General features: G+C 37.0%; 1 protein-coding gene across 1 annotated transcript; it reads left to right on the top strand.

Annotated features, from left to right (window-relative positions):
* Positions 1-8,678: 8,678 nt before the first annotated feature.
* Positions 8,679-77,256, top strand: LOC121026794 (thrombospondin type-1 domain-containing protein 7A). Its single transcript, XM_040469577.1, has 18 exons — positions 8,679-8,733; positions 13,397-13,591; positions 15,041-15,304; positions 35,789-35,967; positions 38,385-38,390; positions 40,055-40,188; positions 45,586-45,739; positions 47,384-47,528; positions 48,839-48,954; positions 53,037-53,154; positions 53,385-53,530; positions 54,366-54,540; positions 59,031-59,204; positions 69,276-69,371; positions 73,121-73,203; positions 73,546-73,756; positions 76,203-76,290; positions 76,962-77,256. Exons 1-18 carry the CDS (start codon positions 8,679-8,681, stop codon positions 77,044-77,046), a joined length of 2,424 nt encoding a protein of 807 aa, XP_040325511.1. The 3' UTR covers positions 77,047-77,256.
* Positions 77,257-126,215: the final 48,959 nt, after the last annotated feature.

The raw sequence follows: 126,215 nt of genomic DNA, 5'->3' as shown, positions 1-126,215 counted from the left end.
TTGTTTTGTTTTGTTTTGTTTTGTTTTGTTTTGTTTTGTTTTGTTTTACTTAGAAGGAAGGGCAGAGAAAAAGGGACAGAGAGAGAATCCCAAGAAGACTCCACGCTGTCACTGCAGAGCCAGACACAGGGCTTAAACTCATGAACGTTGAGATCATGAGCTGAGCTGAAATCAAGAGTCAGGTGCTTGGATGATTGAGCCACCCAGGCGCCTTGGATTGCTTTTTAAATTTGAGATAAAAAGCTCCTTTTTGATAAAATCTTCTATTTTTATCATCATCCTTTTAGAAATCTTTATTTGAAACATAAAATTTAGCTTATAAATACTAACTACCTAGTGATTTTTAGAACTTTATTTCACATGCTTAATTTTCCTTATTTATCCTCCACCATCAGCAGTGGCTCAAACATAACTGTCTCTGTTATAGTTATAGAGCCTTAGGTATTTAGAATTGAAAGTCGTTCTCCCCATTTCAAACCATTCATCAAGAAATTGAGTGATACAAGGCCTTCTTGTTCTACCTTGCTCATTCCTTCTGAGTCAGGCATACAACTGCATGCAACTCAGGCCCCACATAGAGTTTATAATATAACAGACTTGAGTAGGGAAATCAGGAAACATGAGTTTTAGTCTCGTTCTTTCACGAACACAGGATAAGGCTTGCTCATCCCTTCACCTTCCTGGGTCTCAGTTAATTTAAATAAGGAAAAGAAAAAGAAAAGAGGGTTGGACCAAATGATCTTTCAGGGTTTTTCCACTTTTGATATTCTATAATCTATGCACACGTAATGCGCAAGGATCGAAGTGTGAAATTAAGTTAGGCAAAACAGATGAATTTCTATAGAACACCACTGGAGGAAATCCAAGGTAGGGTAAAAGCAGCACCAGTGTGAAAACAGCTCCAGTTCCAAACTCTTCCTTAACCAGTACACAACTGTGGTTCATTCATTTCCTCCCCCAGAGGCTGAGGGCATAACGATCCCCATAGCACTTTGTACATAGTAAGTCTGCCTTCAGTGTTAACTCTTTACCCTTCCTGCTAGGTCACAGCCCCAGGGAATGTGCACAGAGGTCATTGTTGGCATAAATGCAACCATTTTAACACGGGCCTTTTGGTTTTTGACACGCAATCTGCGTAAAGACTGTTCTTTCTGTGATTACTGGCAATCATCTCATATCCATATCTGAAAACCTCTGTTCATTCTTCCTCCTGGGTAATGGGGCCTTCAGCTTCCTCAGTGCTACTGTCTCCTGCCTTTCTGGTCGTTCCATTCTTGCTTTCCCATTACTGGTGCCTCTTCGTCTGCCTATACTTATATGATGTTTTCTAATCTCGGTATACTCGTCAGACTTCTTACTTTACATCGACGATCTTTTCTATTTCCAGGATCTTTTCTATTTCTGGGTAGAGAAAGTTGCATTGTAACAAATCATTTCTGCATCAATACAGTCAGAAGAAACCCTTTAACTTCCATGTGAAGATAGCCTTTTTCTTTGTTGCCTTGGTAGATTAAAGATTGTTAGAGTCATATATTCCTACAGAAACTTGAAATGAGGAGATTTAGGAGTAGAGAAATACCTTTTGCTAGTGGCAGAAAGGCAGAATTTTCCTCCTTTGATGGTCAAGGCTGTTTTCAGAACTCTGCGTGATCAACCTATCAGTTTCTTGCTATTTTCCTTTTTGTTCTTACCTGATCAGAGACCTAAATGCCAATTGGTGCTGTCTTTTGATGATTCAAATAATTGTATGGTCAGGATTAGCATCAATCAGCAAGGACGATAGAGAAGCTACCCCATCCTGTCCTGTACAGCAGACTTTCTAGTTGGTCATTCATTCAACCATGATTGAATTCAGAAGACTGTATAGAAAGAGCCACATGTGTCAGGAAGGAATGCATATGTTTAAGCCAGCGAGTTTCCATTTGGTTAGGGAAATGGTATCACTGGTGAAAGACTGAAACTTAACCCATTGCAAAAGCAGCCATTTGAAACTAAAGGGCTTAAGAAAGACCTAAAGAAGGCTGAGACTTGTCTTGTACCATAGCATTAGAATAAATAGAAAGGAGAGGAGATAAGATCAATTATACAAGCTAAGCATTTGGGGAAAGAAAAAGCAAAACCATTAAATGTGTTCACAGAAAAAGTAGGTAGGTGGAAGCTCCAGAGATGTGAGCTACAACCTGGGGTGATTTTGTAGGAGGCTGTAAATGTCAAAATCTTGTTTAGTATTTTAGACCTTGTTCAATAAGTGGTAGACACAAGGACCTGATGAAAGCACTGTTTAATCTGTCAGCATGTACAGACTAAGCTAGAAAGATAAGACATGTGGGTCTGGATGCCAGCTGGACACTGTCGTATAATGTGAGGCTGAAGCAATAGGGGCTTAGACTGGAATCAGTAGTGGGAATGGACAAAAGTAAGTAGATTTCAACACACAGTAGAGGAAAATAACTTTAGCACTTAGTGGCAGACTGTAGAAGCAGAGATAGAAATAAATGAGTCAAAGATGATCATGTGGAGGGGCACTGGGGTGGCTCAGTCAGTTAAGCATCCAACTCGATTTCGGCTCAGGTAACGATCTCATGGTTCGTGAGATTGAGCCCTGGGTAAGGCTCTGCACTGACAGCATGGAGCCTGCTTAGGATTCTCTCTCTCCCTCTCTCTCTCCCCTCCCCAAGCTTGCTCTCTCTTTCTCTTAAAATAAATGAATAGACTTAAAAAATATATGATCATATGGATATTTTATATTGTGCATTAGAGATGATGGCAGGGGAACCAACTGGAAATATCAGAGTATGTATTAAAATGTTCAAAAGTCTCTATAGAGATTGCTTAGGACAGCCAGTAGAAATTTGAGTGACATTTCCATAAAAGAATTTGATGAAGCCCAAGGAGAAGCTAAGATTTCTACAATATTTTATATACAGAAGGTAAAAGGGTTATTGTATTTTCCGTTTCTCTAATCTGTTTGCATTTGTATCCTCTTTAAGCATTTCTTCTTACCTAAAGAACTTTAATGATATTAGCTTCAACTTACTGTTCCCTTGCTTGGCTTAGAAATGACAACATATGAACTAAAATATGAGATTGCTAACTTTACCACTCTATGATTCTAAAGATAGAAATTTTTATCTCATGGCTTTTATCAAACTGTTGGTCTAGACCAGTTGTCAGCAATCAATGGTCTGTGCATCTAATCTACCCCATGGCCTGGTTTTTGTTGTTGCTGTTTTGTTTTGTTTTGGCATTTAAGGGTTTATTGGAACACAGCTGCACCTATTTCTTTATCTGTGGTCTAGGCTGCTACCGTGGAAATGAGACAAAGTTGAGCAGTTGTGACATGAACCATATGGTCCACAAAGCCAAAAATATTTACTAGCAAGCCCTTTACAGAAAAAGTTTGCTGACCTAAACTCTGAAGCCATGTAATCAGTAATATAGTCACAACTTCTAATAGTATAGTCATTACTCAAGATCAGAAAATCCCTGAAGTTTTTCTGGTCACTTGGGAAGAAGTTTTTTCATTCAATTCAACAACGAGAGTCGTAGACTTTAAACACTATCACAGTGGTAAAATACCTTTAGAATGAAATTATAGCATTCTTTGTAGGGGGGTAGGAATAAAAACTTGACTCTAAAACTGTATTAGTAAAAGGTTTTTTTTAAAAAAAAGAGTTAAAACCAGATTATACATGAGATATGGAAGACAAATGAGAAATCCCTCATAATTCCCCTGTCTAGATGGTCAGTCATATCCAATAACTGGACATTAATAGTTAATTTACTGGGGGCACCTGGGTGGCTCGTCAGTTGAATGTCCAACTTTGGCTCAGGTCATGATCTTGCAGTTTATGAGTTCCAGCCCCGTGTCGGGCTCTGTGCTGACAGCTCGGAGCCTGGAGTCTGCTTCAGATTCTGTGTTTTCCTCTGTCTCTCTCTCTCTGTCTCTCTGTCTCTCTGTCTCTCTCTCTCTCTGCCCCTCCTCTGCTCATACTCTCTCTGTCAAAAATAAATAAACATTAAAAAATTTTTAAAAAAGTTAATTTATTAAGTATACATAGAAAGGAAAGAATGTGTGTCTCGTATGTACCACTCAGCAGAACACTTACAAAATCACCTATTATGATTCAGATTTTCTCCAATGATTTGAACCTTGCACAGTAGTAGAAAACTAAAACTCTAAATTCTATTTTGCCAGCTTACAAGCCAACCGTCCAAGGTTTCCTCTGTACCAGTCACCTACTCCTATCTTTTAGCCAACTGTTAAGAATAAAGCAGCCATTATGGACAGAGTTTCATTTTTGCTATTAATAGCATAGTTGTTCTCATTGTAGGAATTATCTGTGTTGATGCATTGCAAAAGATTTGGGCAGCAGTTATGTTCCCAGAGTCTCTTGAACAAGTAACTAAGTATAACTACTTACCATCCCAGCTTCAACACTCACTGTAAAGCAAATTAGTCAAAATCAGCCTTAGTCAGAAATGACTTAGCATGACACAGATGGAAGAGTATAGGAGAATTCTATTCCAACCACATAAATGTAGTCTTGACAAAAGCTACATTCTATATATTTCAGAACCATTACATCAGAACATAAAGTGCTTTCAAAGAAAATTGATATGCTCTGAAAATTTGAAAAGTACATTGGAATTTATGTGCCTATTTATGACCCAATCCCATTACATTTGAAAGGAAAAGTGAAATAATGGTGAAGGAAAATTTTGTATCAAGCATTCCCACAATCACATAATTTTCACCCAGTCTTCTCTAAATTGAATTTGCTACTCTGTTACGAACAGAATATTTGCCTTTGTTTATCAAGTGTATCTATAAAAACATTAGAAATCCCCTATAAAATAAATGCTTAAAACTTTGTGTTTCAGTCTTCCTAGGCTGCTGTAACAAAACACCATAGACTGGGTGGCTTAAACATAAAAATTTATATCTCTCAGTCTGCAGGCTGGAAAGTACAAAATCAAGTTGCTAGCCCATTCACCTCCTGGTGAGGTCTCTCTTTCTAACTTGGAGACGATCATTTTCTTGCTATGTCCTCACATGACAGAGGGAGAGAGCAAGCTCTCTGGTCTTTCCTTACAATGGCACTAATCTCATCATATGGACCCAGACCTCATTTATGCCTAATTATTTCCCCAAAGCTACGTCTCCAAGTGCTATCACATTGGGGAGTGGGGCCTCAACATATGAATTTCTGGAGGACACTTGTTAAGTCCACAGCAATAATGAAGGGCATTGTCTTTAAATAAAATGTCTATCCCACTGTACACAAGTGTCAGTTTGTTGATATAGCTGTCTCACAAAGCTGTGAAAACAGGTTAACACCAGTCCCTAAAAGCCAGTTCAAACTTCCTGAATATCGTTCAGTGCAATTTATTCTTTCATAAAACTAGTGTTTGTTGAGTACCTGCTACATGTTGCTTGTTGCCTATGTGGTAGTGGGCCCAGGCTGTCAAGAGAATAAAAGTATATGATAAATATTTTGTGTTTATTTCTTAATGATGGGAAATATACTAAGGGTATATGTGATTTTGGTTCTAAGCATATTAGTAATACATTAATAATGTGTATACACAATAACCACTAAAGAAGTAAGAAAACATAAAAAGAGGTAAACACTGATAGGGTATAGTGACAGAGGAAATGACATTTGAATCTAGGATGACATAAGCAAAAAAAAAAGGCATGAAATAAAATCTGTATTTGTGGGGAATAGTGCATTGAGCAGTTTATCTATTGTTCCTATGAATGAGTTAGAGGCCAAGGGCCACACTCAGGAGGATTTGAATATCAGGAGAGGGCTGAGGAGAGGAAGAAGGAATATTTTTGCAATAGGAAATTAGACGTAGTGATGAATTTTAGCAAAGCTTTAAATATTGGGAATGATGAAATCCAAGAAATTTTATCTCATGGTATGAGAAATAGAGGAGAAAGAGATATTTTGAAGGAGGAATAGACCATATTTGTCTACCTTAAAAATTAAATCATTCTTAAATGTTATAGGGAAATTAGAGGGCCTTTGAAATGGACATCTTTCCTATAATATTGTCAATATAGAAAATAGAAGTAACATGAAATTATGTTCACATTCTAATCTTTAAGTGAATAGACAGCTTATCCTTGCTTTATACTATTTGAGTCACTTGTGTATAAACATTTAATAGAACAGTAACTTTTACTTTCTTCTCTCTACTCGTATGTTGGCCATTTGGATGACCTTTAGAAGGCTAACTTTTACCAGTTGGTCAGTGACTATATCATTGAAACGTAGCCATAATAGCTGTAGCTAGAGTTACTATTAGACTTGCATTCAAAATTAAATACATGGCTCATAATAATGACAATTTTGGACAATTTATTTTTTTCTCTAAACTGCCCTAAGGGGATATGTTAATTAGTACTATTTAAAATGCATATGTATTATTCCAGTGTTTATTATCTTATGACACATTTATACCAAGAGTATGATGCAAATGTATCATAGGTTAGATGCTGAGATTTCATAAAAAATAACCTCAGATTTGCTCTTGTTCAAACTCCTTGTTGATCTTCATGCTGTCTCCTACCAAGTGTACTTCCTATGGAACTATGGTTAGATGGAAATATGGTTAATAATTCCCAGGGTTGAGCCTGCCTATCCTAATCCCCCACCCCCTCTGCATCCTTGCCTGCCAAGGAATGTTCATTATAATGTTGATCTGTCACTAAGATCTGATGTCACTCCCTTTATGTGGAAGCCAGTAGGATTCCAGATGTATTCTCAAATGGATCACAAAAAAAAAAACTCTTTAGTAATATGCCTTATATGGCAGAGACCCTCCTGGTCCTGAATCATCTGTTGCTTAAAAAGTTTATAAAGGGAAAATCAGGGTGGGGTGGGGGAGGAAGTTCTAATTCTCCCTCTACCAGAATTAAATCTAAATGATTTTGTAGAATGTGAAATGTAAGTATTTAACTAAAGTCTAATGAAGTTATTTTTTATGAACAAATATGCTAAATATTGTGCTTAAATCAAGTGGCTTAAGCTATATTGATGCCCTGGGCATTACCCCTTTACTTCAACTCTGGCCCACTTTATTCTTTTTAAAAGATTACATATTAGAGGCGTTATCAAGGTTAGGCCCAGAATATCTGGGTTAATTTATCTCAGATTACATTACACATTAATGTCTTGATTTTCAGAGATTGTTATGCAATGAGAAAAAACAGAATGAAAGTGGAAAAAGAACTAGGTAGGAAAAAGGAAAGCTCAACCTAATTCAAAGAGCAAAGGAACTTGCTTTAAAGATATTTTGCAGATGGAGTGCCTGGGCTGCTCAGTCAGTTAAATGTCCAACTCTTAATTTTGTCTCAGGTCATGATGTCACAGGTTCATGAATTCAAGGCCCACATTGGGCTCCCCAAGCTCACAATGCAGAGCCTGCTTGTGATTCCTGCTGTCTCCCTCTCTGTGCCCCTCCTACATGCATACTCTCTCTCAAAATAAATAAATACACTTTTTTTTTAAAGAAATTTTGCGGAGATATGATTTAAAAAATCTATTTCTGGTTGATATACATATTAGTTACCACCCAATATTTTTATACACTTAGAGTGCTTTTTATTTACAAAACTATTTTTTTTAATTCTAGAATTATTTCTATATTTAAATGCTTTGCTTTAATTTCTTATGAATATTAGCATCCTAGTTGATTTGGGGATTTGGGTTTTGTTTTATATCTCTGCAAGAGCCCCATCATAAAATTATTATTAGCATGTGTATTTTTTTTAAATAGCTCATAAAATAAGCTTGATACTATGATGTGTCTACAATGGTTGCTCAGTGCTGCATTTGTTGCGATGCAGTTAGTTAGCCCCTCTCAGGTCCCTCTCCTGACCTACTCCATTGGGAGCTGATTATTACTTCGAGTAAGTCCTCATTCAAGGACTTTCACATACATTCACATGTATTATTAGCCTCAATGAGACAGAGGAATCATTGGTAACTATTTGGGATCAATACCAAAAAAAGTACATTTCTTTCCATTCTGCTGGAGTTCTATTCACGAGTTGTAATTAGAAAATATTTTGGCAGACTTGTCAGTGAAACTCTCTTCTACACAGAGAAAGCCCAGGATCATTACAGCCACCTAGTAAACAACTGGAGCCCTCTTGCATTATTTATGGGTTTGGTCTTATTTCTAAGCACAATTAGGTCTCTCGGTAACCAGCTTTCACTCACATTAAGCTTTTTCTTTTTCATTTCTACATGATTCGTTCTCACTTTGGCCATTTTTTTTTCATTAACACTATAGAAAAAAAAATCACTCTTCTAATCATTCAATCAGCTGAACACGTTCTGTCTCTAATGCTGCCCAGATGCCGCTGTTGTGAGGTAAACCATGTTAATATTACTCAATTTACGAAATAACATCTCATAGCTCCTTGAACTCTTTGTTTACATATAATCCAGCAGCTTTCACTGCACCAGGGCATTGATCTTCTTCTGTTTCCTGTAATGAACTTCTATGTGCACATTTTAGATCTAGTAATTTATTTCACTCTGATGATTCAAATGAAATGACATGGTCTTGCCTGCTGAAGGGTAATCCACAGACCAAGAGAACTCCTTTTTATTTTGTGCATCCTGAATAATAAGGGAGTTTCATTCCTCTTCAACGAAATGAAGATGAGCAACTACATTCAGAATTCTATTAGATTTATTCACAGCTGCATCGGTAACATCCCATTTACATAGTCATATATGCATAACACAGATATCCGTGTCCTTTTAGCTCAAACCAATGTTATGTATTCCCTTTCATTCCAGGAACCTTGATTATTCTCCTCTTTAAAGCATGGCTCAAAATTCAGCCTACATGAAAACATTCTAAAATTGACTTTACTTATTCAACTGATTAATTTTTTTATTTAAATTTATGAGAAGTTTCAAAGAGACACAAAAATAGTAAGACTAAATATAATGAGCACTGCTAGTGTAGTCTTCACTCACTCCACTTCAGTAGTTTCTAACATGTTGCCATTCTTGGTCATCTGCCATTTCTCACGCACTTACAAAGATTTTGCTGGAATATTTTATAGCAACTCCCAGATAAGATATAGATCATCCATAAATCATTTTTAACATAACAATAGTATTATTGTAACACTAAACAAAGTTAACAATAGTTTTTTAATATCTATATTAAGGCCATGTCTGATTTTTCCCCCATTGTCCTAAAAATGTTCACAGTTTGTTCAAACCAGGGTTCATAAAGGTCTCCACCTTGCATTTGGTTGTTGAATTGCTTTTAATCTAACAGTTCTAGCTCCTTTTTCCAGAGCATTTATTTGTTGAAGAAACTCTTACTTACCTTTCCATCACTCCCTCATTACTGATGGGCTGAGCTTGCCTGGCCTAAGGCAGGCACACAGATGTCTCCCAGGCTTTCAGCCTGCTGGAAGCAGCCTGTCCATGACACTTAAGTAAAAATTGCTGTGCTTCATATAAAGAAAATAAATTATAAATAAAATAAATGGGTATAATCAACATAGAGTTAAATATAGAATTTTACCTTAAAATAATCATTTTTATATTTACTGAACTCACTGAGAAGCTTTCATGGTGAATTAGCATGGACTTTGACCCATCTTTGCTAACAAAAGACCTCAGCCCAAAGGAGAACTTGCATAATCATTATACACAAGATACACACCCTACACCTGTAAATTCGGATACAACTGTCTGGGTGTATGTAGCTTCCTGGTATGCTAGGAAACCATGTTTAATGTGATACATCTTTTTCTACAGTTAAAACCACCCTGGTTTCAATATCTTAGAAATGAGTTTTAAGGTTTATAAAACTGAGAGACCAGATGGTTTCCTTTCCAAACACTTGTATTTTCCTCACCCTAATAGCAGGAAGTTCATTTCAGATTGCATTTCTGTGCTTGAATTGTTGTGTTTCCTCTAAGTTAGAATAGAAGCAAGTTGAGATGTATGATAAATTTTCAATATATTGTACAAATATTGCTGTTGCTACTTGTTTAGATAACATTACATGAGTAATTCATTCAAATTACACTGTCTAAAATCTCAGATAAGGGAAGCAGAATGCTGAATGGGTTTCTGAGAACAGATATGGAAATTTTACATTTTTTTTTCTTTTCAACTGATTGAAATAATTAAGGTATATGGGGAAAAGGACTTCAGATTTATGCAAATAGTGTAGATCTGCACAAAAACTAGTTTGTTTCTGGAGTTGTGTTGGTAATGGTTTTATTTGAGGGGTACTTTTTTGGTGATAATAGAGCAATTCTGAAATAAAATTTCGGGAGAACTTTAGAAGGAGATGCTTAATGGAGAACCTAAGGCAATTTAGTTTCTCAAAAGATTTTTATTCAAGTCTTTGTTTCAGAGGGTCAAATTGGGTAAGTAGATAAAAGTCGTGTTATTTCAAAGAATCCAAATTTAGTTTTGTAATTTTCTTTTATCATAAACAGTGTGAACCTCTTTCCAGCTTAGAGTTCTGATATGGCCAAATCTCTTATGTTCCAAATTAATCATTCTTGAGATTCCTGCATATCCTGATAAGTAAAATGTCTATTATCATCCTCTTTGTCAGTCCTTCCTCTTAAGCATGGTTGGAACAAACTGTCAGAGATTACTAAGTTTACAGCATTTAAGGAATCAACTCTGCATCCATGTGGCAGCAAACTACAAAGTCACATCATTAATATACCACTTCATGGGGACTCCTCCAGTGCCAATCCACAGATAACATTCTTCCAAACTCTGTAGATGCTGTTTTGGTTCACTCCTTGTGCAAGTGTCCTTGAACTCCACTCCCTTAGTTCTTTTGCTCATGCTAGGCCATTGTTTCCCAACCTTGGCACAGTACCAGGGTGATTGAGTACCAAAGCACTTTCAGTCTTAGCCCCAAATCTCAGCCAGACCCTTTCCTTGTGCCTTTACTACTCAAGCTAGTGGGTCTTAAATTTAAATATGCAGAAGAAACATCCAAGCGACCTGGAGAAAAAAAAAAATATACATGTTCCTTGACCCCATACAAAGAAATCTCATTCAGGACCTCTGGGATGAATCTGAGAATCTTCAACGTTTATAGTATTCTGGGTGTTTCTGACACACATGGAAATACATCACCTGCTAGAATGGCAGTCTTGATCCACTGCATATTTGAATCATCAAGGAGCTTTTAAAAAGATGCTCATGGGGCACCTGGGCGACTCAATTGGTTAAGCATGTAACTTTGGCTCAGGTCATGATCTCACAGCTCGTAAGTTCAAGCCCCACATCGAGCTCTGTGCTGACAGTTCAGAAACTAGAGCCTGCTTCAGATTCTGTGTCTCCCTCTCTCTCTACTCCTCCCCTGCCCTTCAAAAAGAAATAAACATTAATGTTTTTTTTTTAAGATAAAAAGATGCTCATGCCCAGGACCCTATCCTCAACCAATTAATCAGAATGTTTGAGTTTGGGAAGGGCATGGACATTTCTCAGAAGCTATCCAGGTGATTATAATCTTCAGCCTGACTTGAGAACTGCTGAGGCCAGTATGATAAACACAGAGCACCAGACAACTCCTCGCCTCATTGGTGAGAGTCTCTTAGGGGCACTTGTTGCCTTCTCCTGTCACATAACTTTCATAACTGCCACTACTGTTTACTCTACCAAGTTTTCATGTATTTAAAGTTCAGGGACCCCTGTCCTCTTCGTACAAATTGGCCCTTTCAGTGCTGTGCACATTACATGAAGAGGTATCTATGCTAAGAAATAGATGAGTGCTCACCTACTTTTGAACAATTATGTAAATTTTCCTGCACCAGTTGTAACAACTTGTATTCACTTGCACAGAGAAAGTCTTCCCTTGCTAACCGTTCTATCCTTGTAGACACGCCATCACACTACTAGGTGTTAAGTTTCACAATACAGATTTGGAGGGTGTTGTCGAACCTGGGACGCTCTATGCCCTAACTATAATTTAGGGTCAAAATGTCAGGCTTATTTACCTTAGTTTCATGATGAATAGAGTCCTGAGCAGGGCAGAGATCAAGTTCCAGCCTAATCCATAAACCCGAAAGGGCCACCAAATCAGTTTGGGGCCATGTAAGCTAGTTCAAGGAGGTCACCTGTAGGACCATCTAAATGTTTTGTCTACTTCCTCAATAAATGAATAAAATATTTTTAAAACCAGTGGGAGAAAATGACAGAGAAAGGGGACTTTTTTTTTTTAATTTTTTCAACGTTTATTTATTTTTGGGACAGAGAGAGACAGAGCATGAACGGGGGAGGGGCAGAGAGAGAGGGAGACACAGAATCGGAAACAGGCTCCAGGCTCTGAGCCATCAGCCCAGAGCCTGACGCGGGGCTCGAACTCACGGACCGTGAGATCGTGACCTGGCTGAAGTCGGACGCTTAACCGACTGCGCCACCCAGGCGCCCCGAGAAAAGGGGACTTTAAAACATCACTTGGTCTTTTTCCTTAAGAACTTGATACCTTAAAGCTATTTTACAGCTATGTTCAATAAACAATAAAATATGATGTGATTTTAAAAATCCAGTAGGACAGTACCTTGGAGGAAATAATACATATGAATTAAAATTATTTGACCATTTTTAGGGCATATATGTAATTGTAGAAATGTCAGTTATGACTTGAGAGATTAAGATTGCCGAAAGTTTTTGTTTTATTTTTGAATCCGTGGTTGATATTCATGCATGTGAAGAACTTGTAGACTGAGGAGATGAGGGACTGGGACACTGCCCCCTCTCCCTATTAACCACTCCAGAGCCATCCCAGCAAACTTCCAGTGTCGTAAAAGTACATGATTTCCATGCAAATGCAGCTACAGGATGAGTTCCATAAGCATCCACTCCTCATCCAAACCTTCCAATTTGCTGCCACTAAGACCCTTCTATATAGAAATCCTAGAGATACCAATGATATAAAAACAATTATTGGAGTTACATGGTGTCTCCCTGTACCTCTGTGAATAGCCTGTGTTTAATGTAAACTATTATCAGGACCCATTTGTCTCTTAAATAATTAAGTTCTAAATATAAGGACTCGAAATCCTTAATAGCATCTAATAAAGACTGCTAAATGTCTGTGTGTGTGTGTGTGTGCGTGCACACACACACACATGCTTTTTTGTGTCACAGAAACCACTGAGGGCTGTTATTTAAACAACAACAACAGCAACAATAACAACAAAAAACCTAAAGGATCAATTTAATGTCTACTGTGATTATTAGAAACACCACTACCAGAATTAAAAGAGGATTCCTCTGACTGCATGAGGAAATGTCAGGTTAACTCTTAAATTGTAGGATAATTAAACATATTCAGACTTATTTTAAACAGCTTTATGCTTTTCCTTTAGCTATTACTTGTCGAAAGCAAGATGGAGGACAGGCTGGCATCCATGAATGCCTCTGGTATGCGGGACCCGTGCCAGCTCTCACCCAAGCCTGCCAGATCCCCTGCCAAGATGACTGTCAGTTTACCAGCTGGTCCAAGTTTTCCTCATGCAATGGAGACTGTGGTGCAGTTAGGACCAGAAAGCGTGCTATTGTTGGTAAGAATAATTGGGATGCAAAAGCCAACATGTGTTAAGTTAGAAAACACATTAAAAGTTAGACCAAGAGAGTTCTGACAATGTATTTGGAAAATGCGTGGCTGTGCCTTACTGCTGGAATACGGATACTTAATATGCCAGTGGATTCGTGTGTGTATTTTAATGTAAGTTGGCAGTGACAGACATGCTGTGTACTTTTAGTGGAAAGAAAAGGTAACCTTGAAAATTGAACTGTCTTCCTATAAATAGGGAGATTATTTTTTTGGTTTAAACGGTACTTTTGGTGGATTGCCTACAGATTGTGAAGTGCTTGGAGAACAAAAGGAAAGGTTGCCACTTCGTTTTCTTTACCCATTCTCACTGTCAGCCTGATTATCTTTCTTATCCTAGAAGAGGAATATGACATTAATTCTGTATCTGAAAACTGCATCTTAAAAGGCAGTCACAATGACAAAAAGCAGTAATATAATGAGGAAGAACAGGAGCTATCATACTGAGCTAAACCTGGTGCATTCCAAAATACTGTCAGTGGCAAAAAGAAACCTGAAAATATTGGTGCCAGTAAACTGTTCAGATTTTAAAAGTTATAAAGTGAACTACCTGTCCTAATGAAGACTGTTGAAAACTACATAAGACTCCTTATGAAAGTTAGAGATAAATGTATGTATGACATAAGCAATTATGTGTGATATAATTAAATAGTATTATGATATATGATGTGATATGTCATATGATATATGACATAATGTAATAAATATTTAATAGAAATGTGATTATGTTAAAATAATATGCCATTTCTCAAGCTCATATTTTTTTTATTTTAAAAGGGAATTTATTTAGATTTACATGCAAACCATTTCTAGTATTTTTATTCTGACACTAAATATCTTCACTGTGAATATTATTGAATATTATTTACTACAGTGATCACCAAGTATGCGAAAATGATTACTCTTCAGTAATAATGAAAGATGCAAGGTAATGACTAGAAAAGTAAATATCAAAATCTCATTTTCTGAATTGTAATCCTACATAACCATAGTATCTATTTGGAATTAACAGAAAAGCTGTGCAGTCCAGTGCAGTGACTCTCTCTCCATTTCATATTTTGGCACATAACATAAAGGAGTGATTTATGCAATTACTTTCACTGAAAGCACGTGAGCATTTGAAAGGATTTTAATCAAAGAGTATAAAATTCAGCACAACAGTTAATGCCTTTTAAGAAATGGCTATTTTGAAATGAGAAAATAAGAAAAAATTTACTATGCAAAGCACTCAGGACTAATAACAGGCTACAGAGCAAGCACTGTGGAGTGAGAAAATAGCTTTCATTAATAGGCTACTGTTGAATATGGTTAAAAATGGAGAAAGGAACTTTAGGGAAGGAGGAAAATTAGGGATGCTTGAAATTAATAATGATATTTTCCAACTTAAATTTCCTCACAGGAAAAAGTAAAAAGAAGGAAAAATGTAAAAATTCTCATTTGTACCCCCTGATTGAGACTCAGTATTGCCCTTGTGACAAGTATAATGCACAGCCTGTGGGGAACTGGTCAGACTGCATTTTACCAGAGGGGAAAGTGGAAGTGTTGCTGGGAATGAAAGCACAAGGAGATATCAAGGAATGTGGTCAAGGATATCGTTACCAAGCAATGGCATGCTACGACCAAAATGGCAGGCTTGTGGAAACGTCCAGATGTAACAGTCATGGTAATCCAATTTTTCTTTGGTGTTACATGTTTGTTGTCTGTCTTGGGGGGTGGAGGTAAAATGAACATGGATGAGAATGGAGGGACATAAAGGTTTACAGAAGTGTACTGTAAATGGAATATTTGGGGGGCACCATGCTGTATGTATATTATTTACGTGTAACAGGACATTCAAAGGCATTTGTCTTGTTGTCCAGAAGTTGGCAACTAAATCCCTAAAGTTGGTGTCAAGGAAGCCTTACAGTGCCAAAAACCTCTCTTGGTACTGATCACGAGTCCTTGAATAGGCCCAATGACCCACCACAAGTCTGTGTGTGGAAAAAGAGGGAGGAAGAGAGGAGATTTGAATTTATTCTGACAAAGTTATAAACTAGACAGGCTTCTAATAACCAAACTGGAGAAATTTACAATATGCCTGAAATGTCATTAAGTGGCAGAGGAGAAAGACTGAAACCCATAATTAGTGAAAACTCAAATTGCTGTTGTTTATTCCTCATTGTGTTGAAATTAGCCAAAAAGTGGGGGGTGCGGGGGGGGGGACAGAAAAGAAAAAAAGAAAAATGCACCCACTCTTAATTAACTGTGCCCACTTTAGTTTTCTAAATCAAACACAGTGATAATACTTGAGTTGCCAAATGTTGTGAAGAGTGGCCATCTTTGACCAGAGTATGTAGTAAATTCTTTGGTTCTAAGTCTTAATATAGTAGTCCTTGAGCAATATTTCTCCATTATTCCTTTATTTTAATACATCTGTCTTTTTATATTGGACTGAGACTAGTTTACAGTGGGTCAGCCTGAATCACAGATGCCATATATTTGCAAACACTGGACAATGATCCTCCCACTTTCTTCGTGGAGGTGACCTGAGAAAGAGGAGTTGCTAGGAGATAGGGACAAGGCAGTTACCTTCCAACCCTGCTGAAATAGCTTCTATTAGAACAGCACTCTTCCAGTTTTATTATATGGTTTAGAAAACAACATGATCTAATAGGACCATCTCCATTCCATCAGAGTATCATTGGTGACACATTTATTGGAATCTCTTAAACTTCTCCCCACAGAGAAGTTTCCAAAAACTGTTTCCTTTTATTTTCCATCTGATCTGATAATTCCTCCTTCATTTACCAAAGTCTAGTGATAATTGGTCCAAAGACTCCGTAACACTGAAGCCCTAGGCATAAGTATTTTTTAGGTTAATGTACTCAGGTTAATGCATCCCTAACCTTAATATATTCAATGCATTTAGAAAAACAACTGCAAAAGAAAAAAGAATTTATTATTTATAATAGGTACACTTTGAGAGACATGTGTAAGAGTGACTGAATATTTTATTCTCTGTGTCAGTAACATAGGTACTGTAAATTAGATACCAGGAAAAATGTAAATGCACTGGCCATTCTGAGATGATATGATAATGTAAAAGATCATAATTAGTCATTAAAATGTAAAATTGAAGACAACTTTTAAAAATACATTTCTCCTGGAATGTAGCTTATAAGTGTTTGCTCACACTTTAAATTATCATGCCTAGTGAATCACCAAGATAATCATTTGTTTTTAACATAACCTTTGAGTTTTCAGAATGACTTTTGTATATTCTCACTTTTATCCAGATCTGTTAATTAGATGCAGGAGAGTGTCAGTAAGCCAGTTAACAGTTGACCTAATTTTTAGAAAAAAACCTTATGAATTCATATCTTATGAATCTCACAGAAATGATCACTTAAAAAAGTACAGGTACAAAAATAATAGAAATTGTCCAAAGGCAATAGACTTCCTACCTTAGCATCGTTGTCAATTCAAAGCATGAAGAATGTAGTACTGTATTCTAGAAGGAAAGCACATATAGGAAAAAGATTCTGGACAACACTGAACTTCATGGGGATTGTGGGAGAATCTAAGACCCTTAACTAAGTAAAAGGCTCCAGTTTAGTTCCTTGTGTCCGTCCAACATCATGTCTTTCTCATTAAACCTGATCTGTGATAGATGTCCAGTGGGATACTTTAGTATTTACCAATATATTTACTCAAAGTGAAGTCCAGGAAAATTGAATCTCTGTCGCCTGATTTCTTTGCAAATTACTACTTTGCTTCTGTATGTTCAATCTGTTCTGATGGTGTTGGTGGAATACTCTAACTTTGGTGTTCTTTTTGAGGCACACTCTAAATTATAGTCTCTGTGACCACTGCCTTCTCGCAGCTAAACTGGCTTTCTAGATGGATGGTAGAAAAATGGCTTTCAAGAAAAAGTCTCTTTCTGCCTTCAGTTTAAACATAGAATTGACCCCCACATGTATGCAGTGCAAAGACACTAATCTCCTGTTCAATAGTGGCCTGGGGGCATTTCTGTTTTATCTGTGCTGTCCATCTGTGGAGCATGTTATCAGTTATACTGATAAAACAGTTTGACTTTCCACAGTTTAATTATATTATTGTAGGCCATTTCCCATGTGGTCACCATTTTTTAATGTCTTAATAACCTTAAGGCACAGTTCTTTTATGTCTGGAAGTCTTTGCAGTAGCAAACTTTGTACTGAAAAATGATAGACCTGTTATACCAGGCTTGGTTGGGTTCTTGGACCCAGCGACGGTAGAAACAAGGCTGGACCCAAAATTTAAAGGCACAGGCATGGATTTATTGGGGCAGCAGCTGCAGCCAAAGGGGAGACACAATCTCTGCAGGTGTCAGACATGCAAAGGTCTCAGAACAACAGCCAGGGAAAGTTTTAAAGGAGTTGAGGTGGGAAAGCAGTAATATACTTAACCATGTAGGGGCCACGAATCCCAGGAAAGCAGACACGCAGGTGCAGTTGACAGAACTTGCTTCTTTGTACATTGTGTGTTTCTTTTGCAAGTTAAGTCTCCACCTCTGGGCAAGTTTTTTTCACATTAAGAAGAGTGGAAAAGCTGAAAGAAGGTTGAATTTGGGGGCTATTCCATCTCAGGTGAGTTTAAACCAATCTGGGCTTTCTCCTTGGTCCCTGCTTGCTCTGCAAGAAAACTGTCACATGCCGCAGGGAGTGTCCCAGGTGCACATGGGCTTGTTCCCAAGGTCCCTGACTGTCTCATAACCATATTCAAAAATCAGATCTTAGTGTATACCTTGGGAGTCACATAAATATTAACCCATCTGATACATGCTATGAGATATAACTCCTAGTGATATACCAATATGTTTGAGGGCATTTGTCCTAAGAGCATGATATGAAATATGTATATTTATTTTTTGTGTGAAATCTTAGATGGTGTCAATGTAGCAACAGATTTTTTTTAATTTATTTATTTTAATAGAGAAAGGGAAAGAGCAGAGAGCACACATGCACGTGGGAGGGGAAGAGAGAAAGGGAGAGAGAATCCCAAATAAGCTCAGCATTGTCAGCACAGAGCCCAATGTGGGGCTCAAACTCACAAACCATGAGATCATGACCTGAGCTGAAATCAAGAGTCAGACACTTAATCGACTGAGCATCCAGGCGCCCTGAGATTTTAAATCATTCGAAAACCAAATCATACATTTTCTATTCACTGCCAGAACACTCTTGATAATTTTAATTGATCAGGGGTGGGGGGCGGTGCCCGGGTGGCTCAGTCTTGGTTAAGCGTCTGCCTTCAGCTCAGGTCATGATTTTGCGGTCTGTGGATTGAAGCCCTGTATCAGGTTCTCTCTGTTGTCCACAGGGATCCTGCTTGGGATCCTCTGTACCCCTCTCTCTCTGCCGCTCTCCCGCTCCCTCTCTCTCTTCTTCCTCTCTCTCTTTCCCTCTCTGCCTCTCTCTCTCTCTCAAACATAAATCAATAAAAATTTTAAAAAATATCTTAACTGATTGGTTCATTAGAAATTTGAGTGACTACATAGTACCAGGCACTTCTCAAGTTAATCACTTAAAGTTTCACAGAACAAGAGTTAGAATTTCTGGAACTTTTAAACATCATTATATTACTTAGTCTTAATATTTTAAAGAACCTTAAAGATAAACTAACTTATGTAAAATGCATGTATACATGACTTCCATTTATATGTAAATGATAGAGTTTTATCATGGGCCCCTCAACCATACTCCTCTTTCCCCAAACCCCTTATCCTGTTCTACATTTTGTATTTCTAAAGCGTGTATCATTGTATAACCATATTATATAATTTACTTGTTGTGTTTATTTATGTTGTATCTCCTGAACAAGAATGAAGATTGATGAGGGTATCATAGACTGTTTTATTCACTGATGTATCCCAACCCCCTGGAACAGTAAGGGCTCAATATTTGTAGAGTGGACGAATGAGTGAACTAGAGAGAATTTTTGCAGTTGTAGTTGATCTACAGTCAGGCTTCAGTTGTTTCTTTTTTCCGGACAGTATTCTTCCCTCTGTGTCACATTTCTGGGAAATAATCAAACAGATTTTTGAGAATAGCTAAGATCTTTAGAATAAGAGGGATACATGCCACAAACTTTCTATGTGGTATTCATCAAATATTTGTGCTTCTGTCTACCTACTAAATAAGAGAAGAAATAATAATCACATACCTATTCTACTGAATTAGCCCTGTGATATCAATATTAAAATCTCTTTATTTCCATTCAAAGCTTATCAAGAGTTGCCTGATTTGTGCAACACTAGATTTGGACAACACCTTCACCTCCTGGTTTATATTAGTAATTGTAGCAACTTACATTTTCCCAGCCCTTGTTTACAACTTTAATTGGTAGTGTGGAATGTTTATTGAACTCTCTTTGTTTCTAAAACTCATATTTTTCCTTGAAAAGTAGAAACAGCATTTCTATTTGAGTTATGTGGAAGGGATACTTTGAAGGTGAATTGGATAAAATATTAAAATGCCAGGTGTTCAAATCTTGAGCTCTAAGAGCTACATTATTCTTTCCAGACGCTTCGCTTCAGTCTTTACCTTCAGAAAGTTTATCTTTGCTGTATCTCATAGGCAGTTTAAGCCATAGTGTACTACCAATACATATTCTAAAACTCAATTACATTTGTGATGTTTTATCATCTCTTAATATCAAGTTAACAGAAAGGCACATCTGATCTGATTGTTCTTTCTCAGCCCAGGACATTTAATATATGTTGCTCTCCTATTGCGTAAAAGTAATATATTGCTATAAATACCTATCAAATACTTGATAACATGTAGAAACTATGAAGAAACTTAACAATAAGCTGTTAGGTTAAGTTACCTTATCACCAAATGTTTTCCTAAAGCTCCAGATAGCAACTATTTTAGGCTTTGTGGACCAAAATATCTCTGACACAAGTATTCAACTCTGCAGTTATAGCATGAAAGCAGCCATAGACAGTATGTGAGTGAATGCCATGAGTGCATGGCATGACTCTGTTCCAGTAAAACTTTATGTACAAAAACAGGCTGTCAGGGGCACCTGGGTGGCTTGGTCGGTTAAGCGTCCGACTTCGGCTCAGGTCACGATCTCACAGTCCGTGAGTTCGAGCCCCGTGTCGGACTCTGTGCTGACAGCTCAGAGCCTGGAGCCTGTTTCAGATTGTGTCTCCCTCTCTCTCTGCCCCTCCCCTGTTCATGCTCTGTCTCTCTCTGTCTCAAAAATAAATAAACATTAAAAAAAATTAAATTCAAAAACAGGCTGTCAACCTGGGCTGTCATTTGCCAACTGGCATCTAATCCTTTGCTGCTCAAAATGTGGTCTACAGACCAGCAGCGTAGACCTCACAGAGAAACCATTGGAAATTCAGAAATTCAACCCACATTACAGACCTACTGAGTCAGAATCTGCATTTTGACAGGATCCCCAGGGAGCTCTACTACACATTTTTTTAATTTACCATTTTTTATTTTACTTTTTTATTTTTTAAAAAAGTAAGCTCTACACCCATCTTAGGACATAAATTCACAACCCCAGGATTAAGAGTATCATGCTCTACCAACTGAGCCAGCCAGATGCCTTACACGTTTCAAGTTCAAGGATTACTTTACTGGATCATGCAGACCCTTCCAAGGTTTGGTAGCAATGTGAGCCTAAATCTTTGTAAGATTGTTTGCATTGAGCAAAACAACCCACACCTCCCATGTGATAGTTCACTTGATTACCAGTTGTGGGGAAGAGAACATTAGGAGATTTATCTATCTATCTATCTATCTATCTATCTATCTATCTATCTGTCAATTTATAAGGATGGCTCTTCATAAAGTGAATGTCTACTTAGGTATGATTTTGAAAACCAAATGAGTCTATAGGACCCTCTGTGGAACACATATTGGCAATTTGATCATTGCCAGTACTCAATGTACAAATAAATTTTAGTTCAAGAGCATGTACTTCTAAGACATTGTGTGGAACTCAGGGTATATCTGATAAAAAATGATTATGAATATGGGGAAAGTAGATTCTAAGGATAACCTACATAAGCAGTCAACCATAATATAACTAGAATGGATTACTTTTGCAATGGGATTCTATTAGAACGTTATGTAAGTTCAAAATTAGAGGTTAATTTTAAAGAAACAAAATTTAATGAGAATTTTTTTCGTATCATGGTGGATGATTTGAGGAAGAGCATGTTTAATTAAACCAGGCATAAAAGGCAATAAATAGGGTCCTTTAAACAAGCTGAAATGGAGTGCTAAGTTCTCTGAAAAGCTTTTTTCGTTGGTCGTATTTATTTAGTGTCTAATTCATATCAGAATTCTTTCATTTGACCGTACAGGTACTGCTAGTATTACTTTCACAGTTATCATTCTCAATGGAGATCTTTTTCCTTTTAAATGTAAAAGAGAGGCAGGGTTTGAGGGACAGACTTTTCCTGAGGTAATAGTTGCAAGTTTGAAAGAGCCAGGGGAAGAAGGAAAGGGCTACTGTGGATACTGAGTACAAAAATAAAGTGATTGCCTAGGGTCAAATTTAAATAAGGTGTGGATACCAGCCTCCTTCTCCACCAGGCTCCCTGAAGGAGGACTGTGGAAGTGTTGAAGGAGAGACTTTCACTGGAAAATTTCCTGCAGCTACCATTCATGTCATGTGTGACAGCAAAACATCTGGTGTTATTTAGTTCTCTGGGTTCCATGTCCCAGAGACCTCAACTCATCTATTACCTCATAACATGGTTTTCAAACTGGGCTTCATGGAGTCCCTCAGGCCACGCTGTCAAACATCGCCTCCAATAAATTCCATACACTTATTGGGCTTTCTTTTCAGCGTTTTGGAAAGAAAATGCTCTGCTTAAAATGAATTTAGCTGCCAAAAATAGTTCATTATTTGCAATACTTTTAAAAAAGGAATTTTGATCTTTGCCTTAATCAACAACTTCTGCCATTATATTTTACTCCACACCCTTTCTCTAGGCCTCTGACCCCTTGTTCTCCTAATGCATTAGAGAAGTCATAACATTAGTCTTCAACAAAATGATTAAAGTGGTAATCTTGCCGATATCTGTGGCAGTTTTATTGATTTAACTGTAGAGCTGTTCATTCCTTATGTTATAAGGTTTCATAATTCATAAAGATACTGAATGACCTGTGTGAATCCGCATAAAGATTCTTGTTGTTTTAGTAAAGCCCTACAAATCCAAAATAGTTTTAAAGTTCTGTATCCCATTAATTGAGTTTAGTCTCATTCCTACGATGTAGGTCTTTTACGACTTGAAAGCATCATAAAAATAGTCATATAGTGAACAAGGTTTATGCACAAGGAATTTTTCATAAGTTCATAAGATATATATATATCAGATTATATATAATAACTATAATAATAATAATATATATAATAATATATTAATAATATAATAATAATTATTATTATAATTATCTGTGGGCTCAGAAAACTACCTGAAAACACATGAAAACATTTATGGGGATTTTAAATTTAAATTTTGAAGAAAAATCTTTACTTACAGTTACTCTCCCTATTTATCCCATTTCTTCATAGTTGCTCTGAAATCCAATTTAGCTCTTACAAGAAATTTTAGTTCATTTGGATAAAAACAAAGTTGATTCTTCTTATGGTTTTTAAACTGCCATAAAAAAGCCCTTAAAATATTTATTCACATAACAGTTTCTCCTCCCTTTGCCGTAAGCTTGACCTTTTAAGCTTTAAAACTTTAAAGTAAATATAAGTTAAGAAAAAACAATTTTTTTAAGTTCAGGAGATTTGATTTTTTTGTTGTTGTTGTTTATTCACTTTTGCTTTTTTTCTGTATCTGGAAATGGACCTGGAATGTCCCACTTTTTACATATTAAAACTCAGTACAGCTCAAAACATGAATCCAAGTTTAATGCGTTATAATTATAACCTATCTGGATTATCTATCTCTTACTGGTTCAGTGAGATGCTATAGAAGAAAGTCAGCATAGAAATGCAGTATCTGTGGCTTTCTCCTAGAGATTCACAGTTCATATCAGCAAAAAAGGAAAACCCAGGGTAAAGAGAACTGTTTAATTTAAATGCAGCAATTTTCAACTTGACCACTGAAATGTTTTTTTGTTAAAATTCTGTTTAACACTTATTAGAATCCAACAAACTAATGTTTAAAAGATCATCCTTTGGAACTACTTCTCTGGCAGTATATAGTTTTCATTTGTTGGAAGAAAAATGCCCTGCATTGGATCACATTAAAAATAAATCATCTAATAAGTTTCAGAGTTAATTTATTTCTCATTACTTCATGATCTCAACACTTCATCAAATATGTTTATGTCGCTGACAAAGCCTTATTCCAAAAGTGAGCTTTTTAATGCTTATCTCTCACTTTTAATACAGTATTAGTTAAAATTAGAAATGTTAAATCTGTGGAGAAGGTCCATAAATGCTTTAATGCATATAATTATTCCCAAGGCTTTTATTTTGGTTGAATAGGTAAACTATAGGTACAGGTTCTTATATAAATAAGTTTATTTACTTTTTAAATAGAATGTATGTCTGAAAGTACAATGAAATTCTGGCACCAACTACTTGGAGTTGGGCCCAACTCCTCCAGTTAAAGGCTTAGTCCTTCACAAGACTGCTCTCATTTCAGACATCAGCTGCAAGTTCAGGGCCCCCCGGTTACTACTGACAAGCTGGCTACAATTTTGGAGGTTCCTACAACCCCCCGGGTTCTACTGGAACAGCTCAGAGAACTTAGGGAAAGCACTATATGGTTGACCTTTGAGCAACATGAGTTTAACTGTGTGGGTCCACTTATACACAGATTTGTTTCGATAAATATAGTACTGTAAGCATATTTTTCTTCCTTATGATTTTCTTAGAATTTTCCTTTGTTTAGCTTACTTTATTGTAAGAATATACAATATAATATACACAGGGTACAAAATGTGTGTTAATCAACTGTTTATGTTATCTGTAAGACTTCTAGTCAATAGTAGGCTATTAGTAGTTAAGTTTTGGGGAAGTCAACATTATACAAGTATTTTCAACTGCACTGGGAGTCACCATCCCTACCTCCCATGCTGTTCAGGGTCAACTGGACTTATAAGTAGAGTTTTATTATAGCAAAATGATACAGATCAGAAGTAGCCATAATAAGAGACACATAGGCAAGCTCTGGGAGGGTCCCAATCATAAGGCTTCCATGTTCTCTCCCCAAGAAGCCAGGAGGCACCACCCTGTCTACACATCAGTGTGTACTTATCTGCCAGAAAGCTCATGTGAGTTTTGTACCCAGAGTTTTTATTGGGGCTTAATACTGTAGGCATGATTAATCAATTCTTTGGCACATGGTTAAGCTCAATCTACCCACCAAGAGATTGGGTGGATATCATGTGGCTTAAAACCCTGACTCTCTAAACTTGTTTTGTCTTTGTGGTGTAACCAGCACCACGTCCTGAGTCATCTCTTTAACATAAACTCACCTATAGTTCCAAGAAGCCACCATGAATAAGAAAGATTCAGAAAATGTCAGGACTTGAAGGCTACCTCCCAGGAATCAAAGACAAAGAACAGCCACATCCCTTATTATACAGCAGAAAGCTTTAGAGTTGGCAATAAGAAATGGTCTTGATAAAAAACTTGTGTGTAGCTGTACCTAAATGAATCTGAATGTGCCTAGTCATTGGGTAACTCCCAGTATCAGAATAAAAACAGCAACAGAACCCCACAACTATTAACACTGATGTTGAAACTTCCTGAGAAAATCTATAAGCACCTAGCAGATATGAAGACATAGGCCTTCATATGTATATAAGTAAATACAAATAAAATTAAAGGAGCATTCCATTGTAGTTATATAAATTTTCCTGAACACTTCATCATGAAAATTTTAATTACCCAATGTAGATTTATAACTTTACATCTACTGGATGTATGAGCTTGAATGGAACATTTGATTAGGGGAGTTTGGCTATAGACAATGATTTGGTTTTTCCATGTTACTGAGTTATCAGTCCTCAATATATAATTGCAAAAGAATGTTATTTGAGAACTTTCAATGATTTTTTCAATATTTTTAAACCCACAAGGATAATAAAGTCCTAGCTAATTTTTTCTCATTCCTAACTGCAATCATGTACATATAATATACATTAAAGTCGCAGAGATTTTTGAGGTTGCTTTTGAGATTGATTCAGAAGTTTTAGAGTGCCAGAGTTGCTCATTCACACAACTGTAAATCAAACCCAACCAGTATCTTCCATGTGCTTTTAAAGGGAATTCTTTATCAGCAGTACACCTTTCAGCAACACAATATAGTAATTGTGAAGGTTGTTGAAAGCTATTTTATCTGCTCATTCATAATTCAAATGAAAGAGGTGATTGGATATATCTCAAAGGCAATATGTCCTACGGCTGCCACTTTAAGCCTGCTGGTGTTTTGTATTTATTTCAGTCTGAAAGAGCAATCAGAACAGATATAGGATACAAAAAATATGATCAAAAGTCAGGAGTTTGATTTTCCATGTGTCAAATGCAGTGTTGAAGTGCTGAAAGCTTTAATACCATAATTGTGAAGTCATTTATTTTATTCTAGCATTCCTCAGAAGGCATAAATTGCTACAAGATGCTATCAGTTTATTTAGTCTTAAAATGCATCAAGTGTTTCTGTCTTTCCATCCCCTATGATTGTTTGGTGTTAATTGCCCTCAAAAATGATCTTAGCAGAGAAGGCAAGGGAATGCTTATCTAGCAATTTACTAGTAGCATTAAGGATTTTAATTGTGCTAGATAAACATGACAGGCAATTATTGAGTGTTGTTTCATACTAGAAAATAAAAATGGAATGCTAGGCATTATAGTCTTTTGCAGTTTTGTCTTTATGTCAATGCCTAATTTATATCTGTTAACAATTTAATAGGTTGAATTTTATTTGGGAGATGTTTTCTAGAATATGCTATTGGAAGATCAGACATAAAAGTTTTATATCTGCTTACTTCATAATACAATGTGAATCAGTCAGAAGTCATACATGTTAAGTCTCACTAATGCCATAATACTTCAACAGATAAAATGGAAAGAAAGAATTTCCATTTATCTGTTACTTTGTGAAGTAGTGACATGAACAATCATGTGATTCTCTTTTCAACTCTGAGTACTAAATAACAAAAGGTTAAAAGTTTACTTTTGTAGTCATTTTGAAGGTGGGGAAACGCAAGTCTTCTCGAAATATTTCAATAATTTATTACCTTTATAACAAGAAATAAAGAAGGGTACTATATCATAATAAAGGGGACAGTCTGAGAATCATATCTAACAATCATAAATATTTATGCCCCTGACATGATAGCACCCAAATATATAAAACAACTACAAACATAAAGTAACTCATTGATAATAATATACTGATAGTAGCACACTTTACCATCCCATTACATCAATGGACATATCATCTAAACATAAACAGGAAGACAGTGGCTTCGAATGACACACTGGACCACATGAACTTAACAGATGTTTTCAGAAAATTCCATCTAAAACGGCAGAATACACATTCTTTTCAAGTTCACATAGGTCATTCTCTAGAACAGATCAGATATCTGTATATACTAATATACAGATATACTAATATCTGATTAGTTTACAAAGCAAGCCTTAACAAATACAAAAAGATTGATGTCATACCATGCACGTTTTCTGACCACAGCACCTTCTACCTACCGTGAGTGGGTAGAAGTCCACCCAAGAAAAAAAAAATCTGAAATACCACAAATATATGGAGGTTAAACAATGTTCTACTAAACAATGAATGGGTCAACCAGGAAATCAAAGAAGAAATTTTAAAAAATACATGTAAACAAATGAAATTGAAAACACAATGGTCCAAAGCCTTTGGGATGCAGCAAAAGTGGTCCTAACAGGGAAGTATATAGTAGTACAGACCTACCTTAAGAAGCAAGAAAAATCTCAAATAAACAACCTAACCTTATACTTAAAAGGGTTAGAAAAAGAACAAACACAAAGCCTAAACCAAGCAGAAGGAAGGAAATAATAAATATTAGAGTAGAATTAAATGATAAAAATAACAACAATAACAACAAAACAATAGAACAGATTAATGAAACTAGGAGTGGGTCTTTGAAAAAACTTACTAAAATTGATACACCTGTATCAAAAAGGAAAAACTTATCAAAAAGAGAAAGTACCCAAGTCAATAAAATCACAATTGAGAGAAGATAACTAACAATGCCACAGAAATACAAATAATTATACGAAATGCTATGAAAAATTATATGCCAACGGATTGGACAACCTTGAATAAATGGATAAATTCCTAGAAATATATGAACAGCCAAAATGAAAACAGGAAGAAATAGAAAACTTGAACATACCAATAACCAGCCAAATAATTGAATCAGTAACCAAAAAACTCCCAATAAACAAAGTCCAGGAGCATGGACTCACAGGCAAATTCTTCCAGACATTTAAAGAAGAGTTGATACCTTTTCTTTTCAAACTATTCCCAAAAACAGAAAAGGAAGGAAAACTTCCAGACTCCTTCTTTGAGGTCAACATTACCCTGATACCAAAACCAGATAAAGACTCCACTAAAAAAGAGAACAGTAAGCCAATATCCCTGATGAACAGGGATGCAGAAATTCTCAATACCAGACCAGTAAGCCAAATTCAACACTCAGCATTATATACTACATTAATAAAAGAAAGGATAAAAGCCATATGATTCTCTCGATAGATGCAGAAAAAGCATTTGACAAAGAACAACATCCATTCATGATAAAAACTCTCAACAAAGTTGGGATACAGGGAACATAATATAATAAAGGCCATATATGAAAAACCCACAGGTAATATCATCCTAAATGGGGAAAAACTGAGAGCTTTTTGTCTACAGTCAGGAACACTGGGGATGTCCACTCTCCTCACTGTTACTTAACATACTACTGGAAATCTTAACCATAGCAATCAGACAACAAAAATAAATAAAAAGCATCCAGATCAGTAAGGAAGACGTAAAACTTACACTATTTGCAGATGACATGGTACTCTATATAGAAAACCAGAAAGACTCCACCAAAAATTGCTAGAACTGATACAAGAATTCAGTAAAGTCGCAGGATACAAAATTAATGTACAGAAATCTGTTGCATTTCTGTACACCAATAATGAAGCAGAAGAGAGAAAAATTAAGGAATCATTCCCATTTACAAGTGCACCAAAAACAACATGATACCTAGGAATAAACCTAACCAAAGAAGTTAAAGACCTATACTCTGAAAAATATAAAACACCAATGAAAGGAATTCATGAGGACACAAAGCAGTGAAAAAACAGTCCGTGCTCATGGATTGGAGGAACAAATATTATTAAAATGTCTATACTACCCAAAGCAATCTACTCATTCAATGAAATCCCTATCAAAATAGCATCAACATTTGTCACAGAGCTAGAACAAACAATCCTAAAACTTGTATGGAACCACAATAGACCCTGAATAGCCAAAGCAATCTTGAAAATCAAATCTGGAGGCATCACAAAACCAGATTTCAAGTTATATTACACAGCTTTAGTGATCAAAGCAGTATGGTACTGGTACAAAAACAGACACATAAATCAATGGAACAGAAAAGAAAACCCAGAAATGAACCTACAACTATATGGTCAACTAATCTTCAACAAAGCAGGAAAGAATATCCAATGGGAAAAAGACAGTCTTTTCTTTATTATTTTTTTTAATGTTTATTTTTGAGACAGAGACAGAGCATGAATAGGGGAGGGGCAGAGAGAGAGGGAGACACAGAATCTGAAACGGGCTCCAGCCTCTGAGCTGTCAGCACAGAGTCCAACGCGGGGCTCGAACTCACGGACCGTGAGATCATGACCTGAGCCGAAGTCGGGCGCTTAACCGACTGAGCCACCCAGGCGCCCCAAGATGCCAGGCGCCCCTTTTGCCTTTTCAACAAATGGCATTGGGAAAACTGGACCATTTTCTTATACCATACACAAAAATAAATTCAAAGTGGATTAAAAACATAAATGTGAGACATAAAACCATAAAAATCTTCAAGGAAAACATAGGCAGCTATTTCTTTGACATCAGCCATAGCAACGTCTTTATGGATATGTCTCCTGAGACAAGGGAAACAAAAGCAAAAATAAACTATTGGAACTACACCAAAATAAAAAGCTTCTGTACAGTGAAGGAAACAACAATTCTAAAAGGCAACCTGTGGAATGAGAGAAGATATTTGCAAATGGCATATCTGATAAAGGGTTAGTATCCAAAATCTATAAAAACTTATCAAACTCAACACCTAAAAAATGAATAATCCAGTTAAAAATGGACAGGAGATGTGAATAGACATTTTTCCAAAGAAGACATACAGATGACCAACAGACACATGAGAAGATGCTCAACATCACTGATCATCAGGGAAATACAGATCAAAACTATAATAAGATATTACCTCACACCTGTCAGAATCGCTAAAATCAACAACACAACAAACCAACAAGTATTGGTGAGGGTATGGCGAAAAAAAAGAATCCTCTTGCCTTGTTGGTGGGAATGCAAACTGGTGCAGCCACTCTGGAAAACAGTATGGAGGTTCCTCAAAAAAGTGAAAAATAGAACTGTAAAATCCAGCAGTTGCACTACTATGTGTTTACACAAGGAATACAAAAATACGAATTCACAGGGATACATGCACCCCAATGTTTATAGCAACATTATTTACAATAGCCAAATTATGAATGAGTATAGGGGGAAAAAAGAGAGGCAAACCAAGAAGCAGACCCTTAACTATAGAGAACAAACTGATGGTTACCAGTAGGGAGATAGGTTAAATTGCTGGTGGGGATTAAGGAGGGCACTTGTGTTGAGCACTGGGTATTGTATGGAAGTGTTGAATCACTGTATTTTATACCTGAATCAATATTAGATTGTATGTTAATTAACTGAAACTTAAATAAAAACTTTAAAAGTATAAAATAATTTATTACCTTTGAAATACTAGCATGCTTTGCCAAAGCTATTGATAACATTTAGAAATATTTGGTATTTTAAAAAATTGTGCTTTTACAAGCATTAAACAATTTGGTCACAGAATACCATTGATTTGGAAATGACTTTAGGCATTTCTACAGTTTGATTTTATTTCATAACCTATTACTTTGAAATATAAAATGAATTATTACTGGCCCTTTTGAGAGTTCCATTTTTAAGCATCTCCTACTGGTTTAGATAAATTTAATTTCTAAGCTATGCTATATGAAAGGCAGAATGAGATTTAAAATTTGTTTCAGTTCAAAATAGTGAGATGGGCTTGTTTCCCTACCTCAAACCATAATCAAAGTCAAAGATTTAAGTAGACACTGCAATCTATTTGAAGAATAGTTACACTTTTCAAAATTTTGGTAAACACTGTCATAAGGTACTTTCATTTTTTATTAAACTTTCCTCTATATCATTATCAATAGTCCAGATGCCTTTTTCAGTATCAGAAGTACATTCAAAACTTAGCATTGGTGTCTTTTTTCTGTCTTTAGTGTTTCACAGCTGACAAAGCCCCAGCTGCCTCATCTGCCCTCTTGAAGGCTAGCTGAGACTAATTCCTACACTTTTGAAAATTCTTTCATTGCACCCTGCTCTTCATGCCAAATTTGTGATCCTATCTTTAAAAAGAATTTTTTTATACTTTACTTACAATTAGGTGGTACCTTCTGATGCATCAAATTCTCTCCTAGGAATAGTCCCCCCCAAAATACATATGTTCACAAAAAGACATATTCTAGAAGGCTCATAGCAATCTTGTTAACAATAGCTGCACATTGAAAAACATCCATTCATGTCTTCTGCCTCAAAAAATTAAAGATAGAACTACCCTATGACCCAGCAATAGCCCTGCTAGGAATTTACCCAAGGGATACAGGAGTGCTGATGCACAGGGGCACATATATGCCAATGTTTATAGCAGCACTTTCAACAGTAGCCAAATTATGGAAAGAGCCTAAATGTCCATCAACTGACGAATAGATAAATAAGATGTAGTTTATATATACAATGGAATACTACTTGGCAATGAGAAAGAATGAAATCTGGCCATTTGCAGCAATGTGGATGGAACTGGAGGGTATTATGCTAAGTGAAATAAGTCAGGTAGAGAAAGATACCATATGTTTTCATTCATATGTGGATCTTGAGAAACTTAACAGAAGACCATGGGGAGGGGAAGGGGGGGGAAGAAAAGTTAGAAGGAGAGAGGCAAACCATAAGAGACTCTTAAGGACTGAGAACAAAGTGAGGGTTGTTGGGGGTGGGGAAGAAGGGAAAGTGGGTGATGGGCATGGAGGAGGGCACTTGTTGGGATGAGCACTGGGTGTTGTATGGAAACCAATTTGATAATAAATTATATTTTTAAAAAATATCCACTCACCATCATTAGAATGTACGAATAAGCCATAATATTATAAACACAATAGAATATTATATATCAATTAAAATGAATAGCCTTATGGGGCGCCTGGGTGGCTCAGTCGGTTGAGCTTCCGACTTCGGCTCAGGTCATGATCTCAGTCTGTGAGTTCAAGCCCTGCGTCAGGCTCTGTGCTGACAGCTCAGAGCCTGGAGACTGCTTCAGATTCTGTGTCTCCCTCTCTCTCTGCCCCTCCCCCAGTCATGCTCTGTCTCTGTCTCAAAAATAAATAAACATTAAAAAATAAATAAATAGCCTTCAACAACATGCAAAAATATGGATCAATCTCATGCCACATTATAGAATGAAAGAAAGCTTGCACACATGGTTATTCACTGTATGACTCCATTTACGTAACATTTTTTAAAAGTACAATTCTGCATTGTGAGAAATTAGGGTAGCTGCCATGTGAGAAGGGATAGTGATTGGAAGGGAGCACCAAAGAGGTTTCTGGATACATGTGTGTGTTCAATGAACTTCGTACTTTTGAAATTGTACAAAAGATGCACATTTGTGTATGGAGACTAAGTTTAAAACAGCTAATGTGTAACTTTGGCAAAAATACAGGGACTGTATGTAGAAAGATGTGTACAAATCTGCCTCTCCTCCAGATTCAACTGGTTCTGACTTGTCTTACAACAGCATTCCCTAATTTCAGTCCCACACACTCACACATTTATAAATGAGTACAAGGATGACTGGTGAAACTTAGATAAGCTCAATGGATTGTATCAGTCTCAGTATCTTGGTTGAAATTATACTATAGTTACTGTTGTAAGTAACTAGGAAAAGTAGACAAGGGACCTCTTGATATTATTTCTCATATTTCTTGCAATTGTATGTGAATCCACAATTACCTTGATAAAAGGATTTCAATAAAAAAACAATGGTGAGTAAACGCAAGAAAATACATTAAATTTCTAAAAGTGAGACCCTATCCCAACTGAACTGTATCATAATGTGGGGGATTGCTGGAAACCTGCAATTTTAGCATGTGTTCCACATAATTTGTGATAAAGCTAGGAAATACTGTGTAGTAACTGGCTAGCTTTTTAACACTGTCTCAACTGTAACTTTGGTTACAAGCTTCTAGATGAAATTTATCATACTGGTTTTTAGGTGGTCTTGTTTCGCTATAATGAAAGGTTCTCTTTTAACTCTACCTACAATAAAAAGAATGAAACACTTAGGAATAAATTTAACAAATGAAGTGTTAAGATGTGTACACTAAAAATTAGAAACCATCAGTGAAAGAAATGAAAGACCTAAATAAATGGAAAGAAATTCCATGTATCTGGATTATTAAGATGGCAATACTCCCAAATTGATCAAGCTGTTCAGCATAATTCCCATCAAAAACTTAGCTGCCATTTTGGGTAAGACTTGACAAGCTGATTCTAAGATGCATATGGAAATGCAAAGCGCCCAAAAGCTGAAACTATTTTAAAAAATAAGAGCAAAGGAGGAGGACTCACGCATTCTGACTTCAAAACTTCAAAACAAAGTTACAGTAATCAAGACAGTGTGGTATTGGCATAGAGATCAATAGAATGGCATTTAGAATTGAGATATAAACCCTTATATTTATGGTCAATTGATTTTCAACAAGGGTACCAAAATAATTCAATGTAGAAAAAATAGCCTTTTCAACAAATGGGCCTGGAATAACATGATAACCACATATAAAAGAATGAAGTTGGACCCCCCGCCACACACAGCTTTTCGTAACATATACAAAAATTAAGTGAACCGTATTCCTAAATATGAGAGCTAAAACTATAAAACTCTTAGAAGAAAACCTAGGTGTAAATCTTTATTACCTCAGATTAGGTAGTAGTTTTCTAGATGTGACCTCAGAGCCCAACAACCAAAGAAAAAAATAGGTAAATTAGACTCATTGACATTTAAAATTTCATTCTTCAAAGGACCCTAAAATTAAAAACACAAGTTTTGACAAATGTAGAATTTGGAACACGCATACCTTGCTAGTGGTATTATAAAATGGTACACTTTTGGAAAGCAGTTTGACAATTGCCTCAAAAAGTTAAATATAGAGTTACCATATGAGCCAGCATTCCACTTGTAGATATACACCCATGAGAATTAAAAACATGTTCAAACAGAAATTTATACACAAATGTTCATAGCATTATCCATAATATACAAAATAGGAAAATAACTAAAATATCAATCAACTGACGAATGGATAAGCAAAATATATCTATACAATGGATCATTATTCAGTCACAAAAAGGAACGACGTACTAACATATGCTATAACCTAGAGGAACCCTGAAAACACTATACTAAGTGAAATAAGCCAATCAGAAAGACCACATAATGTTTGATTTCATTTTATGAGATGTCCAGAATTGGTGCATTCTTAGGGATAGAAAATAGATGAGTGGTAGCCAGGGTGTCGAGGGAAAGGAAAATAGGAGATGGCTGCTAACGGGTATAGGGTTTCTCTTCGTGGTGATGAAAATGTTCTAAAATTAGATAGTCGTGACAGTTGTATGACCCACTGAATATATTAAAATCCAAAACGTGAGCTGACTTTTATGGTATGTGAATTTTCTCCATAAAAAAAAATGTATAAACCTACCTAGAGTTCCCTTGTACAAGTTGTTTATATTATCATTTTCAAAATCAAATCCTTGAAGTTGATGTAAAATGTTACAAGAACAATCCCTCTGCACATCAGAGTATTACACAGAACAGCCATGCATTTGACTCTCGACCAAGGGAAATTTTGCTTTCTCCACATTTTGGCCTGGAGAATACTAGTGATAAATTGATACTGTGAAATGCCAAGCTGGTAATAAGAGACTGTTCCAGGAAAATGCACCCATTTCTCAAATCACATCTGTAGATGATTAAGTTAATTGGCTGTGTGATTTGATGGAGCGAGTAATGGACTAGACCCCATCTCTTACTGTGTGCCCCCACACTTGTCAATTACCTTTCTGCATTTGTTAGAATATCTATCCAGGAGAAAATCAATACCTACCTGCCCGATACATTTATAAGATTTTTGAGACAATCAAATGAAAACAAGATGTAAAGTTGTTTTGAAATTGACAGCACTATAAAAATATGAGACATTATTTATTTAACATTCTTCACTCTCCTTCTCCGGATTTGATTTTCAAAGAAGGGAAAGCATAAGGTGCTAAGTTAAACGCTCCCTCTCAGATATTGATTGAGAGGCTCTGGCTTTCTTCTTGAGGAAGAACATTGCATGGACTCAAAAACTTGAACTTGCGTGACATTAACAGAGAGCATTTTATAGAAAACCGTTATAATTTTTTTAATGTATCATTCTGACAGCATGAGAATGATATAGCAGCAGACAGGTTATTGTCAATTAAACACGAGCTGTCAGAAAGTCAGAAATGTTGAGGTATGGTGAGCATGAATCCTAAGCAGATCATATGGCAGCTGCTCAGCTGTTATTTTAACAGAGTCTCTGTACGTGTGTGTCATTTTCCTGCAGAATTTAATTTGAGTCCCTAACGACGGAGACATCTTTGCATTTGCATGTTGCTGTCAAGTCGAACTTGGACCTTCTAAGTGAGCTAGCATGGTGGGTGGTAGTGTGCGAGTGACATGTGGAGGAGATGGCTCTCATCTCATTTTCTTCCATTTAGGTTACATCGAAGAGGCTTGCATCATCCCTTGTCCCTCTGACTGCAAGCTTAGTGAGTGGTCCAACTGGTCACGGTGCAGCAAGTCCTGTGGGAGCGGTGTGAAGGTTCGGTCTAAATGGTTGCGTGAAAAACCATATAATGGAGGGAGGCCTTGCCCTAAATTGGACCATGTCAACCAGGTATTTTCTCCTATTGATTCTTATATTGAGAACACTGCATATTGTTTACAATCACTATGATCTATTTTTTTCTTCAAATGGAGAAGAGTAAATAATAGCCCCTTTCAAATAAGAAATTTGACCCATTTTACCTTTAGAATGCCTGAGTTAATGTATGTATGCTATTAAAATACCAAATCAGATATATCATCTTTGCATCACATTTAGTACCCAGCATGTATATGCATATGAATATAATTAAATGGAAATTAAAACGACACCTACCTTTAAGATAATATCATAAAATTGTATCTAGCTGTGTGCTGAGAGCAAGATTGTCTCATTATTATACTTCCCTAGAATGTCAGAAAAGATATCTCAATTACCAACTACTTAAAATGAAAGCAAGTATATGGGTTGGGTCTAAAACTAGGAAATAGGTTTTGGATGTTCATTTAAATTTGTTTGATATAAAGTATGTTAAGAAAAAAAGAAATATAAAGATGACCTCAAAGTCAGTGTTACTATGTTATCTACCAATTTAGTCATTGACCTGTTCAATTTTATCTGGAACTTTATTTGATTTTGTATGCTCACTTCGTTGTCTGCTGTTCATAGTTGTTACTTGTGTTCTACTGGAGATATGAAGTAAAAAGGCTAATAGAGGGAATGGTGACAAATTCAAATGTAATATAAGATGTAGGCAGTTATTATCTTGTTTGACCTACATGTGAGTTAAAAAAGAATAAATTTAATATAGTATATGTAGATATTAAGGTATTAATTTATATTGTCAGAGTCAAATGAACTAAGTCATATATATGAACCAACCTTAAATATGTAGATAGGTTTCACGCATACACAGACCATCTAATTTTAATCTCCAAACACACTGCTTTCCAATACACGTACTTTACTTCCTAAATTAACTTAAATTATTAATGATAATAAAGGTATACTATAGGGTGCTCCCTTCAACTTGCTAAATGGAATGCTGCCCAATTCATGAATCAGATAATAAAGCCAATTAGATCTTCAAAAATAATAATGATGAAGTAAAAATAAATGTACACCCTAGAGAAAATAAATTTTGAATAAAGAAATTAAAGATGAACAAAATGGAGAATTACATGCTACAGGAAGTACTGCTCTGAAAAAAATGTTGGTTTTTCCCTTGGGTGAATTTGCTGCACGTTCCCTTAAAGGCATCCAAAGGCAAATAATACACTGCACTGCTGCCATCTACTGGTAATTGAGTTTCCCTGCCAGATTGAATATTTGCAAAGAAGAAAATTCAGTTACCTGACCCTAATGAAACAGAATAACTGAAATGTAAGGTTTATAATGCAAAAGAATATTTTTTACAAGTTTTGAAATCTTAAATTTTCAATGGTAAATTTAAATTGTAATAACTTTTGATCCATGATTCTAATAAAGAGAAATTTGACATATGCACATAGGTTCAAAGTGTGTGTGTGTGTGTGTGTGTGTGTGTGTGTGTGTGTGTGCAGCCAGTCAGCCCTTCAATAAAATAAGCCATGCTTGCCTTAGCATCTTTTTACTAGTAAATTTTTAAAGGTTCAAGACCTTCTGCCAAGTTGTCTTCGCTATGAAAATTCTTTTACCTAAATCATGTCTCTGTCACTCTCCAACTCTGATAAAATTTAATTTTGATGGTGACATTTGCATACTTGTTAATCAGCTTACTGGTGTAAATTACAACATTAACAACTGAAAAATTCCAGCTAAAATGGGAAATACTAGATTGCTGACTATTTGAGTGTAAATGTCCTACATTTAAAAAAATGGAATTTTCTAGGATTTATCAGCAACATGTTAGTAAAGAATATGCCAAGGTTTGTGTTAATTTTGAAAATTATAAGTCACATGGATTTTTTGCTATAATTCTACATTCCTCAATAAAATAATCAGTGGTCCATTGACTTGAAAATGGTCTTTGATTTTCCACTTTCTAATTGAGGAAGCAAATTCTCATTTCCTTGTAGATGGATTGATTAAATGTAGATGGATTGATTAAAATCAATAGATTAATCAATCAATCTATGGATAGATTTCATTCCCAATTTGGATCACAAAATATTTGCAGTCATTTATCAATCCCGCATGATATGTATTTTTAGGTCTAGTCAGTTTCTTAAGATTTCTTCATCCTGTTCATCTAATCTTTACCTTGACTGTGCTGTTTGCAATACTCATTTGTGTATCTTCACTTTCAACAATAATTAGGAGTTGCTTTTTCTCTTTTAGGGCTTAATAAAAATATTTTAATCATTTACCAAAAAAGAAAAGTAGACTTTTATGTGTGGATAACATAATATTTAAAACTTAGAACATGAATTTTTTTGCTCAATATACTGACATTTTTTCCTTATTTTTTTTTTCTTTCTTTTCCTCATTCCTGTTGAACACTACTCCAGGCACAGGTAAGAATTTTTAAACCTCCTGATTCGTGGTAGAGTGCTGCTTGTTTTCTTTTTCACTCCTGACTTCAGAGAATGGATTTCTTTTTCTGCTGTTGTCTTTAGTTTTACAGGGAGAAAATAGCACATTTTCCATACAATTTTTGTTTTGCATCTGTTTCTCTCTCTCTCTCTCTCTCTGTCCTTCTAGCTTGCTACCTGTGTTTTCTCATTTTAATATCAGGGCCTGAGATACAGGAGTGGGGGGAACAAGTTTCACTTCACCAGCCTTGAAAAGGCAAGGACACCTCTTGTTAACGATGTCATGCTTCTTGGAGGGAGGGGTAAAGGTGCAGGTAGGCTGAGGATGGGCGGCAGGAGGTTGCTCTGAACTGATTTGTATTCAGTCCAGTGTAGGAGATTAAAATGAAAACCATTGAAAGATTAGGAAAAATGGCATTTCTCTTTCAGTGTTTTCCTTCCCCACAAGTTGTAGGGTAATGTTTTACCTGGTAGTATTTAGTCCTATTTAAATACAGTACCCAATGTGAAGGTGATCATTTATAACCGTAATTGTGGATTCTTATGCCAACAGCGCATATGATTTATTCTCACTTGGAATGGGTCTCCTTTACTCACTCACTGAAATTTGCACAAAAGAATAGCTCCAAGGGGCTATTTATATCTATATTTTCTGGATTTTTCTGGAATTAAGTAGTTACAAAAAAACAAACATGTACGTGTGTGTGTGTGTGTGTGTGTGTGTGTGTTGTGAAATAGGAAATAGAGTTGAATGACCATAGATTTTGAAATCATTTTAAAAGACATTTTTCTTTAACAGTTGAGTCAGCTGTGTTGCAGTAGATTATGGTTTATTTATTTCCTTGATTTAGTCATTGTTCTCCTTGAGAAAAGAGCAAAATTGGTCCATTGTTCTAAAATCCTGAGACCAACACCCCACCCTAAATGTGGGGCTTTCAGCCTTCATGGACACCGGAGGACAGACAAGTTTGCTTTGTGTTATGTGGCTCTCCCTGCTTTGGGCTGTAGCTGTATAATACGAGACCAATTTCAGACCTTGCTTCCAAGCCCTGAATGATTGAGGGTTAGTTTTAAAGAGGCGTATTTCCTTATTTTTTACCGTTTAACTCAGTTTCACATATGGAATGCAAAAAAAGAGTATAAATTCTTATTATTACATACATTTATTTGAAAAACAGGCCAAGTCATATTAAAAAAAAACAACTAGTTTTATATGCTTATTTACTTTATTAATTCATCTATTCATTCATTCATCTATTCAGCAAACCTCTGTGGAATGCCTAACATCTGAGCACTCTGGCCTAAGCATTGGAGACACACAGGCCTGTGAACAAGACAGATGGCCCATGAAATCACAGTGCTGTGTGGTGTGGGTCAGTATGGGACAGTGTGTAATGGGTCTCATGTGCTCCACCTGATCAAATCTGCACCTGTGATGTCAAACCGGATCAAGAGAACACAGCACCGCTAGCCCTGCCCATCACTACTCTAACTCTCATATTTCCTATATTCCTAGTTTAGAATGATGAACAAGAAAGGAGAGGAGTGAAAAGAATGTAATGATTGTTGTGATGTGAAGTGTCCCCACATATCCTCATCAGGTTCCCTGAGGAGAAATCCCTGAGAATTCATTGTGTGTGTTTCAGGTGTATGAGGTCGTTCCTTGCCACAGTCAGTGCAACCAGTACGTATGGGTCACAGAGCCATGGAGCATCTGCAAAGTGACCTTTGTCAACATGCGAGATAACTGTGGAGAGGGTGTGCAAACCCGAAAAGTGAGGTAAGGCCAAGCCTGGTTACGTGGACAAGGAACGTGCAATCTCCTACCGATCTCACGTGTGCCACTCTCACTCCTCCCCAGTCTCCTGACTAAAACTGTCTTTAGTTTTATTTCTAGGGAATCTGAGTGCATGGAAAACTCTAAGGGGATCTGCTTCAAGCAACAGTTTGTCACACTGGGTCTTCTGACATCAGGAGCCTCACTTCAAGGTGCTCCTGTGAAAAGAAAGGTTCACATTGAATACAAGCTGAACTCATGCAGATTTTCTCAACCCCAATACTTTTTTCTTGAAGGCCAAAAACACTTCTTACTGCTTTTTAACGATAATCTATTATAAATCCTTGCTCCTTTACATAAAACTGGCTAAGTTTTGAATATTCTCTTCTCCTCCAGGAAGCCTTCTCTGGCCGCACTGCCCAGTAGGGTAGCCACTAGCCATATGTGGCTATTTAACTTTAAATTTTTTTAATGTTTATTTATTTTTGGGAGACAGAGTAAGGGAGGGACAGAGAGAGAGGGAGACACAGAATCTGAAGCAGGCTCCAGGCTCTGAGCCATCAGCACAGAGCCCCACACAGGGCTTGAGATCATGACCTGGGCTGAAGTCAGACGCTCAACTGACTGAACCACCCAGGTACCCCTATTTCACTTTAAATTTAAACTGATTAAGGGGCACCTGGGTGGATCAGTCAATTAAGCGACAGACTCTTGGTTTCGCCTCAGGTCATGATCTCACAGTTTGTGAGTTTGAGCCCCACATTGAGCTCTGCACTGACAGTACTGAGCCTGCTTGGGATTCCTCTCCTCTCTATCCTTCCCGTTCCCTGTCTCCCTCTCTGTCTCTCTCAAAATAAATAAATAAACTTTAAAAAATACATTTAAACTAGTTACAATTAAATTAAGAGTGCATTTCCTCAGCCACACTAGACACATTTCAAGTGCTCAATAGCCAGAGGTGGCTAACAGCTGTTCTGTCAGACTGCAGAGATATAGAGTATTTCCATCATCACAGAAAGTTCTATTGAGCGGTGTTGCCCTATAGTACCCCGTATACCCCTCTTTGTTTTGAAAGGATCCATTTACTGGTCTGTCATTTTTATTAAACTCCATCATTTTCTCCAAACTGAGATCCTGTCATATTCATACAAATTCCCTAATGCTTAATACAAGTTTTATACTCATTAAGCTGCCCCTACAGTATCTGCATATGCCTCTTAGGGGTTCTAGAACCCTACCAAACAAGTGTATTTGGTTTTATTATCTCCACTTTGTAGAGTAGACTCAGAATTACTAAGTGATTTACCTAAAACACACATCTAGAAAAGTGACAGAATTGGCATTCAATCCACAGTCTCTTGTCACTCTTTTTTTCTATACTGAATTTTTTTAATGTTTATTTTTGAGAGCGAGAGAGAGTGAGTGAGAGGGGGAAGGGCAGAGCGAGAGGGAGACAGGGAATCTGAAGCAAGCTCCAGGCTCTGAGCTGTCAGCACAGATCCCGATGCGGGGCTCGAACCCACAAACCGTGAGATGATGACCCGAGTTGAAGTTGGACGCTCAACCAACTGAGCCACCTAGGTGCCCTGTTTTATCACTTTTTATACCAGTTTCTTCCAACCCTTCTGAGTTACACACAGTATAGACAAATGTAAGAACATCCAGAACTTGACTACTTATGTTATGAGGAAGGCCACTGTCACCCATGATCTAACTTTTCATGAATAAGATTGATATTTCTCAACAGAAAAGTAGAGCAAATTAGCATTCGTATAATAAAACTTTGGCACACTATGTGTAACTTTGCTTCCAGGAATAATAATTTCTATCTGTTTTTCCCAAGCCCTCTGAACTCTCAAGGTATTTTTCTCAGGAACTTAATAAAGGTGGAAGAGGGCCTGTGAGGTAATATGAGAGGGAAATGTAAGGAAAAGACAGAGATTCCATTTTCCACCATTCCCTTCCAAATTTAAAATTTCTCCTTCAAATTTAAAAATACTTTCCTTATAAAAGTTTTTTTGATCAAGTTGTGCTTTTAGTAAGAAAAAGCGTAGGGGCGCCTGGGTGGCGCAGTCGGTTAAGCGTCCGACTTCAGCCAGGTCACGATCTTGCGGTCCGTGAGTTCGAGCCCCGCGTCGGGCTCTGGGCTGATGGCTCAGAGCCTGGAGCCTGTTTCTGATTCTGTGTCTCCCTCTCTCTGCCCCTCCCCCGTTCATGCTCTGTCTCTCTCTGTCCCAAAAATAAATAAACGTTGAAAAAAAAAAGAAAAAGCGTAATAAAGAACAAGTGGCACACCTCAGTGACTCAATCGGTTGAGCCTCCGACTCTTGCTTTCAGCTCAGGTCATGATCCCAGGGTCATGGGATGGAGCCCTGTGTTGGGCTCTGCGCTGAGCATGGAGCCTGCTTAAGATTCTCCCTCTCCCTCTGCCCCTCTCCTGACTTATGCTCTCTTTCTCTCTAAAAACAAATGTTTTTAATTAAAAAAAAGAAACTATTCTTTCAGCTTTCCCTTCAACTATCTGTGTACATGTTGCTTTTTCTTGGTTGATAAATACATATTCTCACCATTTCCAAATACCTCTTAATCAAAGTAACTTTTGAGATCAATTTATGTTTTTAGTAAACATCTTTAATGTAAATAGAGAAAATAGGTCAGTATTGATTATGATCTCTGATCACATAATGTTTCTTTTTGTTACTGACTTGAGTAGTAAACCTCTCTAACCTTATCCTCTGCTAATAATTAAGGTCAAAATGTACTGCTTATATGCAAGCATTGGGCAACATTTCAGGATAGATGAGTCTGTGAGACAGCATATTCCAATTTATCCAATCCCATTCTTTCTCTTTTAGGATGGTATGGCATAGCATACACTAAGTGGCCGAAGTGATTTTCCATGGTCAGAAGGGATATTTGCTCGTGGACATTATATTTAGAATTGCCAGCACATGGTGGCAATTAAAATTAATAATAATAAAAAGCAACAGATGTGGTTACTTTCATGGTTGCTTTTGAATTCTCTGCAATGTAGCCCCTTATTGTCACAGCCGTGGTGGGCCTCTGGCTCCATCCTTTGCCTTCAGCTTGGTTCTGCATGATGTTATTTCTAATACAGTTCAGTTTTCTCACATCATAATTCCGTCTCCTGTGGAAAGGAGAAAGGCCAAGAATGTGAATAAAGCAAATGCACTCAAGGTGCCTTCCGTTGTGCTTAAAACTTGATCCAAATATTTAGTCTGTACTCTAGAGTGATTTTAAAAGCTGGTTAATACCAAATGAAGTAAGTAAAACATAAAGAATCTGAATGTCAACAATAAAGGTCTTTTTAGCAATTGTGGCACCTTGAAATGAGGCTATTTGAATATAGTCACTAAAAGTTACATCCATAATGTATTTTTAAATTTTTTCTTAAATGGCACAAAATAGTCAAGTTTGTTCCTATTTTGTGAGTCTGTTAAGAATGCTTTTCTCTGAGTGATAGACTCATGTGATTTTTTTTTCTTCTGACTTTCCTAAACTGAATAAATTACCTATGTAATAAAAAATTAAAGAAGAAAAGCCTGTGAAAATGTAGTTTTATGTATATAAGTACTTAATTGAGTATTGAACATCTGTCCTTAACTCTGGATCAATAGGTAATTTTGCAAGTTAATCCTTGTTCGCTGTGTCAGTGCCCACCATGAATTCAGTCTTTTCTTAGCAGCAAATCCAACTTTTGAGCATTAAACTCCGCTTCATGTCCTCTCAAAGCTCCTGTCAACAGAACATTTTTCAGTGCCATTGAAGATAGAACTTTTTCCTGGGAAACTAAAATTCTCCCAAAGAAATGTATAATTTCTTCTTCAGTGATGAAATCAAATATCTACCTTTGCATGTTTTTGTGGTGGTTTTCTATTTTTATCCGATATACCAAAAAAAAAAAAAAAAAGATGCGTAGGTGGTATTGTATGGGCATATTTTCAGACCAAAAATCCAACTAAGACATGACCAATAGCCGTTTTCCAGCCATTAAATGCATCCCACAGGAAAACGACATTTCTCTTAAATTGGGCAGTACTGGATAGAAAGGCGTTTCTGCAGAGTAGGTTTGTGAAAATGCCATGTCCCCACTGATTGTAAATCCCTGGGAAAGGTGAAATTCCAGGTATAATTGATAATGTAATTTAACCAACAGTGTAAAACACTGCAATGGGTTTGAGAGGCTGAAGAACTCAAGCCTGCCTTTTTAGTTCCAGCAATGCATTCTCTTCCCCAACCTATTAAGCTGACTGACCCTCTCTGAGTTATAGATGAGGGATCAAGTTTTTCTCGTCTACTAGAACAGTGCTTGGGGAGATTATTAACGTCTGTAAAAGTCAAGTCTGATACTAGCCACGTTAATTAGCTCCTCAAGAGATGAGTAAACAAGACTACCACGACTGTTTACAAAACAGTGAAACATAATAAAATGTTTGAATTGGTTCTGTTAAAAAGAAAACTAACCCTAAAAAAGGTGAAGATACAGGAAGATTGAAACAACCACATTTATTTTTATTTTTTTTTTTAATTTTTTTTTTTCAACGTTTATTTATTTTTGGGACAGAGAGAGACAGAGCATGAACGGGGGAGGGGCAGAGAGAGAGGGAGACACAGAATCGGAAACAGGCTCCAGGCTCTGAGCCATCAGCCCAGAGCCTGACGCGGGGCTCGAACTCCCGGACCGCGAGATCGTGACCTGGCTGAAGTCGGACGCTTAACCGACTGCGCCACCCAGGCGCCCTGAAACAACCACATTTAGAGAGTGTGTGCTATTATTATTACTACTATAATTGTTTTCACTTCTGGCTTTCTTTTAAAGTTATCAGCATATAGGAGGCTAAAATTACAAAACAACTTGATAAGTGCCATCAGTTATTTTTGAAAATACCTAATGAAACCTCTCACTAGGAAAGTTCAGGATGCCTCATCTTTCATCATATAAAAATCTACCTTCTCTATGGACTATACCATTTTCTTCTGAAGAAAAAAGTGCATTATATTCCAAAATTACAACCCCTCTGTGAATCTCTGTGGACCATTCCCCATTAGGTGCTACATCATATATGAGTGTAAAAGACCCTCTCCTCTCAGAGGAAGACTGTATACCGAGTTTATAATACACACAGTGGCTATAATTATAAAAGATTATGATGACACAGTCAAGTGTGGATTTTATATCATACTGAAGCTCTGCACGTATTTATGGGAGGCAGAGATCCTTTCATGTCTTCATGTTTGGAGAATTCAGTTTATAAAATGCAAACTTTCCCACCTTCCAACACCTAAATGATGTCTTAGGAAGAACCATCTGTCCTATGGGTTGGCCATTGTTCTAATTGTCCTGGTTCTTTCACTGAATAGGTATATGTTTTCTTGTAGATGCATGCAGAATACAGCGGATGGCCCTTCTGACCATGTAGAAGATTACCTCTGTGATCCAGAAGAGATGCCCCTGGGCTCCAGAGAGTGCAAATTACCGTGTCCTGAGGATTGTGTGATATCTGAATGGGGTCCTTGGACCCGATGCACTTTGGTAAGATGATGAACCATTTATCAATATAGAGTTTACCCAGTTTTTTACCATGAAAGCTTCAGAGCTATTACTAAGAAAATAATAATTACTAAACCAAATTGCTTATGAAAGCAAGGGTGTTTTCTTGGCTACTTCATTCTATGATTATGCCATTTAAAGTCAGCAGTGTTTTGTCTCACACTAGAACAGCTCAACTTCTTGCAACCTTTATGCCTTCTGCCATCCTCCTAGACCCGCACAAAATACCTTCAGATTAGTTTATAACTACACAGCATGTTAAAAACTGCCATGGTGATAATGATTCCTTCCAGGTAAAGGGAAAAAGAATGAAGCTCTAGTAAAGGTACTTTAATGGTGTCAGGTTATTGTCATCCCTTGCTTTTTGCCCAATCCATTTTATTTAAATTGTTGGAATAATCTTTCACACAGTGGGGATACTGCAGCAGGGTATTGACACTGAAACGCAGAAGATCCTGGCAAGAAAGGGAATCGAAAGAAGGAAGCTGTGTGTCAGTGAATCTCTTTCCACACACTGACTCCATGTCTCTGTGGGCCTGGAAAGCCAGCTGAGACTTTCAAATCACACAAAGCTTCTAGATTTCAACAGCCCGTAGGGGCTCTTCCACAGGACCCTGGGAAGAGTCATTTGAAACAGAACTGGCTGAGCATGTAGGAAATGTGGCTTAGCGCAGGCACCTCTGCAAAGCTGTACGTTTCAAAATGGCATCAAAAACACGGGAAGAATACATCTAATGTGGAATTAATTTGCTGAAATACAACATAAGACAGTTTTAAAGAATTTACGATGCGTGTTTTCAAAGTGAGATTAATTTTCTATCTCAGGGTTAACATTATTAAAGGTGCTGATTAACAGCCAACTGATAGAGCAGGGGCAAAACAGGGCTGCCGGTGGACTTGGATACAGGTTAAATAGCGACAAAGAATCAGCTCTTTAATAAGGGTATGCAAATGATTTTCTGTTCTAATTCCATAGCATCATATCTGAAGTTCCTGTTCTTAGAAACCAGATGTTTTCAGAACAAGACTGTGCCAGTAACAGAATGGCAAGCTAGTCTTTTTTAACTGCTGAATTGTGTTTGTGGGCATGTATATGTGCCCATTAGGAAAAGAAAGGTCACTAAAACTAGTTATTTAAAGCCACCCTTAAAATGGTCTTTCAGGTCTAAGAAACTTAGATGGATGGATGGATGGATGGACGGATAGATAGATAGATAGATAGATAGATAGATAGATGACAGATAGATTTCTGTATTCATGATCTATAATAACTAATATGTTAAAATCACCCTTAAAATGGTTTTTCAGGTCCAAGAAACTATGTTAGATAGATTGTTTACAAATTCTGTATTAGTGATCTACAATAATTAATATGATCATATGTGTGTGTTTACATATGTGTGATGGGATGTATTGATTGGTATTTGACACACAGACTCTTAAGCATCTTATAGCTAGAGGGGACATCGGAAACTCATCTAACACTTGATTTTATAGATGGCGACACTGAGGTGTAATGAGAATGGCCCAAAAATTCTAACTCCTGTTCCAGTGCTCTCCCTCATATATTAGCTCTTGTGTGCCTGGGGATTCACCATTCTGAGGAGTTGTATTATTCTTTGTCAGCCTTGCAATCAAAGCAGTTTCCGGCAAAGGTCAGCTGATCCCATCAGACAACCTGCTGATGAAGGAAGAGCCTGCCCTAATGCCGTTGAAAAGGAACCTTGTAACCTAAACAAAAACTGCTTCCACTATGATTATAATGTAACAGGTATGTGCGTAGTCATCTCATCACAGAGTTAAAGGCCAAATCCTGTGCCTTTCATCTCAGCAGTATTCCCGTAAGTATTGTTCCTCTCCATCTGGGTCCCTTTTGGACATGCTTCTTACTTTCCCAGAGATAATTCTTTATTTAATGACAGAAATATTTATCTATTTCTCAGTAAACATCAGGATAGAGAATGAAAATATCACACAAACATTGAGCCCTTAAGGTAGATTGTGAATAGCCTAAATGATCCTATTGAAGACATCCTCTCACTTTGGGAAGGTGCAAATAAAAGATACATATCTTTCCCATAAGGATCAGGTTTATTGAAAGATGTCTTTCTTCTTCAGAAGATGTTTAATACCTATAACATACTGGGACAAAGTTCTTGGTGTGGGGGCAGTTTATAAGCATGATGAGTCTGATGTAAAAATGTCAGCAATCTTAAGCTACCAAAAAACCGTATGAAGAAGAGACAAACATTTCAGCATTATCAAAGTACAGATGAAAAAGGATGAATGTTTTTTTCAGAAGAAAAGACTTATTATGACTTCATTTTTTCCCATAACCCTCCTCTCATACCATAAAGGCTCAAATTCTAAGAAAGAAGAGAATGCATTGATTTATATGATGTAAGGCAACACTGAAGCTTATTTTGGAATTTTTCCCAAGTAATTTTCCCGCTGAAACAAACTCTAAACATTGTGCACTAACACACAGCAGTCAGATTGGCTTTTTGTCTCCTTAGGTTTTTCTCTTCCATTTCCTTTGATGATACAAAGAAGTCACAGTTCTCTGGGACATGCTATGCTACCCTGGAAAGAAAGATTGAAAGAATTACTTTGCAAAAGACATGAAATAAAAGAATTAAATAGATATGGCCAAAGTGATTTTGAAATAAATAAGTGTATATTTTAAAACATTCTAAGTATGGACAGTAAGTGAAATAGTGTTTTGTTTGAAATAATGTTAAAATTTAAATTTCTACTTTTATTAGGAAAAAAACGTTTTTAAGTGACATTCGATCTGCAGGCCAAAGCCAGTTTCACACTGTCACCAAAAGGCTAGCTGTCAAGATTGTCAGGTAGACATCTGCCTTCAAGAATAATCCCCATAGCTATGTGCAACCCCAGCAATTCCATTTGACTCTTGATATGTTCAAAGCCGGGACCCATATGCTCTGCATGTGGGATGATTGATTGTGGGGCTTAGGAAGCAGTTGTGAATTAAATATGGGATTCAGGTCATCAGAGTTTCATTTGAAATCTGTTTCATACATAGCCTTCTGTTCTGATGGGCTCCCTTCCTTTCAGACTGGAGCACGTGTCAGCTCAGTGAGAAGGCAGTTTGTGGAAATGGCATTAAAACAAGGATGTTGGATTGTGTTCGAAGTGATGGCAAGTCGGTTGACCTGAAATATTGTGAAGAGGTGAGGGGATACTGTGTTATATCTTTGTGAGTAAATTCTTCCCTAATAATTTCAATTCATGCTGAGCCAAGTGACCTGTGCTCAGTGCAGCTCATTGCCAGCAGATGGTTTTCTATACTACTCAGAGGCTGTTAAGCACCCTCTTGAAAAGAAACACTGTCCAACTACTGATTTCTACACATAATTTCCTGTATTTTGTTCTGCTTGGAGCCCAAAGGTATGCTAATTAGCCTATTTGGAAAGAAATGCTTGGGGAACAATAAGTAATCAAGGTGAATAAAGGCAATAAATCTTAATCAGACTACTCATCATCTTTTGTAATTTCATGTGAATTTTGTGTTGCCTGGGACACCTGCCAAGAGCCATCATTTATTCTCTCTGTTGCTAAACATTGATCGCATGTGGTTTGGTAGCAGATTTTGATATTAGGATCTAATATCCAGCTGTGAGAGTCTAAGTACTCAGGTCTGGGTAAGAGAGAGCTTGAAATTCAAACAAAGGAATGAAGTCTGCCATTATATCTTTGAGGTGCAGAGAATTGTAACTGTTAATTTTCCAATTTATAAAAGTAATGTCATCATTTCTAGGTATGACCATATGAAATGTGAGGAAACATAGTTGTTGGCCTTTCTCTTCCTGAAGCTACACTTCATGTTGTAATTATTTTGTCCGACTTCCATACCAAAAGGGTCCCCACATTCCTGACAGGTTTTAACTCCTCCTGCATCTAAACCCCACTGCGTTAAACATGAACCAAGATAAACAGGAGCCTCAATAGATCTTGAACACATAGAGAGGAGCTTATGACCTCATTAGGGTTCAGCAGACATGGTGACCATGACTTCTACCTACACATCTTGGGGGCTATATAAGCCCATGGTAAATTATTCCAGCTACTAAGAGAAAACTCCAGATGGAGATAATATCAATCCATTTGATATCTTTATCATGTAGACCTAACAACTTCCTTATATCTGTCCATGGGAATGGAGTTGCTAAGTATTCTGAAAACAAGTTGTTTAGTTAGTAAATTCCTTCCACTACCATCTTATTACATAATTTAGTGTATTCATACTTTAGTTATAAATTTTATACCTGAATTAATTTGGTTTTGAAACTAGTAACATCAAAGTAATGTAACCATTATAAAAAATAACATTAGTATTAATGAACATTACTATAGTCATATGCTGGCTGGAGAGCTTTCATCTACTTCCAGTTGATTAATATATCTCCTTTTTTGCAAACGTACATGTAAATGTCCTCCTGGATCAGAATGAAATATACATTAAATAGCTGAGAGCTTTGTGAAAGCTAACTCCAAATCATACAAAACCAATTAAAAAATAAGTGACTACAGGACAGAGGTATAAATAGAGTCCTTTATTTCTTAAATGAAATGTGAGTAAAACCTTGAGAAATAACTGTTATTTTAATTATCCAGGAGCCTAGATAAATTTACTTTTATGCATTAATGTTACATTTTTTGAATACTGTGGTAACAATTAGGGATTCAAATCATAACATTGTAGTAATCACTGTCTTTAGGAAGTACAGTGCTACTCTCAACAGGAATTGGAATAAACAACTCCTATCCTGTTTATGCATCCCCGTGGATGCGGTAGTATTAACTAATATCCCTGAGAAAAGCTGGCTATCTTTTTAAATAATGGATTGATTGCCTACCTACTAATTCATGTGCAAACCCTGCATTCAGAACAACAGCAGTAGCTAACTCTTGCTGTTTCCCTAAGAACCAGAAAGAAATAATGCCATTCCCCCACAGCAAAGGGGACAATTAGGGTTAAACCTATCTAGCATTTATATAGCATTTTTTTCTTTGATGTTTTTCAGACATTTATTCATCCAATGCTAGTAATTGCTTTCTCCTTTCCTCTTCTTTGATCCCTGAACAGGTTTCTTTTCATTTAGTTAGATACATATGTTTAGATAGATGAGAGAGTAAGAGAAGAAGAAAAAAAGAGGAACAATAAATGTAAGAAAAAACCATAGTAGACTGTTAAAATGTCTTACCACTGGATACCAGAAAGATCTATAAACAGACATCCTTTTCAACTCTGCAGTGAAATAAGTCATAGTAGCTGAATTCTGTGATTCAAACCCTCTCTCCATGAAACTATTATCTGCCTTAAATGTTACACATCCTTATTAGCATATAATTGCCTTAAGTCTCCTTTCTCCAACCTCCCATGATTTAAGTGACTTTTTGAGACCTTAATTAAGTGATATGGTAAAAATGTTCATACCAAATCCTCAGCTTTGTCAAGTATTACTGGTGAAGAATGTAATAGGAATGCCTGGAGAGATGTGTACCATACAGTCACTGATCTGATCCTCTCTCAGTGGACAACTTAGAGCTGAGAGCTATACTTGAACCACAATATAACATTTCTTTGGCCATCTTTTACTATATACCATAGACACTATAAACTTCTCTTTCATGCAAAAATTTTAAAAACCACTTTAAAAATCCCAAGGATTAAAAACAAAACAAAACCTGTAGTCTCCTAACAAGCTCTTAAGCACTTCTATTTTCATGCTACTTTGTACCTTGGGCTTTTTAACTGTTTGCATATAAAAAGTAGATGAGTTTGAAATCTCATATTTTAAAAGCAGGATGCTTAAACAAGGAAGGAACTCAATGCTAATAAAATGTCACAGTATCAGAATCTAATGAGAGGCTAACCAAAATAAGTAAATTATACCTCACTTAGCTGCTGAGATCAGTTTTAGAAAAGAAAATCTTTGTAAAAAATAAATGCGTATAAAATATTTGTAATCAAAAAATTCTGGCAACCCATATTTCCTTTTGAGAGAGATCACATACTTAACTATTATTGAATATTATTTCAATGTTATATTATTAGTTTTTGAGTGATAATTTGTCTTTTAAACCTTTTGTTTTTCAGTTTTAACATGACACATAAAAAGAAATAATATCCCAAAGATACAATTATAAATCTAGATATTGGTGATATTCTTGGTTTTTAACTAATGGGAAGCAATCATGCTTACACCTATCTCGTTACTCCTTTAGGGAAAGTAAACCAATTTGGAGACTAAATCTACTTTTTTTTCATTCCTTATTTAAAAACTTCAACAACGGGAATGCCTGAGTGGCTCAAGATCAAGCCCTGCACTGGGCTCTGTGCTGGGCATGGAGGCTGCTCAAGATTCTCTCTCTCCTTCTACCTCAGCCCCTCCCCAACTAGCTGTCTATCTCAAAAAAAAAAATATTTTTTGAATTTAGGAGGTCAAGCGTAGCTCAGTTAACAGTCTGACTTGGTTTCAACTCAGGTTATGATCTCACAGTCTGTGAGCTAGAGCCCCACGGAGGGCTCCACACTGACAGCATGGAGCCTGCTTGGGATTCTCTCTCTCTCTCTCTCTCTCTCTCCCTCCCTCCCTCCCTCCCTCCCTCCCTCCCTCTCTCTCTCTCTCTCCCTCTCTCCCTCTCTCTCTGCCTCTCCCCCAATTATATATGCTCTCTCTCTCAAAATAAGTAAACTTAAGGGGTGCCTGGGTGGCTCAGTCAGTTAAGCCTCTGACTTCAGCTCAGGTTATGATCTCATGATCCATGAGATCTAGCCCCACATCAGGCTCTGTGCTGACAGCTCAGAGCCTGGAGTCTGCTTTGGATTCTGTGTCTCCCTCTCTCTCTGCCACTCCCCCTCTGTCTGTCTGTCTCTCTCTCAAAATATAAATAAACATTTAAAAAAATTAAAAAACATAACTAACTTAAAAAAATGATAGCATTAGCTAAAATTTAAAAACTTTTTTTTTTTAATTTGAAAGTTCAGCAATGCATATGGAGTAAATGGACTCCTCTGTTCATCCTGTGCCCTTTGTTCCCACTCTCGTGGGTTGAACAACTTTATAGTTTTAAGTTTGGGTGTTTGTCCTCCAGATACCATTTTGTTTTATTATGCATCTTGCTTATTCTTCCTCTCCTCTCCTCCCCACTACTATTTTTTTTTCTTCCTCCCATCCTCCCTCTAATAATAAGACACATCATGCCATCCTTCCAGGTCAGTAAAACAGATCTACCTCTTTCCTTTCAGCTTGGCCTGGAGAAGAACTGGCAGATGAACACATCCTGCATGGTGGAATGTCCTATCAACTGTCAGCTTTCTGACTGGTCTCCTTGGTCAGAATGCTCTCAAACATGTGGCCTCACAGGTTTGTTTGTACCTTCATTAGCATTAGATTAATAGTCAAGGAATATGAAATATCACTCTTGCTTTAATGCTTACCAGATAATTTTCATAAAGGTTGAATCAGTGTCTTTCCTTTCAAAATATCTGAGACTTGTCCCTTGGATCTCCTCAGGAGAAATGTCTGTGATGCCTTCTTTCAAGATAGATGCTTACACAAATATATCACTTTGCATCACTTTGTATCTCTTAAAGGAAAAATGATCCGAAGACGAACAGTGACTCAGCCCTTTCAGGGTGATGGACGACCATGCCCTGCCCTGATGGAACAGTCTAAGCCTTGCCCAGTGAAGCCCTGTTATCAATGGCAATATGGCCAGTGGTCTCTATGCCAAGTACAGGTAATCAAATCTCAAGAAGTTGTATAGAGGGGCGCCTGGATGGCTCAGGCAATTAAGCGTCTGTCTCTTGATCTCAGATCAGGTCTTGATCTCAGGGTCATGAGTTCAAGCCCCTCATTGGGCTCCATGGAGCATGGAGCCTACTTAAAAAAGGTGTGGGGGGGCCACCTTGGTGGCTCAGTCATTTGAGCATCCGACTCTTGATTTCAGCTCAGGTCATGATCCCAGGGTCATACAGAAGAGCCCTGTGTCTGACTTCCCTCTGAGTGCAGAACCTGCTTAGGATTCTCTCTCTCTCTCGCTTTGCCCCTCTTCACATTCACTCTCTCTTTAAAAAAAAATATATATATATATAGAGAGAGAGAGAGACAGAGACAGAGAGACAGAGAGACAGAGAGACAGAGACAGAGTGAGAGACAGAGAGAGACAGAGAGAGAGGTGTGTTCTTTATCTGCAGAGATTTAGTTTCAGAAATATTTTTCAGAACTTACAGATGACATGTTTCCTCTTAAAGATTTTAGGTCCCTTGCTATTTCCTAACTGTTTAATTAGTTTTGATAACCAGCAGTCCCTGTCCTGTGTGTTTAAAATCATTTGGAGACAGATTCATTTTAATGAAAATTTATTTGCCTGTCTTCGGCTACAAAAAAAAAAAATAAATTGTTCATTGTATACTTTATGGCTAGTTTCCTACAGGACTTCTTCTCTAGGGTTTCAAATGCTTCTTTAACTGCTCATAAATCAAGATCAATGGTGCAGAAGATGACTGTAAGTGATGAGCTTGCTAATGAATTATTTTTCTTTTCCTAATTAGTTATTTCTTCCTGCGTTCTAGGATGCCCAGTGTGGTGAAGGGACCAGAACGAGGAACATTTCTTGTGTAGTGAGTGATGGGTCAGGTGATGATTTCGGCAAAGTGGTGGATGAAGAATTCTGTACTGACATTGAACCCGTTATAGAGGGTAATAAAAAAATGGTTCTCGAGGAGACCTGCACCCAGCCTTGCCCAGGTAACAATAACAAAATGTTATTCATAGTTTGGTCATTTCTTACTAGACCTAGGATAGAGAAGAGGTTGCACTTGCTAGTCTAAGTTAAGGCATGTCAGCAAGTCTTCTCATTCAGTAGTATCTGTGTCAACAACTGGATACGTAGCGTGGATGCAGGGGTTACTGCCTTGTTACTGCCAACTCAGGGTGAAGTCCAGGTCTCCCGTGTGGCCTCTGCTGTCACCCTGGGGTTCTAACACCCGCAGAGGAGGGCAGTTAAGGCCTTAGGCTCCTGCTTGACAGGGAACGTATGAAAGGGAATTTGTATCTATTTAGGATTTCCAGGAGAGAGAGAAGCAGGGTTTTAACACAAATGGCTAACAAAAGATTTAAGTCCTATAATTAATGAAAACTTACTTTGGGTCCTGAAAAGAATCAAAAACAAAATCACACCTAGATACACTGTAGTTAAAACACAAAATGTAGAAAACTAGAGAACTAGTAAAGCATGCAGAAAGAAAAAAAAAGAGTACTTACAACTGGAAGGCAATCAGTTAGAATCATAAAAAATTCTTCTTAGTTACAATGAAAGTCCGAAGACAATGGAATATATGCACAGTGTGATGGAAAATAGTCATGAGCCTAAAATCCTTTCCCCAGCAAAATCATTCGAGAGTGAGAAAAAAATATTATGGAAGAAAATATTGAAAGAAATTACCACAATTCAGAGTTGGACACATGGGTTCATGCAGTAAAATGTGGAAAGCAAATATCGTATATCAAATAGTTTAGAAATAATTGGAAGACAAGATAAGCTAATATTGGAATATATCAAATATCAAATAGTATATCAAATAGTTTAGAAATAATTGGAAGACAAGATAAGCTAATATTCAGGAAGTTGGGCTTGGTGCAGAGAACTGTAGGGTAGACAGAAGATCAAAATAAGCTCAACATCAAGCATGAGCCTAAGGCTTTGAGAAAGATGGGGGCAACAATTTATTAGTAGACGAGAGAGAAATAAGACTGGAAGTAAATGGCCTGTATTTCACCCTCAGTGGAAAGTTTTTATTCTCCACTTTGCTTATAATTATGAGAAGAAAAAAATTGATCTCTTTAAGGAATGTGTTATTTTGAATAAGATCCCCAAAAAATAAAAATAAGGATTTGGCAAACAAATTTTGACTGGAGACAAAAATAGACTACCTAAATAAAAAAGTTATGGTTTAAGGAAATTTTAAAGATGGAGGACATATTTTCAAAAGTTTATTTTAATGGATTGAGGTCTCTAAATGCTGTAAAAAGCTTACTATATGGGTTGCTCATTCTCTCATCAGTTTATTCATTCTTAAGTAAATTATTTGAGATGATAATATTGGCACTTTCTATAGTTTATTAAGATGAACTGAATAAAATTAAAACAGAGCAGTAAAGTAAAATAATCCCTGATATTTTGAACTATATGCTAGATTTTGAGGGCATTCCTCACAACCGTAACAACAGCCTTTGTACGTACTTATAGTTTCATCTGCTTCAAATGAAGAAAGATCTTTTTAAAAATCTTACGTTCAAGACCTCGATTAAGTGTTGCTTCTTAGACATTCCTGCACCTGCTAATAATAAACTATTCCTGACCCAGCAATTCCCCTACTCCGTTTCCTGCCCTCCCCCCACCCCACAAAAAACTGGCCTGATTGCAATCCACATTCTCACATACAATTCAGTAAAATCATTTTGCTTCACAGCTGACCAAGGTTGAGGCTGTGGCAGCAGGTAAGGGCTCTGGGCAGAGCCAAGGACTGAACCTTTGGGCTTTGATGTGCTAAATGGCCACATAGTCAAAAGGCACCAGAACTAAAAGTTGGAAGGCCTGTCTATTCCAGAGCCAAATCTCCAGCACCATAATAGGATTATCATGATAACCACAACACGGAGCAGCACTAGCAGCCTTGCCAGGAATTCGTGTCTGCTTTCCTGTGGAGTTTGTCTACTTGTTTTCTTATACTTCCTACAGCACAATCACCCACTCATTTTATTATTATTATCAGGTGTTACTGGGGGCTAGGCACAGGGCTCAATACATTGAGAGACATATATACCCTGTCCTCATTGAGTTTACCTTCTAATGGAAGAGACTGGTGCTAATCTAATAGTAACATAAATAAACACAAGATTGAAATTTGTCCTAAGTTACCCAAAGGAAAACAAGATCCCACAATAACATAAAACAGAACAAACACACTATTCTAATTAAATTAATTACAAACCCATAAGGAGGCTGCTCTTCTAAGTTACCATCTCTTCATCCCAGTTGCCAGTTTTCTCCAATAATGGGTTTTGAAAACTAGCAACATATGAGCTAATAAGCTTTAAAGTAAGTAAAATACTGAAGGAGGAAGTGCATTTTATATACTTGTCCTATCTTTTGCAGGCATAGTGTGGTTTATTATTATAATGGTTTATATGGTCAAAACATAAAAGTATGTTTAGTACAAGCCCAATGTCTCACTGTCATTTGCTGTTATTCAGCCTTTAAAGCCTGACATGGATTCTTTCGGGGTGACAATTATATAATTCACAGACAAATATTAAAAGATTTATTGAGTTTTGTTGTAAAATACACTATGTCAAGTGATATAATCACAGAGATAAAGCCTACCAGTAAAAAAAAAAAAAAAAAAAGATATGTTTTATTTCCATGTAGTTTGCAATCGCTGGGGTGTAGTTACAGTACCTTTATCTTGAGAGGACTATTTAAAATTTCAATAGTTTTTCCTATGTATTTAAAAACTGAGTAACCCCAAAGTATTTAAACATGCTTTGTAGTTTCTTTTTCCTTAACACTTCTAAAATTTAGTAGAATTTTCTGCACTTCAGGAGGACATTGACTATTAATGACATACTATAATAAAGGTCTATAAAAATCACTCCACTTTACTGTTATACATATACCTATTAGCCAGTTATTCACGTCTGGCCAAGATTTCTTAATTATAACACAAGACATGTTTTCATTAATCAGATCTCCAGGCAAATTTGTGCTAATATTAGGCATCTTCAGCATAATATAAGGCAATATGAATTATGCATATGGTATGGCTGGAATAATTAAAATGATAAGAATCCCTGTGGATTCGTGTCTATCATAATTTACTATAGCCTGTGTACAGTATCACCAGTCAGTCCTGAAGAATGGATGGGTATACAGGAAAGGTATATTTCATCAAATCCTCCTTGTTCTCCAAATGGTTGAAGATGTTGAACGCAGGATACACCAGGGCCCAGCAATTCCACTCCTAAGTATACACCCAGTAGAAATGCATATATAAGTTCAAAGACTCACACTAAGATGTTCACAATAGCAGTATTCATTATAGAAATAATGTATAACTCTCCACCTGCCCATCAAAAGAATGGTATCTAACTTATGATACAGTCATATAATGGAGTAAAATACAGCACTAACGATCACAGTGAAACTACATAAATACATGTGGATCCTGCAAACATAAATGAGTGAAGTATTTTTTACACATACAGATGGTACGATTCCATATGTCACACAAGAAACGTTTCTGAAATTCTGAGAATGTCCTGTTGCTTGATTTGGGCATTGGCCGCAAAGTTATAAAATCAGACTGTGAAAATTTGAACATTTATAATATGTGATCATTTTTCATGCATATTCTTCTTCAATAAATAATTGAAAAAATAATTCAATTGAAGATGTAGGTCAGATAAAGTCACAAGGATTATTACTACTACTGCAGTTGCTGCTCAATTGACGTCTCACCTCACACCTCTGGCAAGAAATAGGAAAAACTAAAGTATAAATGCCAGTTTTCTCAGCCTTGGAGTTCAAGTGTTTTTGAAATTATGCATATCTACAAGACAAATTTCATGTATATTTAGATTTTCATTGGTACTACCAAGTGCTTAATAAACCTCTTCACCATAATGTCAAGAATGGTGGTAGGTTTTTTGTTTTGTTTTGTTTTTTAATATATAAAGTTTATTTTGAGAGGGAGAGCACATGCACAAAAGAGAAAGAGGGAGAAGGGCAGAGAGAGAGAGGGAGAATCCCAAGCAGGCTTCTCACTAACAGTGCAGGGCTTGACGCGGGACTCAAACTCACCAACCACCCTGAGATCATGACCTGAACCAAAATCTAGAGTCAGATCCTTAACCGACTGAGCCACGCAGGCGTCCCTGGAGTGGTGGTAGGTTTTAATCAACTGTTTGTTGTCTCTTAAGAGGAGGTGAATCATAAGACACAAGATCCTGGAAGCTGTAGTTTCTATTCATCAACATCCACTCCAAAACTAACATTAATATACACTTGTAAACCACATATAAACTTGCCAAAATTAAATACTTATCTAAATCCTATAAATATCATGTATGACTAGCATACCAAAAAACATTTCCCAGTGAGGTGAAGAAATATAATTACTAGCTGGACGGCTGCTATTTATGGGTATGTGTATGAACTACCAACCGGTGTTTTACAGGTGACTGTTATCTGAAGGACTGGTCTTCGTGGAGCCTGTGTCAGATAACCTGCGTGAATGGTGAGGACCTAGGCTTTGGTGGAATACAGGTCCGTTCCAGAGCTGTGATCATACAAGAACTGGAAAATCAACATCTATGCCCAGAGCAAATGTTAGAAACAAAATCATGTGATGGTGAGTGCTGCAATTCATGAAATCTTTTCAATTTAGTTTTAAGAGACAAAAGCGTAAGATATAGAATTTTCTGTTCAATAAGTAAATTTGCTAAGATCTCTTAAGACTGAGAATTAAGAGTAGGATTCTGAGTCCTAAAAAGTTACAGGAAGAAAAATCTCTCACCCTTCAAAAATTAGATAAAAAATGTAAAAAATGGTTCACAGTTTTATTAGCTACAGAAGGCCCAGATAATTAAGAGCACATTATTTGGACACTCAGACAATCCTGATCATGTATGACTCTAACAATATCCTTTATTTAAGTTAAAGGAAACAAAGAAAAACTACAAATCCGCATCAAAATGAGAGATTTTTATTATATTCTTATAAATTGATAAAGTATTGGTAAGAACTAATATGACATAACACATGAACATACATGTTTATGTGTCTATATGTGAATGTATACACACATATAGAGCCATGCACCCAATATAAACAGTACATGACATTTTCAAAAACAACAGAGCATTAAAATGTCATACTTTGGGAACACAGAGGCAGTCTAAGTGAAAACAAAAGACTTTATATCTAGTGTAGAACATAGGTCCTCTCCTTCCTGCTTGTCTTTGGAAACAATTAAAGAGTATCACAATTAATAGCAAATGGGAGCCAAAATACTACTTTTTTTTACTGAAAAGTTGGAGACAAAAGCTTGGAATGTTAGTGAAGAAGGCTTAGAATAAAAGCCAAATGGGCTAGATGACTTAACCCAAGAATTAGGTATAATTATGCACCTTGTCAGTTGAATCTTCCCTAATTTACCAAACAGATAAACCATTCCCTACGTCCTAGGAGGGTGTAGGTAATGAAGTAGAGAAAAGCCAGGGGTTACAATAAATGAAACAGACCCAAGGAAAAATTTGTTCACCCCCAAATGACAACGAAATAAAATTAGAAATCAGTAACACAGCAATTGCGAAAGAAATGTCACCATGCACACAGCAGTAAAAACTGGAAACGACACTTCTAGAGCATTACACATCAAATGGTATGTGGGATTTAGCACAAAAGTACTTACAAGAAAACTTAAAGCCTGAAATGCCTAAATAGGGGAGTAGAAAAGATGAAAATGAGCTAAGCATTAAACTCAACTAAAATGTAACTAATACAGATAAATATAAATTCAGTGAGATAGAAAACAAACAAAATAATCAACAACCAATAGTTGACCAAACTAACTAAATAGACCACCTCATGGAAAAAATCAGGAAAAAAGAGCAAAATAACTACTACATCATATAGAGTAGAGTTTTAAAAATTATGACTAGAGGTGCCTCGCTGGCTCAGTCAGTTAAGCGTCTGATTCTTGATCTTGGCTCAGGTCATGATCTCCGGGGCTCGTGAATTCAAGCCCTACGTAGGGCTGTGCACTGATGGTGTAGAGCCTACTTGGGATTCTGTCTCTCCTTCTCTCTGCCCCCCCCCCAAAATGGATAAACTTAAAAAAATAAAAATTATCAATAAATTTTCCTAATAAATATAGAAACTTCAAGATAATCTAAATTTTATAATTTATCAAGAATGATACAGAATCTAAACTATGGATTATGTAACTATTAGAAACTCAAGTGTATCAAATATTTACTTATACATGAAACAAACTAAAACATAAATGGCTTTGAGTTTTACCAAACTTTTTTTTTGTATTTTTATTTAATTTTTTAAAATTTACATCCAAGTTAGCATGTCATGCAACAATGATTTCAGGAGTAGATTCTTAATGCCCCTTACCCTTTTAGCTGATTCCCCCTCCCACAACCCCTCCAGTAGCCCTGTGTTTGTTCTCCATATTTAAGGGTCTCTTACGTTTTGTCCCCCACCCTGTTTTTATATTATTTTTGCTTCCCTTCCCTTATGTTCATCTGTTTTGTATCTTGCAGTCCTCATGAGTGAAGTCATACGATATTTGTCTTTCCCTAATTTCACTTAGCATAGTACCCTCTAGTTCCATCCACATAGTTGCAAATGGCAAGATTTCATTCTTTTTGATTGCCGAGTAATACTCCAGTGTGTGTGTGTGTGTGTGTGTGTGTGTGTGTACCACATCTTCTTTATCCATTCATCCATTGATGGACATTTGGGCTCTTTCCATACTTTGGCTATTGTTGATAGCCATGCTATAAACATTGGGGTGCATGTGCCTCTTTGAAACAGCATACCTGTATCCTTCGGATAAATACCTAGTAGGGCAATTTCTGGTTAATAGGATAGTTCCATTTTTAATTTTTTGAGGAATCTCCATACTGCTTTCCAGAGTGCATTCCCACCAGCAGTGCAAAAGAGATCCCTTTTCTCCACATCCTTGCCGACATCTCTTGTTGCCTGAGTTGTTTATTTTAGCCATTATAGTTATTCTGACTAGCCTGAGGTGGTATCTCTTTGTGGTTTTAATTTGTATCTCCCTGATAATGAGTGATGTTGAGCATTTTTTCATGTGTCGGTTGGCCATCTGCATGTCCTCTTTGGAGAAATGTCTATTCATGTCTTTTGCCCATTTCTTCACTGGATTATTGTTTTTTGGGTGTGGAGTTTGAGAAGTTCTTTATAGATTTTGGATACCAACCCTTTATCTGATATGTCGTTTGCAAATATCTTCTCCCATTCTGTCAGTTGCCTTTTAGTTTTGCTGATTGTTTCCTTTGCTATGCAGAAGCTTTTAATTTTGATGAGGTCCCAATAGTTCATTTTTGCTTTTGTTTCTCTTGCCTCCGGAGATGTGTTGAGTAAGAAGTTGCTGAGGCCAAGGTCAAAGAGGTTTTTGGCTGCTTTCTTCATGAGGATTTTGATGGCTTCCTGTCTTACATTGAGGTCTTTCACCCATTTTGAGTTTATTGTTGTGTATGGTGTAAGAAAGTGGTCCAGGTTTATTCTTCTGCATGTCGCTGTTCAGTTTTCCCAGCACCACTTGCTGAAGAGACTGTCTTTATTCCATTGGATATTCTTTCCTGCTTTGTCAAAGATTAGTTGGCCATACACTGTGGGTCCATTTCTGGGTTCTCTATCCTGTTCCATTGATCTGAGTGTCCGCTCTTGTGCCAGTACCATACTGTCTTGATGATTACAGCTTTGTAATACAGCTTGACATGTGGGATTGTGATGCCTCCTGCTTTGGTTTTCTTTTTCAAGATCTCTTTGGCTATGCGGAGTCATTTCTGGTTCCATACACATTTTAGGATTGTTTGTTATAGCTCTGTGAAGAATGCTCATATTATTGTGATAGGGATTGCATTGAATATGTAGATTGCTTTGGGTAGTATCGATATTTTAACAATATTTGTTCTTCCTATGCAGGAGCATGGAATCTTTTTCCATTTCTTTGTGTCTTCTTCAGTTTCTTTCATAAGCTTTCTATAGTTTTCAGTGTATAGATTTTTCACCTCTTTGGTTAGATTTATTCCTAGGTATTTTATGGTTTTTGGTGCAATTGTAAATGGGATCGATTCTTTGATTTCTCTTTCTGTTGCTTCATTGTTGGTGCATAGGAATGCAACCGATTTCTGTGCATTGATTTTATATCCTGCAACTTTGCTGAATTCATGAATCAATTCTAGTAGTTTTTTGGTGGAATATTTTGGGTTTTCCATATAGAGTATCATGTCATCTGCGAAGAGTGAAAGTTTGACCTCCTCCTGGCCAATTTAGATGCCTTTGGTTTGTGTTGTCTGATTGCTGAGGCTAAGACCTCCAATACTATGTTGAATAACAGTGGTGAGAGTGGACATCCCTGTCTTGTTCCTGACCTTAGGGGAAAAGCTCTCAGTTTTTCCCCATTGAGGATGATATTAGCATTGGGTCTTTCATGTATGGCTTTTATGATCTTGAGGTATGATCCTTCTATCCCTGCTTTCTTGAGGGTTTTTATTAAGAAAGGATGCTGTATTTTGTCAAATGCTTTCTCTGCATCTATTGAGAGGATCGTGTGGTTCTTGTCCTTTCTTTTAACCAGCCCTGCATCCCAGGTAAATCCCCTTTGGTCATGGTGAATAATAGTTCTAATGTATTGTTGGATCTGATTGGCTAATATCTTATTGGGGATTTTTGCATCCATGTTCATCAGGGAAATTGGTCTATAGTTCTCCTTTTTAGTGGGGTCTCTGGTTTTGGAATCAAGGTAATGCTGGTCTCATAGAAAGCGTTTGGAGGTTTTCCTTCCATTTCTATTTTTTGGAACAGCTTCAAGAGAATAGGTATTAACTCTTCCTTAAATGTTTGGTAGAATTCCCCTGGAAAGCCATCTGGCCCTGGACTCTTGTTTTTTGGGTGATTTTTGATTACTAATTTGATTTCTTTACTGGGTATGGCTCTGTTCAAATTGTCTATTTATTCCTGTTTCAGTTTTGGTACTTTATATGGAGTTTTACCAAAACTTAAAGGAATAAACAACTCCATTTTATATGAAATCTTAAAAAAAATTGTGTGGGAAAAAAAGATAAGGAAAATCCTCCCTGCTCCATGAGTGTAGCAGTAAAATTAGTCAATAATGTCACCAATGACACCAATGAAAACAGATGTCAAAATCATAAAAGATTACTATCTAACCAAATCCTTAATACCATAATTAATCATGATGTAAGTCATACCAACAGAAAAAAAGTCATAGGATTTTTAAATGTGTTGAAACAATGTTTGTAGAATGCAACCTTAATTCACAATGAAAACTTCCAATTTAACTTGAACTAGAAGGAAATCACCTAATAAATGATATCTACAAAAACTAACAGCATACATGATAATATCAGGGAAAACATTAGAGACATTCCCTTGCAATTGCTAACAAAGCAAGGATGCTCACTATTGCCAACCTGGTAAAGAAGGTTCCAGCCCAAGTGTCATCCGAAGCTTAATAGTTGAAAGCAAAGAAATAATTGGGCACATTACTATGATTTTCACATTAAAAATTTTAACAAACAAAATAGAAAAAAATCATGATCATCTCAATAAAGAAAAGGTATTTGACAAAATACAACACCCATTCATGATGAAAACTCAACAAAGTGAGTCTCAACAAAGGCCATTGATGACAAACCCACAGCTAACATCATCCTCAGACAAGCTCTTAGTTGTTTCACCATCAAGAACAGAAGTACAACAAGTATGTTATCCATTCTTACCACTTTTAGTCAGTGTAGTACTCAAAATCCTAGATGTTGCAATCATACAATAAAAAGAAAAGCATGCAAGTTGGTAAGGAAGAAATAAAACTGTCACTGCTTGCAGATGATGTGGTATTATACATAGAAAACCCTCCCCCAAAAAACTATTACAATAAATGAATTCAGTTAAGTTGCAGGATACAAAATCGATATGATATGTAGACACCTGTTGCATTTCTATACACTAATTACAAAGTAGAAGAAAGAAAAAAAAAACTCCACTTATAATTGCACCAAAAAGAACAAAATACCTAGGAAGAAACTTAACCAAGGAAGTGAAAACCTGTACACTAAAAACAATAAGGCATTGATGAGACATTGAAGACTACACAAATAAATAAAAACATCTATCATGCTCATGGATTAGGAAAATATTGTTAAAATGTTCATACTACCCAAAGCAATCTACTGAGTAAATATAATCCCTATCAAAGTACCAATGGTATTTTACACTGAACTAGAACAAATACTCCTAAGATTTATATGGAATCACAAAGACCCTGAATAGCCAAAGCAATCCTGAGAAGGAGCAACAAAGCTGGAAGCAGCATAATCTCAGATTTCAAACTATACTACAAAGCTATAGTAATCAAAAACATGTGGAACTGGCACAAAATTAGACACCTATATCAATGGAACTGAATAGAGAGCCCATACTTACATGATCAATTAATCTGGTACACAAGAGGCAAGAAGATACAATAGGGAAAAGACAGTTTCTTCAATAAATGGTACCGGTAAAACTGCACAGCTACATACAAAAGAATAAAACTGGACCACTTTCTTATACCACATACAAAAATAAACTCAAATGGGTTAAAGACATATACATAAAACCATAAAACTCCTAGAATAAAAGTAGGCAGTAATTTGACATTGGCCTTAGCAACATTTTTCTAGATGTCCAGAAAGAGAAACAAAAGCAAAAATAAACTATTGGGACTACACTAAAATGAAAAGCTTTTGCACAGAGAAAGAAGCTGTCAACAAAACAACAAAGGAACCTATTGAATGGGAGAAGATATTTGCAAATCATAAATCCAAAAAGGGGTTAATATCCAGAATATATAAAGAAGTTATACAAAACACCAAAAACAATCTAAAAAATGTGCAAGGACCTGAATAGACATTTTTCCCCCCAAGAAAGAGACACAGATAGATAGCCAACATGAAAAGATGCTCAACAAATCATCAGGGAAATGTAAACCCAAACCACAATGAGGTATCTCCTCACACCAGTCAGAATGGCTAAGAAATAAATGTTGGCAAAGATGTGGAGAATAGGAACTCTCATGCATCCTTGATGGGAATGTAAATTGGTACAGTTAGTGTGGTCAACAGTATGTTGGTTACTCAAAAAATTAAAATTACCATAACCCAGTAATTCCACTTCTGGGTACTTACCCAAATAAAAGAAAAACACTAACTCAAAAAGACCTATGCACCCCATGTTTATTGCAGCATTATTTACAAGAGCAAAACAAGCTAAATGTCCATCAGTAAATGAATGGATAAATATATGGTATAATACACACACACACACACACGTGTGTGTGTGCAATATTCCATTACTCAGCCATACAAAAGAATATGATCTTGCCTTTTGAGACAATGTGGGTGAACCTAGAGGGTATAATTAAAGAAAGTCAGACAAAGATAAATACCATATGATTACTCTCATATGTGGAACCTAGAAAACAAAACAAATGAACAAAACAAGAAAACAGATACAGATTCATAAATACAGGGAGCAAACTAGTAGTTGCCAGGTAAGTGATAGGTGAAGGAGATTAAGAGTTACAAATTTCCAGTTACAACGTAAAGAAGTCAGAGGGATAAGAGGGAATATAGTAAGATTTTAATAACTTTGTATTGTGACAGATGATAACTACACTCACCGTGCTGAGCATTTCCTAATGTGAACAGATTTGTTTTTTTAGTATTTATTTATTTTTGAGTGACAAGGCACAGTGAGGGAAGGGCAAAGAGAGGGAGGGGGAACAAAGAATCCAAAGCAGGCTCCAGGCTCTGAGCTGTCAGCACAGCCCCACCTGGGGCTTGAATTCATGAACCATGGTATCATTTTTGAACCAAAGTGGGGAGGCTTAACTGACTGAGCCACCCAAGCACCCTGGCAATTTGAACAGATTTTTAATGTGTTATGAGATATTGACCCAAAAATTAATACAAAGAGGTCGAAGACCAATAAGATCCCAGAATTTCAAGAAGGAAAAAGTGGGAGAGATTAGGGGACTTACATGGCTTTTTTCAAAATTTATTCTACAGCATTAATAATTTAAAGAGTGACAAGTCAACAATAAAGCAATTAAACTAATGAAAGAATCTCAGGAACAAATTGTCATATATGGATACATGACAGAAATGAAAGTCAGTAGGGTAGTAGGTGGGTAAATAATGTTGCAATAACTTGTTACCCGTGTAATGTTTTTAAAATTATCTTTATCTCACACCATACATAAAATTGTGTTTTAGATAAATTATAGACCTGAAAGTGAAATAGAACTATACAACATTTAAAAGAAAATATAGGAGAATATCATTATAAACTCAAGGTAGGGAATAATTTCCTACATAGGACGCAAAAAGAACAAAAATGGGAAGGTAGAAAAATTATTTTAAATTAAAATTTCAATCTTCTACATAGTAAATGATCATAAACAAGGCTAAGAAAGAAATTACAGACTTAGAAAATATATTTGTGAGGGCAGTTAATTTCCAAGGATTAGTATCTACAACGACTGATCCAAATTTTCTTTTGTGAATTTTAGATACATAAAAGTTTGTATTAAAAATGAAAAGATTTAAAATAATCATAAACCAATGTTGTGTAACCGTAAATAACATACTTGCTGAAAAATAATTATTTTGCAAAACAAAAACAGTAACTTTCACAAGTATGGTCTTGTTTTACATTTTTGCAAATCTCTAATATCTGGCTTAAAGGAAGACAGGTGGATTCTCTACTTCTGCATTCAATCTGTTGCAGTCTTATTTTGGTTTATGTATATGAAGAAAACCCAGCTCTAGTCACATGAATGTGTACTTGAAAAAGTACACACACACACACACACACACGCACCTGGGAGAATGTCAAAGTCTCCCAGGTTCTCTACAGGATACTTTGAGAACTGCTATCCTAGAATAAATTTTTCCCACAATTCAATAAGAAAAGGCACAGATTTCAGTAGGATAAAAAAATGGCCACAAGATATAAAGAAGCAATTCTCATAAAAGGAAGTCTAAATGCCCCCAAAACATTGTTACTCTTTAATAGCTTTAGTAATTAGAGAACTACAATTTAAAATGACAATATAGGGGCACCTGGCTGGCTCAGTCAGTTGAGCATCCGACTTTAGCTCAGGTGATGATCTCGCAGTTCACTAGTTTGAGCCTCCTGTCTGGCTCTGTGCTGACAGCTCATAGCCTGGACCCTGCTTCGGATTCTGTGTCTTCCTCTCTCTGCCCTCCCCTGCTCACACTCTGTCTGTCTCTCACACACACACACAAAAGTAAGTAAACATTAAAAATTTTTGAATGACAATACAGCTTCCACACCCACCAGACAAACCAGAAGTTTTAAATCTGGCAATTATCAATGTTATTAAAGGCTTAAGCAATGATAACACTTATTCACTGCTGGTGGGTGTGTGGATTGTTGTTTTGGGGAGGGAAAAAAAAAGTTATATTTAGGAAGGTTGCAGCCATCCATATGGTGATATACAGCAATTTCTCTTCTCGATGTTTACTCTAAAGAAGCACATGGAGACTTGCAGAAGGTGGACCACTGAGGCATTGTACTAATAGCAAAAATTGAAAAGAACCTAAAAGGCCATCCAGAGAAGAAATAGCTAAAAACAAACAAAAAACTCTGGCATTTAGTACAGTGGAATTTTATATAGCAGTTAAATAAGACCAGAGCTACATTATAAAAAAATCGCATAGAAATAGTTCTTCTACAATACTGAATGTTTCAGATTGACACATACAGTATGCTTTTAGAATTTTTAATAATCCAGTTGACCTTTGAACAACATGGTTTGAATCCTGCAGGTCTACTTACATGTGGATTTTGTTAATAGAAATGCAATAACTATACTTTCTCTTCCTTCTGGTTTTATTTTAAGCACATAGTACATAACATATATAATACAAAGTATGTGTTAACTATCAGTAAGGCTTCCGGTCAGCAGTAGGCTGTTTATAGTTAAATTTTGGGGAGTCAAAGTTCTACACAGACTTTAGACTGCATAGGGGTACTGCCCCTAACCTCCATGTTGTTTGAGGACCAGATGTGCTGTATTTTATGGATATATACATACCTCATATAACGTATTATATTAAAAGAATAAAAAACATGGCAAAGGAATCCATGTATCTACTTTAAAATAGTGGCTTTTGCTGGATAGATATGGAGGAATATCACAACAGGAAGAGGACCTAATAATAGGACATCACGTTCATCTTATTTTTCACTCCCCAACAGACAAAACTAAAGCAAACATGCCTAAATGGTAGTATTTGTTAAAACTGCATAAGTAATTGAACATTTTTTGTTATTATTTGCCCCTGTATGTAAATTTGATATTTTATAATACTTTGAACGTTACGTTATATTAAAAATCCAAGTTCACATCAGATATGACAGTGGACATAAAACATTAGTTGGGATTTAGCAATGTATCGAGAATTTTATAACATTTCTATGGTAATTTTAGGACAGTAACATTCGAATCATTTTTGAGATGGATTCACCACTTTTCAGTTGTTTATAAATATTTTCCTAATATACTTTCCCCACGATTGCCCTTCTAGACAGCAGAATGCTTCTGTTCATGTTAATTGTGTCCCTGCAGATGGACAGTGTTATGAATACAAATGGATGGCCAGTGCTTGGAAAGGTTCTTCCCGAACAGTCTGGTGTCAAAGGTCAGATGGTATAAACGTAACAGGTAAACCTCCAAATTTCTTTGGTTTTTGAAAGTCTTCCTGTAACACACATGCAGTTGGTTAAACAATTAAGGAGACAAAGATACTCAAGGTATCCAAAACATGTTTCGAATTCAGTAACTAGGCTATATATAACTGGTGACCAATGACTATTTTTTAATGTTTCAATTAAATTCTCCCTCATCTAGCCATTTTAGACATTGCTGCATGAGTTTGGTTAAAATAGTCTAATTCCAATAAATTATCATAATTCTCAGATTATCTTTTCTAACAATTTTTATATGTGAATAACTTACCACCTACTAAAGATATAGATATATATTTTGTTTCTGGATCTTAGAGACCATATACATGCAGACCAGAAGTATTACAAAGGGAGTATGGTTTTACAAATCTAAGTACCTTGATACTTAGATAATTCAGAAATCTATGTTTTAGTTTTCTATTCATTAATAGGTAAAATCTGTTGGCAAATCTCAAGCCCAGACTATCTGGGCAGCTAACCCACTCTGTCTCCACTCAAAAATTCTATACTCAAAGAAGAAATCCAAATGAAAAATCTTTCTGAAATGTCCCTTGACCCAAATATACCCCCAAAGAGCTTCTCTAATCTGCAATTACTTCAAGTCTCCTTATCTAAACTCAGTAAATGCAAGGGATCTTAATGTCCCTATGAAGTAGCAAGAAACTTGGCTCCAGGTATGTACTGAACCACCTTGCAAATTTCCTAGGAAAAAAAAAACAAGGTTGGAGCCAGAACCTCAACCTTAAACATATGACCCAAAGATCTAAGATCTCTCCTTCAACAATTTATTTGTGTAAGTCTAATCTATAGAGATCTTCATAGTGCAGCAGTAGCATGAGTTTGACAGTTAACTGCTTAGGGGAACCTGCTGACGTACTGCCATCGTTTTGACCCTCTGGCAGAGAGAGAAAGTAATGTGCATTTGGGTGTCTGTGAGTAATGTCCATTTATAAATTTAGCTGTAATATATACATCAAGATAACAGGAACAGGAATCAATATGCTTTTTGGAAAGCATCAATTTTTATATTAAATTTTAAATTACCTGCATTTATTTAAACGTAATTACTTATTTCCTCCCTATGAAAGCTGGAACAGGATATCAAATTATGTTTTTGTGAAGATAAGATTTTATACATGACAAATCTGTATCAAGAAACCATTGATAATAGCAACCCCCAGTGGACACATATATAACAAAGAAGAGACCCCTGCCAGGAAACTCTTTGCTCTCTCTCAGTATTAGGCAGAAAAGGTTCCAACCACACCACTGTTAAGAGGCATATGGGGAGAAAGAGTCCTGGGAAGGGAAGCATAGATTTTCTAAATTTGAAGGCATTTATAGAGGTGGTGCATTCGACTCAAGTGTTGAAAATGAAGGTCTGCATTCTTTAAACTATTCAGAGGGGCTGTTGCAGCTTCCCCAGAGGGTCCTATTACTTCTCAGGGCTTTTTTCCAAACATGGATGCAAATAATATTTGTTAGCCTGTTCTTCTACATATTAAAAGCTCTTTTCGGGGCGCCTGGGTGGCGCAGTCGGTTGAGCATCCGACTTCAGCCAGGTCACGATCTCGCGGTCCGTGGGTTCGAGCCCCGCGTCGGGCTCTGGGCTGATGGCTCAGAGCCTGGAGCCTGTTTCCGATTCTGTGTCTCCCTCTCTCTCTCTGCCCCTCCCCTGTTCACGCTCTGTCTCTCTCTGTCCCAAAAATAAATAAACGTTGAAAAAAAATTTAAAAAAAATAATAAAATAAAAAAAAAGCTCTTTTCTCACTAAAATTGGGGATAGTCCCCAATGTCAAGGTAAGTCAAATTTTAAAAGACTTACTGTAGAAATCATATGTTCACCTTCTTTTTAATTCGTTAAACTATTCCATGTATTTCTTTCTAATACTCTTTGATACCAAAAAGCCAACATGTAAATGATTTGTGATAAACTCTGTATGCATTCTTCTTCCATCTTTTAGGAGTGGTAAGATTTCTTTATGAGAAATAGACAAGCATGTGAAGTATATTACCTACCTTGACCCCCTGCTTCTGTCTTATGAAGTTGTCCTTATTAGAAATCAAGATGTTATTTTCCTTCATGTGTTTAATGATAATAACTCAAACATGGACATTTAACTGCAATTGCCTTGCAATGACTAACTGCTTTCCCATCACAAATTTTTTTTTTTTGATGAATAGTGTATTTACATTATTGAGAGATAAGGCAAAGAATTAACAATAGTTATCTTTGATTAAATCCCAGGGGATGATCAGTTCCATAAATAAAGGAAAAAACTTTGCTTTCCTAAAATTCTGTTCAAGTGAGCAAGTATGGTTTGAAACTCTAAGTTCCTTCCATATCAGCAATATGGTTTCTCTAGGACATCTGTTCCCATCTTAAAACCTCACTTTTTTTTTTTTTTTTTACATATAAATTTTTTTTTTTTCAACGTTTATTTATTTTTGGGACAGAGAGAGACAGAGCATGAACGGGGGAGGGGCAGAGAGAGAGGGAGTCACAGAATCGGAAGCAGGCTCCAGGCTCTGAGCCCTCAGCCCAGAGCCCGACGCGGGGCTCGAACTCACGGACCGCGAGATCGTGACCTGGCTGAAGTCGGACGCTTAACCGACTGCGCCACCCAGGCGCCCCTTAAAACCTCACTTTTAACAATTTATGCAGGCACACTTTACTTGAAAAGAAGAAAGAGAAGGAAGAAAAAACAGCGCTGCCATGTCAAGTTTAAACAATAACATAAATATACCTCCTAGTAGCTACAAGTGTTTTCTTTCCTCTACCCCCACAACTCCTGAATTAGCAGGAATTGTAAATTTTCTCAAAGAAATACGCATTATTAAAGAACATGTATGTGGTAGTCACGTAAATTAAAGAGACATCTCAAAGAATGTGACAACTATTTCTTTGAATAGCCAAGAAAAAAGTTAACTTTGAAGGAAAATTAAATCTGTTTTGTAATGTTAAACTGGGCCAACAGGGGGTTCTAGGATAGAAATAGCCCTTGTGCAATTAGTGTTTTCAAATTAGCAACTAAAAAACAAGCACTTACTGAGCACCTGCTGAGTTCCAGGCTCTGTGCCATCTGTTCTGAAGAAGAACAAGAGTCTCTGGGGCGCCTGGGTGGCTCAGTCAGTTAAGCATCCAACTTCAGCTCAAGTCATGATCTCACAGTTCTTGAATTTGAGCCCCACGTTGGGCTCTGTGCTGACAGCTCAGAGCCTGGAACCTGCTTCAGAATCTGTAACTCCCTCTCTCTTTGTGCTTCCCCTGCTCACGCTCTCTCTCAAAAAATAAGTAAATGTTGGGGCGCCTGGGTGGCTCAGTCGGTTGAGCACCGGATTCAGCTTAGGTCACAATCTCACGGTCCATGAGTTCGAGCCCCGCGTCGGGCTCTGTGCTGACAGCTCAGAGCCTGGAGCCTGTTTCAGATTCTGTGACTCCCTCTCTCTCTGACCCTCCCCCATTCATGCTCTGTCTCTCTCTGTCTCAAAAATAAATAAACGTTAAAAAATTTTTTTTTTTAAATAAGTAAATGTTAAGAAAAATAAAAAAGAAGAGCCTCAAGTTCCTGTATAAAGTGGTCAAGGTTAACCAACTATCTCACAATCAGTTGCTCTCAGAAAAATCCCAAAGTGGTTCAGGATTCAAAGACACGTCTATACAATTGTGTATTTCTATCATTGCAAGAGATGCTGCTTGTCAATGTATGATTTTCTGTTCTGCAGGGGGCTGCTTGGTGGTGCGCCAGCCTGATGCTGACAGGTCTTGTAACCCACCGTGTAGTCAACCCCACTCTTACTGTAGTGAGGTATGTGTGAATTCATTAGGATAAATAAACTAGCTTCATTATTTCTCCCCCCACTGACTCTTGTACAGTCCATTTCCCCCCCCAAAACGCACGTCTTGAGGCCTGCAACTTAATTTCTGGACCTCTCTGTTTATCAATGTAAATAATTCTGAATGTACTTGTTTCTGTTAGAATAATTTGTGTACAGTAAAAAATGTATGTCCTTTTTTATGTAGTTAAGACAGAAACTACATGTGGTAAACTTCCAAAACAATACTTCTTGAAAGCCTTCTCTTCAAGTCCTATCTGTCATGCTTTCAAAGATCACCTTATATGTGTAGAAATCCTCTTGTTCTCCTGCAGATGAGGACATGCAGTTGTGAAGAAGGATACACTGAAGTCATGTCTTCTAATGGTACACTTGAGCAATGCACACTTATCCCCGTGGTGGTGATACCCACTGTGGAGGACAAAAGAGGAGATGTGAAAACGAGTCGCGCAGTACATCCAACCCCATCCTCCAATAACCCAACAGGACGGGGAAGGACCTGGTTTCTACAGCCATTTGGGCCAGGTGAAGTGACTAGACAGTGTTGATGTAGAATCTCTTACTTATACATTTAACCATGTCAAAGGATTAAAAGAATGAGCAAGCATTTTCATATGAGCTATTAATTATTTCATCTGTACTCATTTATTCTGATACTGCCATATATTATGTTTGTACTATTATAAAAAAAGCACTCATGCTCAAAGTTCAGAGAAATGACTTTCTTCTATGGAAAAAAAAATTAGGGTATTAGTTATTTTGATCTCAGACCTACATTTACAAGTATAATTACGATCATATTGAATAAAGAAATCTAACAGTGAAAATATTAATGAGGAAAAAAGTGTATTGTCATTCAGAACTGAAACAAATAAAACTGTAAAGACATTCAAGAATTTTTCATTTGACCACAGACGGGTAATAATTTGAACCTAAAATAGGAACATCAGTAATGCAGTGCTGTGCCAAGGGGCACTTGGTGGCCAGCCCAATTTCTATCAGCTCTTCCGTTTGATAAACTGAAGTAATCAGAACCTGTACTAGCATCAGATACAGAAGGGCAGGGATGGAGCCTTCCTGTCTAGATGGGATGATCTAAATTTGAAGACTGACCAGACCCCTGTCATATTAAACAGACATTCTTAATGTGTCTAGTAATGGACTTGAAGCCAATACGGGCAAAAGCTTGTAGGTCTAATAAAATGCTATCCCTACTCTGCATACTTTCTCTCCCCAGTTGAAATCAACTATATGCTTATTCCTAGAACTAACGCTGGTACTGAAAATTGTGCTATGAAGGCTATATGGTAGGTAAGATCATGATGGTGTCTCTTACACCAAGAGGAATTGCTAGTTAGTGACCAAAGGAAATCTCCAGGCAAAGCCAGGTGCAGTCTACCTTATACTTGTTAGAAACATGAGAAAAGAAAGAATCCTCATAGCTAGCACATCTCTCTTTGGAATGTATTAAGTCAAAACACTTTCCCTTACTGGAGAATCATTATTAGGATTTTAAGTATTTTCAGTTTTGGAGTGAGGTAGCTCAAATACTGTGATTTAACCACATTATCCCTGCCTTGGTAAGGTTCTTAGCTGAAATACAATATATTTTGCAAAGCTGACTTGTCTTTGCAAACACGGGAAACTCTTCTCTCAGTATTCAAGATCGTGGACCAGCAAATGGCTGTTAGCAATTGTGACCTTGAATAAGAATCCATGCAGATCTCCTCAAATCAAAACTGGTTTTTAAAAAGAGTGTTTTAAGTTTAATATATAGCTTCCCTAAAGTGAGTATTTTAGTATATTAAAAAGGTTTGTGTTCTTAAAAAGTACATTTAGGCATTGTTCTTGGTTTTTGAGGAACTCAAAGATTATTTGTTGAAGAACTCTCAGGGCAGATTTTAAACCAGTGTCTAATTTTTTAAGTCTTTAGAATTGAAAAGAAGGCTATTTAGAATATTAACAGATTGTTTCCAACTAATGGACCCCCTGGGTTGATCCAGCTTCAGGTAGAAAAAACATTTGTTTTTGATGCCTTCCAAATATTAAATAAACCAGAGTGTCTCTGAAGTCCATTTGCCCAATCTATAATTTTTGCACCAATAGCACCTTTAATTTTATGTATGCAACAGAAAATATATGTTGATGTGAGTTTCAGATTAAGTTAGGTAAGGTTATTAATACTATCTTCTAGTTGAAGTTTATTCTCAGCACAAAACTAAGAAGTTCAAAGAAAATAAGACCAGAAAACCAAATTAGGGAAGTTCCTGTCTTGCCTAATTCCACATAATAGAAAAGTTAGAAAAAAATTATTCAGAGTTAAAAATTTATATGTTATAATCAAACTTGGCTATTTTCGCAAATGATGTTGTCAAATGAACCTTAAAATACAGTGTAAGTGTAAATTAGATAAAAGATTAATTCTAAAAAAAATGTTGAATAGATTCACTTTCAATTCATGTAGGAAAAAAAAGGCTAAAGTGACAAAATTTATGTTCAAATACCTGTCTACATCAACCCTAAACTATTGGACTTTCTTGAAATTGCATTATTTTTCTTCTTGTAATTGCCATTCTTAGAGTGAAAATCAGAACAAAATGTTTATTTAGCATTACACACATATTTCATTTGAACTAAAATTTAGTTAAGCAGCAGCAAAAATTTAGGCATATAAACTTGAAATCTGAACACAAATTTAATTGAAAACATTATTTCTTTGCCTTTCAAGTCTCATTGATAATTTACCTTTAATGAAGCAGCATCTAACTCATAGTAGCAGCGTTGCATTCATCATTAACTGTGCCTAAGCAATAATTCATTTTGTTTTGAAACAATGTGGTCATATGTGGCTGGTCATTGGTCATAGTTAAAGACTGTCTCATATATATATATATATATACACATATATATATATATATAAAATCACACACCAAACTAATGTAAATTAATGACTGATATCCATTCTTCTTAGATGGGAGACTAAAGACCTGGGTTTACGGTGTAGCAGCTGGGGCATTTGTGTTACTCATCTTTATTGTCTCCATGATTTATCTAGCTTGGTGAGTAACTATTTCACAATCTAAGGGGGCACAACAATCTATTTCAGCAAAAATACTGTCGGTTGACCATAACACAGGAACAGCAAACTATATCAAATAAGTATTCCACATTGAGTGTTCGTCTGCAATTCTAAATAAAAATGGCTTCTGTCATAGTTGGTCTAAAACCTACCAAATCTGAGCCGTTTGAAATCTGAAAATGAGCCAGAGCTGCGCCAGGTCATCTTAAGTGTGTTCTTGGTTCTGCAAGAGAATACTGCTTCATATGCTTACGGTGAACTCCAGACTGATCCTCAGTTACCACTGGAGGAAGAGATTATGGTCATACCTAATCCGATTCAACTACCTTTTTAAACATATATTATAAATTATGTATTATTTACGAAGATTTCTGCTCAAATATAAATGACTATACTACAGTATTTCCATTGTTAGTACCAGAGGAATACCATTTGATAATTCACTTTTATAAGATAATAAAATACGGGAGGAGTTCTTTTTCAATTTTATTCAGACCATACCTAAGAAATTCAAAGATACCAGAGTATCCAATTCTAAGATTGAATTTAGGTCATACAGGCAATTAGCAACTTTATCAATACATTTCAAAGTTTGTCATTTGAAACAGTAAAATTTACAAATGATTCTTTCTCCTATTGTGTTGTTTACAGCAAAAAGCCAAAGAAACCCCAAAGAAGGCAAAACAACCGACTGAAACCTTTAACCTTAGCCTATGATGGAGACGCAGACATGTAAAATATAACTTACCCTGGCAACAACCAGTTTCAGATTTCTGACTTTGCAGTAGACATCCAGAAGCCACAAAGCTCTTCATACTGTGTGAATTAAAATGCAATGTAACTTTTTAAAAGAGCATCAAAGAAAGGAGTGAAAATCACAGTGCCATTGGAGATATTAAGACAGTACCACTTACAAAAAAACAAAAACAAACAAAAAAAAAAAACAGCCCTGAGAATTCTAGGAGTTTTAGTTGAATACATGCTGCATTCTAAGTTTTCTGTGATCTTTTCTGAAATCTATCAACTGACAATTCACATTCATCTCTAAAATATGGTTGTGGAATTGTTCAGTTAGGATGCCTGATCCAAGCCTCTGTCGGCAGTGTTAACCCGTAACAACATTTTAGCATGAAGAGTTTATACCAAGATCTCTACAATACTATAGTGAAGCATAACAACATGTATACGCAATTGAATGATACACATTACTACATCAGACTATGTACTTGTTAATAAGCAATTTTAATGGTGAATAAAAGATAAGCGAATAAAAGATAAGCTCTAAGCGGAGAAAACCCATTGAGTAAATTCAGCATCTTGGTCGTTGATGATAGCTTTCATTAACCTGCATTTCAGAGGCAAAGACTTTCTTCTAAGAATTAGTTCGTGTCTTTCTCCAAAATACGAATGCTGGACATGTACTAGGATCTTAGAGAAAAAAAAAAAAGTCCTCAAGTTCAGTATTTTATAGTGGTTATTGTCTGGAAAACTTATTTGCTTGTGTTAATATATTTCTACTTTCCCTAATTTTCAAACTGGTTGCCTGCATCTCTTTTGCTATATGGAAGGCACATTTTTGCACTATATTAGTGCAGCATGATAGGCACTTAACCAGTATTGCCATAGAAACTGCCTCTTTTCATATGGGATGAAGACATATGTGCTCAGAGTGTCATGGAGACATTTGCAAGTTCTTGCATTCTAAAGAGTACAAAGTTCAGTTTGGATGACAACAGGATGGAATTCGCTATTACATCTGCTGTATACACTCTTCCTCATTGCTGCAGCCATTGCGAAATCAACCACATGGTAGGGATTTAAATGTTCAAATCCCGAACTCATTAACCTTTCAAAAGATGGATCTCTCTAGTTGGTTTTTAATTGTACTTTGAAGGCTGTTTATGACTAGATTTTTATATTTGTTATCTTTGTTAAAAAAAGAAAAGAAAAGAAAAAAAGGAGCTGGTTGTCTTTTTAATTTTGAGCAGATGGAGAAAATAAGGTCTTGATAATTTTTGTAACTAAAAGGAATCAAAATTGTGTGTTGACTCTTCTTTTTCCCGATTCACATTCTTCGTTTCATGTCAAATGTATCCATGGTTGTGTCTTTCTTACTACTAAAATTTGAAGGAGTCTTTGTATGATTTCAAAAGCTAAAATTTTCAAGAGAGAATAAGTGTTTTGCCCAGGGCTTTGTTAAATATCTAGACCAAGGGTCGCAAAATTTTCTGTCAAGGCCCAGATAGAAATTTTCAGCCAGGTCTTTGTCACAGCTTCTCAATTCTGTCATCAGAAGAATGCAGGTGTAGACAATACACAGTACATAGAAGAATGAACACGGCAGTTTCCCAGTAAACCTCCCATTATAAAGACAGTCATCAGGTCACATTCATTTGCAGGTTGTGGTTTGCTGACCACTGGTCTAGAAGTTTTTTCAGTGCTTACCTCTTGTGTCATCTTTTGTTTTCATTCATTTACCTTAGAATATGAGAACTGTTTAATTTCAAAAGTGAAAAGGAGTCATCCAACTTTTTCACTGTTTTGGAAGTAGTTGTATTTTTCACAGAAGTAGCCCTGGGAAAGGCACAGTGAAGTACTATCTATCTGATTTGGTAGACTTCTTGTGTGTGAAAAGAAAATTCAAAAGGTGCCATTAAAAAGCAATTCCATTTTTCAGGCAACATTTACTGCAACAACATTTTGTAGAGGGGAGGACATTAGGTTTTCAGGTCTTTTAAAAATAGTATAATAAGCTATCTTATCTTAAACATAGCTGTGTTGCTATAAAAGTGGTTTAGACTAGGTGTTTTACATTCATAGTAGAGTTTGAGCTCCCCCTGCTGTTCATTGGATTATTTGCAAAGATTACAAAAAACATCAGATTATCAGATGTTATTGCCTCAAAAATTAACAAATTTCTACCTATTTCACTAAGAATTAAATGTATAAAGCACTAATTCCTTATTAAACATTCACTGTATTAGGCAAAGCAAATCATTTAAAAGCAAATAGGTGGTCACAAAGATGAGAATTTTACTTTAAATCAAAGATTTAAACAAAAAAACTCATAAAAACAAATTCCATTGCATCTGTCTTATTGAAGAGAAGGAATAAAAATCATATGATTGTTCTAAAACTGTGATCGTCAGTGTATGCACTCAGGGGTCTTCCAGATAATCCTCAAGTTGATCTCTTTGAATAAAATGAACTCCATTTGTACAAAATGGTTGAGAAATAATCTGCAGTTACTTGAAGAATTTAGCTAACAGCCTTATAAAACGCATGCAGCACCTACTAACTTTGAAGTTACTGAATAGAATAAAATAGCATTGCACAAAAGCTATACTTCTGATATTGTAAAAGGTCACTAATTCAGAAGGCAGATCAGTATCGTGTAACCCATATATTAAGAATTAATGAACTGATCAAAATTAATTTCATGAAAATACATTATTTTATTCTTAAATTAGTTACATTTTACAACACTATGTATATGAAGGAGACTGGGTTCAATGTGACCTAACACTAGGGAACGTATTGGAAGTTCACTGTTAGGATAAATACTGGGTGGCCTCTTGTTACAAAGATGGAAGGCAGGACATGTAGCCAGCTGGCTATTTTGGACAAATGAAGGTTACTATATTCATGTTTACAACATGAAAATAGCCTTAGTTTTGTTCCTGGCATGAGGCAATAATGAATGAAGTACGTTACTGGAATGTTATAAATATTTTATTCCTCCTGTTCAATCTAGCAGTTCAGGAGGGGGATATACTAGTAACTGGTCCGTTGACACTTTTGCCTTACCAAAATGACCTTTGAGCCCACAAAAGATTTAGAACTACAGCTCTATAAACATGAAGGTCTGTTTGGTTTAAAAAAAAAAAAGAAAAAAAAAGAATGACACAGTATTATACTATTTTGTTGGATTGTTTCAATAGAAACCACACAAAATTGGCACAACTGATCTCTCTTTAGAGGGTGATTTGCTTCTTTATCACTATCTCATCTAGGATATAGACCAGAATTCTTATTTGAAAGCCTTTTTGAAGACACTATAGTGTAGCTTCAAGCTAATTTAGAAAGGAGTGCATAAAAGCATGTTCTTAATTATAACAAAGCACAAATCACTTATGACAAAACAAATACTTCTTGAATTATCACATGTAAGATACTCTGCTAGACACTGTAAAACAATTAGTCATGACTTTTGTATGGAAGACATTCAAAAAAAGAATTATGTTTAATGAGTGAAGAAGTTACTTAAATCACCCTTTACTCGATTTGTCTCTAGTGTGAGATTTTTACCTTGTGTAATGTCCATGTCTCAGGCCATGCTGTTAGGCTTTTGCTGTAACCCTCCTTTGCCCTCAGGCAGGTGGCAATGCTCATTGTGGCTTAATCAGAACACTGTTAAGTTCCTGGACATTCCAAGATAAAGCCACATATGCAGAACTTCTTACAGGAAGTAATATCTCTCAGTAACCTCCTCTAAATCTCTGTCCCCATTGCTCCTTTATGATCATTTTCTCTGGTGTCTCTCTGCTCTCTTAACAACAATGTTGTCTACTCTTCTCAGAACTGCCATCTACCAATGCATGCTCAAAGTGTTAAGTAAGGGGGGAAAAGGTGAAGCTATTTCTTACCTATTACAGTCCAAGTGTCACTTAGAGTGTGAACATCTTGATTCAAACAAAACGTAAGATGTAGAAGACATACCCCCCTCAAAAAAAAAAAAAAATACTGTAGACTTTCTGTAAAAATGTCAATTTCTATCCTCTTAAGTATGACCCAGTTATCTCTCCCTCCTCCTCACCTCTGTGCTCATGTCCCACCCTGTTAAGAGAGGAAGGCAGGCCTGTACCTTACAGAAAGGAGAGCCCCTTCTTGGGCTTAGTGGGAGTTTGAATAGATTTGTAAGAATCATGCTTCCAAAATCATCTGAGATGTATGTGTAAAAAAGTATTGCCAAATTCAGACGTGTTTCTTGTTCTATTTCCCACCAAGTCCGAAGGTGTTGAAAGGGAGAGCCTTACGGGAAAGAATTTGTGAAGAATCTTGTCAGCAAGGGAGCTTTCTTAGGTCTAGTTTACATGTGAGAATACAACATCTGCCTGTCCCACCTGGTCCCATCTTCAGGTAGCCCTGACTACAGAAGAGGATTTCGGCCTCTTAAACTGGAGTGTGGGCCTAGGAAGCATGACTCTTCATAAAAAGGATGTTTTGCAGTGTGATGATGGTAATTCTCTGTCTAGCAGGGACACTGAAAATGGTTATGTCTACTTTATTGAGTAAAACATGCTAAGTGGATAGAGTTAACGTAGTTTTATGTTTTCATGCTTCTACCCAGCCAGATCTGAAAACGAGCAGTATACAAAAACTTTTAGTTTGTGGCAGTCATGTTTTCAGCAATCAAAATCTCTAGTCTATTTAGAATGTAAAACTGTCAGTCTTGTGTTTCGTAGACTTTTTTTTCTTAAAAGCACTAGTTTCTAGAGCATCTACTTTGAAACTTCAATGAAATTTTCACAACTATTTTTCAGCAATCTATGTGTGTTTGTTTTTAAAAAGTAAACATTAAGATCCCCTCTCTGGTACTTTTTCCTGCCTATTTGTAGCACAGAGATTTGAAGAGATCAGTATCTGTCATTGTAAAATATAACTTTATTAAATTTGCAATATGTCTTTATATAAATTATAATCCCCTAAGTGTTTTTTTGTTAATTTAATTACCTGAATATTTATTTTGTTTAAATAAGGAGGCAGCTGTCTAAGAAGTTTTTGTTAATATTACTTTGTAAATCGTGTAATGTAATTTATTTTAAATTATGTACATTTCTTTTTTAATGCACAAGATGTCTATGTACAATTACAGATTTGAAAATAATGTCACTAGCTTTATTCAGTTAATACAGATGGCATGTGAAGATGTAATATGCTTTTTTACATTTTCATATGGGTTATTTGTAAATACGTTGCCGACAAACATAAACATGGAAATCATTTTCATTCTACTCAAGTGTACTTTTTAATTTGCATCATTTGCTGCTCATAGGTGGGTTAAAATATATATATATTTCAGTGAATATCCAAACACTTTTACTGCTCTATTGCCTGTTCCTCAATCTTTTTTTTTTTTTTTTTAATAACTCTAGTGGAGAAAGTTCAAGAGACACAAACCTTAACTTTAAAAGTCTGCTGAGGCCACCACATTCATCATTGTGGACAAATGACCTGTTGGTGTCCAGTCAATTAAAAGAGCACCAGCAGAGGATAATAAGACACTCTCGAACAGAGTGCAACACTAACTGCCCCCTCAGTTGGAAGGCAAATCCCTCCCTGTGCCTTTCTCCTTATGTCTACTAATAAAAGACCAAACCTATCAAACAAGGTAGGAGGTCACACATTGTTTCCAAATTAAGATGCGCACATTCACAAAATCAGAAAGGGATGTGTAAATTACTGCCAGTGCAGCTAGGAGTTAAAACATTTTCTGAAATAGCTGTTTGCCGCAATATAATTAAGAAGGGAACCCTTAAACTTCATATATGATACCCCTCAAAATATGCAGCTAGCCTCAAGTACTTGATGGAAAACTCATTTTCAGTCTCCTTATATTCCATATTGTTCATGACAATTGAATCTAGATGAAAACATGTTTCAATCACCCAGATAATTCTTTTTTATGTGTCTAGATATGCAGTGTCAAATTACTAACTTCAGGTTTTATGTTGCAACTCCAGTTTATGTCCTGCAAACACAAACATGAACATGACTGGTCTATATTCCATATTTGCTTCTTCTAAGTACCTAGTGATTTCTGTCGTTAAACTCCGAACATACTCCAAAGAAAAGCCAACACACACTTCAAAGTACAGTTCACATCAGTGTCCATTACTCTCCAAAGATACTAAGTACATACAAAATGTTTAAATGCAGTCATGCTTTCTATTATTGCAGGTTTTTTTTTTTTTCCAGATGACCTTCCCTTCCCCTTTCCACCTTACTCCATAGTATCTCCCTGCTAAAGCAGCCTGATTTAACAATCTGATGTGGGTCCTGCCATATTTTTCTTCTTGATCATATAGTCTTCTAAGTATGATGCAAACAGGGGAAGGAAGAGAGAAAGAGAAAAATGGGCTGAATTTAGTAGATACAATAGAAATCGGTTTCCTTTTTTTATGTATTACTGTTTTCAAACAAGTAAAATGGCCTTTGCCTCCTCCCAAATTTCATCAACACCTAAGGCAAATCTCACCATTTTTTGGTCACAATTTGAGTTATGACAAGACCCAAACCCATAGAAAATACTAAAGACTCCACAAAAAATTATTAGAAATAATAAATGAAGTCAGTAAAGTTGCAGTATAATACACAAAAATCAGTTGTGTCTATATACAAAATAGCAGAAAGAGAAAGAAAACAATTCCATTTACAATTTCACCACCAAAAATAAAATACCTAAAAATAAACCAAGGAAACAAAAAAACCTACATTCTGAAAACCAAAACAACATTCACTGAAGATGACACAAATAGGAAGATATTCAATGCTCATGGCCTGGAAGAACGAATATAGATAAAATGTCCATACTACCCAAAGAAATCTACAGATTGAATACAATCTCTATAAAAATACCAACAGCATTTTTCACAGAATAATTTGTATGTAAACATAAAAGACCTCAAATAGCCCAAGAAATCTTGAGAAAGAACAAAGTTAGAGGGGGTCACAATCCCAGATTTCAAGATACACTATAAAGTTGTGGTAATCAAAATAACATGGTACTGGCACAAAAACACACCCATAAGTCAATGAAACAGAGCCCCCCACCCCCCAAAAAAAACCCCACACTTATAGGATCAATTGATCTAGGACAAAGGAGGCAAGAAGATACAATGGGGGAAAGACAGTCTCTTCAGTACATGGTATTAAGGAAACTGGAAAGCTACATGCAAAAGAATGAAACTGGACCACTTCCTTACATCATCCCCAAAAAGAAACTCAAAATGGATTAAAGACCTAAATGTGAGACCTGTAATCATGAGACTCCTAAAACATAGGTAGTAATTTCCTTGACACTGACCTTAATAACATTTTTCTAGATAGGTCTCCTGAGGCAAGGTAAACAAAAGCAAAAATGAACTTTTGAGACTATACCAAAATAAAAAGCTTTGGCGCAGAGAAGGAAATTCTCAAGAAAACAAGACAGCCTATTGAATGGGTGAAGATATTTGCAAATGTTATATTCAATAAGGGGTTAATGTTGAAAATATATAAATAACTTATACAACTCAAAACCAAATAATAATAGTATGATTAAAATGCACAAAAGGCATGAAAAGACACTTTTCCAAAGCAGACATCCAGATGGGTAACAGACACATGAAAATATGCTCAATACAACTAATCATCAGGAAAATTCAAATTGAAACCACAATGAGATTATCACCTTAACACTGGTCAAAATGGCTAGACTCAAAAAATAACAAGTGTTGGTGAGGAGGGGAGAAAAAGGAACCTTCATGCACTGTTGGTGGGAATATAAATTGGTTCAGTCAGGATGATAAACACTAGAGAGTCCTCAAAAATTAAAAATAGAAATATGACAAGTGCCTGGTGGCTCAGTTGGTTAAGTGCCCAACTGTTGACTCTTGATTTCAGCTGAGGTCATGATCTCACAGTTTGTGAGATTGAGCCCTACACCAGGGTCTGCACTGACAGCCCAGAGCCTGCTTCGGATTCTCTCCCTCTCTCTCTGCCCCTCCCCCACTCTCACACACATACATTCTCTCACTCTCTCTCTCAAAATGAATAAACATTTTTTAAAAATAGAAATACCATACAACCTGGTAATTCCACTACTAGATATTTACCCAGAGAAAAAGTACTAATTCAGGATATATGCACTCTATTTTATTGTAGCATTATTTACAGTAGCCAAGATATGGAAGCAACCCCTGTCTATCTATAGATGAATGAATAATGATAATATGGTGTGTGTGTATATATACACACACACACATTTATATACATTATATATATATACACACACACATTTATATACATTATATATATACACATACACATTTATATACATTATACACACACACACACACACACACACACACACACACAATGGAATAGTACTCAGTCATAGAAAAGGAGATCTTGCCATTTACAACAATAGGGATGGACCTAGAGAGTATAAAGCTAAGTGAAATAAGACAAATATAGTATGATTTCATTTCTATGTGAAATCTAAAAAAATAAAAAATAAAATATTATTAACAGACCAATAAATACAAAGAACCAACTGGTGGTTACCAGAGATGGGAGAGAGAAGGAAGATGGGCAAAATGGGTGAAGGGAAGTGGGAGGTATATGCTTCTAGTTATGGAATGAATAAGTCTGAATAAGTCAGCAGGATAAAAGGTACAGCATAGGAAATCTAGTCAATGACATTGTAACAGTGTTCTATGGGGAGAGATGGTATCTACACTTGTGGTGAACACAGCACATGTATAGACCTGTCAAATCACTATGTTGTACACCTGAAACTAATGTAAACTTGTGTGTCAACTATACGTCATTTAAAAAAAAAAGTCCCCATCAAGCTATAATAAAACATCAATCTCTCTCATTTCCATTTCCTTGACAACTAGCAAATTTGAGCAACCTTTCATCTTTTAATATTGGATTCAGTTATCTAGTACATATGATTTTTAAATGACAATTCTGTTGATGCCGTGTGGTTAATTTAATGCCTTCAATAGTTTTAACCTTTCAGTAAAGAGAGCTTTCTAGATTTTATTCCTCCAAAATTTATTACTATTATTTTTGAATCTCAGACAGAGATGCTTTTACAATGGCCTCTGCCACCTCACTCTTTGCTCTTTGCTCTCTCCTGGGCATGCTCACCCCCATCTCATGCTATTGAGGACAGTGTCACATGGGAGTGCTGAAGCTGGGTCCCAATGTTCTGTTAAAACCACCCTTTTCTCAAAGCTGTGCCTTTTCTCTTACTTCCACCGGGGACATTCTTTACTTCCATGTAGGCCTGGCCACTCTCTCACTTTACACAGGTGTGTGCTCAAATGCCACCTTCCTTGACTATCCTTGTCATTTTTATCCTCCTGCCCTTTTTTAGTTTTTTTTTTTTTTTTTTATTTTATGGCACTTGATACTATATATCTTTTTAGGTGTGTGTTGGGGGGGGGGGTGTAGTTTTTTACCCTTTCTCACACACAGGAGAGGCCAGGTCATCATTGGTTTTTCTCCTTGCCTGGAATGAAGCCCAGCACATAATAAGAATAATGAATTCTTGTTGGATGAATAAATTAACAAAGTAATTAGTGAACTGCAAGGTTTATGGGCAAAGAGTGGTTAAGATCACATAGCAGATCAAGTACAAGGAGGCCAGCAGAGTTAAGAAACAATTCATCTAAAGGTGAAAGTTGTTAGTATTCCATCATGAATACATTTCATTTTAATTTAACTTTCCAGAAGTATGTTAACCTACACTCTTCAGAAGGCACACTGTTGACATAGACAGAACCCTAAAAGAAGTGGAAGAAATAAAAACAGTAGTGACAAAGCCTAACATCACAGGGGAGTGACCACTGAGAATATGCCAGTTATAAGAGGGAGCTGAGAAAATGGCAAATGAGGTAGGGAAGCTGATTAAGAACAGAACAATTGCAAATTTCTAGAAGCCCTTGTTCCAGGATAGAAAAGGAACCTGACTATATTATTTTATGGTATCAATAACAGCCAAGTGAAATGCTATTTGCTTTAAAGCAGAAATAGAACAGTATAAAGTTACAATTCAGAGTGCTTCCTAAATCCCCATAACTCACTTTGGAACAATAGAGGGGGACTGTCAACAACCAAGCACATACATTAATAAATCATTTAAAATTCATTCCCTATAGAAAATAATGTTTTGATTTCCTGGAAAAGTAACATGAATTTCAAAATCGGAGTCAGCCAGTAAGTCTGGAAAGTAACATGGAGGAGAAAGTGAACAGCTTATGGAAAGGCATAGGCTCACAGCCCAGTCTTTCATAAACAGTGATCGGAGTGAAGACTCTGTCAAACCACGTCCCCAGGGACCCTCCAGCTGCTAGTCTGACAGCTGACATATAACCATACCCTTCCAAAATTTATCTTCATAAAAGGTTCACTCACTTAGATTTGTCTGCTGGGGAATTTTTTTTTTTCATGTGTATCACTTCTTATTATCTTTGCCAAAGGGCTACTAGCCTTTTCTTCTCATGGCACTACCTTACCACCTATGGGAAAAGTTATTTATAAAAAAAAAAAAAAAAAAAAAAAAAATCAACAAAAACTATCCTGGACATAGGAGTCATTAAGTACAGAATTTTGATCTGCAATTGTATAAAAGACACTTGAAATATTTTTAATTTTTTTATGTTTATTTATTTTTTGAGAGAGAGAGAGAGAGAGAGAGAGAGAGAGAGAGAGAGATAGTGAGAGAGGGAGACACAGAATCCAAAACAGGCTCCAGGCTTCAAGCTGTTAGCACGGGGCTCAAACCCAGCAACCATGAGATTATGACTGAGCCAAAGTTAGAGGATTAACTGAGTCACCCAGGCACCCCACAAGAGTTAATTTTTGTGTGCATGCCTATTCTAATATCTATATGTAACAATCTATAGGAAAATCAAATTAAAAGGTGTCCTATAATGGAGTAAAAAAAAAAAAAATGATCAAGTGAGGCCATGCCTGGTAGTAATCATGATATAACGCACTTTATATTATGCATTAAGGATTATGGCAATGTTTGACCAGTGATTAAAAAAAAAAAAAAACTAGAGAAGACTTTGAGGGGCACCTGGGTAGCTCAGGCAGTTGAGTATCTGATTCTTGACTTTGGCTCAGGTCATGGGATCCTGGGATCAAGCCCCTTGTCTGGCTCCAGCTGAGTGTGAAGCTTGCTTAGGATTCTCTCTCTCTCTCTCTCTCTCTCTAAAATTTAAGAATAAATAAACAGTTATTTGACACAATTCCCTTCAATTAGCACCATAGTGGCTTTCAAAAATCAGCAATTGCTGGCCAGAAACATTTAAATCTAATTATGGATCCATAATCAAAGCAGATGTGGCAATAAATTGGTACATTATCTCACTTTAGACTACAATTCCATGCATCAGCACAGTCCTTTGGGTATGTAAGTATTAAGAATAGTTCCTACCACTGATAATAATCAGTTCCTGCATATTTCATAGGATCTGTTTTACTACAGGATCTCTTTTACTAAGGAAGGATCAAAAGCCTTGGTTAAAGGTTCCATTTTACTTTCTGGTAGGACAAATGAGCAGGGCTGGAACAGAGAAGGAAAATAAATGACTTTTGAACTTAGCAAAAAGATTCCCATCAACATTCATAGTCAAAGATATGCCACTTAAAACAATGACCCAAAGATGGAGAAAATAAAGTTTGGCAATACATAATCTTATTAAATATGAGGCAAAAAAAAAGATTTTTTTTTAATCTTAGGAAAATATTAATTGATTCTAGTCACTGAAGGGCAATGGGGACACTGTCTTTTTAATTAAAAATAAACATATCCTTTGACCCAGTATGTCAACTTCTGAGAAATAATCGTCAAGTCTACAGACAGAGAGGATAGAGGGAGACAGAAAATGTATAGTGCATGTGCAAAAAGATATAAAGCATGTGTGCAAGGATATAAGGATATTTAGCACATTTGTAGTTAAAAACATGGAAGCAATGACAAAGAATATAAATAATGAAAGTTTAAGTAATGGTGCATATGTAACACAAGACACTATGCAAGATTGTGTCTTTATGATTTTTTTTAAATGTTTGTTCATTTAATTTTGAGAGAAAGAGAGAGAAAGGGCATGAGCAAGGGAGAGGCAGACAGACAGAAGGAGAAAGAGAATCCCAAGCAGGATCCACACTGTCAACTCAGAGCACTATGCAGGGCTTGAAATCATCAACTGTGACATCATGACCTAAGCCGAAATCAAGAGTTGGACACTTAACCAACTGAGCCACCCAGGCACCCTTGTATGATTTTCTCATTGCTGTCTTTAATTTTTCACAACTCAGTAATGGCAAAAATTAGTGAGAAATCACAGTACACACACATATTCACAAAATATTTCTTAATTATGGTTTAAAAATGGTCTTCAAGCCATTTAATTTTTTTGATATTTACTTTATTTTTTTTAATATGAAATTTCTTGTCAAATTGGTTTCCATACAACACCCAGTGCCCTCCTCAATGCCCATCACCCACTCTCCCCTCCCTCCCACCCCCCATCAACCCTCAGTTTATTCTGTTTTTAAGAGTCTCTTATGGTTTGGCTCCCTCCCTCTCTAGCTGTTTTTCTTCCCTTCCCCTCCCCCATGGTCTTCTGTTGAGTTTCTCAGGATCCACATAAGAGTGAAAACATATGGTATCTGTCTTTCTCTGTATGACTTATTTCACTTAGCATCACACTCTCCAGTTCCATCCACGTTGCTACAAAGGGCCATATTTCATTCTTTCTCATTGCCAAGTAGTATTCCATTGTGTATATAAACCACAACTTCTTTATCCATTCATCAGTTGATGGACATTTAGGCTCTTTCTATAATTTGGCTATTGTTGAGAGTGCTGCTATAAACATTGGGATACAAATGCCCCTATGCATCAGCGCTCCTGTATCCTTTGGGTAAATTCCTATCAGTGCTATTGCTGGGCCCTAGGGTATATCTATTTTTAATTTTTTGAGGAACCTCCACACTGTTTTCCAGAGGGGCTGCACCACTTTGCATTCCCACCAACAGTGCAAGAGGGTTCCCGTTTCTCCACCTCCTCTCCAGCATCTATAGTCTCCTGATTTGTTCATTTTAGCCACTCTAACTGGCGTGAGGTGATATATCAGTGTGGTTTTGATCAAGCCATTTATTTTAAATGTTACAAATGATTGAAAATTGAGAGTCAAGATTTTTGAGTACAGTATGAACCTCATTTCCTCTTAATCATGCATTTGTAAAGCCAACTTAAAAATCAGTTACAGACCAACCAAAAACAGGCTCTTCACTAAAGAGAACAGATAGTTACCAGAGGGGAGGGAAGGTGAGTGGAGGTGATGGGTGAAACAGGCAAATGGGACAAAGAGTACATTTGTCATGAGCACTGAGTAATGTGAAGAATTGTTGAACCACTGTATTGTACACTCGAAACTAATATAACATATGGTAAGTATACTGAACTTTTTAAACGAATAATAAATATTTTAAAAAGCAATTGTGAACAAGAGCCCTTCAGTATAAATAAAAGAAAAAATAATTCTAAATAGTGGTCATTCGGAATCAATCTTTTTTCCTGCCTAAAACCCCCTATCCTCCAAAATTAAAAAAAAAAATTAAAAAAATAAAGACAAAAAACTTTGAAACCCTTTGGCTCATTGTTGCTAATGTAAGACTGAACTTTGGAAATGCCAAAGAAATAACAAATAAGAATTATCTTGTTTGAGCTATTGCTAAACAAGTTAAGTTTAATGGACTGAAAAGAAAGGTTTCTGCAGCTGGAAAAAGCAGCCCCGTTTCTGTCTGTAGTGGTTGGTGCTTACCAGATAATGAGCAAAATGTGTGCGGCTCATCTGGCCTTCAGAAAACATCAAACACCAACTAGGAAGCACAGAGAACTGATCGTTGTCTTTCTGATTAGATATTCAGCCTCAATTGTTGAAGCTAATAAAGTAGATAGTGAGGGGGGAAAATGTGTTTCAGAGGCCTCTGGGTAAAAATATTGGAACAAATGTTTATCTAATTGGATTATCACTATACATCTTCTGAAACACTGTATTAGAAGGCTGTGAAGAACAAAAACAAAAAACACATGAGAAGCTTTTATCTTCCACCCTAAGCTTGTTAGAAAAATTTGAAAACACTGGAACAAAACGTCAGTGGTCAATCCAAAGGCAGGTGTAATGAGACTATTATTTTGCCAAATGGGAAGACTTAGTCCTAGCATCCCCCAATTGCTTAGGTAATATAACTACTGGCAAACTATATTTATATACTACATCAAGAGGAAATTACAGACAACGCTGATAGCCTGAGAAGGGCACTTGGTTAGTGAGCAATCCAAAACCTCTCAAACAGAAGAAGAGGTGATATAAGTATTCCCCAAATACAGGCAGTGATAAGTATTTCTCTACCAATTCAGTGAAAATTATGGGAAACACCGTGTACTGAGCACCATTCTAGGCTCTGAATGGTAGGAAGTGGCTTAAAAAAAAAAAAAAAAAAAAAAGACAAAACTTGCCCTCACTGATCATACATCCAAATGAGGGGAGAGAGACAATAAACACAAAAATAAGGAAATATAATACAATGGTTGGCAAAAATTGCCATGGAGAAAATAAAGTAGAATACAGGTGACAGGGAATGCCAGAGCATTAAAGGAGAGACCCATATGGTAAGAATATTACTTTGGATTCCTGGACCCAATCTCAGGGGTGGATCTGGGAAAGATTCACCATGTCAACAAGCAATGTTCTGGACACCAGCTGGGTGTCCTACAATTCAACTCAATTCTGACACTCTCTACCCAGAGGTAACATCAGGTTCCACAGCTTAAGGATTCAGTCCTGAAATAATACCCATCCCCCACTTCAGACGCTAGTCACAACCCGTGTTGTTACCCGAGCTTCTGACCAACTTGCTACAAATTGGAGGTTCCCAAATGTCATTTCTTGGACTTCAGATGCGAGTCCCAAATCCAGGCCCTGATCTTTACTTCTGACCAGACCGGCTATAAATCAAAGAGCTCACAACCCACTCCTTAGTTTCGATTAATTTGCTAGAGCAGCTCAGAGAACTCAGAGAAACATTTTACTTACTCAATTACGGATGTATTATAAAAGGACAGGGGCGCCTGGGTGGCGCAGTCGGTTAAGCGTCCGACTTCAGCCAGGTCACGATCTCGCGGTCCGGGAGTTCGAGCCCCGCGTCGGGCTCTGGGCTGATGGCTCAGAGCCTGGAGCCTGTTTCCGATTCTGTGTCTCCCTCTCTCTCTGCCCCTCCCTCGTTCATGCTCTGTCTCTCTCTGTCCCAAAAATAAATAAAAACGTAAAAAAAAATTAAAAAAAGAATAAAGCTCAGACCGCTGATTTGCATGGGGCAAGGCATGGGAAAAGGGCACGGAATTTCATTTCCATGCCATCTCTAGGACATCATGCTCCAGCACACGCGCGAGATCACCAAAGCTTTCCTAAAACCCTCGTTTTCGGTTTTTATGGAGGTTTTGTTACACAGGCATGATTGATTAAACCTTTGACCATTGAGGACTGAACTCAGTCTCCAGCCCCTCCCCATGCCCCCAGAATCAGGGGGTGGGACCAATCACATGGTTGGTTCTCCTAGCAAACAACACCTACCCTTAGGTGGGGTCCAAAACTCACCTCATTAACATAATGAAAGACACCTGTGTTGCTCTCCATCCCAGGAAATTCCAAGGCTTTTAGGAGCTGTGAGCCAGGAAACTTGGACTAAGACCAAATAAATATTTCTTATTATAAATCACAATATCACAATCTACTTAGAAAAGTTGAGCCTTGAAAGAAATAGAAAGGGGTCTCTTTCTTGTAGCCTACCCACCAGGAGAAATGACATAGCAATTCTTGCGGGAAAGTTCTTTTGTTTTATAGAAAATTATGCACAATCGAGTGGAGTTCACTTTTCTACTTTCAAGATTCTAGTGATTTGGGGCATTTCTTTTCCTTTTTGTATTTGGTTAACAAAGTTTATTCAAACTGTTTCTAAAAATGTCATTACTAAGTCTTTAGCCTGATAATTAAATTGGCCTCTTAACACCAAAATTGTAACTAAATGTTGCTTGTATAAACAGCAAGATTCTAACCAAACACAAATCCGTATTTTCAATATCGGGGAAAATTTTTAACATTTCTGTGGGCCAATTTATCCTCACATTTTGATGTCTTGTGGCTATTTATCCTCTGTGTGGTTTACTCTGTTCTTTTCATTTCCAGCCATGATGGACCCCGTATTATCACAGTGGACCCCAGGATAATATTTGCAGAATTCCTGGCATGAAATAGCTATTCAGTCAAGGTTGATTTCCTTTCTTCCTTTTTCATTCCCTCTGCTCAGAGCTACCATACCTGTCAATGGTTTTAGGGCAAGGTTTGTTCCCTATACCAGGGTCTTAGCCTCACTCTCTGCTCATGACTTTTCACAATTTCCACTTGAAATATTGCCTTTATGTTTTTAACAGAAATCTGTTCTTTCAATATACTCCATAAATCACAGAATGATTTGCTATATCTGTGTGGCTGACCCAGAAGGTTGTCTTTATTGAAATTGAGTGTGCTTGTTTCTATCCAATGGGTGGGGATTGTAGCTGTGTGGGGGTGAAACAGGTGTGGGTGTTTAGTTCTAATCCCTTCAACTCAAAGAACCAACTTCATGGCTGAGGTCAAGCTGAGAATAGATCCCTCCCCACTGGGCAAAGACCTAGCTACCAGGACACTTTCTGTCTGGCATCATTAAAGCCCACCCCTGACAGCAGAAGCCCACGGGTGTCCTTTTTCCACCTCATGCCCCCTGTGGTGTGTGCAGGCTAACTATCACACTTAATCACTGCAGGAAATCTGATACATGGGGACAAGGATCTTTATTTTGTAGAGGGAAAACCATTCTCAAAGAGATTAGCTGAGTTTTCCCAAGGTCATATGGCTAGTGAGTGAAGGAGGAAGCTCCCCACGCCGGCTGACTGTCCAGTCCCTATCTCAGTGCACATTTCTGTACCTGCAATGCCTGGCATGTGGCCGCAGACGTTGCTCTACAAGGTACGGGCTGCAGACCAGCTGCACCAGCACCTCCAGGAACCCATCAGCAATACAGATGCTCAGGCACCACCGCACAATATGAACCAGAATCTTCATTTACACTAAGATCCCCAGGTGACTTCTATGCACATGGAAGTTTGAGAGGCACAGAGACAGGGCTTCATATGCGGTTACTAAATAAAGTCATAAAGAGAATGAAAGAACTTCTTAAAATATGTGGGATAGGTCAAGAAGTTATGGTATCAGTCACATAGGAGATCGAGAAGACACCAGAGGGAATGGATGGAAGGCAATATACAGAGGACTACAGAGAAGAATTTCTCTGCAGTAAATATCACACTGAATGGGCTCAGCATGAGTACTCAATAGGACACAGGGAAAAACAACATCAATTCATACCTATAAATGAAAGACACACTTCAGAACACTTAGGATAAGGAAAAAACTCACAAAACTTCCAGAGAGAAGAAACAGATTTACCAGGGAATGAGAAGCAGAGATAGAAGTTGCAAGAAGAAAATGGAATAATAAAAATAAAAGTCTGAGGGAAAATATACTCGAACCCAGAATTTCACACCCAGTGAATTACTCAAAGATGAGCAAAGAACATTGATTCAGTCAGGATTTTTAGTGCCAGATCACAGAATTGTTTCCCTCAAGTTCAGGCAGAAAGGGACATGTTATAGGCTCTTAGGTAGCTCACAGAACCTCTGGAAGGCCAGAGAACCAGGCCAGTGGGACACACAGCCAGGAACAAGGCAGCCAGAGGCAGAACACTGACTTAGATCTTGGGGTGGAGCTGTGGACAGGATCCTGGAGACACCATTCCAAGCAATCCCTCACTCCTCCCACCACACTGTCCTTTGAAAGCTGGCTCCCACTCTGCTTTTAGGTTAAATCTTTCAGCCCTGGGGACTAAGAGGCCTTCAGAAGTCCTCCATTCAGTGCCACCTGCTGGCAGGTAGGACTGGGTGGCTGCCAGCAGGGAATCACATGTCAGCTGGCTTTACGAGGGAGGAGACAATCTGTTCCAGCACTACTTGGACGCAAAAAGAGCTGTTCTACAGCATGCCAGATTTTCAAGGAGCTGGGGAAGCCCACAGAATGCCAGTTTACTGCAGGGTCAGGATTGTGCCATTTATCTAACAGCAGGCACAAGAGTAATCATTTTCTCAGCATTAAGGGTAAGATTTTCTGAAGAATACCTCCTGCATAAAAAAAAATGCAGGAAACATGTATGTGTAGAAAACTCAGTGGTAGGAATTGAGTCAAAATTCATAGCCTCTGGGTTTTGGTACCAACCTAAGAGGTTACTGGAAAATAACCAGTAGATTCCTTAGACTCTTTATTTTGGATTACCTTTTAAGCCTTGAAGATTGTAATTTCTTTGTAAATCACAGTTTCAATGGTAGTATTTTTTTATTTTTTTTTTTAATTTTTTTTCAACGTTTATTTATTTTTGGGACAGAGAGAGACAGAGCATGAACGGGGGAGGGGCAGAGAGAGAGGGAGACACAGAATCGGAAACAGGCTCCAGGCTCTGAGCCATCAGCCCAGAGCCCGACGCGGGGCTCGAACTCACGGACCGCGAGATCGTGACCTGGCTGAAGTCGGACACTTAACCGACTGCGCCACCCAGGCGCCCCGGTAGTATTTTTTTAAAAAATGAAAACTTTTGGGGGGGAATATGTGAATAAAATACGTTCGTATATAAATATGTAGGCAGTAACATAATTTAAGATAAAAATGATAAATCAATCATAGTCCACCATACAGTAAATTTATCCCTAGCTTTACTTTATGGTGTTTCAGGATGATCATATATAGGTACAGAGAAAGGGAAAGAAATTTAAAAATGTATTTGTGTACGCATTTTTCTTTATTTATAAAATGAGATCATACTATATATGTTGCATTGAAACATGTCTTTTTTCATCTCACTATATCATGGTATCTTTCCTTGTTAATATATATGTATGTAGATATATACATGTATATATATACACGTATATATATACATAGACATTCCATTGTATGAACATATAGGAATGTATTTAGTTAATTTCCTATTGGTGGGTATTTGGATTATTTCTAATGTGCAGCTATTGTAAACAATGAGATTGTTATAAATTGAATTATGTGTCACCCCTCACCTCCAACAAATTCATATATTAAAGACTTACCTCCCAATGTGACTGTTTTGAAGTGTGTGGGGGGGGACTTGAAGGATATAACTAAAGTTATAACTAAGGAGGTCATGAGGGTAGAGTCCTAATCCTGTAGGACTAATGTCCTTGAAAGAAGAGGAGAAAGTACAGAGATCTTTCTATTTCCATGCACACACAGAGGAAAGGCCATGTGAAGACACACTAAGAAAGCAACCATCTGCAAGCAAAGGAGAAAGGCCTAAGAAGAAACCAAATGGCCAACACCTTGTCTTGAATTTCTAGCCTTCAGAATGGTGAGAAATATATTTCTGTTGTTTAACCACCTAGCATGTAGTATTTTGTTATAGCAGCCCTAGCAGGCAGAGACCACAGCCAACCTAGTGGGTGTGAGGTAGTATCTCATTGTGGTCTTTATGTGCACTCACTTGCACTGTCCTAATCATTGGCGATGTTGAGCAGGAAACAGAAAACACAGAAAAACACAAATTTTTCAAGCTTTCAACATCTACTGTTAGTCTTGCTTCACAAATATTTTACCAACTAAAGCTCTTAACACTAGTGGCTTCTTTGCCCTCTCCAGCATCCACAGGTAATATTTATCGTATAACTTTTGAACAGCACTGATCACATACAAGAGAAATGTTGCTGTAAGCTCCTTTGATTGCAGTTATACGGTGCTACATTTCTTCAGTATTACACATGGATTTAGCAGGCTTTGGCACTAAAAATATACTTATTGAATTGAAAGCTACATTTTCAAACAAAGAATTGATCTTTAGAAAAATTACATGGGATGAAATACCTGATTTGACTCTTTTAATCTGCATTTTTTCTGCCTCTCCTAACCCTGCGCCTCTAATTCGCAAGTATTCCTGTGGTTTCCCATCTCCCTGCAGACTCCTTGATGACAGCTAAGTTTGCTTGTTGAATCCCTAGTTCATTTCACTTTCCTTCTATTGACATAGTCAGTAAACAGCAGTTATCCTTTTATAAATAAGAAAGGAGAGGAGAGCCGGAAAGCATACTCTTCCTAAGTGAGGAAGCTCACATGTCTTGAATGATGGCCCAAGAACTCATGGGCATGTTGTGCTGCACCCTTTCATCACAAGTAACACTTCCCTTTCTCTATCCTATTAACTTTCAGGTGTCGAATCTAATAGTCAGTCTTCTATTAATATCATGCCCTTCGGTTAGGAGGTGGATGCAGCCAAGTAGCTTCTGCTCATGCTTTGTGCCTTGAATCTCAGATTTAGTGACTCTCGCTTTATCTGTGAATTTTGACAATACAATTGACAGAAAGAAGAACTTCTAGTTTAGACCTTATCTGACAAAATTCCCTATCTTGTGTGGAAACTGCGTGGAGATTTCCTTCTCACTGAACCTTGTACCCCACCCTGACTTTTTGTGCCTTTCTAAACAAAACAAGGAAGAGACATTTGGTTTCTTTCTTAGAAATATAAAATAGATAAATAGAAACACATATATTCTACTAGAACACACAGGAAGCCATAAAATGGCTCAGCCTTTACACATGCTTTAAAAAATGCATATATAGGGGCGCCTGGGTGGCTCAGTCGGTTAAGTGTCCGACTTCAGCTCAGGTCACGATCTTGCGGTCCGTGAGTTTGAGCCCCGCGTCGGGCTCTGGGCTGATGGCTCAGAGCCTGGAGCCTGCTTCCGATTCTGTGTCTTCCTCTCTCTCTGCCCCTCCCCCGTTCATGCTCTGTCTCTCTCTGTCTCAAAAATAAATAAAACGTTAAAAAAATTTTTTTAATGTATATATATATATATGTGTATATATATATATATATATATATATATATATATATACACACACACACACACATACATACATACATATAAACAATAATTATATTTGGGGGGGGGCATTTAAAGAAAAATCACCACCCACCTTTCCAGAGTGAAGAAAAGGAATACATAGCTCATATAAGTGGAATCATGCAGTATTTGTCTTCCTATGACTGGCTCATTTCACTTGGCATGTCTTCAACGTTCACTAATGTTGTCACATATTGCAAAAATTTCCTTTTATTAAAAGGCTGAATTCCAAGGTATGTATGAATCACCTTTTCTCTATCCATTCATCTATCTATGGACATTATTTGTTTCCACATGTGGCTGTTGTGAATGATACTACAAATGGCAAACAAGTATGTGGGGAAAAAATGCTCACTGTCACTAATCATTATGGAAATTCAAATCAAAACTATAATGAGATATCACCTCATATCTGTCAGGATAATTAATATAGAAAAGGGAGGCAGCAGGTGTTGGTGAGAATGTGGATAAACTGAAACATTTGCACACTGCCTGTAGGGTTGTAAAATGGTGCAACTACTAAGGAAAACAATACGGAAGTTCCACAAAAAGTTAAAAAATAGAACTACCTATGATCCTTCAATCCCACTTCTGTGCATTTATCCAAAAGAATTGAAACCAGGATCTCAAACACATAATAGCACTCCCATATTTAGAGGTGCATCTTAAGATATGAAGAGATGAGATGAGGTCAGCCAGAGGCCCAGGAAAAGTAAAAGTCTCACACACAAGAGTGTCTGCAGTTTGGTACTGTCCACTGGTTAAGCAAAGAATGAAGTAAGCAGAGGCTAAAGCATTGATGTGTGTACAGGGGCTTCTGTATCACATTATGGAACTTGGCTTCTGTAACATAAGGCTGGGTGTTCACCAAAGCCATTTCAAGAGTACATGAAGGAGTTAAGATATTGGAGTATGTGGAGACTCTGAGCTTATCTCATCCCCGAAACACAGCTAGATCAAAATCAAACCCTATTGAACACCTTGGAAATTGATCTGAGGATTAACACAACAATCTGCACAATTTGACTGAGATATCTTGGCAGGTATACAGTGCAGAAAGGTGAATTGGGGGAGAGAAAGGCCACGGTGCCAGGGAGGGTAGGGAGTTGTTTCCGTGGAGAGAGGATGGAGAGAGAAAGACAAAGGGGGAGAGAGTGCAGAGTGTTGGGATCATGCAAGAAAATACTCCCCCTGAAAGTAGCTGGAGCGAAAGAAAGAGAGAAGGAGTGAAAACACTCACAGGTGACTAGACAAGAAATCTGTTCCCCAAAACCATAGAGGGGGGAAAAGGAAAGGGTTTCAATACCACCAGTTTTTTTTTTTAATTTTTTTAACGTTTATTTATTTTTGAGACAGAGAGAAAGCATGAACGGGGGAGGGTCAGAGAGAGAGGGAGACACAGAATCTGAAACAGGCCCCGGGCCCTGAGCTGCCAGCACAGAGCCCGACGTAGGGCTCGAACTCACAGACTGTGAGATCATGACCCGAGCTGAAGTCAGACGCTCAACCAACTGAGCCACCCAGGTGCCCCTCTGCCAGTTTTTTATAATAAACAGCAGAAGGCAGAGTCTGAGTTTCAGAGCTCAGTGCCTGGCAGTGCTCCAGTAAGGAAGAAGGACGAATCCCCAATCCCCGGGAGTGGGCAGCAGCGCTGTCTGAGAGGCTCCTGTGCGGCAAGGGGAGAAGAGGTATTCCTGCTTGGAGTGTATTTGATAGAGACAATATGACCTCTCCCAAGGCAAAAGCCCCAGTGGGCCACAGAGAGCTGCCAAGTTTACTGGTATAGGAACAAAGATATCGACTGAGGGCAAGCAAACCCTGGCACCTGCTGTGTGCTGTGATTTACCATAAACTCTGAGTCTCTGTCTCTGTGTGGTCACACAAGTGTTTTTTGGGGAAAATTGGCACTTGGCCATTGCTTGTCGAGACCCTTCTCCCAGAGGATCAGCATGGGTCTGAGCCTTGGGGATCTCTGAATTGTGGATTTTAGAAGGGAAAGTCAAACTTCCAAACTCATTCTATGAGGCTAGCATTACCTTGATTCCAAAACCAGTCAAAGACCCCTAAAAGGACAATTATAGACCAATTCCCCTAATGAAATTGTATGTGAAAATTCTCAAGTAGATACTAGCAAATCGAATCCAACAATACATTAAAAGCATTATTCACTGTGCTCAAGTGGAACTTATTCCTGGGATGCAGGGTGGTTCAATACCTGCAAATCAATCAACATGATACACCGCACTAATAAAAGAAAGCCTAAGAACCACATGATCCTCTCAGTAAATGAAGAAAAAGCATTTGACAAAATACAGCATCCTTTCTTGATAAAAACCCTCAAGAAAGTAGGGATAGAAGGAACATATCTCAACTTTATAAGGGCCATACATGCAAGCCCCATAGTTAATATAGGGAAAAACTGAAAACTTTCCCTCTACTGTCAGGAAGACAACAGGGATGTCCACTTTCACCATTATTATTTAACATAATACTGGAACTCCCAGCTTCAGCAATCAGATGAAAAAAGAAAGAAAGAAAGAGAGAAAGAAATAAAAGGCATTCAAATTGGCAAGGAAAAAGTCAAACTTCCACTCTTTGCAGACAACATGATACTCTATGTGGACAACCCAAAAGACTCCACCAAAAAATTTCCAGAACTGATACATTAACTCAGCAAAGTCGCAGAATATAAAATCAATGTACAGAAATCAGTTGCATTTCTATACACCAATGATGAAGCAGTAGAAAGAGAAATCAAGAAATTTATCCCATTTACATTTGTGCCAAAAACTATAAAATACGTAGGAATAAACCTAATCAAAGAGGTAAAAGATCTGTGCAATGAAAATTATAGAACGCTTATAAAAGAACCTGAAGAAGAGACAAAGAAATGGAAAACATTCAATGCTCATGGATTGGAAGAACAAATATTGTTAAAATGTCGATACTATCCAAAGGAATCTAAACATTCAATGCAATTGCCCTCAAAATAATATCAGTATTTTTCACAGAGCTATAACAAACAATTGTAAAATTTATATGGAACCAGAAAGACCCCCCAATAGCCAAAGTAATATTGAAGAAGAAAACAAAATCTGGAGGCATCACAATTCTGGACTTCAAACTGTACTACAAAGCTATAATGATCAAGACAGTGATTGTAAGGGCACAAATACAGACACATAGATCAATGGAACAGAATAGAGAACCCAGAAATGGACCCCAAAATGTTTGGCCAACTAATCTTTGGCAAAGCAGGTAAGAATATCCAATGGAAAACAGGCAGTCTCTTCAACAAATGGTGCTAGGAAAACTGGACAGTGACATGCAGAAGAATGAACCACTTTCTTACACCATATACAAAATTAAAAATAGATGAATGACCTAAATATAAGACAGGAAACCACCAAAATCCTAGAGGAGAAAACAGGAAGCAACCTCTTTGACTTTGGCTGCAGCAACTTCTTACTAGACATGTCTCTGGAGGCAAGGGAAACAAAAGCAAAAATGAATTATTGGGATTTCATCAAGACAAAAGTCTTCTGCACAGTGAAGGAAACAATCAACAAATCTAAAAGGCAGAATGGAAGAAGACATTTGCAAATGACATAGTGGATAAAAGGTTAGTATCTAAAATCTATACGGAACTTACCAAACTCAACCCCCACCCCAAAATATAACCCAGTGAAGAAATGGGCAAAAGACATGAACATGAATAGATGCTTTTCCAAAGAAGTCATGTGGCTAAGAGACACATGAAATGATGCTCAATATCACTCATCATCAGGGAAATGCAAATCAAAACCACAATGAGACACCACCTCATATCTATCAGATTGGCTAAAATTAACAACCTAGGAAACAAGAGATGTTGGCAAGGATGTGGAGAAAGGAGAACACTTTTGCACTGTTGGTGGGAATGCAAACTGCTATAGCCACTCTGGAAAACAGTGTTGAGTTTCCCCAAAAAGTTAAAAATAGAACTACCCTACAACACGCAATTGCACTACTAGGTGTTTATCCAAAGGAAACAATGCTGATTCTGAGGGGCACATGCACCCCAATGTTTATAGAAGCTCTATCTATAATAGCCAAATTATGGAAAGATGCCAAATATCCATAACTGATGAATGGATAAAGAATATTTGGTATATTATTCAGTGATCAAAAAGAATGAAATCTTGTCATTTGCAACAACGTGGATGATACTAGAGTATGTTAGGCTAAGTGAAATAAAACAGTCAGTGGAAAACAAATACCAAATGATTTCACTTATATGGACTATAAGAAACAAAATAGATGAACATATGGAAAAGGAAGAAAAAATAAAATAAGATAAAAACAGAGAGGGAGGCAAACCATGAGAAGCTCTTTTTTTTTTAGTTTTTTTTTTAACATTTATTTATTTTTGAGAGACAGAGAGAGACAGAGCATGAGCAGGGGAGGGGCAGAGAGAGAGGGAGACATAGAATCTGAAGCAGGCTCCAAGCTGTCAGCACAGAGCCTGATGCGGGGCTCAAACTCACAAACAGCGAGTTTATGACCTGAGCCAAAGTCAGACACTTAACTGATTGAGCCATGAGTCATAAGGCGCCCCATGAGGGACTCTTAAAGCAGAGAACAGGGTTGCTGGTGGGGAGGTGGGTGGAGGGATGGGCTAAATGGGTGAAGGGCATTAAGGAGGGCACTTTTGTTGAGTACTGGGTGTTATATGTAAGTGATAATCACTAAATTCTAGTTTTGCTACACTATATTCTAACTAACTTGAATTTAAATAAAAAAAAAATAAAAAGTGCAATGACACAGCCAATTCTGGAATCACACACTTGACCTGCTGAACTTTGAGAAATGGATTTGGGGGGATGGAGTAAGAGCTAGAGGCAGGTATCCAACAAGCAGTCCATAGCAATGATTCAGGAGGGAGAATGTGAGGGCATGAAGTGAGACCATGCAAGGAAAGGTGGGGAGAATGGAGAATTTTTTAGGTAGATTGAGTATGAGGGAGAAGATAGAGGAGGGGAGGAATCACTGTGGGCATCTGGGTTTTTCGTTTAGGAGATTGTGTGGTTGGCAGGTACTCTAAACTGGGCAATAACTCAAGAGGATGGACCCATTCAGGTCTGTACATAACAAGTTCCATTTTGATGTCCAATTTGTTGTTTTAAGTTTTTATTTAAATTCCAGTTAGTTACTTTATAGTGTAGTATCCGTTTTAGTATACAGTATAGTGATACAACACTTCCATACATCACCTGGTGCTCATCACAACAAGTGCACCCCTTAATTCCCATCACCTATTTCACCCATCCCCCCACTCACCTGGTAACCATCAGTTTGTTTTCTATAGTAAAGAGTCTGTTTCTTGGTTTGCCCCTCTCTCTCTTCTACCTTTTACTCATTTATTTTATTCTTAAATTCCACATATGAATGAAATCATATAATATGTGTCTTTCTCTGACTTATTTTGCTTAGCATCATACTCTCTAGCTCCATCCATGTAGTCGCAAATGGCAAGATTTCATTCTTTTTATGGCTGAGTAATACTCCATTGATGTCCAATTTGAAGATTCCTTGAAACTATAGGAAGAACAGCTCTTGACCAGTGCTTCTTAGACTGTCTGTGACAAAGTTTTTTAAATTTCCATTCCATCATGAACAAAAAAAAATAAATAACTAGGAAACATGAAAAAATGAGTAAGTAGGAAAAGTTAAAAAAAAGCATACAAAATACAAACCCAAATAAAAATAAAATGACTCTGTCAATTAGAAGTTAGAAAATTTCTAACTTCTTACTCTCAGTTTCTTTACTTATATTGTCATGAACCTATAACAGTTTGTCTTTCAACAGGGACCACACTTTCAGTAACACTGGCTATAGGCTATAATTAAAGATTTGAGGATCAACATAGATTTACCCTATATTTGTTTAGCATATACTGGCTTAATTTTGTGTTTTGTTTTGTTTTGTTTTGTTTTGTTTTGTTTTCTCCCTATTGCCATCAGGATAAAATCAAAACATCTTATTAAGGCTTACCAATTAAATTGTTTTTTAGTTCAGAGCTCCTCAAACTTTACAGTACATAGTAATCTCCTGGGAATCTTGTTAAAATGCAAAATCACATTCAGTAGGTCCAAGACAATGAGATTCTACATTTCCGTCAGCTCCCAGGTGATGTTGATGCTTCTGGTCTATGGACCACACCTTAATAGCAAGGTCAATCAATTGCTTCTCAACCCTCAATATGTGCTTCCCAATCACGTGGGGTGGTTAGGCTGGCACCTCAACCACAGACATTCTGATTTTGTTGGGCTGGAAAGTTTTCGAAAGTTCCCTGGGTAATTGGGGCAGTCATGATTGATAGCTACCAACCTGTAGCACTCCTCGCCCATTTTAACCCTCCTGTGAAAGGTAGGATGCCTAGCTTCTCCTTAGCAACCCACACTAGCATGGAGCCCCCAGAAGCCATGGGTAAAACTTACGATTGGCAAAACACTGCACATAATTAATGCATGCAACTAAGGTACACAATTTTATGACTTTGAAAATATGTCTAAACTTGTACCATCATATTACTGGTAAATTTTTTTATGGATAACATGTATAAGGACCTAGAAAAAATGGGATTTTAGAAACCAGAAATTCTAGGGTCTCAAATATCAGGTTAACAAATGTTCTGGTTTGTACAATTTATGGCCTGCTATCATCCTAATTTATAGTTCCCCCTCTCACTCTTAAAAATGTCCTCTTGTGAGTAATAAATAACATTGTCGATCTACTTATAAAAGAGCAAAATATGATCACACGTAGATGCTCTGGCACTTGCTCCTATAGGGTTTCTTTGTGTATTGATGGCAGAAGGGCGCTCTGGGGAGCATCAGGGAGCTACACAAACTTGATTTACCTTAGCTTTGGTAGGTCAGGTTTGTGGGAGAGTCGACAGGCAGGACCTGGCAGTTGCCCTTGAGCTCATGGGCTCAAAGATTTCCTTTTGATATACATAACATTTTCCTTCCCATATGATCTCAGTCATTGTTCTCATCAGAAACTATGCCTTAATTACAGGTCCCCTGTGGACAAAGACATTTTTTGCTTTGTGAATCACTTTTGTCTAGATGTAATCATTCTGCTTCATGGTAGAGCAGAATCTCTCACAACATACTGTTCACCCTAAATTTCTCCCTTATTATAAGATGGTAAGTTTTCCTACCAATAGAACTGCCTATCCTTTCCTCATCATGTGTTACATGATCAAAATTTTTATCTCTTTATATGTGGGGCTAACATCTGGATTTTTCATATACTTCTCCCCTGATTGGTATAACCCAACATTGGGCTTGCATTATAAGCTCAATTCAAATACTGACAGCCCATTACATGGATTGCTGGTTACTATTGTTCACAGTTGACATCATTTACATTTTTCACTGTGTTAACATTTTCTTGCAAGATGTCTCTCTGAGAAATTAAGAAGAAAAAAGTGGAAACATATTTTAGACAGTGGGTGTTGGGAGAGCATTACAGGGGTCGAAGAGGAACACCTGGATGGCTCAGTCAGTTGAACATCCAACCCTTGATTTTCACTCAGGTCATGATCCCAGGGTTGTGGGATTGAGGTCCACATTAGGCTCTGCACTGAGCCTAGAACCTGCTTGGGATTCTCTCTCTCTCTCTTTCTCTCCCTCCCTCTCTCTCTCTCTCTCTTTCCTCCACCCTACCCCACCCCATTCCTCTTACCTACTTGAGGTCTCTCTCTTTCTAAAATAAAAAAAATAAAGAGGTACCTGGGTGTCTCACTCAGTTAAGCATCTGACTTCAGCTCAGGTCATGATCTCGTGGTTTGGGGGTTCAAACCCCACATCAGGCTCACTGTCAGTGTAGAGACTGTTTGGGATTCTCTCTCTCACTCTCCCTCTGCCTCTCATCTGCTAGAGCTTTCTCTCTCTCCCTCAAAATAAATAAATAAATTTTAAAAATAAATAACTTTTTAAAAATAATATAATAAATAAATGGGACCAAAGAGTCTAAGCTTATTTGATATAATAGTTCTAACCACCAAAACACCAAATTCAAAAACTGACATGTAAGTATTGGGGGTGTTTAGGAGAAGAATGAGGCCAAGAAAGCAAATCTCAAAGAAAACTTTGTGAGGGACAAGGTAAACCCAGGTGAGTCAGGACAACTAAGTAAAGCTTAGTTTACCAACAGTGACAGTAGCTATAAGAGGACAGTCGATAGATTTTAAAAAAGAAAAATGACCATTTCAGGTATTTTGTGTGGTTATGCACAGTTTCTTACAGTACTGGTTTATTTTACCTAATAGTCAAGTTTTATGAAATATCATTAAAATGAAGATGTTTGAACTAAAAAAGATTTCACCATGCAACACATTTATGGAGTCTCAGGACACAATTATTTGTAGTGAGATATATTTAAGTATATTATTGGAAACAGTATCATTATTGGATTATTGGCTGTTATATAGGGATGTTCAGAATGAGTTGAAGCCGCTGGCAGCATTTAATGAGATTTCCTATTTTTCCTTCATTCACTCAGCTTTTAATAACACCAGTAGGCCTTGTCTCTTATCTCAGGGGCTGGCAACAGATAGTTGCTGGAGAAGAACCGCCCACAAGGCAGCTCAGGACCTCGAGTGCTGCTGCAAATGGTCTTAAGCATTTTAGGACCATCTCTTTATTCAGACCAAATCCTCTTTATTATGTGGTGTGCTCTGTCATAAATGATAACACTGGATTTCTTTTTGTTTGCTGACAACATGCCAACTAAGCTCTGTGCAGTGTTGCAGGGAAAACATATTTTCTTTGAAGTATTTGCTTTATGGCTTTTCAAAGGTTTGTCCTGTTGCTAGCTACCTCTTTTGTATCTCACATTTATATATATAGTCTAGAATTGGGGAATTAAACAAACAAACAAACAAACAAAAAAACCACAGAAAAACCCTGATTACTATTTGGGCACCGATTGAGTTTCATGTGTCCTCCTATCCTGGTAGGTAATGAACTAAGTTCATTAAACATTTTCATTACGTTTCACCATTCCTTGAAAATGTCTAAGCTGTTTATGTGCGAGCATGTATAGGCTCTCAGTTATTCATTACATTAAGCAGGGGGTAAAGAAAATGGTATGGGGTCCTTTTGGACACACAGGATTTTAACATCACAGGAATTTATATGCAAGCCTGATATATATAAAGCAATACTCTGAGTAAAATGTGTAATTATTGCAAAAAAATTTTGAGAACTCTGCTATCGTTTGCTGGGGTTAGCACCATAAAGTCTATTACCCTATCTTTTTTTTTTTCTTACATAGTTCATATCACAAATTGTAAGGTAACTGCAAGCTATATTCTTCTACTAAATAATTAATGTAACCATTAGTAGAGGCAGTTTACATGGCTGGAAGCGTCTCCATCTTTTACACAGTTCTTCCTCATTAAGTGTTTTGATGATGACGTGACAGACTGCCTCCATTTGTTGGGGATGTCTGGAAATTTGACAGTTTCTTTTTCAGCAGTCCTTAGAGCCCTAGGGATTTGGTTTTTCCTACTATGTTGAAGATGTGTTTTTCATTTTAAATTCTGTGATTTGCTTGTAAAATTCTTCCCATCTCTGCCCCTTGTGAAATTTGCAGTTGGCATGAAATGAGAAAATTGAGGTAAATGCTACCAGTAGAATATTTATAAGTACTTTTTTTTGCCTCGCTGTAAACCTGTCTTGAAGTCCTCTCTGTCCTCACAACAATGCATCTGCCAACACACCAGCAGTGTCCTTGGTTTTTCTACCAGGGCCATGGCAACTGCCTCCTCTTTGGTTTTTCTCCCGTTTCCTTCTCCTTTGTTCAAGTTTCTTTTCACATGCCACTTCCTCAAAGAATGCCCTGGTCTCCCAATGGAAAACAACACCCTATCACTCTCTTTTCTATTGCCTTGCCTTATGTCTCTTGGAAACATGTACCTGCCATTACTTGAAAATATGTTTATTGACTCTTTCCCCTTTAGAATGTAAATTCCATTGGTTAATGTACATGGTTCCCTGTCCCTACAGCAGCTAGAGAACTCCCTAGCCTACAGTAGATAGTTGATAAACATTTGTAATAAAGGAATAAATATCACTAGGTCTCAACAGCTTAACACAGTAAGAATTTCTAAAACACACTGGTTCTAATCACACACACAGCCACAAAACTATGGTTAGGTTCCTGTTCAAGATGGTGACATAAAAAGTGAATTCACTTCCCAGGAACACACGAAGTGTAGGGCTACACACAAAACAATTCCCTCTGAAAAAAATATTAAAAAGAGGTTAAATGGCTTTAGTGTACTGAGGCTAAATGAAGGTCCATACTGAAGTCAGTAGGACAAGCTGGTGCACAATCAGTCTCACCAAAAACCCCACCTCTGGCCCAGTGACAGAGACAGAACTCAAAACCCAGAACTTCTCCCTGGAAACTGAAGGGTTCAAACCCCTCATCAGGCATCCCCCCCTTTAGAAATGAACCTGAGAAATAAGCCCCCCAAAACATTCAGCTTTGAAAAACAATGGGGTTCCTGGCCACGAGATCCACAAGACTACAGAGACCTGAGAAATAACTCTTAAAGGGCTTGTACCCTCAGACTCACCTTTTGTAGGTCCCAGAGCATAAGCAGATGATCCAAGGGTGCCAGACTTGGGAGAGGCCCATTTACTTATCTTGGAGCCTTGGCTCTAAGGATAAGCATCTGATTTGACACATACTAAGGGGCTGCTATGGTGCTATCTGGGCATGGAAACTGGTAGATGCCATCCTTGTGCTCACCCTCCACCTTGCTTCAGCTGGAGACCTTGTCCATCAGCCCCTTAGGAATTCTGTCATACATAAAGGTCAAAAACATAGAGTTTCTCGTTTGGGAATCATCCCCGATTCCAGTCCTTGCACTTACAAACCTAATCTTGACCACTGCACCAAGAAAGAAAAAAACATGAGATAACATAGACAAAAAAAGAATACCAGCACCTTTCTCACTCCCTCTTCCCCAGATCCACCAGAAAAAGCAAGAACTCTATATCATGGGGACACTCCTTTAGTCCCATTCATGTTCATGCTGCATGTGAGCACACACTTGTGAAGTCGTGTAAGCCAGCCTTTCATGCTTTTATCATCACTCCTGCTTTACACAACCAATTTTTTAATCACTATTCTAATTCTCTATCAATCTAGTAGGGTGAGGATGATATCGGTCTGTCCATTATTGGATGTTATTGGCTATAAAATGAATTCTTTCTGAAGAAATGATAGTCAACCATCCAAATTGGTGGAGTATCTTCTGTTCTGGTTTTTTAAAAGTACTCTAAGCACGTGCATCTACCCACCAGGTAGTAAAACCTAGTCTAGAGTCAGTGTCTATCCCTTTCAGGACCCATTTGTAGACCCCCAGAGATACCAGCATCAGTCTCACTTGCCGGCTCTGTTTAGGGGTTTCCCACCAGGGAATCTGCCACATAGCCATCTGCAGTTTCTGTCTCTTTTGAGACAAATAAGGCAGATGGAATAGCTCTTAATGGCATTGTGTGCCTCAGAGGATACATGTTTAACATGTCTAGACTTAGCCCATCTCTGCATTGCTGCATTGCCCCCAGGTCTACTCATTTTATGGACCCAGGTGGCCATTTCAGTGGAGCACATGGGGATATCTTCTTGCCAATTTATCACCTTCAAAACCTGCAAAGGAATTCTTTTGATGGGATTTGACATGTCCTACTTAATGCACCCTCAAATTCCCATCGTGATTTCCTTAGCACCATGTCCCCTATGGTCATCCCTTTTAGAGGCCAGGTTCCATTGTCTTTCTACCTGACTGTATGGACAGGCAACTGGCTACTCTGGCAGCCATGCAAGCAGTGGATTGAAGACCAGGTCGAATACTACTGCATTGGTCCAGAAAAAAACAAAATGAAAGCTGAATGAAGGAAGGAGTAGTAGACGTGAGAAGATTTCTCCAAGATGTATGAAGATTTCTCTTCATATTAATGAAATTGGATTGATAGTACTTTGTTAACCATTGGATGAAGAAATAAATGGAAAATAATTGCCAGGAGCTAGCTTAATTGCCATTTACTAAAAGTGGTAATGCAGAATAAAGTTGAGATTTGGGGTCAATTGTTGAGTTTCAGACAACTCTAAGACATCCAAGTAGAGATACTCAGGAAGAAGATGTATCTACTTTTAAACTGTGGATTCAAATTTGTAAGTCATCAGCTCTCACCTGGATAAGATGCAAAGGGCCAACACTAAGTAACACCAATATTTAATGAGTAGAAAGATGAAGATGAGTCTACAAAGGATACTGTTTATATAGAAATGAGAGAACAAGGAGAGAGAGATATAGTCAAGAAGAAGAAAAGAACTTGTCAAAGGAGTGTTATAAGGCAATAACTTATATTTTGTAATACAAAATATTGTAATATTGAAAACTGGAGTTTATTATACTTGGTAGTTTGACATTGGTCAGAGCAGGGTCAGTGGAGTAGTGGGAACAGCAGTTGGTGGAAGGAAAAATTGGAGGTCAGGACATGGAGACATTTTATGGATTGTTCTGTTGAGGTTTTTGGCAAGTAGGACACAGAGGAAATTTCTCTAAATAAATGAAATACATGATAGACCAATACAAATTGAGTGATACAAAAAGTGTTAAAAAAGGCAGTTATTATTAAAGATAATATCTATTTTGAATTTACTGTATGAACTGTACTAAGAGTTTAGCATGCATAACTATTTTATTTGAATAAAGGTTTAATGAGGTAAGTAACATCATGTCACTTTAAAAGTCATAATAATTGGGACTCAGGTGATAAAGCAGGCATGTAAACCCCAACAGTCAGCTTCCAGAGTCCATCTTCCTAGCCACTGGACTATGCCTCATGTATGTTTATTGAGTTGAAATATACCGCCTAAAAATGTTTAAGTGTGAGACTCTCTTCTGGAACTACGGAGAATAAGCATTATTCTTTTTCTATATTGTTTATTTTTAAATGTTTAAAGAAAGCCCTCACATTATTCCACAACTCTTTTTCAAGGAAAACACCCCCAAATTCTATCATTGTTCTTCAAATAAAATTCACTTCTCTTTAGGATTACAAATCTTTTGTACAAAAAGATTTGAAGTTTACAAACTTTCTATCATACCAGTCATTTTACTCCAACATTCTCCATCATTCTTCTTCAGATAAAATGCCTACAACTGAAAACAACATGCAAAATGATGTCAAACCATCCTTGTTCTGACACCAAGCAACGATAAGCACATACTAAGATTATACTTACATTTCTTGGTTCATAGTGTCCTTTAAAATAACTAACACTTTTCAACTGTCAAATTCCAATAAGAAATAGTAGTAAATCCTTCCCAGTTGGGCCCAAGATTCACTGATAAACTTCTTAGGAAACAGATTACCCTAGACAAAGTAAAAAATGCATCTCTGCCAAAATGTTATTTGATGTAAAAAATAAAGGAAATTGATGGAATTCTCATTTCTTATAAATTGGTAATACCAAAAGGGTTCAAAATTTGTGATTTTTTCCACTTTCAGCAGAGAGTAGAAAAAGTAATAAATAACAGCAACAACAAAAAGCATAATTCTCTTAAGTCAGGTCGATTAAAATTGATATTTGCCCAAGATAACGGAAATACAAAGACTTCCTCCATGTACCAGTCATGCTCTCTGTTATCGTGACCTCAGAAAATAAAGGCAGCTCTCTTCCTTTAATCATTTCCTATGGACTCCAACCACTCCTATCCATTAGTGAGGACTACTCCAAAGGATGCCCACATACCCAAACCTGCCTATTCAAGAGCAAGGGGAATAACGAAATCCACCTTCAAACTCTCACCTCATCCTAGACACCTAACCAAGAGTCTACAAACAAGAACACTCCATTTTAAACAGTGGGTCTTTCCTGGATTAATGGGGTACTTCAGAGCTTCTGCTAGGCTCTGTGTAGCTGTGGCACAATCCTTAAAAGGCTTATGGCACCCAGACCAAAGTGCAAAGTGGTGAGGGCACAGTCAAGCTGTGGAGCCTGGGACCGTGCTCAACTAGCTGAAAACATGAGCATTTAGTAGGCAAACATCCAAGGTGTACACCAGAGATTGCAGACTCCAGGCACAGAGTCAGGCCTGCGTGTGGGGTGCACTTGGCCTGCAGGGTTTTTGTTTTTACATGAGAAGTAGCAGATGGTCCATATGATATTTCAATTAAATGAGAAAATGATGAATTGTTTAATCAATCATACTGATACAACTGGATATATATCTAGAAGAAAATAAAAGTGGACCTTCATCTTTTAATATTTACCACAGTGAACACAAAATTATTTATCATTTTGAATATATCATAACATAATAAATGCATGTACATATACATTTGCATGCATACATATGTATACTTTCTAGAAGACTTCATGTTAAAAATAGGGATGGGTAGGACCTTCTAAACTAGAACTGCTATATAACTTCCCTTTTCTATTTTTCTCTGGAAATCATCTCAAATCTTCCCTTTCTCCTTTATCCTTCTCAAGCTCACCACACTACCTCCAAACAGCATCCTGTTCCCATTCAACTGGTTAGAAATTCTTACCATTTTCCTCTTTTATTTATATCAGATGCTTTGCCTTTTATTTGTCTCATTCATGCAAATAGATTTCCTCTTTGATTTTTCAATTGAAAAAAAAGTATTTAAGCCAAAAAAAGTATTTGGTAGTTTAAACTATTCATTTGGTTTAGAAATTAATTTTGCTAAATTAGAAAATGTCCATGGTAAACTGGCTTCAGTACTTTGGCTAACCCAGCAGAATAGCCTGTCAGAAATTATGTTGACTGAAAAGTTAACTTTTTCTCTCTTACCAGGTTCAAGCAAAATAAAAATAATGGGAATTTAAAGTTCGTTAAAATTTGTTAAATTTTAAATTTATTAAAGCAAAATTTGTTTAATAATTATGAAAATTTAAATTGTTAAAATCTGTTATAACACCAGACTGAAAGTCTTTACTGATTAATTGGAGTGCTTTCCTATATTTGTACACTGAGACTTGGTTCCCTTCAGCCCTTGATTGGTCAACTTAGTCATAGTGGTCAGTTGTAAAAGGCTTTCCTTTGTCAAATTTTCTCCTAAACGTATACTTGTAAAGAGCTAGTACTGTGTAACCATACTGCCTACATTAAAATCTTAGATACACCACTTACAAGCCATTTGAATTTAAAGAAATTGACTTTCATGTGTTCCTATTTTCTTGTTTTTAAAATCTAGATAAAACTAATACCCTCTCCTTGGTAATAATGGTTGTGAGTTCTTTGTTGCTTCTGTTGCATCTGGCCCTTTTGAATTGGACAAACTGTACCTGCTTGATCAATAGAATACAGTAGAAGTAATGCTGTGTTTAAGAGATTGATAGCTTCCTCTTCTCTCTTAGAGCACTTGTTCTTGGAATACTGCTACCACACTGTGCAAGAGCTCAAGTAGCTACAGGGAAAAGCCATTCTAGAAAGGAATCACCCCCAGCCACCATCATTGGCTGCGCTGCCAGTCATTAGCCAGCACCAATTTGGCAGATGAGATGAGTAAGTTATCTTAAAAATTGAGATACCTCACCTATACCACTTAGCACTTACAGCACAGGTCAGCTAGTCCTACCAAACTATGCCCACATCAGAGATTTGTGAGTCAAATGAATTATTGTTTTTTTAAGCCAATAAGCTGTATATCATTTGTTACTCAGAAACCAGTAACACAACAGTATTCGTTCCCTAGAAGTGACAAAAATCTAAGACATGTGACATTGGCTTTGCGACCAGGTAGAAGGTAGAAGCTGGAAGTGTCTCCAGAGGGTTGCTTCTAAGAGCTGGAAGGGACTTTCCTAACTTAGGGCAGGTGTAGATTTGAGAAGACATATTAGAATAACTATTCACTCTCAAGTTTTTGAAGCTTATGCTCAAAGTTTTAAAGTATAAAACAATTTAAGAAAGAAAAAGAGATCAATTAGTCTAGAATGTAATTAGCTGCTTTGGATCCAATTTAAGGGGTTGTAAAATAAGCTCTATCAAGAAAGCCTTAAAGTTCTAGAGATTAATTAATACTGGAATAGAAGTGGCTGGGAAGATTTGCCAAACAATACTCAGTATATCACCTGGAGTTTTTCTCCACTGACAGGACAATAAAATATGTGCTTAAACAACAGCAGGAAGGAGACAGGCTAAATTAAAAATACACTTGGCAAAAGAGTTAATCTTGTAAGTCCTGAGAAGGTATAAATCAGTCACTTTTCCTCCGGGGGACATCCTGACAAGAAGCTGGGAGATGAACTAGTTGGCCTCAGTATTCATTTGCATGCTTCCAGCTGCAAGTAATCCTTGTTCCAACTGCTCCAGCAGTGAAGCCCTGTATTCTCTTCAACACAGCAGGAGACCAAGACCCATACCAGATTGATTGGAATACTGGCTCAGTTACATTATCAAGGGTCCAGATTCTTGGGTACCTGAGTCTTTGGTGAGGCTCATATCCTATCAGTGAGAACTTACATAACTACACCCAGTCACAAGGCTGAAGTTAGTCAGCCATATCTCAGAAAGAAGGGAAAAATAGATACGGAGGATAACCACAATCTGGAGCAAAGAGTTAGTGGCAAACAATACTGAGTTTAGCTTGTATTGCTTTGCAGGCTGATTGGAAATAGTTTTCACTTGTGTTAAATAGAGTCCAAAATAAGAGACAATGGAGCCACTGTAGTAAATAATACAGAATTGTGTATTTCAAAGTTACTAAGAGAATAGATCTTAAAAGTTGTCATCCTAAAGAAAAAATTCTGTAACTATGCAGGGTGACAGATGTTAACCAGACTTATTGTGCTGATCAATGTGCAATACATAAAAATATTGAATCATTGTGTTTTACACCTGAAACTAACATACTGTATGTCAACTATACCTCAATAAAAAAGAAAAAAAAAAAAACAACAGCAAGCAGTGAAGACTTGCAGATAAATCCTGTGCCCAAAAGGGTAGAGACAGAACCACTGGAATTATCTTTTTAATAGATACAATCAATAAGACTAAGAATTCAGGACTAGTGCCCAGCCAGGAATCTTTCACACGGTAGTAGGTAGATGCATAAATGCCATGATGACACATCCTCAGCCTCCTGCTATAAAAGCAGTATGCTCCTGCTCTGAGCTGCTCTGACTTGGAGACTTCCCCATTCTACGTGAGTCACATGGAAGAAACTTTAGGTGGATATTGTTGGAGAACCAGGGAGCCAAGATGAAGCTGTGTCCACTTCTTTTTTAACTCAACTAGTTATTTGCATTGCTTTGGGGAGTAACTTATGGCAGAAATAACTTAGGCTGACAAAGAATGGCCATTCTTAGACCCAAAACTAGGCCTTGGTGGTTTGGCCTTTCTCATCAATACGATGTTCTCCATCCCATGAAGAGTCGGTGTTGCCCATTCTCTACCAGGTGCAACACAGCACGAGGCATTTGGTGAAAAGGAGGAAAGCAGATTATGTCCGACACCTGCAGGTCTTCACAGCCCAGCTTCTGAATGAGTTAACTAACTGTCTTAGAACAAGTACACAGAGCTGCTACTTTGCATTCCATCACCAAATATAAGCCTATTTTGAAATAGCTTACATTTTAGATGATTTGTACTATCAGTCCTTTCTAAATCAATGATTGAGTGCAAAATGTAAAATGCAAGATGTTATCTACATCCAAAAACTTTAATAGTCACGAAAACCCAATGTGTATTTTCTAAAAGAAATATTTAAAAGTCATGCTTTAATTTTCTAACAAAAATTGGGGTCATAAAACCACTTATTGCACTCATCCCCAAAAGAGCCATAGTTAGCACCTTCTGATTGTTAACTTTTGGGCCTGGTCCTTGTTGAAGGCAAGAGGATTGAGACAACCCTGCAGATTATACATGCATTTATTATCCTTTTATCTTTGTTTGAATCCTAGGAAACAGAACTTCCCTCAAACACAGCTAATCGTGCTGTAACACACACACACACACACACACACACACACACACACACACACACACTTCCACAGATGACTCAACTTTAAACAGATTGACATCAAACGTCTTTAAAGACTATGGCAAACACCTGAGGGTTTTAATACTGAAGTATGTGACAGCTAATGTCAGACAACCCTAAGCAAATTAATTATTATACAACACTGAACTTCAAATACCTGAATACACAGAAGTCAGATGACAGGGCAGCTGCACTGTAAGGCTCCAGGGAATATCATGTACATGAAAGACTGATATGGTGCAGAGTGAACCCTAGACAGCTACACACGTTATCCCAGAAGGTTTCTTCTTGCTGCCTCTAAACTTTGAGCTGTACATGACACAAGGATTTCCCACTGCTGCTCTTTTGGATGACAACTCTTTTGGATGACAGCTCGTATCAAAAGCGAGCTCCCCAACTTCCAGATTCTATCACATACACACGGTCCCAAATGAATGTGCTCGAGCTACTACCAACCTGTCAGAAGTTCATCCCCACTCACCATGAACTCCAGCTACTTCTAAACCTTCACGATGCTGTCTCACATGTTCTAGAAACAGGTGCCTCATGTTCTTCACCTCCAGCTTCACTGGATCACTTTGCTGCTGCCTCCTCAGCTTCTGGCCACCACAAGTATGGGTTAGACAGGGTACACCTGGGGGGCTGGCAAGTATCTCTGGACCACCTACCACACATGCACTGCTCCCCTGATGAGATGGAAGACAAGGTATTTATCAGACTCCCTTCTGCCTCTGTCTCCTGGGTGAAGGAGCAGAGGAAAGAGATAGTCTTGTGTAATGTCACAGCAGAAAATTCAAGAAAGGATGTAATTTGGGTCTCTAATTTGGATACTGGGGTCCAGGTGGCATCCAGTCATTCCCTTATTGTATTCGCCTCTGTGATCTTATGTTGAGCAAACAGGGGGCCTTTCTAATGCTGGACAGTCCCTGAAGTTCATATCAAGAGGACTCTGGGGACTGTTCCCCTGGCAGGTAAGTATGTGTAAGGAGAGACTTTACAGTGCTTCACTGGTGCTTCGTTGGTGAGGGAACTTGGTGCTTCTGCAGCAGCAAGAGAGAATTTCACAGCATTAGAAGCCACTGAACACTAGTGACTCTTCCTTGGACTGCTAGTAACACCCAAACTTCTGGGGAGATGAAAAATGTGCTTACCTCTATGACTCCATCCCAAGGGCAGAATTTCAATTAATTCCCTAAAGCAAAACAGAGACCAGCCCATACATTTCACCTAAACTTTATGGAAGGATCTGGGGCAAAGGGAGGAAAGGGCAGTGTTTCTGAGCAGCATTATCTGTGGCTACACAGAGAGGGCATAAGCCTAGCTGTATCCTCAGGGCTCCTTGTCAGAGTCCTCTGTCTGAGCCCATGGCTCACGAGGACAACTTGAGGCTTTTCTACCAGGCTAAACATCACACAGATCCTTGACATTCATTAATGTTACTTTTCTCATTTCCCAAACTCGCCCTCTGGTCCAGAGCACACTTCTGGAGCCCTCATATTCTGATGAACAACTGGACAAACACATATGCCTTTCAGGGAAAATTCCACGAGATAATCACATTGACATCAGAACATCTCAAAGCTATGGCAGGATTGCAGACAACTTTAACTTTCTTATTTATACCTTTTTATTTCCTGGAGTGTTCACAGCATAAATATTATTTTCATAACAAGAAAACATAATAAATCATTTCCTTTAAAAAAATAAATCCACTTCTGAATAATGTTTGCTCAGGGGGCCTACTTTCCTCCAATGAAAATGAAATGTTCCTTTGAAAAGATTCATTTCAATTAAACAAAAATTGAAAATGAGCATGTAATTCAGATGTTACAAATCTATATGAAACAATCTAATTAAAGAGTATGTTGTCTTTAATAAAATATATATCCTTTTGTAAAGTTTATTTATTTATTTTCAGAGATAGAGAGAGAGACAGCATGAGCTGGGGAGGGACAGAGAGAGAGGAAGAAAGAGAATGCTAAGCAGGCTTCGTGCTCTCAGCACAGAGCCCAACACAGGGCTCAATCCCACCAACTGTGAGATCATGACCTAAACCAAACCCAAGAGTTGGAGGCTTAACCAACTGAGCCACCCAGGTGCCCCTAAAATAGATATTCTTTTGCTTGGCTAAGATGCTCTAAATCAAAGGAGAAAACACTAAGATAAATTCCCACTGTTTTACTTTCCTGTTGCTGCTGTAACAAATTACCCTGGAGTTAGAGGCTTATAACAATACGAAACAATTATCTTATAGTACTAGAGATCAGAAGTCTAAAATTAAGGTGTCTACAGGTCTATGTTCCTTCTAGAGGTTTTAAGGGAGAATCTGTTTCCTTCCCTCTTTCAACTTCCAAATGCCACCTACATTCCTCCCTGGCTTACCTCATGGCTCTTCCTCAAGGGGCTCAAACCTCTCACTTCTCCCATCACATCTCACTAACTGTGACCCGATTGCCTACCTTTTATAAGGACCCTTGTGATTACATTGGGCCAGCTTGGATATTCCAAAATAAACTCCCCATCTCAAGATCCTTAGCTTAATCACATTTGCAATATCCTTTTTTCCATGGAAGGTAATATCCTCACAGGTGCCATGGATTAAGACCTAGATATCTTTCTGGTGAAGGGGAGAGCATTATTTAGCCTAACATACCCACCTATATTAAAATATATTCTTAGAAAGTAGCTATCGTGATATTATCAACATGTCTACAAATTTCAAAATGGGAAACTCAACAGTAATTATCTATTTTTAAAATTCTCAAACCTCTTGCCTTGCATATATCATTTTTTAAAATTTTCTCTAATTTTATTGAGATATAATTGACATACAGCACTGTATAAGTTTAAGGTACACAGCATAATGACTTACATATATTGTGAAATGATTACCATAAGTGTAGATAACATCCATCATCTCATATAAACACACATACAAAAAAAGAAATGTTTTTTCCCTCATGATGAGAACTCTTAGGATGTTACCCTTGTGATGAGAACTTTCAAATATACCATACAGCTGTGTTAACTATAGTCATTGTGTTGTACACTACATCCCCAGCACTTATTTAACTTATAACTGGAGGTTTGTATCTTTGACCACTTTCCTCCAATTCCCTCTCCCCCTGTATCCCAGTCTGATCTCTTTTTCTGTTTGAAATTTTTATTTTAAATTCCACATGTAAAGGAGATCATAGAGTATTTGTCTTTCTATGACCTATTTCACTTAGCATAGTGCCCTCATATTTTCATACATCAATTTTTAATAAATTAGCTGGATAATCTCATTTTAAACCAGTTAAACTGTAAGTATTCTCATGTGCGAACACAGCTTATTAGTAACAATAGTTGCAAACGTTTTATGATCACTTTTTGGTAATGTAATAATTCCCAATTATTCACATATTATATCCATATATAATCCATTTAGTCCAGATGTTTTATAACATCTTCAGTGAACATGTGGACCTGTTCATTTCCTAGGAGGAAAAAAGGAAATGTCTGGAGCGGGGAGGGGTGGGGCGAAGGTGTAGAGAAAGAAATAACTGAAGTTCAGGAGAGATAAAATACACAACTCTCGGTGAGACTGTTGCTTTTGTCACTCATTAATCATATGACTTTAAGCAACTCACCTTACCATGCCCTCCAAAGAAAACTGGGGATGCTAATTCCTGCCTTGCCTACCTCACAGGTTGGGGCAAGAATAACATGAGATAACTGCAAACATACGCTATTATTATCCTGCAGGGTGAAGCATTTAAACACCTCTATTTCATTTTCTGTTTGTAATTAGGATCACAGGAAGAAATATTTCAGTTTGGAGCTCATTAAGCTATATCCCTGGAATTCAGACCATGGTGCACTGAATCTGAAATTTCTTCTATCTTCACATAAAACCTACCAGAAGGAAAAAGACAGGGATTATTTTTTTTAAAGTGTTCTTTAAGAACCAAAGACGTTGGGGGGTGCCTAACTGGCTTGGTCAGTGGAGCATGCAACTCTTGATCATGGGGGGTTGTAAATTCAAGCCTCCTGCTGGGTGTAGAAATTACTTAAAAATAAAATCTTAAAAAAAAAAAAAAGAACCAAAGGTTTCTGTGTCATTTTCAGAATTGATTATTTCTTTTACTTAGTGAAAACTCAGTACATTTGTAAACTACTCTAGCTTTTATTTTTTCTACCTCCAAAAGATCTTCCAAAAGCTGTCACAGAACAGTGGAAAGCTATCCATAAAAGAAGGAGGAGGAGGAGGTGGAGGAGGTAAAGGAGGAGAAGAAACTCTTTCCGTATCAGGATGGCCTGACATGTATATTTTGAGCTCTCTCCTATTCTCCGGGAGAACCAGTGCATCATCAAACATGTTCATTCATATAACAGAATCACTTGGTTTAAACAATTTTAAACCTCAGTTGCCTACGTTTCCCAAAATTATGTTTTGCACACAAATCTTCAAGAGCGTCTTTCATAAACCATTGGCATTATCTTCCCCCAAGTACTGTATGAGGACATGTTCCAGATTCCATCCTGTTAAGAGCTACATGATTCAGCAATTCAAGAAGGGCTTCTGAGGGCGAGGCTGGCAGTCAAATGTAGAAATCAAAGCTAGTTTTGTGTACCTTAAAGAAAACCTGCTTCAACCTCTCTTTAATATTACTGAGAGCCGTCACATTTCTCTTTGACAAGATTGTTTGCATAAAGGTTTCTCTAGAGAGAAAGCCATGGGATTAATTTACTTCTGCCATCATGATTGACTACAGAGCAGCTGTCAGGCAACGGAAGTGTCTCCAATCTCCATCACAAATTAGTTTAAATGGGTTTTTAGATAAACTTGCCAAGCCTGTTATGTCTAGCAGTTCTGACAGGAAAATGTGCAATTGACTTAAATGGAAAACAAGAGGATCTGTTTGGGGTCCTCATAATAAAACTGCCATGGCGCCTTTGTTTGCTGATGCTTAGGAGGCCACAGATGTCTCATGTATCTCTAGAAAATAAGAAACCTGTTGTATACACATTTCTATGTAGTTCATGATCTAGCATGATAAAGTTGAACTTGTCTAAAGCAACAGATTACAAAGTAAGGCAACATGAGACTTCAGAAAATGTTAAAACATTAGTCACGTAATGTTGAGATTCCATTGTTTCTATCGATTGTTCTTAAGGCAAACAAATCCCAAAGAAGAGTAATGTATTTCTTGGCTCCACTTTTTCAGAGAGGTAAGTCGTGTCCTGCAGTGTGGAAATAAGTGTGTTAACTATGGTGGACAAATGTTTATATCATGAGGAGGTGGTTTAATGAGTACTCTGAAGTAGGAACAAAAGGCATAGGTTTTGAGGGAAAAAAACATCAATGAGATAAACCTGTTTAAATTCAGATTTGCCTTTTATTTTTAATTTATACAGTTCTGGGTGTTTTCTTATGTTTTGTTTTTTTTTTTTTTTTATCAAAGATTAGAAAGGGATCTTGGGTATCTTATCTGCTATGATTAACAGTGCAAAGGTAGAATGAGAATGTCCTGAATAACTGACAGGACATGAGCTAGAAGTAACCTAGGCTTTCAGTGCATACAGAGGACTTTATATGCTACTGAAGAATAAAATGGCTCCTTGGCAAAGCAACTATCAGAAGGATCCTGTTAGCAGAGAATAAGGTAAGTAAGCGGCAAAGAAATATTCTTATTATAAGAGTTATTATAAGAGTTATTGAGTATTACTATCACGTGCTGCAGTAGGTGCTGAGGATATACTAAGTAAGACAGGGTCTCTCTTCCCATAGAGCTCAGACTACACCATGGGAAGAAATAAAGTTATCTGATCATGTCAAAACGCTTGGAACTTAACTAAAGGAGAGCTTTAGAGAAAATTTTATGGTTTAAATGCTAATATTAGGAAATAAAAAAGGTAACAAATAATGTTCTAAACTATAACCATAAAAAGCTAAAAATAATAATGAAGAGTAAACTAAATCCCAAGTAAATAGAAAAAAATAAAGAATAGAGCAGAAATCAATAATAGAAAACAAACAATAGAGAAAAACAGTACAATCTAAAGCAAATTATTTAAAAAGACTAATAAAATTAATAAAAGCCTAATCCAAATGATCAAAACACAAATTTTTAACACAAAGAATACACAGATTATCCATATCATGAATGATGAACAAACTTACTACACAGCCTCTAGACATTGAAAAAATAGTCAGGAGATATTATGAACATGATATCAATAAATGTGACAACTTAAATAAAATGAGTAAGATTCTTGAAGGATATTATCAAGACTGATGTAAGAAGAAATATAAAATCCAAGTATCTCCCCATACATTAAAGAAATTGAGTTTATAGTTTAAATCATTCCTAGAAAGAAAACTTGAGGTTCAGGTGCCTTCACTGGTGAACGCTTTTAAATATTTCAGGAAGAAATAGAACCAATCTTACATTAACTTAAAAAAATACATGAGGGGCGCCTGGGTGGCGCAGTCGGTTGAGCGTCCGACTTCAGCCAGGTCACGATCTCACGGTCCGTGAGTTCGAGCCCCGCGTCGGGCTCTGGGCTGATGGCTCAGAGCCTGGAGCCTGCTTCGGATTCTGTGTCTCCCTCTCTCTCTGCCCCTCCCCCATTCATGCTCTGTCTCTCTCTGTCCCAAAAATAAATAAACGTTGAAAAAAAAATATTTAAAAAAAAAAAAAAAAATACATGATGACAGGACATACCCCCAAAATTTTTACCAAACCAACCAGTCTAAACCAATATAAAAACTGAAGAATAACATGAAAGGAAGTTGAAGATCAGTATAAATAACCCTCATAATATAGATATAAAAATCCTTTTAAAAATTTGCAAACACAGAAATACATAAGAAGGACAACATATGATGACAAAATCAAGTTTATCCCATGAAAATAGGTGTTGGTGAAGCAATACTATTAATTAACCAATCTAAGTCACCAAATTAACATACAAAAGAAGCAAAAGAAAATGTACATGATCATATCAACATATGCAGAAAAAAGAATTAAACACAATTCAAAACCTGCTTTTGATAGAAACTCTCATTAAAGTAGGAATACAAGGAAACTTCCTCAAAGTAATAAAAGACATTTATAAAAAAACCTACATTTAACATCATACTTAACGATAAATCATTTCTCCCTAAGATAAGGTGCAAAGCAAGGATGTCTGAGTTCATCACTTCATTCAACATTATGTTGGACACAAACAATGCAATAAGGCAAAAAAATAAAATAAAATATATAAAGATCAGAAAGGAAGAATTAAAACTCTTTCTATTTTCAGATGATACAATTGTTCACATAGTAGTTTGCAGGGAATTTAGGAAAACAACTATGAGAATTAATAGATGAATTCAACAAGATCACAGGATACAATGTCAATTATAAAATTTGATTGCATTTCTATTTACAAGCAACAAACAAATAGAAAATGAAATCTACAAACTATGATTGATAATAGCATCAAAAAAAGTAAAATACTGGAGATAAATTTAATGAAAGATGTACAAGATCTTTATATTGAAAACTGCAAAATATTACTGAGAGAAACTTTAAAGATCAACTATATGAAGAGATATATAATATTTGTGAATTGGAAAAATCACTATTACTTATTAAGATATAAATTCTTTTTAAATTAATTTGTAAAATCAATGCAGTAGCAATTAAAATCCCAGCAGGCTTTTTTGAGGAAACTGACAAGCTGACTCTAAAACTTGGAGGGGTGCCTGGGTAGCTCAGTCAGTTAAGCGTCCAACTCTTGATTTGAGCTTGGGTCATAGTCTCATGGTTTGTGAGATCAAACCCCACATGGAGTTCCACACTAACAGGCACTAACAGTGCAGAGCCTGCTTGGAGTTCTCTCCTCCCCTCTCTTTCTGCCCCTCTCCCTCTCTATCTCAAAATAAATAAATAATTTTAAAAATTAAATTAAAAAAACTCATGTGGAAATGCAAAGAACCTAGCAACATCAAAAAAAATCCTGAAAAATAAAAATATCAAAAATTTAGACTGCATAATTTCCAGTGTTGCTACAAGAATTTCTACGTAAATAATTCTATCATCTGAAAACAGAAACGCTTTTGCTTTTTCCTTCCTATCTTTATATTACAAAATTCTGGGGGCGCCTGGGTGGCGCAGTCAGTTAAGCGTCCGACTTCAGCCAGGTCACGATCTCTCAGTCCGTGAGTTCAAGCCCTGCGTCAGGCTCTGGGCGGATGGATTGGAGCCTGGAGCCTGTTTCCGATTCTGTGTCTCCCTCTCTCTCTGCCTCTTCCCCGTTTATGCTCTGTCTCTCTCTGTCCCAAAAATAAATAAAAACGTTGAAAAAAAAATTAAAAAAAAATTCTGGTTTCCAGAATATAAAAATAAATACATAGCAGCTATAATTCAATATTAAAAAGAGAACAATGCAATTAAAAGTAAATGGGCTTATGGATTGCAAGAATCGATATTGTTAAAATGTGATACTACCCAAAGCAATCTACAGATTTAATACAATCCCTATCAAAATACCAACTTTTTCAAAGGACTAGGAAAAATGACACTAAAACTTTTACAGAACCATAAAAAAACCTCAAAGAGCCAAAGCAATCTTTAGAAAGAACAAAGCTGGAGATATCACAATCCTACATTCAAAATATACTACAAAGCTGTGGTAATCAAAATGATATGGTATTGGTACAGAAATAGACACATAGATCAACAGAATAGAGAGCCTAGAAATAAGCCCATGATTTTATGGTCAATTACTATGAAAAAGGAGGCAAGAAAATACAATGGAGAAAAGACAATCACTTCAACAAATGGTGCTGGTAAAACTGGACAGCTACATGTGGAAGAATGAAACTGGACCCCTTTCTTACACCAAATACAAAAATAAACTCAAAATGGACTCAAGACCTAATGTGAGACCTGAAGTCATAAAATGCCAAAAGGAAACAGACAGTAATTTCTTTGACATGAGCCATAGAAACATTTTTCTAGATGTCTTTTCAGGCAAGGGAAACAAAAGAAAAAATTAAACTATTGGTATTACACCAAACTAAAAATCTTCTGCACATCAAAGGAAAGCATCAACAAAATGAAAAGGCAACCTACAGAATGGGAAAAAGATATTTTCAAATGATAGATCTATAAGGGGTTAATATCCAAAATGTATAAACAATGCATACAACTCAACACCAAAAAACAAACAAGCAAACAAGCAAATAATCCAATTAAAAAATGGGCAGAGGACCTGAAGAGACATTTTTCCAAAGAAAACATGCAGGTAGCCAACAAACACATGAAAAGATGCTCAACATCACTGATCATCAGGGAAATGCAAATCAAAGCCACAATGAGATACCATCTCACACCAGTCAAAATGGCTAGAATCAAAATGACAAGAAATAACAAGTGCTGCAAGGATGTGGAGAAAAAGGAACACTTGTGCACTGTTAGTGGGAATGCAAACTGGTGCAGCCACTGTGGAAAACAGTATGGAGATTCCTCAAAAAGTTAAAAACAGAATTACCATATGACCCAGTAATTCCACTAGTGGGCATTTACCCTAAGAAAACAAAAACACTAATTTGAAAAGATATATGAACTGATGCTTATTGCAGCATTATTTAAAACAGTCAAGACAGGGAAGCAACCCAATAGATGAATGGATAAGAAAGCATACTATGTGTGTGTGTGTGTGTGTGTGTGTGTATATATATATATATATATATATATATATATATATGTACATATATATAATGTAATATTATTCAGTTATAAAAACAATTCATTCTTGCCATTTGAGACAACATGGATGGGCCTAGATGGTAAAATGTTAAGTGAAATAAGTCAGAGAAAGACAAATACCATATGATTTCACTCATATGTGGAGTTTAAGAAACAAAATAAACAAACAAAAAAGAGACAAAATAACAACAAAAAAAACCAGACTCATAA

Source organism: Herpailurus yagouaroundi, unplaced genomic scaffold (genome assembly GCF_014898765.1).
Source record: "Herpailurus yagouaroundi ecotype Mexico unplaced genomic scaffold, PumYag 162484, whole genome shotgun sequence".
NCBI lineage: Eukaryota > Metazoa > Chordata > Mammalia > Carnivora > Felidae > Herpailurus > Herpailurus yagouaroundi.
Note: the sequence above shows the minus strand (reverse complement) of the source record. Positions and strands in the feature narration are given on the sequence as shown.

Bases quoted from the DNA above. Each gene is read 5' to 3' on its own strand.
- LOC121026794 (XM_040469577.1), top strand. From the start codon at position 8,679: ATGAAGATGAGCAACTACATTCAGAATTCTATTAGATTTATTCACAGC. The intron at 15,305-35,788 runs GTAATCCAATTT...TCTTCCATTTAG, and splicing joins GTCCAGATGTAACAGTCATG to GTTACATCGAAGAGGCTTGC. The intron at 73,204-73,545 runs GTATGTGTGAAT...GTTCTCCTGCAG, and splicing joins CCCACTCTTACTGTAGTGAG to ATGAGGACATGCAGTTGTGA.